This window comes from Eubalaena glacialis, chromosome 4, assembly GCF_028564815.1.
Source record: "Eubalaena glacialis isolate mEubGla1 chromosome 4, mEubGla1.1.hap2.+ XY, whole genome shotgun sequence".
Taxonomy (NCBI): Eukaryota; Metazoa; Chordata; class Mammalia; order Artiodactyla; family Balaenidae; genus Eubalaena; species Eubalaena glacialis.
In genome coordinates, this window is record NC_083719.1 from 161,084,749 (window position 1) to 161,226,207 (window position 141,459).

The window sequence follows — 141,459 nt, forward strand, 5'->3', positions numbered from 1 at the left end:
CCTGGATGTTTCTGAGCTTCCCAGTCGAGCATGCCGGTCCTCGGTGTTCGTGCAGGGAATAGGGTGCCCACGGGAGTTACTAGGTGTCTTCATAAGCGTACTAACGTTCAAAGAAAGCAGAACTGCAACTCATGTCTCCAGGAAACTGCTCCACGCTTCGGCTTCAGCAGGGCTCTTCAAGGCTTTACCTTGAGGAAACGACTCACGTCAAGTTTCCTTTGAGCTCTAGAGCGTCTCAGGTGGAGCTCCCACCCAGGCTACGAAAGCACCCTGTTGATTTAGAGAAAACTCGTTCCCTTCCCAGAGCCCTGCCTACAGTGACTAGAGACCCGTCCAAAACACTGGTATTTAGGTAGCTTCAAGGCAGCATGAATGGAGCTTTCAAAATGGGAAAGCAAGCCTTGTGCCATCAGGTCTCCGTTTCCAGGGAACACGCAGCCTACCCCCTTGTGATGTCTACCAAGTAAATATTCCCTCAAACTACACAATGGTCCCTTCCCTGAAGAATGTTTTCTTGGCACGGAGTTCTGCATGTAGCGAACTGCCTCTCCCAAGGAACGCTTTGGTAACGCTATCGGGGCTTAGGCTCTTCTAAAACCCTGCAGTGTAAGAGGAAGAACTGTGCTTTGGTTACAGCAGGAACGCAAGGCAACTTTCTCCTGTAAGTATGGGGTCTTAAGGTATGACTTTGTAGAAGGAATGTGAAAGAGTATTGGTTTCTCAGTGCCGCTCAGCCTAGGGCACTGAGGCAGATATGCATGACATGTAGACGTGAGACAACAGATTGCCTGGAGCTGTTGGAGTGCTGAGGAAATCTAGCTCTTCCAAGGAGGCGTGCAGTGTGTTGCCTTACACTTAGCATATTGAGAGTGACTGGGAAAGGTATCCGGGCCTGGATGTTTCTGAGCTTCCCAGTCGAGCATGCCGGTCCTCGGTGTTCGTGCAGGGAATAGGGTGCCCACGAGAGTTACTAGGTGTCTTCATAAGCGTACTAACGTTCAAAGAAAGCAGAACTGCAACTCATGTCTCCAGGAAGCTGCTCCACCCTTCGGATTCAGCAGGGCTCTTCAAGGCTTTACCTTGAGGAAACGACTCACGTCAAGTTTCCTTTGAGCTCTAGAGCGTCTCAGGTGGAGCTCCCACCCAGGCTACGAAAGCACCCTGTTGATTTAGAGAAAACTCGTTCCCTTCCCAGAGCCCTGCCTACAGTGACTAGAGACCCGTCCAAAACACTGGTATTTAGGTAGCTTCAAGGCAGCATGAATGGAGCTTTCAAAATGGGAAAGCAAGCCTTGTGCCATCAGGTCTCCGTTTCCAGTGAGCACGCAGCCTACCCCCTTGTGATTTCTACCAAGTAAATATTCCCTCAAACTACACAATGGTCCCTTCCCTGAAGAATGTTTTCTTGGCACGGAGTTCTGCATGTAGCGAACTGCCTCTCCCAAGGAACGCTTTGGTAACGCTATCGGGGCTTAGGCTCTTCTAAAACCCTGCAGTGTAAGAGGAAGAACTGTGCTTTGGTTACAGGAGGAACGCAAGCCGAGTTTCTCCTGTAAGTATGGGGTCTTAAGGTATGACTTTGTAGAAGGAATGCGAAGCAGTTTTGATTTCTCAGTGCCGCTCAGCCTAGGGCATTGAGGCAATTTGCATGACATGTAGGACGTGAGAGAACAGATTACCTGGAGCTGTTGGAGTGCTGAGGAAATGTAGCTCTCCCAAGGAAGAGTGCAGTGTGTTGCCCTACACTTAGAATACCCAGAGTGACTGGGAAAGGTATCCGGGCCTGGATGTTTCTTAGCAACCCAGTGGAGCCTGCCGGTACTCGGTGTTCTTGCACGGAATAGGGTGCCCAGGCGAGATCCTAGGTGTCTTGAAAAGCGTAGTAACGTTAAAAGAAAGGAGAACTGCAACTCCTGTCTCAAGGAAACTTCTCCACGTGCCGCTTCAGCAGGGCTCTTCAAGGCTTTACCTTGAGGAAAGGACTCACGTCAAGTTTCCTTGTAGCTCTAGAGCATCTCAGGAGGAGCTCCCACCCAGGCTACGAAAGCACCCTGTTGATTTCGAGAAAACTCGTTCCCTTCCCAGAGCCCTGCCTACAGTGACTAGAAACTCGTCCAAAACACTGGTATTTAGGTAGGTTCAAGGCGGCATGAATGGAGCTTTCAAAATGGGAAAGCAAGCCTTGTGCCATCAGGTCCCCATTTCCAGTGAACACGCAGCCTACCTCCTTGTGATTTCTACCAAGTTAATATACACTCTAGTGACACACTGGTCCCTTCCCTGAATAACGTGTTCTTGGCACGGAGTTCTGCATGTAGCGAACTGCCTCTCCCAAGGAATGCTCTAGGTACGCTATAGGGGCTTAGCCTCTTCTAAAACCCTGCAGTGTAAGAGGAAGAACTGTGCTTTGGTTACAGCAGGAACGCAAGCCAACTTTCTCCTGTAAGTATGGGGTCTTAAGGTATGACTTTGTAGAAGGAATGTGAAAGAGTATTGGTTTCTCAGTGCCGCTCAGCCTAGGGCACTGAGGCAGATATGCATGACATGTAGACGTGAGACAACAGATTGCCTGGAGCTGTTGGAGTGCTGAGGAAATCTAGCTCTTCCAAGGAGGCGTGCAGTGTGTTGCCTTACACTTAGCATATTGAGAGTGACTGGGAAAGGTATCCGGGCCTGGATGTTTCTGAGCTTCCCAGTCGAGCATGCCAGTCCTCGGTGTTCGTGCAGGGAATAGGGTGCCCACGAGAGTTACTAGGTGTCTTCATAAGCGTACTAACGTTCAAAGAAAGCAGAACTGCAACTCATGTCTCCAGGAAGCTGCTCCACCCTTCGGATTCAGCAGGGCTCTTCAAGGCTTTACCTTGAGGAAACGACTCACGTCAAGTTTCCTTTGAGCTCTAGAGCGTCTCAGGTGGAGCTCCCACCCAGGCTACGAAAGCACCCTGTTGATTTAGAGAAAACTCGTTCCCTTCCCAGAGCCCTGCCTACAGTGACTAGAGACCCGTCCAAAACACTGGTATTTAGGTAGCTTCAAGGCAGCATGAATGGAGCTTTCAAAATGGGAAAGCAAGCCTTGTGCCATCAGGTCTCCGTTTCCAGTGAGCACGCAGCCTACCCCCTTGTGATTTCTACCAAGTAAATATTCCCTCAAACTACACAATGGTCCCTTCCCTGAAGAATGTTTTCTTGGCACGGAGTTCTGCATGTAGCGAACTGCCTCTCCCAAGGAACGCTTTGGTAACGCTATCGGGGCTTAGGCTCTTCTAAAACCCTGCAGTGTAAGAGGAAGAACTGTGCTTTGGTTACAGGAGGAACGCAAGCCGAGTTTCTCCTGTAAGTATGGGGTCTTAAGGTATGACTTTGTAGAAGGAATGCGAAGCAGTTTTGATTTCTCAGTGCCGCTCAGCCTAGGGCATTGAGGGAATTTGCATGACATGTAGGACATGAGAGAACAGATTACTTGGAGCTGTTGGAGTGCTGAGGAAATGTAGCTCTCCCAAGGAAGAGTGCAGTGTGTTGCCCTACACTTAGCATACACAGAGTGACTGGGAAAGGTATCCGGGCCTGGATGTTTCTTAGCAACACAGTGGAGCCTGCCGGTACTCGGTGTTCTTGCACGGAATAGGGTGCCCAGGCGAGATCCTAGGTGTCTTGAAAAGCGTAGTAACGTTAAAATAAAGGAGAACTGCAACTCATGTCTCAAGGAAACTTCTCCACGTGCCGCTTCAGCAGGGCTCTTCAAGGCTTTACCTTGAGGAAAGGACTCACGTCAAGTTTCCTTGTAGCTCTAGAGCGTCTCAAGAGGAGCTCCCACCCAGGCTATGAAATCACCCTGTTGATTTAGAGAAAACTCGTTCCCTTCCCAGAGCCCTGCCTACAGTGATTAGAAACTCGTCCAAAACACTGGTATTTAGGTAGGTTCAAGGCGGCATGAATGGAGCTTTCAAAATGGGAAAGCAAGCCTTGTGCCATCAGGTCCCCGTTTCCAGTGAACACGCAGCCTACCTCCCTGTGATTTCTACCAAGTTAATATACATTCTAGCGACACACTGGTCCCTTCCCTGAATAACGTGTTCTTGGCACGGAGTTCTGCATGTAGCGAACTGCCTCTCCCAAGGAATGCTCTAGGTACGCTATAGGGGCTTAGCCTCTTCTAAAACCCTGCAGTGTAAGAGGAAGAACTGTGCTTTGGTTACAGCAGGAACGCAAGCCAACTTTCTCCTGTAAGTATGGGGTCTTAAGGTATGACTTTGTAGAAGGAATGTGAAAGAGTATTGGTTTCTCAGTGCGGCTCAGCCTAGGGCATTGAGGCAGATATGCATGACATGTAGACGTGAGACAACAGATTGCCTGGAGCTGTTGGAGTGCTGAGGAAATCTAGCTCTCCCAAGGAGGCGTGCAGTGTGTTGCCCTACCCTTAGCATATTGAGAGTGACTGGGAAAGGTTTCCGGGCCTGGATGTTTCTGAGCTTCCCAGTCGAGCATGCCGGTCCTCGGTGTTCTTGCAGGGAATAGGGTGCCCACGAGAGTTACTAGGTGTCTTCATAAGCGTACTAACGTTCAAAGAAAGCAGAACTGCAACTCATGTCTCTAGGAAACTGCTCCACGCTTCGGCTTCAGCAGGGCCCTTCAAGGCTTTACCTTGAGGAAACGACTCACGTCAAGTTTCCTTTGAGCTCTAGAGCGTCTCAGTTGGAGCTCCCACCCAGGCTACGAAAGCACCCTGTTGATTTAGAGAAAACTCGTTCCCTTCCCACAGCCCTGCCTACAGTGACTAGAGACCCGTCCAAAACACTGGTATTTACGTAGCTTCAAGCCAGCATGAATGGAGCTTTCAAAATGGGAAAGCAAGCCTTGTGCCATCAGGTCTCCGTTTCCAGGGAACACGCAGCCTACCCCCTTGTGATGTCTACCAAGTAAATATTCCCTCAAACTACACAATGGTCCCTTCCCTGAAGAATGTTTTCTTGGCACGGAGTTCTGCATGTAGCGAACTGCCTCTCCCAAGGAACGCTTTGGTAACGCTATCGGGGCTTAGGCTCTTCTAAAACCCTGCAGTGTAAGAGGAAGAACTGTGCTTTGGTTACAGGAGGAACGCAAGCCAACTTTCTCCTGTAAGTATGGGGTCGTAAGGTATGACTTTGTAGAAGGAATGTGAAAGTGTATTGGTTTCTCAGTGCTGCTCAGCCTAGGGCACTGAGGCAGATATGCATGACATGTAGATGTGAGACAACAGATTGCCTTGAGCTGTTGGAGTGCTGAGGAAATGTAGCTCTCCCAAGGAAGAGTGCAGTGTGTTGCCCTACACTTAGCATACACAGAGTGACTGGGAAAGGTATCCGGGCCTGGATGTTTCTTAGCAACCCAGTGGAGCCTGCCGGTACTCGGTGTTCTTGCACGGAATAGGGTGCCCAGGCGAGATCCTAGGTGTCTTGAAAAGCGTAGTAACGTTAAAAAAAGGAGAACTGCAACTCATGTCTCAAGGAAACTTCTCCACGTGCCGCTTCAGCAGGGCTCTTCAAGGCTTTACCTTGAGGAAAGGACTCACGTCAAGCTTCCTTGTAGCTCTAGAGCGTCTCAGGAGGAGCTCCCACCCAGGCTACGAAAGCACCCTGTTGATTTAGAGAAAACTCGTTCCCTTCCCAGAGCCCTGCCTACAGTGACTACAAACTCGTCCAAAACACTGGTATTTAGGTAGGTTCAAGGCGGCATGAATGGAGCTTTCAAAATGGGAAAGCAAGCCTTGTGCCATCAGGTCCCCGTTTCCAGTGAACACGCAGCCTACCTCCTTGTGATTTCTACCAAGTTAATATACACTCTAGAGACACACTGGTCCCTTCCCTGAATAACGTGTTCTTGTCACGGAGTTCAGCATGTAGCGAACTGCCTCTCCCAAGGAATGCCCTAGGTACGCTATAGGGGCTTAGCCTCTTCTAAAACCCTGCAGTGTAAGAGGAAGAACTGTGCTTTGGTTACAGCAAGAACGCAAGCCAACATTCTCCTGTAAGTATGGGGTCGTAAGGTATGACTTTGTAGAAGGAATGTGAAAGAGTATTGGTTTCTCAGTGCCGCTCAGCCTAGGGCACTGAGGCAGATATGCATGACATGTAGATGTGAGACAACAGATTGCCTGGAGCTGTTGGAGTGCTGAGGAAATCTAGGTCTCCCCAGGAGGCGTGCAGTGTATTGCCCTACACTTAGCATATTGAGAGTGACTGGGAAAGGTTTTCGGGCCTGGATGTTTCTGAGCTTCCCAGGCGAGCATGCCGGTCCTCGGTGTTCTTGCAGGGAATAGGGTGCCCACGAGAGTTACTAGGTGTCTTCATAAGCGTACTAACTATCAAAGAAAGCAGAACTGCAACTCATGTCTCCAGGAAACTGCTCCACGCTTCGGCTTCAGCAGGGCCCTTCAAGGCTTTACCTTGAGGAAAGGACTCACGTCAAGTTTCCTTTGAGCTCTAGAGCGTCTCAGTTGGAGCTCCCACCCAGGCTACGAAAGCACCCTGTTGATTTAGAGAAAACTCGTTCCCTTCCCACAGCCCTGCCTACAGTGACTAGAGACCCGTCCAAAACACTGGTATTTAGGTAGCTTCAAGGCAGCATGAATGGAGCTTTCAAAATGGGAAAGCAAGCCTTGTGCCATCAGGTCTCCGTTTCCAGGGAACACGCAGCCTACCCCCTTGTGATGTCTACCAAGTAAATATTCCCTCAAACTACACAATGGTCCCTTCCCTGAAGAATGTTTTCTTGGCACGGAGTTCTGCATGTAGCGAACTGCCTCTCCCAAGGAACGCTTTGGTAACGCTATCGGGGCTTAGGCTCTTCTAAAACCCTGCAGTGTAAGAGGAAGAACTGTGCTTTGGTTACAGGAGGAACGCAAGCCGAGTTTCTCCTGTAAGTATGGGGTCTTAAGGTATGACTTTGTAGAAGGAATGCGAAGCAGTTTTGATTTCTCAGTGCCGCTCAGCCTAGGGCATTGAGGCAATTTGCATGACATGTAGGACGTGAGAGAACAGATTACCTGGAGCTGTTGGAGTGCTGAGGAAATGTAGCTCTCCCAAGGAAGAGTGCAGTCTGTTGCCCTACACTTAGCATACACAGAGTGACTGGGAAAGGTATCCGGGCCTGGATGTTTCTTAGCAACCCAGTGGAGCCTGCCGGTACTCGGTGTTCTTGCACGGAATAGGGTGCCCAGGCGAGATCCTAGGTGTCTTGAAAAGCGTAGTAACGTTAAAAAAAGGAGAACTGCAACTCATGTCTCAAGGAAACTTCTCCACGTGCCGCTTCAGCAGGGCTCTTCAAGGCTTTACCTTGAGGAAAGGACTCACGTCAAGTTTCCTTGTAGCTCTAGAGCGTCTCAGGAGGACTTCCCACCCAGGCTACGAAAGCACCCTGTTGATTTAGAGAAAACTCGTTCCCTTCCCAGAGCCCTGCCTACAGTGACTACAAACTCGTCCAAAACACTGGTATTTAGGTAGGTTCAAGGCGGCATGAATGGAGCTTTCAAAATGGGAAAGCAAGCCTTGTGCCATCAGGTCCCCGTTTCCAGTGAACACGCAGCCTACCTCCTTGTGATTTCTACCAAGTTAATATACACTCTAGAGACACACTGGTCCCTTCCCTGAATAACGTGTTCTTGGCACGGAGTTCTGCATGTAGCGAACTGCCTCTCCCAAGGAATGCTCTAGGTACGCTATAGGGGCTTAGCCTCTTCTAAAACCCTGCAGTGTAAGAGGAAGAACTGTGCTTTGGTTACAGCCGGAACGCAAGCCAACTTTCTCCTGTAAGTATGGGGTCGTAAGGTTTGACTTTGTAGAAGGAATGTGAAAGAGTATTGGTTTCTCAGTGCCGCTCAGCCTAGGGCACTGAGGCAGATATGCATGACATGTAGATGTGAGACAACAGATTGCCTGGAGCTGTTGGAGTGCTGAGGAAATCTAGGTCTCCAAGGAGGCGTGCAGTGTGTTGCCCTACACTTAGCATATTGAGAGTGACTGGGAAAGGTTTCCGGGCCTGGATGTTTCTGAGCTTCCCAGTCGAGCATGCCGGTCCTCGGTGTTCTTGCAGGGAATAGGGTGCCCACGAGAGTTACTAGGTGTCTTCATAAGCGTACTAACGTTCAAAGAAAGCAGAACTGCAACTCATGTCTCCAGGAAACTGCTCCACGCTTCGGCTTCAGCAGGGCCCTTCAAGGCTTTACCTTGAGGAAACGACTCACGTCAAGTTTCCTTTGAGCTCTAGAGCGTCTCAGTTGGAGCTCCCACCCAGGCTACGAAAGCACCCTGTTGATTTAGAGAAAACTCGTTCCCTTCCCACAGCCCTGCCTACAGTGACTAGAGACCCGTCCAAAACACTGGTATTTAGGTAGCTTCAAGTAGCATGAATGGAGCTTTAAAAATGGGAAAGCAAGCCTTGTGCCATCAGGTCTCCATTTCCAGTGAGCACGCAGCCTACCCCCTTGTGATTTCTACCAAGTAAATATTCCCTCAAACTACACAATGGTCCCTTCCCTGAAGAATGTTTTCTTGGCACGGAGTTCTGCATGTAGCGAACTGCCTCTCCCAAGGAACGCTTTGGTAACGCTATCGGGGCTTAGACTCTTCTAAAACCCTGCAGTGTAAGAGGAAGAACTGTGCTTTGGTTACAGGAGGAACGCAAGCCGAGTTTCTCCTGTAAGTATGTGGTCTTAAGGTATGACTTTGTAGAAGGAATGTGAAGCAGTTTTGATTTCTCAGTGCCGCTCAGCCTAGGGCATTGAGGGAATTTGCATGACATGTAGGACATGAGAGAACAGATTACTTGGAGCTGTTGGAGTGCTGAGGAAATGTAGCTCTCCCAAGGAAGAGTGCAGTGTGTTGCCCTACACTTAGCATACACAGAGTGACTGGGAAAGGTATCCGGGCCTGGATGTTTCTTAGCAACCCAGTGGAGCCTGCCGGTACTCGGTGTTCTTGCACGGAATAGGGTGCCCAGGCGAGATCCTAGGTGTCTTGAAAAGCGTAGTAACGTTAAAAGAAAGGAGAACTGCAACTCCTGTCTCAAGGAAACTTCTCCACGTGCCACTTCAGCAGGGCTCTTCAAGGCCTTACCTTGAGGAAAGGACTCACGTCAAGTTTCCTTGTAGCTCTAGAGCGTCTCAGGAGGAGCTCCCACCCAGGCTATGAAAGCACCCTGTTGATTTCGAGAAAACTCGTTCCCTACCCAGAGCCCTGCCTACAGTGACTAGAAACTCGTCCAAAACACTGGTATTTAGGTAGGTTCAAGGCGGCATGAATGGAGCTTTCAAAATGGGAAAGCAAGCCTTGTGCCATCAGGTCCCCGTTTCCAGTGAACACGCAGCCTACCTCCCTGTGAGTTCTACCAAGTTAATATACATTCTAGCGACACACTGGTCCCTTCCCTGAATAACGTGTTCTTGGCACGGAGTTCTGCATGTAGCGAACTGCCTCTCCCAAGGAATGCTCTAGGTACGCTATAGGGGCTTAGCCTCTTCTAAAACCCTGCAGTGTAAGAGGAAGAACTGTGCTTTGGTTACAGCAGGAACGCAAGGCAACTTTCTCCTGTAAGTATGGGGTCTTAAGGTATGACTTTGTAGAAGGAATGTGAAAGAGTATTGGTTTCTCAGTGCGGCTCAGCCTAGGGCATTGAGGCAGATATGCATGACATGTAGACGTGAGACAACAGATTGCCTGGAGCTGTTGGAGTGCTGAGGAAATCTAGCTCTCCCAAGGAGGCGTGCAGGGTGTTGCCCTACCCTTAGCATATTGAGAGTGACTGGGAAAGGTTTCCGGGCCTGGATGTTTCTGAGCTTCCCAGTCGAGCATGCCGGTCCTCGGTGTTCTTGCAGGGAATAGGGTGCCCACGAGAGTTACTAGGTGTCTTCATAAGCGTACTAACGTTCAAAGAAAGCAGAACTGCAACTCATGTCTACAGGAAACTGCTCCACGCTTCGGCTTCAGCAGGGCCCTTCAAGGCTTTACCTTGAGGAAACGACTCACGTCAAGTTTCCTTTGAGCTCTAGAGCGTCTCAGTTGGAGCTCCCACCCAGGCTACGAAAGCACCCTGTTGATTTAGAGAAAACTCGTTCCATTCCCACAGCCCTGCCTACAGTGACTAGAGACCCGTCCAAAACACTGGTATTTACGTAGCTTCAAGGCAGCATGAATGGAGCTTTCAAAATGGGAAAGCAAGCCTTGTGCCATCAGGTCTCCGTTTCCAGGGAACACGCAGCCTACCCCCTTGTGATGTCTACCAAGTAAATATTCCCTCAAACTACACAATGGTCCCTTCCCTGAAGAATGTTTTCTTGGCACGGAGTTCTGCATGTAGCGAACTGCCTCTCCCAAGGAACGCTTTGGTAACGCTATCGGGGCTTAGGCTCTTCTAAATCCCTGCAGTGTAAGAGGAAGAACTGTGCTTTGGTTACAGGAGGAACGCAAGCCGAGTTTCTCCTGTAAGTATGGGGTCTTAAGGTATGACTTTGTAGAAGGAATGCGAAGCAGTTTTGATTTCTCAGTGCCGCTCAGCCTAGGGCATTGAGGCAATTTGCATGACATGTAGGACGTGAGAGAACAGATTACCTGGAGCTGTTGGAGTGCTGAGGAAATGTAGCTCTCCCAAGGAAGAGTGCAGTGTGTTGCCCTACACTTAGCATACACAGAGTGACTGGGAAAGGTATCCGGGCCTGGATGTTTCTTAGCAACCCAGTGGAGCCTGCCGGTACTCGGTGTTCTTGCACGGAATAGGGTGCCCAGGCGAGATCCTAGGTGTCTTGAAAAGCATAGTAACGTTAAAAGAAAGGAGAACTGCAACTCATGTCTCAAGGAAACTTCTCCACGTTCCGCTTCAGCAGGGCTCTTCAAGGCTTTACCTTGAGGAAAGGACTCACGTCAAGTTTCCTTGAGGCTCTAGAGCGTCTCAGGAGGAGCTCCCACCCAGGCTATGAAAGCACCCTGTTGATTTAGAGAAAACTCGTTCCCTTCCCAGAGCCCTGCCTACAGTGACTAGAAACTCGTCCAAAACTCTGGTATTTAGGTAGGTTCAAGGCGGCATGAATGGAGCTTTCAAAATGGGAAAGCAAGACTTGTGCCATCAGGTCTCCGTTTCCAGTGAGCACGCAGCCTACCCCCTTGTGATGTCTACCAAGTAAATATTCCCTCAAACTACACAATGGTCCCTTCCCTGAAGAATGTTTTCTTGGCACGGAGTTCTGCATGTAGCGAACTGCCTCTCCCAAGGAACGCTTTGGTAACGCTTTCGGTGCTTAGGCTCTTCTAAAACCCTGCAGTGTAAGAGGAAGAACTGTGCTTTGGTTACAGGAGGAATGCAAGCCAACTTTCTCCTGTAAGTATGGGGTCTTAAGGTATGACTTTGTAGAAGGAATGTGAAACAGTATTGGTTACTCAGTGCCGCTCAGCCTAGGGCATTGAGGCAGATATGCATGACATGTAGACGTGAGACAACAGATTGCCTGGAGCTGTTGGAGTGCTGAGGAAATCTAGCTCTCCCAAGGAGGCGTGCAGTGTGTTGCCCTACCCTTAGCATATTGAGAGTGACTGGGAAAGGTTTCCGGGCCTGGATGTTTCTGAGCTTCCCAGTCGAGCATGCCGGTCCTCGGTGTTCTTGCAGGGAATAGGGTGTCCACGAGAGTTACTAGGTGTCTTCATAAGCGTACTAACGTTCAAAGAAAGCAGAACTGCAACTCGTGTCTCCAGGAAACTGCTCCACGTGCCGCTTCAGCAGGGCTCTTCAAGGCTTTACCTTGAGGAAAGGACTCACGTCAAGTTTCCTTGTAGCTCTAGAGCGTCTCAGGAGGAGCTCCCACCCAGGCTATGAAAGCACCCTGTTGATTTCGAGAAAACTCGTTCCCTTCCCAGAGCCCTGCCTACAGTGACTAGAAACTCGTCCAAAACACTGGTATTTAGGTAGGTTCAAGGCGGCATGAATGGAGCTTTCAAAATGGGAAAGCAAGCCTTGTGCCATCAGGTCCCCGTTTCCAGTGAACACGCAGCCTACCTCCCTGTGAGTTCTACCAAGTTAATATACATTCTAGCGACACACTGGTCCCTTCCCTGAATAACGTGTTCTTGGCACGGAGTTCTGCATGTAGCGAACTGCCTCTCCCAAGGAATGCTCTAGGTACGCTATAGGGGCTTAGCCTCTTCTAAAACCCTGCAGTGTAAGAGGAAGAACTGTGCTTTGGTTACAGCAGGAACGCAAGCCAACTTTCTCCTGTAAGTATGGGGTCGTAATGTATGACTTTGTAGAAGGAATGTGAAACAGTATTGGTTACTCAGTGCCGCTCAGCCTAGGGCATTGAGGCAGATATGCATGACATGTAGACGTGAGACAACAGATTGCCTGGAGCTGTTGGAGTGCTGAGGAAATCTAGGTCTCCCAAGGAGGCGTGCAGTGTATTGCCCTACACTTAGCATATTGAGAGTGACTGGGAAAGGTTTCCGGGCCTGGATGTTTCTTAGCAACCCAGTGGAGCCTGCCGGTACTCGGTGTTCTTGCACGGAATAGGGTGCCCAGGCGAGATCCTAGGTGTCTTGAAAAGCGTAGTAACGTTAAAAGAAAGGAGAACTGCAACTCATGTCTCAAGGAAACTTCTCCACGTTCCGCTTCAGCAGGGCTCTTCAAGGCTTTACCTTGAGGAAAGGACTCACGTGAAGTTTCCTTGAGGCTCTAGAGCGTCTCAGGAGGAGCTCCCACCCAGGCTATGAAAGCACCCTGTTGATTTAGAGAAAACTCGTTCCCTTCCCAGAGCCCTGCCTACAGTGACTAGAAACTCGTCCAAAACACTGGTATTTAGGTAGGTTCAAGGCGGCATGAATGGAGCTTTCAAAATGGGAAAGCAAGCCTTGTGCCATCAGGTCCCCGTTTCCAGTGAACACGCAGCCTACCTCCTTGTGATTTCTACCAAGTTAATATACACTCTAGAGACACACTGGTCCCTTCCCTGAATAACGTGTTCTTGTCACGGAGTTCAGCATGTAGCGAACTGCCTCTCCCAAGGAATGCTCTAGGTACGCTATAGGGGCTTAGCCTCTTCTAAAACCCTGCAGTGTAAGAGGAAGAACTGTGCTTTGGTTACAGCAGGAACGCAAGCCAACATTCTCCTGTAAGTATGGGGTCGTAAGGTATGACTTTGTAGAAGGAATGTGAAAGAGTATTGGTTTCTCAGTGCCGCTCAGCCTAGGGCACTGAGGCAGATATGCATGACATGTAGACGTGAGACAACAGATTGCCTGGAGCTGTTGGAGTGCTGAGGAAATCTAGCTCTCCCAAGGAGGCGTGCAGTGTGTTGCCCTACCCTTAGCATATTGAGAGTGACTGGGAAAGGTTTCCGGGCCTGGATGTTTCTGAGCTTCCCAGTCGAGCATGCCGGTCCTCGGTGTTCTTGCAGGGAATAGGGTGCCCACGAGAGTTACTAGGTGTCTTCATAAGCGTACTAACGTTCAAAGAAAGCAGAACTGCAACTCATGTCTCCAGGAAACTTCTCCACGCTTCGGCTTCAGCAGGGCCCTTCAAGGCTTTACCTTGAGGAAACGACTCACGTCAAGTTTCCTTTGAGCTCTAGAGCGTCTCAGTTGGAGCTCCCACCCAGGCTACGAAAGCACCCTGTTGATTTAGAGAAAACTCGTTCCCTTCCCACAGCCCTGCCTACAGTGACTAGAGACCCGTCCAAAACACTGGTATTTAGGTAGCTTCAAGGCAGCATGAATGGAGCTTTCAAAATGGGAAAGCAAGCCTTGTGCCATCAGGTCTCCGTTTCCAGGGAACACGCAGCCTACCCCCTTGTGATGTCTACCAAGTAAATATTCCCTCAAACTACACAATGGTCCCTTCCCTGAAGAATGTTTTCTTGGCACGGAGTTCTGCATGTAGCGAACTGCCTCTCCCAAGGAACGCTTTGGTAACGCTATCGGGGCTTAGGCTCTTCTAAAACCCTGCAGTGTAAGAGGAAGAACTGTGCTTTGGTTACAGGAGGAACGCAAGCCGAGTTTCTCCTGTAAGTATGGGGTCTTAAGGTATGACTTTGTAGAAGGAATGCGAAGCAGTTTTGATTTCTCAGTGCCGCTCAGCCTAGGGCATTGAGGCAATTTGCATGACATGTAGGACGTGAGAGAACAGATTACCTGGAGCTGTTGGAGTGCTGAGGAAATGTAGCTCTCCCAAGGAAGAGTGCAGTGTGTTGCCCTACACTTAGCATACACAGAGTGACTGGGAAAGGTATCCGGGCCTGGATGTTTCTTAGCAACCCAGTGGAGCCTGCCGGTACTCGGTGTTCTTGCACGGAATAGGGTGCCCAGGCGAGATCCTAGGTGTCTTGAAAAGCGTAGTAACGTTAAAAAAAGGAGAACTGCAACTCCTGTCTCAAGGAAACTTCTCCACGTGCCACTTCAGCAGGGCCCTTCAAGGCTTTACCTTGAGGAAAGGACTCACGTCAAGTTTCCTTGTAGCTCTAGAGCGTCTCAGGAGGAGCTCCCACCCAGGCTATGAAAGCACCCTGTTGATTTCGAGAAAACTCGTTCCCTACCCAGAGCCCTGCCTACAGTGACTAGAAACTCGTCCAAAACACTGGTATTTAGGTAGGTTCAAGGCGGCATGAATGGAGCTTTCAAAATGGGAAAGCAAGCCTTGTGCCATCAGGTCCCCGTTTCCAGTGAACACGCAGCCTACCTCCCTGTGAGTTCTACCAAGTTAATATACATTCTAGCGACACACTGGTCCCTTCCCTGAATAACGTGTTCTTGGCACGGATTTCTGCATGTAGCGAACTGCCTCTCCCAAGGAATGCTCTAGGTACGCTATAGGGGCTTAGCCTCTTCTAAAACCCTGCAGTGTAAGAGGAAGAACTGTGCTTTGGTTACAGCAGGAACGCAAGGCAACTTTCTCCTGTAAGTATGGGGTCTTAAGGTATGACTTTGTAGAAGGAATGTGAAAGAGTATTGGTTTCTCAGTGTGGCTCAGCCTAGGGCATTGAGGCAGATATGCATGACATGTAGACTTGAGACAACAGATTGCCTGGAGCTGTTGGAGTGCTGAGGAAATCTAGCTCTCCCAAGGAGGCGTGCAGGGTGTTGCCCTACCCTTAGCATATTGAGAGTGACTGGGAAAGGTTTCCGGGCCTGGATGTTTCTCAGCTTCCCAGTCGAGCATGCCGGTCCTCGGTGTTCTTGCAGGGAATAGGGTGCCCACGAGAGTTACTAGGTGTCTTCATAAGCGTACTAACGTTCAAAGAAAGCAGAACTGCAACTCATGTCTACAGGAAACTGCTCCACGCTTCGGCTTCAGCAGGGCCCTTCAAGGCTTTACCTTGAGGAAACGACTCACGTCAAGTTTCCTTTGAGCTCTAGAGCGTCTCAGTTGGAGCTCCCACCCAGGCTACGAAAGCACCCTGTTGATTTAGAGAAAACTCGTTCCCTTCCCACAGCCCTGCCTACAGTGACTAGAGACCCGTCCAAAACACTGGTATTTACGTAGCTTCAAGCCAGCATGAATGGAGCTTTCAAAATGGGAAAGCAAGCCTTGTGCCATCAGGTCTCCGTTTCCAGGGAACACGCAGCCTACCCCCTTGTGATGTCTACCAAGTAAATATTCCCTCAAACTACACAATGGTCCCTTCCCTGAAGAATGTTTTCTTGGCACGGAGTTCTGCATGTAGCGAACTGCCTCTCCCAAGGAACGCTTTGGTAACGCTATCGGGGCTTAGGCTCTTCTAAAACCCTGCAGTGTAAGAGGAAGAACTGTGCTTTGGTTACAGGAGGAACGCAAGCCGAGTTTCTCCTGTAAGTATGGGGTCTTAAGGTATGACTTTGTAGAAGGAATGCGAAGCAGTTTTGATTTCTCAGTGCCGCTCAGCCTAGGGCATTGAGGCAATTTGCATGACATGTAGGACGTGAGAGAACAGATTACCTGGAGCTGTTGGAGTGCTGAGGAAATGTAGCTCTCCCAAGGAAGAGTGCAGTGTGTTGCCCTACACTTAGCATACACAGAGTGACTGGGAAAGGTATCCGGGCCTGGATGTTTCTTAGCAACCCAGTGGAGCCTGCCGGTACTCGGTGTTCTTGCACGGAATAGGGTGCCCAGGCGAGATCCTAGGTGTCTTGAAAAGCGTACTAACGTTAAAAGAAAGGAGAACTGCAACTCATGTCTCAAGGAAACTTCTCCACGTTCCGCTTCAGCAGGGCTCTTCAAGGCTTTACCTTGAGGAAAGGACTCACGTCAAGTTTCCTTGAGGCTCTAGAGCGTCTCAGGAGGAGCTCCCACCCAGGCTATGAAAGCACCCTGTTGATTTAGAGAAAACTCGTTCCCTTCCCAGAGCCCTGCCTACAGTGACTAGAAACTCGTCCAAAACTCTGGTATTTAGGTAGGTTCAAGGCGGCATGAATGGAGCTTTCAAAATGGGAAAGCAAGACTTGTGCCATCAGGTCTCCGTTTCCAGTGAGCACGCAGCCTACCCCCTTGTGATGTCTACCAAGTAAATATTCCCTCAAACTACACAATGGTCCCTTCCCTGAAGAATGTTTTCTTGGCACGGAGTTCTGCATGTAGCGAACTGCCTCTCCCAAGGAACGCTTTGGTAACGCTTTTGGTGCTTAAGCTCTTCTAAAACCCTGCAGTGTAAGAGGAAGAACTGTGCTTTGGTTACAGGAGGAATGGAAGCCAACTTTCTCCTGTAAGTATGGGGTCTTAAGGTTTGACTTTGTAGAAGGAATGTGAAACAGTATTGGTTACTCAGTGCCGCTCAGCCTAGGGCATTGAGGCAGATATGCATGACATGTAGACGTGAGACAACAGATTGCCTGGAGCTGTTGGAGTGCTGAGGAAATCTAGCTCTCCCAAGGAGGCGTGCAGTGTGTTGCCCTACCCTTAGCATATTGAGAGTGACTGGGAAAGGTTTCCGGGCCTGGATGTTTCTGAGCTTCCCAGTCGAGCATGCCGGTCCTCGGTGTTCTTGCAGGGAATAGGGTGCCCACGAGAGTTACTAGGTGTCTTCATAAGCGTACTAACGTTCAAAGAAAGCAGAACTGCAACTCGTGTCTCCAGGAAACTGCTCCACGTGCCGCTTCAGCAGGGCTCTTCAAGGCTTTACCTTGAGGAAAGGACTCACGTCAAGTTTCCTTGTAGCTCTAGAGCGTCTCAGGAGGAGCTCCCACCCAGGCTATGAAAGCACCCTGTTGATTTCGAGAAAACTCGTTCCCTTCCCAGAGCCCTGCCTACAGTGACTAGAAACTCGTCCAAAACACTGGTATTTAGGTAGGTTCAAGGCGGCATGAATGGAGCTTTCAAAATGGGAAAGCAAGCCTTGTGCCATCAGGTCCCCGTTTCCAGTGAACACGCAGCCTACCTCCCTGTGAGTTCTACCAAGTTAATATACATTCTAGCGACACACTGGTCCCTTCCCTGAATAACGTGTTCTTGGCACGGAGTTCTGCATGTAGCGAACTGCCTCTCCCAAGGAATGCTCTAGGTGCGCTATAGGGGCTTAGCCTCTTCTAAAACCCTGCAGTGTAAGAGGAAGAACTGTGCTTTGGTTACAGCAGGAACGCAAGCCAACTTTCTCCTGTAAGTATGGGGTCTTAAGGTATGACTTTGTAGAAGGAATGTGAAAGAGTATTGGTTTCTCAGTGCGGCTCAGCCTAGGGCATTGAGGCAGATATGCATGACATGTAGACGTGAGACAACAGATTGCCTGGAGCTGTTGGAGTGCTGAGGAAATCTAGCTCTCCCAAGGAGGCGTGCAGTGTGTTGCCCTACCCTTAGCATATTGAGAGTGACTGGGAAAGGTTTCCGGGCCTTGATGTTTCTGAGCTTCCCAGTCGAGCATGCCGGTCCTCGGTGTTCTTGCAGGGAATAGGGTGCCCACGAGAGTTACTAGGTGTCTTCATAAGCGTACTAACGTTCAAAGAAAGCAGAACTGCAACTCATGTCTCCAGGAAACTGCTCCACGCTTCGGCTTCAACAGGGCCCTTCAAGGCTTTACCTTGAGGAAACGACTCACATCAAGTTTCCTTTGAGCTCTAGAGCGTCTCAGTTGGATCTCCCACACAGGCTACGAAAGCACCCTGTTGATTTAGAGAAAACTCGTTCCCTTCCCAGAGCCCTGCCTACAGTGACTAGAGACCCGTCCAAAACACTGGTATTTAGGTAGCTTCAAGGCAGCATGAATGGAGCTTTCAAAATGGGAAAGCAAGCCTTGTGCCATCAGGTCTCCGTTTCCAGGGAACACGCAGCCTACCCCCTTGTGATGTCTACCAAGTAAATATTCCCTCAAACTACACAATGGTCCCTTCCCTGAAGAATGTGTTCTTGGCACGGAGTTCTGCATGTAGCGAACTGCCTCTCCCAAGGAACGCTTTGGTAACGCTATCGGGGCTTAGGCTCTTCTAAAACCCTGCAGTGTAAGAGGAAGAACTGTGCTTTGGTTACAGGAGGAACGCAAGCCGAGTTTCTCCTGTAAGTATGGGGTCTTAAGGTATGACTTTGTAGAAGGAATGCGAAGCAGTTTTGATTTCTCAGTGCCGCTCAGCCTAGGGCATTGAGGCAATTTGCATGACATGTAGGACGTGAGAGAACAGATTACCTGGAGCTCTTGGAGTGCTGAGGAAATGTAGCTCTCCCAAGGAAGAGTGCAGTGTGTTGCCCTACACTTAGCATACACAGAGTGACTGGGAAAGGTATCCGGGCCTGGATGTTTCTTAGCAACCCAGTGGAGCCTGCCGGTACTCGGTGTTCTTGCATGGAATAGGGTGCCCAGGCGAGATCCTAGGTGTCTTGAAAAGCGTACTAATGTTAAAAGAAAGGAGAACTGCAACTCATGTCTCAAGGAAACTTCTCCACGTGCCGCTTCAGCAGGGCTCTTCAAGGCTTTACCTTGAGGAAAGGACTCACGTCAAGTTTCCTTGAGGCTCTAGAGCGTCTCAGGAGGAGCTCCCACCCAGGCTATGAAAACACCCTGTTGATTTAGAGAAAACTCGTTCCCTTCCCAGAGCCCTGCCTACAGTGACTAGAAACTCGTCCAAAACTCTGGTATTTAGGTAGGTTCAAGGCGGCATGAATGGAGCTTTCAAAATGGGAAAGCAAGACTTGTGCCATCAGGTCTCCGTTTCCAGTGAGCACGCAGCCTACCCCCTTGTGATGTCTACCAAGTAAATATTCCCTCAAACTACACAATGGTCCCTTCCCTGAAGAATGTTTTCTTGGCACGGAGTTCTGCATGTAGCGAACTGCCTCTCCCAAGGAACGCTTTGGTAACGCTTTCGGTGCTTAGGCTCTTCTAAAACCCTGCAGTGTAAGAGGAAGAACTGTGCTTTGGTTACAGGAGGAATGCAAGCCAACTTTCTCCTGTAAGTATGGGGTCTTAAGGTATGACTTTGTAGAAGGAATGTGAAACAGTATTGGTTACTCAGTGCCGCTCAGCCTAGGGCATTGAGGCAGATATGCATGACATGTAGACGTGAGACAACAGATTGCCTGGAGCTGTTGGAGTGCTGAGGAAATCTAGCTCTCCCAAGGAGGCGTGCAGTGTGTTGCCCTACCCTTAGCATATTGAGAGTGACTGGGAAAGGTTTCCGGGCCTGGATGTTTCTGAGCTTCCCAGTCGAGCATGCCGGTCCTCGGTGTTCTTGCAGGGAATAGGGTGCCCACGAGAGTTACTAGGTGTCTTCATAAGCGTACTAACGTTCAAAGAAAGCAGAACTGCAACTCGTGTCTCCAGGAAACTGCTCCACGTGCCGCTTCAGCAGGGCTCTTCAAGGCTTTACCTTGAGGAAAGGACTCACGTCAAGTTTCCTTGTAGCTCTAGAGCGTCTCAAGAGGAGCTCCCACCCAGGCTATGAAAGCACCCTGTTGATTTAGAGAAAACTCGTTCCCTTCCCAGAGCCCTGCCTACAGTGACTAGAAACTCGTCCAAAACACTGGTATTTAGGTAGGTTCAAGGCGGCATGAATGGAGCTTTCAAAATGGGAAAGCAAGCCTTGTGCCATCAGGTCCCCGTTTCCAGTGAACACGCAGCCTACCCCCTTGTGATGTCTACCAAGTAAATATTCCCTCAAACTACACAATGGTCCCTTCCCTGAAGAGTGTTTTCTTGGCACGGAGTTCTGCATGTAGCGAACTGCCTCTCCCAAGGAACGCTTTGGTAACGCTATCGGGGCTTAGGCTCTTCTAAAACCCTGCAGTGTAAGAGGAAGAACTGTGCTTTGGTTACAGGAGGAACGCAAGCCGAGTTTCTCCTGTAAGTATGGGGTCTTAAGGTATGACTTTGTAGAAGGAATGCGAAGCAGTTTTGATTTCTCAGTGCCGCTCAGCCTAGGGCATTGAGGCAATTTGCATGACATGTAGGACGTGAGAGAACAGATTACCTGGAGCTGTTGGAGTGCTGAGGAAATGTAGCTCTCCCAAGGAAGAGTGCAGTGTGTTGCCCTACACTTAGCATACACAGAGTGACTGGGAAAGGTATCCGGGCCTGGATGTTTCTTAGCAACCCAGTGGAGCCTGCCGGTACTCAGTGTTCTTGCACGGAATAGGGTGCCCAGGCGAGATCCTAGGTGTCTTGAAAAGCGTAGTAACGTTAAAAGAAAGGAGAACTGCAACTCATGTCTCAAGGAAACTTCTCCACGCTTCGGCTTCAGCAGGGCCCTTCAAGGCTTTACCTTGAGGAAACGACTCACGTCAAGTTTCCTTTGAGCTCTAGAGCGTCTCAGTTGGAGCTCCCACCCAGGCTACGAAAGCACCCTGTTGATTTAGAGAAAACTCGTTCCCTTCCCACAGCCCTGCCTACAGTGACTAGAGACCCGTCCAAAACACTGGTATTTAGGTAGCTTCAAGGCAGCATGAATGGAGCTTTCAAAATGGGAAAGCAAGCCTTGTGCCATCAGGTCTCCGTTTCCAGGGAACACGCAGCCTACCCCCTTGTGATGTCTACCAAGTAAATATTCCCTCAAACTACACAATGGTCCCTTCCCTGAAGAATGTTTTCTTGGCACGGAGTTCTGCATGTAGCGAACTGCCTCTCCCAAGGAACGCTTTGGTAACGCTATCGGGGCTTAGGCTCTTCTAAAACCCTGCAGTGTAAGAGGAAGAACTGTGCTTTGTTTACAGGAGGAACGCAAGCCGAGTTTCTCCTCTAAGTATGGGGTCTTAAGGTATGACTTTGTAGAAGGAATGCGAAGCAGTTTTGATTTCTCAGTGCCGCTCAGCCTAGGGCATTGAGGCAATTTGCATGACATGTAGGATGTGAGAGAACAGATTACCTGGAGCTGTTGGAGTGCTGAGGAAATGTAGCTCTCCCAAGGAAGAGTGCAGTGTGTTGCCCTACACTTAGCATACACAGAGTGACTGGGAAAGGTATCCGGGCCTGGATGTTTCTTAGCAACCCAGTGGAGCCTGCCGGTACTCGGTGTTCTTGCACGGAATAGGGTGCCCAGGCGAGATCCTAGGTGTCTTGAAATGCGTAGTAACGTTAAAACAAAGGAGAACTGCAACTCCTGTCTCAAGGAAACTTCTCCACGTGCCGCTTCAGCAGGGCTCTTCAAGGCTTTACCTTGAGGAAAGGACTCACGTCAAGTTTCCTTGTAGCTCTAGAGCGTCTCAGGAGGAGCTCCCACCCAGGCTATGAAAGCACCCTGTTGATTTAGAGAAAACTCGTTCCCTTCCCAGAGCCCTGCCTACAGTGACTAGAAACTCGTCCAAAACACTGGTATTTAGGTAGGTTCAAGGCGGCATGAATGGAGCTTTCAAAATGGGAAAGCAAGCCTTGTGCCATCAGGTCCCCGTTTCCAGTGAACACGTAGCCTACCTCCTTGTGATTTCTACCAAGTTAATATACACTCTAGAGACACACTGGTCCCTTCCCTGAATAACGTGTTCTTGGCACGGAGTTCTGCATGTAGCAAACTGCCTCTCCCAAGGAATGCTCTAGGTACGCTATAGGGGCTTAGCCTCTTCTAAAACCCTGCAGTGTAAGAGGAAGAACTGTGCTTTGGTTACAGCAGGAACGCAAGGCAACTTTCTCCTGTAAGTATGGGGTCTTAAGGTATGACTTTGTAGAAGGAATGTGAAACAGTATTGGTTACTCAGTGCCACTCAGCCTAGGGCATTGAGGCAGATATGCATGACATGTAGACGTGAGACAACAGATTGCCTGGAGCTGTTGGAGTGCTGAGGAAATCTAGCTCTCCCAAGGAGGCGTGCAGTGTGTTGCCTTACACTTAGCATATTGAGAGTGACTGGGAAAGGTTTCCGGGCCTGGATGTTTCTGAGCTTCCCAGTCGAGCATGCCGGTCCTCGGTGTTCTTGCAGGGAATAGGGTGCCCACGAGAGTTACTAGGTGTCTTCATAAGCGTACTAACGTTCAAAGAAAGCAGAACTACAACTCATATCTCCAGGAAGCTGCTCCACGCTTCGGCTTCAGCAGGGCCCTTCAAGGCTTTACCTTGAGGAAACGACTCACGTCAAGTTTCCTTTGAGCTCTAGAGCGTCTCAGTTGGAGCTCCCACCCAGGCTACGAAAGCACCCTGTTGATTTAGAGAAAACTCGTTCCCTTCCCACAGCCCTGCCTACAGTGACTAGAGACCCGTCCAAAACACTGGTATTTACGTAGCTTCAAGCCAGCATGAATGGAGCTTTCAAAATGGGAAAGCAAGCCTTGTGCCATCAGGTCTCCGTTTCCAGGGAACACGCAGCCTACCCCCTTGTGATGTCTACCAAGTAAATATTCCCTCAAACTACACAATGGTCCCTTCCCTGAAGAATGTTTTCTTGGCACGGAGTTCTGCATGTAGCGAACTGCCTCTCCCAAGGAACGCTTTGGTAACGCTATCGGGGCTTAGGCTCTTCTAAAACCCTGCAGTGTAAGAGGAAGAACTGTGCTTTGGTTACAGGAGGAACGCAAGCCGAGTTTCTCCTCTAAGTATGGGGTCTTAAGGTATGACTTTGTAGAAGGAATGCGAAGCAGTTTTGATTTCTCAGTGCCGCTCAGCCTAGGGCATTGAGGCAATTTGCATGACATGTAGGACGTGAGAGAACAGATTACCTGGAGCTGTTGGAGTGCTGAGGAAATGTAGCTCTCCCAAGGAAGAGTGCAGTGTGTTGCCCTACACTTAGCATACACAGAGTGACTGGGAAAGGTATCCGGGCCTGGATGTTTCTTAGCAACCCAGTGGAGCCTGCCGGTACTCGGTGTTCTTGCACGGAATAGGGTGCCCAGGCGAGATCCTAGGTGTCTTGAAAAGCGTAGTAACGTTAAAAGAAAGGAGAACTGCAACTCATGTCTCAAGGAAACTTCTCCACGTTCCGCTTCAGCAGGGCTCTTCAAGGCTTTACCTTGAGGAAAGGACTCACGTCAAGTTTCCTTGAGGCTCTAGAGCGTCTCAGGAGGAGCTCCCACACAGACTATGAAAGCACCCTGTTGATTTAGAGAAAACTCGTTCCCTTCCCAGAGCCCTGCCTACAGTGACTAGAAACTCGTCCAAAACTCTGGTATTTAGGTAGGTTCAAGGCGGCATGAATGGAGCTTTCAAAATGGGAAAGCAAGACTTGTGCCATCAGGTCTCCGTTTCCAGTGAGCACGCAGCCTACCCCCTTGTGATGTCTACCAAGTAAATATTCCCTCAAACTACACAATGGTCCCTTCCCTGAAGAATGTTTTCTTGGCACGGAGTTCTGCATGTAGCGAACTGCCTCTCCCAAGGAACGCTTTGGTAACGCTTTCGGTGCTTAGGCTCTTCTAAAACCCTGCAGTGTAAGAGGAAGAACTGTGCTTTGGTTACAGGAGGAATGCAAGCCAACTTTCTCCTGTAAGTATGGGGTCTTATGGTATGACTTTGTAGAAGGAATGTGAAACAGTATTGGTTACTCAGTGCCGCTCAGCCTAGGGCATTGAGGCAGATATGCATGACATGTAGACGTGAGACAACAGATTGCCTGGAGCTGTTGGAGTGCTGAGGAAATCTAGCTCTCCCAAGGAGGCGTGCAGTGTGTTGCCCTACCCTTAGCATATTGAGAGTGACTGGGAAAGGTTTCCGGGCCTGGATGTTTCTGAGCTTCCCAGTCGAGCATGCCGGTCCTCGGTGTTCTTGCAGGGAATAGGGTGTCCACGAGAGTTACTAGGTGTCTTCATAAGCGTACTAACGTTCAAAGAAAGCAGAACTGCAACTCGTGTCTCCAGGAAACTGCTCCACGTGCCGCTTCAGCAGGGCTCTTCAAGGCTTTACCTTGAGGAAACGACTCACGTCAAGTTTCCTTTGAGCTCTAGAGCGTCTCAGTTGGAGCTCCCACCCAGGCTACGAAAGCACCCTGTTGATTTAGAGAAAACTCGTTCCCTTCCCACAGCCCTGCCTACAGTGACTAGAGACCCGTCCAAAACACTGGTATTTAGGTAGCTTCAAGGCAGCATGAATGGAGCTTTCAAAATGGGAAAGCAAGCCTTGTGCCATCAGGTCTCCGTTTCCAGGGAACACGCAGCCTACCCCCTTGTGATGTCTACCAAGTAAATATTCCCTCAAACTACACAATGGTCCCTTCCCTGAAGAATGTTTTCTTGGCACGGAGTTCTGCATGTAGCGAACTGCCTCTCCCAAGGAACGCTTTGGTAACGCTATCGGGGCTTAGGCTCTTCTAAAACCCTGCAGTGTAAGAGGAAGAACTGTGCTTTGGTTACAGGAGGAACGCAAGCCGAGTTTCTCCTGTAAGTATGGGGTCTTAAGGTATGACTTTGTAGAAGGAATGCGAAGCAGTTTTGATTTCTCAGTGCCGCTCAGCCTAGGGCATTGAGGCAATTTGCATGACATGTAGGACGTGAGAGAACAGATTACCTGGAGCTGTTGGAGTGCTGAGGAAATGTAGCTCTCCCAAGGAAGAGTGCAGTGTGTTGCCCTACACTTAGCATACACAGAGTGACTGGGAAAGGTATCCGGGCCTGGATGTTTCTTAGCAACCCAGTGGAGCCTGCCGGTACTCGGTGTTCTTGCACGGAATAGGGTGCCCAGGCGAGATCCTAGGTGTCTTGAAAAGCGTACTAACGTTAAAAGAAAGGAGAACTGCAACTCATGTCTCAAGGAAACTTCTCCACGTTCCGCTTCAGCAGGGCTCTTCAAGGCTTTACCTTGAGGAAAGGACTCACGTCAAGTTTCCTTGTAGCTCTAGAGCGTCTCAGGAGGAGCTCCCACCCAGGCTATGAAAGCACCCTGTTGATTTCGAGAAAACTCGTTCCCTTCCCAGAGCCCTGCCTACAGTGACTAGAGACCCGTCCAAAACACTGGTATTTAGGTAGGTTCAAGGCGGCATGAATGGAGCTTTCAAAATGGGAAAGCAAGCCTTGTGCCATCAGGTCCCCGTTTCCAGTGAACACGCAGCCTACCTCCCTGTGATTTCTACCAAGTTAATATACATTCTAGCGACACACTGGTCCCTTCCCTGAATAACGTGTTCTTGGCACGGAGTTCTGCATGTAGCGAACTGCCTCTCCCAAGGAATGCTCTAGGTACGCTATAGGGGCTTAGCCTCTTCTAAAACCCTGCAGTGTAAGAGGAAGAACTGTGCTTTGGTTACAGCAGGAACGCAAGACAACTTTCTCCTGTAAGTATGGGGTCTTAAGGTATGACTTTGTAGAAGGAATGTGAAAGAGTATTGGTTTCTCAGTGCGGCTCAGCCTAGGGCATTGAGGCAGATATGCATGACATGTAGACGTGAGACAACAGATTGCCTGGAGCTGTTGGAGTGCTGAGGAAATCTAGCTCTCCCAAGGAGGCGTGCAGTGTGTTGCCCTACCCTTAGCATATTGAGAGTGACTGGGAAAGGTTTCCGGGCCTGGATGTTTCTGAGCTTCCCAGTCGAGCATGCCGGTCCTCGGTGTTCTTGCAGGGAATAGGGTGCCCACGAGAGTTACTAGGTGTCTTCATAAGCGTACTAACGTTCAAAGAAAGCAGAACTGCAACTCATGTCTCCAGGAAACTGCTCCACGCTTCGGCTTCAGCAGGGCCCTTCAAGGCTTTACCTTGAGCAAACGACTCACGTCAAGTTTCCTTTGAGCTCTAGAGCATCTCAGTTGGAGCTCCCACCCAGGCTACGAAAGCACCCTGTTGATTTAGAGAAAACTCGTTCCCTTCCCACAGCCCTGCCTACAGTGACTAGAGACCCGTCCAAAACACTGGTATTTAGGTAGCTTCAAGGCAGCATGAATGGAGCTTTCAAAATGGGAAAGCAAGCCTTGTGCCATCAGGTCTCCGTTTCCAGGGAACACGCAGCCTACCCCCTTGTGATGTCTACCAAGTAAATATTCCCTCAAACTACACAATGGTCCCTTCCCTGAAGAATGTTTTCTTGGCACGGAGTTCTGCATGTAGCGAACTGCCTCTCCCAAGGAACGCTTTGGTAACGCTATCGGGGCTTAGGCTCTTCTAAAACCCTGCAGTGTAAGAGGAAGAACTGTGCTTTGGTTACAGGAGGAACGCAAGCCGAGTTTCTCCTGTAAGTATGGGGTCTTAAGGTATGACTTTGTAGAAGGAATGCGAAGCAGTTTTGATTTCTCAGTGCCGCTCAGCCTAGGGCATTGAGGCAATTTGCATGACATGTAGGACGTGAGAGAACAGATTACCTGGAGCTGTTGGAGTGCTGAGGAAATGTAGCTCTCCCAAGGAAGAGTGCAGTGTGTTGCCCTACACTTAGCATACACAGAGTGACTGGGAAAGGTATCCGGGCCTGGATGTTTCTTAGCAACCCAGTGGAGCCTGCCGGTACTCGGTGTTCTTGCACGGAATAGGGTGCCCAGGCGAGATCCTAGGTGTCTTGAAAAGCGTAGTAACGTTAAAAGAAAGGAGAACTGCAACTCATGTCTCAAGGAAACTTCTCTACGCTTCGGCTTCAGCAGGGCCCTTCAAGGCTTTACCTTGAGGAAACGACTCACGTCAAGTTTCCTTTGAGCTCTAGAGCGTCTCAGTTCGAGCTCCCACCCAGGCTACGAAAGCACCCTGTTGATTTAGAGAAAACTCGTTCCCTTCCCACAGCCCTGCCTACAGTGACTAGAGACCCGTCCAAAACACTGGTATTTAGGTAGCTTCAAGGCAGCATGAATGGAGCTTTCAAAATGGGAAAGCAAGCCTTGTGCCATCAGGGCTCCGTTTCCAGGGAACACGCAGCCTACCCCCTTGTGATGTCTACCAAGTAAATATTCCCTCAAACTACACAATTGTCCCTTCCCTGAAGAATGTTTTCTTGGCACGGAGTTCTGCATGTAGTGAACTGCCTCTCCCAAGGAACGCTTTGGTAACGCTATCGGGGCTTAGGCTCTTCTAAAACCCTGCAGTGTAAGAGGGAGAACTGTGCTTTGGTTACAGAAGGAACGCAAGCCGAGTTTCTCCTGTAAGTATGGGGTCTTAAGGTATGACTTTGTAGAAGGAATGCGAAGCAGTTTTGATTTCTCAGTGCCGCTCAGCCTAGGGCATTGAGGCAATTTGCATGACATGTAGGACGTGAGAGAACAGATTACCTGGAGCTGTTGGAGTGCTGAGGAAATGTAGCTCTCCCAAGGAAGAGTGCAGTGTGTTGCCCTACACTTAGCATACACAGAGTGACTGGGAAAGGTATCCGGGCCTGGATGTTTCTTAGCAACCCAGTGGAGCCTGCCGGTACTCGGTGTTCTTGCACGGAATAGGGTGCCCAGGCGAGATCCTAGGTGTCTTGAAAAGCGTAGTAACGTTAAAAGAAAGGAGAACTGCAACTCCTGTCTCAAGGAAACTTCTCCACGTGCCGCTTCAGCAGGGCTCTTCAAGGCTTTACCTTGAGGAAAGGACTCACGTCAAGTTTCCTTGTAGCTCTAGAGCGTCTCAGGAGGAGCTCCCACCCAGGCTACGAAAGCACCCTGTTGATTTCGAGAAAACTCGTTCCCTTCCCAGAGCCCTGCCTACAGTGACTAGAAACTCGTCCAAAACACTGGTATTTAGGTAGGTTCAAGGCGGCATGAATGGAGCTTTCAAAATGGGAAAGCAAGCCTTGTGCCATCAGGTCCCCGTTTCCAGTGAACACGCAGCCTACCTCCCTGTGATTTCTACCAAGTTAATATACATTCTAGCGACACACTGGTCCCTTCCCTGAATAACGTGTTCTTGGCACGGAGTTCTGCATGTAGCGAACTGCCTCTCCCAAGGAATGCTCTAGGTACGCTATAGGGGCTTAGCCTCTTCTAAAACTCTGCAGTGTAAGAGGAAGAACTGTGCTTTGGTTACAGCAGGAACGCAAGACAACTTTCTCCTGTAAGTATGGGGTCTTAAGGTATGACTTTGTAGAAGGAATGTGAAAGAGTATTGGTTTCTCAGTGCGGCTCAGCCTAGGGCATTGAGGCAGATATGCATGACATGTAGACGTGAGACAACAGATTGCCTGGAGCTGTTGGAGTGCTGAGGAAATCTAGCTCTCCCAAGGAGGCGTGCAGTGTGTTGCCCTACCCTTAGCATATTGAGAGTGACTGGGAAAGGTTTCCGGGCCTGGATGTTTCTGAGCTTCCCAGTCGAGCATGCCGGTCCTCGGTGTTCTTGCAGGGAATAGGGTGCCCACGAGAGTTACTAGGTGTCTTCATAAGCGTACTAACGTTCAAAGAAAGCAGAACTGCAACTCATGTCTCCAGGAAACTGCTCCACGCTTCGGCTTCAGCAGGGCCCTTCAAGGCTTTACCTTGAGCAAACGACTCACGTCAAGTTTCCTTTGAGCTCTAGAGCGTCTCAGTTGGAGCTCCCACCCAGGCTACGAAAGCACCCTGTTGATTTAGAGAAAACTCGTTCCCTTCCCACAGCCCTGCCTACAGTGACTAGAGACCCGTCCAAAACACTGGTATTTAGGTAGCTTCAAGGCAGCATGAATGGAGCTTTCAAAATGGGAAAGCAAGCCTTGTGCCATCAGGTCTCCGTTTCCAGGGAACACGCAGCCTACCCCCTTGTGATGTCTACCAAGTAAATATTCCCTCAAACTACACAATGGTCCCTTCCCTGAAGAATGTTTTCTTGGCACGGAGTTCTGCATGTAGCGAACTGCCTCTCCCAAGGAACGCTTTGGTAACGCTATCGGGGCTTAGGCTCTTCTAAAACCCTGCAGTGTAAGAGGAAGAACTGTGCTTTGGTTACAGGAGGAACGCAAGCCGAGTTTCTCCTGTAAGTATGGGGTCTTAAGGTATGACTTTGTAGAAGGAATGCGAAGCAGTTTTGATTTCTCAGTGCCGCTCAGCCTAGGGCATTGAGGCAATTTGCATGACATGTAGGACGTGAGAGAACAGATTACCTGGAGCTGTTGGAGTGCTGAGGAAATGTAGCTCTCCCAAGGAAGAGTGCAGTGTGTTGCCCTACACTTAGCATACACAGAGTGACTGGGAAAGGTATCCGGGCCTGGATGTTTCTTAGCAACCCAGTGGAGCCTGCCGGTACTCGGTGTTCTTGCACGGAATAGGGTGCCCAGGCGAGATCCTAGGTGTCTTGAAAAGCGTAGTAACGTTAAAAGAAAGGAGAACTGCAACTCATGTCTCAAGGAAACTTCTCTACGCTTCGGCTTCAGCAGGGCCCTTCAAGGCTTTACCTTGAGGAAACGACACACGTCAAGTTTCCTTTGAGCTCTAGAGCGTCTCAGTTGGAGCTCCCACCCAGGCTACGAAAGCACCCTGTTGATTTAGAGAAAACTCGTTCCCTTCCCACAGCCCTGCCTACAGTGACTAGAGACCCGTCCAAAACACTGGTATTTAGGTAGCTTCAAGGCAGCATGAATGGAGCTTTCAAAATGGGAAAGCAAGCCTTGTGCCATCAGGTCTCCGTTTCCAGGGAACACGCAGCCTACCCCCTTGTGATGTCTACCAAGTAAATATTCCCTCAAACTACACAATGGTCCCTTCCCTGAAGAATGTTTTCTTGGCACGGAGTTCTGCATGTAGCGAACTGCCTCTCCCAAGGAACGCTTTGGTAACGCTATCGGGGCTTAGGCTCTTCTAAAACCCTGCAGTGTAAGAGGAAGAACTGTGCTTTGGTTACAGAAGGAACGCAAGCCGAGTTTCTCCTGTAAGTATGGGGTCTTAAGGTATGACTTTGTAGAAGGAATGCGAAGCAGTTTTGATTTCTCAGTGCCGCTCAGCCTAGGGCATTGAGGCAATTTGCATGACATGTAGGACGTGAGAGAACAGATTACCTGGAGCTGTTGGAGTGCTGAGGAAATGTAGCTCTCCCAAGGAAGAGTGCAGTGTGTTGCCCTACACTTAGCATACACAGAGTGACTGGGAAAGGTATCCGGGCCTGGATGTTTCTTAGCAACCCAGTGGAGCCTGCCGGTACTCGGTGTTCTTGCACGGAATAGGGTGCCCAGGCGAGATCCTAGGTGTCTTGAAAAGCGTACTAACGTTAAAAGAAAGGAGAACTGCAACTCCTGTCTCAAGGAAACTTCTCCACGTGCCGCTTCAGCAGGGCTCTTCAAGGCTTTACCTTGAGGAAAGGACTCACGTCAAGTTTCCTTGTAGCTCTAGAGCGTCTCAGGAGGAGCTCCCACCCAGGCTACGAAAGCACCCTGTTGATTTCGAGAAAACTCGTTCCCTTCCCAGAGCCCTGCCTACAGTGACTAGAAACTCGTCCAAAACACTGGTATTTAGGTAGGTTCAAGGCGGCATGAATGGAGCTTTCAAAATGGGAAAGCAAGCCTTGTGCCATCAGGTCCCCGTTTCCAGTGAACACGCAGCCTACCTCCCTGTGATTTCTACCAAGTTAATATACATTCTAGCGACACACTGGTCCCTTCCCTGAATAACGTGTTCTTGGCACGGAGTTCTGCATGTAGCGAACTGCCTCTCCCAAGGAATGCTCTAGGTACGCTATAGGGGCTTAGCCTCTTCTAAAACTCTGCAGTGTAAGAGGAAGAACTGTGCTTTGGTTACAGCAGGAACGCAAGACAACTTTCTCCTGTAAGTATGGGGTCTTAAGGTATGACTTTGTAGAAGGAATGTGAAAGAGTATTGGTTTCTCAGTGCGGCTCAGCCTAGGGCATTGAGGCAGATATGCATGACATGTAGACGTGAGACAACAGATTGCCTGGAGCTGTTGGAGTGCTGAGGAAATCTAGCTCTCCCAAGGAGGCGTGCAGTGTGTTGCCCTACCCTTAGCATATTGAGAGTGACTGGGAAAGGTTTCCGGGCCTGGATGTTTCTGAGCTTCCCAGTCGAGCATGCCGGTCCTCGGTGTTCTTGCAGGGAATAGGGTGCCCACGAGAGTTACTAGGTGTCTTCATAAGCGTACTAACGTTCAAAGAAAGCAGAACTGCAACTCATGTCTCCAGGAAACTGCTCCACGCTTCGGCTTCAGCAGGGCCCTTCAAGGCTTTACCTTGAGCAAACGACTCACGTCAAGTTTCCTTTGAGCTCTAGAGCGTCTCAGTTGGAGCTCCCACCCAGGCTACGAAAGCACCCTGTTGATTTAGAGAAAACTCGTTCCCTTCCCACAGCCCTGCCTACAGTGACTAGAGACCCGTCCAAAACACTGGTATTTAGGTAGCTTCAAGGCAGCATGAATGGAGCTTTCAAAATGGGAAAGCAAGCCTTGTGCCATCAGGTCTCCGTTTCCAGGGAACACGCAGCCTACCCCCTTGTGATGTCTACCAAGTAAATATTCCCTCAAACTACACAATGGTCCCTTCCCTGAAGAATGTTTTCTTGGCACGGAGTTCTGCATGTAGCGAACTGCCTCTCCCAAGGAACGCTTTGGTAACGCTATCGGGGCTTAGGCTCTTCTAAAACCCTGCAGTGTAAGAGGAAGAACTGTGCTTTGGTTACAGGAGGAACGCAAGCCGAGTTTCTCCTGTAAGTATGGGGTCTTAAGGTATGACTTTGTAGAAGGAATGCGAAGCAGTTTTGATTTCTCAGTGCCGCTCAGCCTAGGGCATTGAGGCAATTTGCATGACATGTAGGACGTGAGAGAACAGATTACCTGGAGCTGTTGGAGTGCTGAGGAAATGTAGCTCTCCCAAGGAAGAGTGCAGTGTGTTGCCCTACACTTAGCATACACAGAGTGACTGGGAAAGGTATCCGGGCCTGGATGTTTCTTAGCAACCCAGTGGAGCCTGCCGGTACTCGGTGTTCTTGCACGGAATAGGGTGCCCAGGCGAGATCCTAGGTGTCTTGAAAAGCGTAGTAACGTTAAAAGAAAGGAGAACTGCAACTCATGTCTCAAGGAAACTTCTCTACGCTTCGGCTTCAGCAGGGCCCTTCAAGGCTTTACCTTGAGGAAACGACACACGTCAAGTTTCCTTTGAGCTCTAGAGCGTCTCAGTTGGAGCTCCCACCCAGGCTACGAAAGCACCCTGTTGATTTAGAGAAAACTCGTTCCCTTCCCACAGCCCTGCCTACAGTGACTAGAGACCCGTCCAAAACACTGGTATTTAGGTAGCTTCAAGGCAGCATGAATGGAGCTTTCAAAATGGGAAAGCAAGCCTTGTGCCATCAGGTCTCCGTTTCCAGGGAACACGCAGCCTACCCCCTTGTGATGTCTACCAAGTAAATATTCCCTCAAACTACACAATGGTCCCTTCCCTGAAGAATGTTTTCTTGGCATGGAGTTCTGCATGTAGCGAACTGCCTCTCCCAAGGAACGCTTTGGTAACGCTATCGGGGCTTAGGCTCTTCTAAAACCCTGCAGTGTAAGAGGAAGAACTGTGCTTTGGTTACAGAAGGAACGCAAGCCGAGTTTCTCCTGTAAGTATGGGGTCTTAAGGTATGACTTTGTAGAAGGAATGCGAAGCAGTTTTGATTTCTCAGTGCCGCTCAGCCTAGGGCATTGAGGCAATTTGCATGACATGTAGGACGTGAGAGAACAGATTACCTGGAGCTGTTGGAGTGCTGAGGAAATGTAGCTCTCCCAAGGAAGAGTGCAGTGTGTTGCCCTACACTTAGCATACACAGAGTGACTGGGAAAGGTATCCGGGCCTGGATGTTTCTTAGCAACCCAGTGGAGCCTGCCGGTACTCGGTGTTCTTGCACGGAATAGGGTGCCCAGGCGAGATCCTAGGTGTCTTGAAAAGCGTAGTAACGTTAAAAGAAAGGAGAACTGCAACTCCTGTCTCAAGGAAACTTCTCCACGTGCCGCTTCAGCAGGGCTCTTCAAGGCTTTACCTTGAGGAAAGGACTCACGTCAAGTTTCCTTGTAGCTCTAGAGCGTCTCAGGAGGAGCTCCCACCCAGGCTACGAAAGCACCCTGTTGATTTCGAGAAAACTCGTTCCCTTCCCAGAGCCCTGCCTACAGTGACTAGAAACTCGTCCAAAACACTGGTATTTAGGTAGGTTCAAGGCGGCATGAATGGAGCTTTCAAAATGGGAAAGCAAGCCTTGTGCCATCAGGTCCCCGTTTCCAGTGAACACGCAGCCTACCTCCCTGTGATTTCTACCAAGTTAATATACATTCTAGCGACACACTGGTCCCTTCCCTGAATAACGTGTTCTTGGCACGGAGTTCTGCATGTAGCGAACTGCCTCTCCCAAGGAATGCTCTAGGTACGCTATAGGGGCTTAGCCTCTTCTAAAACTCTGCAGTGTAAGAGGAAGAACTGTGCTTTGGTTACAGCAGGAACGCAAGACAACTTTCTCCTGTAAGTATGGGGTCTTAAGGTATGACTTTGTAGAAGGAATGTGAAAGAGTATTGGTTTCTCAGTGCGGCTCAGCCTAGGGCATTGAGGCAGATATGCATGACATGTAGACGTGAGACAACAGATTGCCTGGAGCTGTTGGAGTGCTGAGGAAATCTAGCTCTCCCAAGGAGGCGTGCAGTGTGTTGCCCTACCCTTAGCATATTGAGAGTGACTGGGAAAGGTTTCCGGGCCTGGATGTTTCTGAGCTTCCCAGTCGAGCATGCCGGTCCTCGGTGTTCTTGCAGGGAATAGGGTGCCCACGAGAGTTACTAGGTGTCTTCATAAGCGTACTAACGTTCAAAGAAAGCAGAACTGCAACTCATGTCTCCAGGAAACTGCTCCACGCTTCGGCTTCAGCAGGGCCCTTCAAGGCTTTACCTTGAGCAAACGACTCACGTCAAGTTTCCTTTGAGCTCTAGAGCGTCTCAGTTGGAGCTCCCACCCAGGCTACGAAAGCACCCTGTTGATTTAGAGAAAACTCGTTCCCTTCCCACAGCCCTGCCTACAGTGACTAGAGACCCGTCCAAAACACTGGTATTTAGGTAGCTTCAAGGCAGCATGAATGGAGCTTTCAAAATGGGAAAGCAAGCCTTGTGCCATCAGGTCTCCGTTTCCAGGGAACACGCAGCCTACCCCCTTGTGATGTCTACCAAGTAAATATTCCCTCAAACTACACAATGGTCCCTTCCCTGAAGAATGTTTTCTTGGCACGGAGTTCTGCATGTAGCGAACTGCCTCTCCCAAGGAACGCTTTGGTAACGCTATCGGGGCTTAGGCTCTTCTAAAACCCTGCAGTGTAAGAGGAAGAACTGTGCTTTGGTTACAGGAGGAACGCAAGCCGAGTTTCTCCTGTAAGTATGGGGTCTTAAGGTATGACTTTGTAGAAGGAATGCGAAGCAGTTTTGATTTCTCAGTGCCGCTCAGCCTAGGGCATTGAGGCAATTTGCATGACATGTAGGACGTGAGAGAACAGATTACCTGGAGCTGTTGGAGTGCTGAGGAAATGTAGCTCTCCCAAGGAAGAGTGCAGTGTGTTGCCCTACACTTAGCATACACAGAGTGACTGGGAAAGGTATCCGGGCCTGGATGTTTCTTAGCAACCCAGTGGAGCCTGCCGGTACTCGGTGTTCTTGCACGGAATAGGGTGCCCAGGCGAGATCCTAGGTGTCTTGAAAAGCGTAGTAACGTTAAAAGAAAGGAGAACTGCAACTCATGTCTCAAGGAAACTTCTCTACGCTTCGGCTTCAGCAGGGCCCTTCAAGGCTTTACCTTGAGGAAACGACACACGTCAAGTTTCCTTTGAGCTCTAGAGCGTCTCAGTTGGAGCTCCCACCCAGGCTACGAAAGCACCCTGTTGATTTAGAGAAAACTCGTTCCCTTCCCACAGCCCTGCCTACAGTGACTAGAGACCCGTCCAAAACACTGGTATTTAGGTAGCTTCAAGGCAGCATGAATGGAGCTTTCAAAATGGGAAAGCAAGCCTTGTGCCATCAGGTCTCCGTTTCCAGGGAACACGCAGCCTACCCCCTTGTGATGTCTACCAAGTAAATATTCCCTCAAACTACACAATGGTCCCTTCCCTGAAGAATGTTTTCTTGGCACGGAGTTCTGCATGTAGCGAACTGCCTCTCCCAAGGAACGCTTTGGTAACGCTATCGGGGCTTAGGCTCTTCTAAAACCCTGCAGTGTAAGAGGAAGAACTGTGCTTTGGTTACAGAAGGAACGCAAGCCGAGTTTCTCCTGTAAGTATGGGGTCTTAAGGTATGACTTTGTAGAAGGAATGCGAAGCAGTTTTGATTTCTCAGTGCCGCTCAGCCTAGGGCATTGAGGCAATTTGCATGACATGTAGGACGTGAGAGAACAGATTACCTGGAGCTGTTGGAGTGCTGAGGAAATGTAGCTCTCCCAAGGAAGAGTGCAGTGTGTTGCCCTACACTTAGCATACACAGAGTGACTGGGAAAGGTATCCGGGCCTGGATGTTTCTTAGCAACCCAGTGGAGCCTGCCGGTACTCGGTGTTCTTGCACGGAATAGGGTGCCCAGGCGAGATCCTAGGTGTCTTGAAAAGCGTAGTAACGTTAAAAGAAAGGAGAACTGCAACTCCTGTCTCAAGGAAACTTCTCCACGTGCCGCTTCAGCAGGGCTCTTCAAGGCTTTACCTTGAGGAAAGGACTCACGTCAAGTTTCCTTGTAGCTCTAGAGCGTCTCAGGAGGAGCTCCCACCCAGGCTACGAAAGCACCCTGTTGATTTCGAGAAAACTCGTTCCCTTCCCAGAGCCCTGCCTACAGTGACTAGAAACTCGTCCAAAACACTGGTATTTAGGTAGGTTCAAGGCGGCATGAATGGAGCTTTCAAAATGGGAAAGCAAGCCTTGTGCCATCAGGTCCCCGTTTCCAGTGAACACGCAGCCTACCTCCCTGTGATTTCTACCAAGTTAATATACATTCTAGCGACACACTGGTCCCTTCCCTGAATAACGTGTTCTTGGCACGGAGTTCTGCATGTAGCGAACTGCCTCTCCCAAGGAATGCTCTAGGTACGCTATAGGGGCTTAGCCTCTTCTAAAACTCTGCAGTGTAAGAGGAAGAACTGTGCTTTGGTTACAGCAGGAACGCAAGACAACTTTCTCCTGTAAGTATGGGGTCTTAAGGTATGACTTTGTAGAAGGAATGTGAAAGAGTATTGGTTTCTCAGTGCGGCTCAGCCTAGGGCATTGAGGCAGATATGCATGACATGTAGACGTGAGACAACAGATTGCCTGGAGCTGTTGGAGTGCTGAGGAAATCTAGCTCTCCCAAGGAGGCGTGCAGTGTGTTGCCCTACCCTTAGCATATTGAGAGTGACTGGGAAAGGTTTCCGGGCCTGGATGTTTCTGAGCTTCCCAGTCGAGCATGCCGGTCCTCGGTGTTCTTGCAGGGAATAGGGTGCCCACGAGAGTTACTAGGTGTCTTCATAAGCGTACTAACGTTCAAAGAAAGCAGAACTGCAACTCATGTCTCCAGGAAACTGCTCCACGCTTCGGCTTCAGCAGGGCCCTTCAATGCTTTACCTTGAGCAAACGACTCACGTCAAGTTTCCTTTGAGCTCTAGAGCGTCTCAGTTGGAGCTCCCACCCAGGCTACGAAAGCACCCTGTTGATTTAGAGAAAACTCGTTCCCTTCCCACAGCCCTGCCTACAGTGACTAGAGACCCGTCCAAAACACTGGTATTTAGGTAGCTTCAAGGCAGCATGAATGGAGCTTTCAAAATGGGAAAGCAAGCCTTGTGCCATCAGGTCTCCGTTTCCAGGGAACACGCAGCCTACCCCCTTGTGATGTCTACCAAGTAAATATTCCCTCAAACTACACAATGGTCCCTTCCCTGAAGAATGTTTTCTTGGCACGGAGTTCTGCATGTAGCGAACTGCCTCTCCCAAGGAACGCTTTGGTAACGCTATCGGGGCTTAGGCTCTTCTAAAACCCTGCAGTGTAAGAGGAAGAACTGTGCTTTGGTTACAGGAGGAACGCAAGCCGAGTTTCTCCTGTAAGTATGGGGTCTTAAGGTATGACTTTGTAGAAGGAATGCGAAGCAGTTTTGATTTCTCAGTGCCGCTCAGCCTAGGGCATTGAGGCAATTTGCATGACATGTAGGACGTGAGAGAACAGATTACCTGGAGCTGTTGGAGTGCTGAGGAAATGTAGCTCTCCCAAGGAAGAGTGCAGTGTGTTGCCCTACACTTAGCATACACAGAGTGACTGGGAAAGGTATCCGGGCCTGGATGTTTCTTAGCAACCCAGTGGAGCCTGCCGGTACTCGGTGTTCTTGCACGGAATAGGGTGCCCAGGCGAGATCCTAGGTGTCTTGAAAAGCGTAGTAACGTTAAAAGAAAGGAGAACTGCAACTCATGTCTCAAGGAAACTTCTCTACGCTTCGGCTTCAGCAGGGCCCTTCAAGGCTTTACCTTGAGGAAACGACTCACGTCAAGTTTCCTTTGAGCTCTAGAGCGTCTCAGTTCGAGCTCCCACCCAGGCTACGAAAGCACCCTGTTGATTTAGAGAAAACTCGTTCCCTTCCCACAGCCCTGCCTACAGTGACTAGAGACCCGTCCAAAACACTGGTATTTAGGTAGCTTCAAGGCAGCATGAATGGAGCTTTCAAAATGGGAAAGCAAGCCTTGTGCCATCAGGGCTCCGTTTCCAGGGAACACGCAGCCTACCCCCTTGTGATGTCTACCAAGTAAATATTCCCTCAAACTACACAATTGTCCCTTCTCTGAAGAATGTTTTCTTGGCACGGAGTTCTGCATGTAGTGAACTGCCTCTCCCAAGGAACGCTTTGGTAACGCTATCGGGGCTTAGGCTCTTCTAAAACCCTGCAGTGTAAGAGGAAGAACTGTGCTTTGGTTACAGAAGGAACGCAAGCCGAGTTTCTCCTGTAAGTATGGGGTCTTAAGGTATGACTTTGTAGAAGGAATGCGAAGCAGTTTTGATTTCTCAGTGCCGCTCAGCCTAGGGCATTGAGGCAATTTGCATGACATGTAGGACGTGAGAGAACAGATTACCTGGAGCTGTTGGAGTGCTGAGGAAATGTAGCTCTCCCAAGGAAGAGTGCAGTGTGTTGCCCTACACTTAGCATACACAGAGTGACTGGGAAAGGTATCCGGGCCTGGATGTTTCTTAGCAACCCAGTGGAGCCTGCCGGTACTCGGTGTTCTTGCACGGAATAGGGTGCCCAGGCGAGATCCTAGGTGTCTTGAAAAGCGTAGTAACGTTAAAAGAAAGGAGAACTGCAACTCCTGTCTCAAGGAAACTTCTCCACGTGCCGCTTCAGCAGGGCTCTTCAAGGCTTTACCTTGAGGAAAGGACTCACGTCAAGTTTCCTTGTAGCTCTAGAGCGTCTCAGGAGGAGCTCCCACCCAGGCTACGAAAGCACCCTGTTGATTTCGAGAAAACTCGTTCCCTTCCCAGAGCCCTGCCTACAGTGACTAGAAACTCGTCCAAAACACTGGTATTTAGGTAGGTTCAAGGCGGCATGAATGGAGCTTTCAAAATGGGAAAGCAAGCCTTGTGCCATCAGGTCCCCGTTTCCAGTGAACACGCAGCCTACCTCCCTGTGATTTCTACCAAGTTAATATACATTCTAGCGACACACTGGTCCCTTCCCTGAATAACGTGTTCTTGGCACGGAGTTCTGCATGTAGCGAACTGCCTCTCCCAAGGAATGCTCTAGGTACGCTATAGGGGCTTAGCCTCTTTTAAAACTCTGCAGTGTAAGAGGAAGAACTGTGCTTTGGTTACAGCAGGAACGCAAGCCAACTTTCTCCTGTAAGTATGGGGTCTTAAGGTATGACTTTGTAGAAGGAATGTGAAAGAGTATTGGTTTCTCAGTGCGGCTCAGCCTAGGGCATTGAGGCAGATATGCATGACATGTAGACGTGAGACAACAGATTGCCTGGAGCTGTTGGAGTGCTGAGGAAATCTAGCTCTCCCAAGGAGGCGTGCAGTGTGTTGCCCTACCCTTAGCATATTGAGAGTGACTGGGAAAGGTTTCCGGGCCTGGATGTTTCTGAGCTTCCCAGTCGAGCATGCCGGTCCTCGGTGTTCTTGCAGGGAATAGGGTGCCCACGAGAGTTACTAGGTGTCTTCATAAGCGTACTAACGTTCAAAGAAAGCAGAACTGCAACTCATGTCTCCAGGAAACTGCTCCACGCTTCGGCTTCAGCAGGGCCCTTCAAGGCTTTACCTTGAGCAAACGACTCACGTCAAGTTTCCTTTGAGCTCTAGAGCGTCTCAGTTGGAGCTCCCACCCAGGCTACGAAAGCACCCTGTTGATTTAGAGAAAACTCGTTCCCTTCCCACAGCCCTGCCTACAGTGACTAGAGACCCGTCCAAAACACTGGTATTTAGGTAGCTTCAAGGCAGCATGAATGGAGCTTTCAAAATGGGAAAGCAAGCCTTGTGCCATCAGGTCTCCGTTTCCAGGGAACACGCAGCCTACCCCCTTGTGATGTCTACCAAGTAAATATTCCCTCAAACTACACAATGGTCCCTTCCCTGAAGAATGTTTTCTTGGCACGGAGTTCTGCATGTAGCGAACTGCCTCTCCCAAGGAACGCTTTGGTAACGCTATCGGGGCTTAGGCTCTTCTAAAACCCTGCAGTGTAAGAGGAAGAACTGTGCTTTGGTTACAGGAGGAACGCAAGCCGAGTTTCTCCTGTAAGTATGGGGTCTTAAGGTATGACTTTGTAGAAGGAATGCGAAGCAGTTTTGATTTCTCAGTGCCGCTCAGCCTAGGGCATTGAGGCAATTTGCATGACATGTAGGACGTGAGAGAACAGATTACCTGGAGCTGTTGGAGTGCTGAGGAAATGTAGCTCTCCCAAGGAAGAGTGCAGTGTGTTGCCCTACACTTAGCATACACAGAGTGACTGGGAAAGGTATCCGGGCCTGGATGTTTCTTAGCAACCCAGTGGAGCCTGCCGGTACTCGGTGTTCTTGCACGGAATAGGGTGCCCAGGCGAGATCCTAGGTGTCTTGAAAAGCGTAGTAACGTTAAAAGAAAGGAGAACTGCAACTCATGTCTCAAGGAAACTTCTCTACGCTTCGGCTTCAGCAGGGCCCTTCAAGGCTTTACCTTGAGGAAACGACACACGTCAAGTTTCCTTTGAGCTCTAGAGCGTCTCAGTTGGAGCTCCCACCCAGGCTACGAAAGCACCCTGTTGATTTAGAGAAAACTCGTTCCCTTCCCACAGCCCTGCCTACAGTGACTAGAGACCCGTCCAAAACACTGGTATTTAGGTAGCTTCAAGGCAGCATGAATGGAGCTTTCAAAATAGGAAAGCAAGCCTTGTGCCATCAGGTCTCCGTTTCCAGGGAACACGCAGCCTACCCCCTTGTGATGTCTACCAAGTAAATATTCCCTCAAACTACACAATGGTCCCTTCCCTGAAGAATGTTTTCTTGGCACGGAGTTCTGCATGTAGCGAACTGCCTCTCCCAAGGAACGCTTTGGTAACGCTATCGGGGCTTAGGCTCTTCTAAAACCCTGCAGTGTAAGAGGAAGAACTGTGCTTTGGTTACAGAAGGAACGCAAGCCGAGTTTCTCCTGTAAGTATGGGGTCTTAAGGTATGACTTTGTAGAAGGAATGCGAAGCAGTTTTGATTTCTCAGTGCCGCTCAGCCTAGGGCATTGAGGCAATTTGCATGACATGTAGGACGTGAGAGAACAGATTACCTGGAGCTGTTGGAGTGCTGAGGAAATGTAGCTCTCCCAAGGAAGAGTGCAGTGTGTTGCCCTACACTTAGCATACACAGAGTGACTGGGAAAGGTATCCGGGCCTGGATGTTTCTTAGCAACCCAGTGGAGCCTGCCGGTACTCGGTGTTCTTGCACGGAATAGGGTGCCCAGGCGAGATCCTAGGTGTCTTGAAAAGCGTAGTAACGTTAAAAGAAAGGAGAACTGCAACTCCTGTCTCAAGGAAACTTCTCCACGTGCCGCTTCAGCAGGGCTCTTCAAGGCTTTACCTTGAGGAAAGGACTCACGTCAAGTTTCCTTGTAGCTCTAGAGCGTCTCAGGAGGAGCTCCCACCCAGGCTACGAAAGCACCCTGTTGATTTCGAGAAAACTCGTTCCCTTCCCAGAGCCCTGCCTACAGTGACTAGAAACTCGTCCAAAACACTGGTATTTAGGTAGGTTCAAGGCGGCATGAATGGAGCTTTCAAAATGGGAAAGCAAGCCTTGTGCCATCAGGTCCCCGTTTCCAGTGAACACGCAGCCTACCTCCCTGTGATTTCTACCAAGTTAATATACATTCTAGCGACACACTGGTCCCTTCCCTGAATAACGTGTTCTTGGCACGGAGTTCTGCATGTAGCGAACTGCCTCTCCCAAGGAATGCTCTAGGTACGCTATAGGGGCTTAGCCTCTTTTAAAACTCTGCAGTGTAAGAGGAAGAACTGTGCTTTGGTTACAGCAGGAACGCAAGACAACTTTCTCCTGTAAGTATGGGGTCTTAAGGTATGACTTTGTAGAAGGAATGTGAAAGAGTATTGGTTTCTCAGTGCGGCTCAGCCTAGGGCATTGAGGCAGATATGCATGACATGTAGACGTGAGACAACAGATTGCCTGGAGCTGTTGGAGTGCTGAGGAAATCTAGCTCTCCCAAGGAGGCGTGCAGTGTGTTGCCCTACCCTTAGCATATTGAGAGTGACTGGGAAAGGTTTCCGGGCCTGGATGTTTCTGAGCTTCCCAGTCGAGCATGCCGGTCCTCGGTGTTCTTGCAGGGAATAGGGTGCCCACGAGAGTTACTAGGTGTCTTCATAAGCGTACTAACGTTCAAAGAAAGCAGAACTGCAACTCATGTCTCCAGGAAACTGCTCCACGCTTCGGCTTCAGCAGGGCCCTTCAAGGCTTTACCTTGAGCAAACGACTCACGTCAAGTTTCCTTTGAGCTCTAGAGCGTCTCAGTTGGAGCTCCCACCCAGGCTACGAAAGCACCCTGTTGATTTAGAGAAAACTCGTTCCCTTCCCACAGCCCTGCCTACAGTGACTAGAGACCCGTCCAAAACACTGGTATTTAGGTAGCTTCAAGGCAGCATGAATGGAGCTTTCAAAATGGGAAAGCAAGCCTTGTGCCATCAGGTCTCCGTTTCCAGGGAACACGCAGCCTACCCCCTTGTGATGTCTACCAAGTAAATATTCCCTCAAACTACACAATGGTCCCTTCCCTGAAGAATGTTTTCTTGGCACGGAGTTCTGCATGTAGCGAACTGCCTCTCCCAAGGAACGCTTTGGTAACGCTATCGGGGCTTAGGCTCTTCTAAAACCCTGCAGTGTAAGAGGAAGAACTGTGCTTTGGTTACAGGAGGAACGCAAGCCGAGTTTCTCCTGTAAGTATGGGGTCTTAAGGTATGACTTTGTAGAAGGAATGCGAAGCAGTTTTGATTTCTCAGTGCCGCTCAGCCTAGGGCATTGAGGCAATTTGCATGACATGTAGGACGTGAGAGAACAGATTACCTGGAGCTGTTGGAGTGCTGAGGAAATGTAGCTCTCCCAAGGAAGAGTGCAGTGTGTTGCCCTACACTTAGCATACACAGAGTGACTGGGAAAGGTATCCGGGCCTGGATGTTTCTTAGCAACCCAGTGGAGCCTGCCGGTACTCGGTGTTCTTGCACGGAATAGGGTGCCCAGGCGAGATCCTAGGTGTCTTGAAAAGCGTAGTAACGTTAAAAGAAAGGAGAACTGCAACTCATGTCTCAAGGAAACTTCTCTACGCTTCGGCTTCAGCAGGGCCCTTCAAGGCTTTACCTTGAGGAAACGACACACGTCAAGTTTCCTTTGAGCTCTAGAGCGTCTCAGTTGGAGCTCCCACCCAGGCTACGAAAGCACCCTGTTGATTTAGAGAAAACTCGTTCCCTTCCCACAGCCCTGCCTACAGTGACTAGAGACCCGTCCAAAACACTGGTATTTAGGTAGCTTCAAGGCAGCATGAATGGAGCTTTCAAAATGGGAAAGCAAGCCTTGTGCCATCAGGTCTCCGTTTCCAGGGAACACGCAGCCTACCCCCTTGTGATGTCTACCAAGTAAATATTCCCTCAAACTACACAATGGTCCCTTCCCTGAAGAATGTTTTCTTGGCACGGAGTTCTGCATGTAGCGAACTGCCTCTCCCAAGGAACGCTTTGGTAACGCTATCGGGGCTTAGGCTCTTCTAAAACCCTGCAGTGTAAGAGGAAGAACTGTGCTTTGGTTACAGAAGGAACGCAAGCCGAGTTTCTCCTGTAAGTATGGGGTCTTAAGGTATGACTTTGTAGAAGGAATGCGAAGCAGTTTTGATTTCTCAGTGCCGCTCAGCCTAGGGCATTGAGGCAATTTGCATGACATGTAGGACGTGAGAGAACAGATTACCTGGAGCTGTTGGAGTGCTGAGGAAATGTAGCTCTCCCAAGGAAGAGTGCAGTGTGTTGCCCTACACTTAGCATACACAGAGTGACTGGGAAAGGTATCCGGGCCTGGATGTTTCTTAGCAACCCAGTGGAGCCTGCCGGTACTCGGTGTTCTTGCACGGAATAGGGTGCCCAGGCGAGATCCTAGGTGTCTTGAAAAGCGTAGTAACGTTAAAAGAAAGGAGAACTGCAACTCCTGTCTCAAGGAAACTTCTCCACGTGCCGCTTCAGCAGGGCTCTTCAAGGCTTTACCTTGAGGAAAGGACTCACGTCAAGTTTCCTTGTAGCTCTAGAGCGTCTCAGGAGGAGCTCCCACCCAGGCTACGAAAGCACCCTGTTGATTTCGAGAAAACTCGTTCCCTTCCCAGAGCCCTGCCTACAGTGACTAGAAACTCGTCCAAAACACTGGTATTTAGGTAGGTTCAAGGCGGCATGAATGGAGCTTTCAAAATGGGAAAGCAAGCCTTGTGCCATCAGGTCCCCGTTTCCAGTGAACACGCAGCCTACCTCCCTGTGATTTCTACCAAGTTAATATACATTCTAGCGACACACTGGTCCCTTCCCTGAATAACGTGTTCTTGGCACGGAGTTCTGCATGTAGCGAACTGCCTCTCCCAAGGAATGCTCTAGGTACGCTATAGGGGCTTAGCCTCTTCTAAAACTCTGCAGTGTAAGAGGAAGAACTGTGCTTTGGTTACAGCAGGAACGCAAGACAACTTTCTCCTGTAAGTATGGGGTCTTAAGGTATGACTTTGTAGAAGGAATGTGAAAGAGTATTGGTTTCTCAGTGCGGCTCAGCCTAGGGCATTGAGGCAGATATGCATGACATGTAGACGTGAGACAACAGATTGCCTGGAGCTGTTGGAGTGCTGAGGAAATCTAGCTCTCCCAAGGAGGCGTGCAGTGTGTTGCCCTACCCTTAGCATATTGAGAGTGACTGGGAAAGGTTTCCGGGCCTGGATGTTTCTGAGCTTCCCAGTCGAGCATGCCGGTCCTCGGTGTTCTTGCAGGGAATAGGGTGCCCACGAGAGTTACTAGGTGTCTTCATAAGCGTACTAACGTTCAAAGAAAGCAGAACTGCAACTCATGTCTCCAGGAAACTGCTCCACGCTTCGGCTTCAGCAGGGCCCTTCAAGGCTTTACCTTGAGCAAACGACTCACGTCAAGTTTCCTTTGAGCTCTAGAGCGTCTCAGTTGGAGCTCCCACCCAGGCTACGAAAGCACCCTGTTGATTTAGAGAAAACTCGTTCCCTTCCCACAGCCCTGCCTACAGTGACTAGAGACCCGTCCAAAACACTGGTATTTAGGTAGCTTCAAGGCAGCATGAATGGAGCTTTCAAAATGGGAAAGCAAGCCTTGTGCCATCAGGTCTCCGTTTCCAGGGAACACGCAGCCTACCCCCTTGTGATGTCTACCAAGTAAATATTCCCTCAAACTACACAATGGTCCCTTCCCTGAAGAATGTTTTCTTGGCACGGAGTTCTGCATGTAGCGAACTGCCTCTCCCAAGGAACGCTTTGGTAACGCTATCGGGGCTTAGGCTCTTCTAAAACCCTGCAGTGTAAGAGGAAGAACTGTGCTTTGGTTACAGGAGGAACGCAAGCCGAGTTTCTCCTGTAAGTATGGGGTCTTAAGGTATGACTTTGTAGAAGGAATGCGAAGCAGTTTTGATTTCTCAGTGCCGCTCAGCCTAGGGCATTGAGGCAATTTGCATGACATGTAGGACGTGAGAGAACAGATTACCTGGAGCTGTTGGAGTGCTGAGGAAATGTAGCTCTCCCAAGGAAGAGTGCAGTGTGTTGCCCTACACTTAGCATACACAGAGTGACTGGGAAAGGTATCCGGGCCTGGATGTTTCTTAGCAACCCAGTGGAGCCTGCCGGTACTCGGTGTTCTTGCACGGAATAGGGTGCCCAGGCGAGATCCTAGGTGTCTTGAAAAGCGTAGTAACGTTAAAAGAAAGGAGAACTGCAACTCATGTCTCAAGGAAACTTCTCTACGCTTCGGCTTCAGCAGGGCCCTTCAAGGCTTTACCTTGAGGAAACGACACACGTCAAGTTTCCTTTGAGCTCTAGAGCGTCTCAGTTGGAGCTCCCACCCAGGCTACGAAAGCACCCTGTTGATTTAGAGAAAACTCGTTCCCTTCCCACAGCCCTGCCTACAGTGACTAGAGACCCGTCCAAAACACTGGTATTTAGGTAGCTTCAAGGCAGCATGAATGGAGCTTTCAAAATGGGAAAGCAAGCCTTGTGCCATCAGGGCTCCGTTTCCAGGGAACACGCAGCCTACCCCCTTGTGATGTCTACCAAGTAAATATTCCCTCAAACTACACAATGGTCCCTTCCCTGAAGAATGTTTTCTTGGCACGGAGTTCTGCATGTAGTGAACTGCCTCTCCCAAGGAACGCTTTGGTAACGCTATCGGGGCTTAGGCTCTTCTAAAACCCTGCAGTGTAAGAGGAAGAACTGTGCTTTGGTTACAGGAGGAACGCAAGCCGAGTTTCTCCTGTAAGTATGGGGTCTTAAGGTATGACTTTGTAGAAGGAATGCGAAGCAGTTTTGATTTCTCAGTGCCGCTCAGCCTAGGGCATTGAGGCAATTTGCATGACATGTAGGACGTGAGAGAACAGATTACCTGGAGCTGTTGGAGTGCTGAGGAAATGTAGCTCTCCCAAGGAAGAGTGCAGTGTGTTGCCCTACACTTAGCATACACAGAGTGACTGGGAAAGGTATCCGGGCCTGGATGTTTCTTAGCAACCCAGTGGAGCCTGCCGGTACTCGGTGTTCTTGCACGGAATAGGGTGCCCAGGCGAGATCCTAGGTGTCTTGAAAAGCGTAGTAACGTTAAAAGAAAGGAGAACTGCAACTCCTGTCTCAAGGAAACTTCTCCACGTGCCGCTTCAGCAGGGCTCTTCAAGGCTTTACCTTGAGGAAAGGACTCACGTCAAGTTTCCTTGTAGCTCTAGAGCGTCTCAGGAGGAGCTCCCACCCAGGCTACGAAAGCACCCTGTTGATTTCGAGAAAACTCGTTCCCTTCCCAGAGCCCTGCCTACAGTGACTAGAAACTCGTCCAAAACACTGGTATTTAGGTAGGTTCAAGGCGGCATGAATGGAGCTTTCAAAATGGGAAAGCAAGCCTTGTGCCATCAGGTCCCCGTTTCCAGTGAACACGCAGCCTACCTCCTTGTGATTTCTACCAAGTTAATATACACTCTAGTGACACACTGGTCCCTTCCCTGAATAACGTGTTTTTGGCACGGAGTTCTGCATGTAGCGAACTGCCTCTCCCAAGGAATGCTCTAGGTACGCTATAGGGGCTTAGCCTCTTCTAAAACCCTGCAGTGTAAGAGGAAGAACTGTGCTTTGGTTACAGCAGGAATGCAAGCCAACTTTCTCCTGTAAGTATGGGGTCTTAAGGTATGACTTTGTAGAAGGAATGTGAAAGAGTATTGGTTTCTCAGTGCCGCTCAGCCTAGGGCACTGAGGCAGATATGCATGACATGTAGACGTGAGACAACAGATTGCCTGGAGCTGTTGGAGTGCTGAGGAAATCTAGCTCTCCCAAGGAGGCGTGCAGTGTGTTGCCCTACCCTTAGCATATTGAGAGTGACTGGGAAAGGTTTCCGGGCCTGGATGTTTCTGAGCTTCCCAGTCGAGCATGCCGGTCCTCGGTGTTCTTGCAGGGAATAGGGTGCCCACGAGAGTTACTAGGTGTCTTCATAAGCGTACTAACGTTCAAAGAAAGCAGAACTGCAACTCATGTCTCCAGGAAACTGCCCCACGCTTCGGCTTCAGCAGGGCCCTTCAAGGCTTTACGTTGAGGAAACGACTCACGTCAAGTTTCCTTTGAGCTCTAGAGCGTCTCAGTTGGAGCTCCCACCCAGGCTACGAAAGCACCCTGTTGATTTAGAGAAAACTCGTTCCCTTCCCACAGCCCTGCCTACATGACTAGAGACCCGTCCAAACACTGGTATTTAGGTAGCTTCAAGGCAGCATGAATGGAGCTTTCAAAATGGGAAAGCAAGCCTTGTGCCATCAGGTCTCCGTTTCCAGGGAACACGCAGCCTACCCCGTTGTGATGTCTACCAAGTAAATATTCCCTCAAACTACACAATGGTCCCTTCCCTGAAGAATGTTTTCTTGGCACGGAGTTCTGCATGTAGCGAACTGCCTCTCCCAAGGAACGCTTTGGTAACGCTATCGGGGCTTAGGCTCTTCTAAAACCCTGCAGTGTAAGAGGAAGAACTGTGCTTTGGTTACAGGAGGAACGCAAGCCGAGTTTCTCCTGTAAGTATGGGGTCTTAAGGTATGACTTTGTAGAAGGAATGCGAAGCAGTTTTGATTTCTCAGTGCCGCTCAGCCTAGGGCATTGAGGCAATTTGCATGACATGTAGGACGTGAGAGAACAGATTACCTGGAGCTGTTGGAGTGCTGAGGAAATGTAGCTCTCCCAAGGAAGAGTGCAGTGTGTTGCCCTACACTTAGCATACACAGAGTGACTGGGAAAGGTATCCGGGCCTGGATGTTTCTTAGCAACCCAGTGGAGCCTGCCGGTACTCGGTGTTCTTGCATGGAATAGGGTGCCCAGGCGAGATCCTAGGTGTCTTGAAAAGCGTAGTAACGTTAAAAGAAAGGAGAACTGCAACTCATGTCTCAAGGAAACTTCTCTACGCTTCGGCTTCAGCAGGGCCCTTCAAGGCTTTACCTTGAGGAAACGACTCACGTCAAGTTTCCTTTGAGCTCTAGAGCGTCTCAGTTGGAGCTCCCACCCAGGCTACGAAAGCACCCTGTTGATTTAGAGAAAACTCGTTCCCTTCCCACAGCCCTGCCTACAGTGACTAGAGACCCGTCCAAAACACTGGTATTTAGGTAGCTTCAAGGCAGCATGAATGGAGCTTTCAAAATGGGAAAGCAAGCCTTGTGCCATCAGGGCTCCGTTTCCAGGGAACACGCAGCCTACCCCCTTGTGATGTCTACCAAGTAAATATTCCCTCAAACTACACAATGGTCCCTTCCCTGAAGAATGTTTTCTTGGCACGGAGTTCTGCATGTAGTGAACTGCCTCTCCCAAGGAACGCTTTGGTAACGCTATCGGGGCTTAGGCTCTTCTAAAACCCTGCAGTGTAAGAGGAAGAACTGTGCTTTGGTTACAGGAGGAACGCAAGCCGAGTTTCTCCTGTAAGTATGGGGTCTTAAGGTATGACTTTGTAGAAGGAATGCGAAGCAGTTTTGATTTCTCAGTGCCGCTCAGCCTAGGGCATTGAGGCAATTTGCATGACATGTAGGACGTGAGAGAACAGATTACCTGGAGCTGTTGGAGTGCTGAGGAAATGTAGCTCTCCCAAGGAAGAGTGCAGTGTGTTGCCCTACACTTAGCATACACAGAGTGACTGGGAAAGGTATCCGGGCCTGGATGTTTCTTAGCAACCCAGTGGAGCCTGCCGGTACTCGGTGTTCTTGCACGGAATAGGGTGCCCAGGCGAGATCCTAGGTGTCTTGAAAAGCGTAGTAACGTTAAAAGAAAGGAGAACTGCAACTCCTGTCTCAAGGAAACTTCTCCACGTGCCGCTTCAGCAGGGCTCTTCAAGGCTTTACCTTGAGGAAAGGACTCACGTCAAGTTTTCTTGTAGCTCTAGAGCGTCTCAGGAGGAGCTCCCACCCAGGCTACGAAAGCACCCTGTTGATTTAGAGAAAACTCGTTCCCTTCCCAGAGCCCTGCCTACAGTGACTAGAAACTCGTCCAAAACACTGGTATTTAGGTAGGTTCAAGGCGGCATGAATGGAGCTTTCAAAATGGGAAAGCAAGCCTTGTGCCATCAGGTCCCCGTTTCCAGTGAACACGCAGCCTACCTCCTTGTGATTTCTACCAAGTTAATATACACTCTAGTGACACACTGGTCCCTTCCCTGAATAACGTGTTTTTGGCACGGAGTTCTGCATGTAGCGAACTGCCTCTCCCAAGGAATGCTCTAGGTACGCTATAGGGGCTTAGCCTCTTCTAAAACCCTGCAGTGTAAGAGGAAGAACTGTGCTTTGGTTACAGCAGGAACGCAAGGCAACTTTCTCCTGTAAGTATGGGGTCTTAAGGTATGACTTTGTAGAAGGAATGTGAAAGAGTATTGGTTTCTCAGTGCCGCTCAGCCTAGGGCACTGAGGCAGATATGCATGACATGTAGACGTGAGACAACAGATTGCCTGGAGCTGTTGGAGTGCTGAGGAAATCTAGCTCTCCCAAGGAGGCGTGCAGTGTGTTGCCCTACCCTTAGCATATTGAGAGTGACTGGGAAAGGTTTCCGGGCCTGGATGTTTCTGAGCTTCCCAGTTGAGCATGCCGGTCCTCGGTGTTCTTGCAGGGAATAGGGTGCCCACGAGAGTTACTAGGTGTCTTCATAAGCGTACTAACGTTCAAAGAAAGCAGAACTGCAACTCATGTCTCCAGGAAACTGCCCCACGCTTCGGCTTCAGCAGGGCCCTTCAAGGCTTTACGTTGAGGAAACGACTCACGTCAAGTTTCCTTTGAGCTCTAGAGCGTCTCAGTTGGAGCTCCCACCCAGGCTACGAAAGCACCCTGTTGATTTAGAGAAAACTCGTTCCCTTCCCACAGCCCTGCCTACAGTGACTAGAGACCCGTCCAAAACAGTGGTATTTAGGAAGCTTCAAGGCAGCATGAATGGAGCTTTCAAAATGGGAAAGCAAGCCTCGTGCCATCAGGTCTCCGTTTCCAGGGAACACGCAGCCTACACCCTTGTGATGTCTACCAAGTAAATATTCCTTCAAACTACACAATGGTCCCTTCCCTGAAGAATGTTTTCTTGGCACGGAGTTCTGCATGTAGCGAACTGCCTCTCCCAAGGAACGCTTTGGTAACGCTATCGGGGCTTAGGCTCTTCTAAAACCCTGCAGTGTAAGAGGAAGAACTGTGCTTTGGTTACAGGAGGAACGCAAGCCGAGTTTCTCCTGTAAGTATGGGGTCTTAAAGTATGACTTTGTAGAAGGAATGCGAAGCAGTTTTGATTTCTCAGTGCCGCTCAGCCTAGGGCATTGAGGCAATTTGCATGACATGTAGGACGTGAGAGAACAGATTACCTGGAGCTGTTGGAGTGCTGAGGAAATGTAGCTCTCCCAAGGAAGAGTGCAGTGTGTTGCCCTACACTTAGCATACACAGAGTGACTGGGAAAGGTATCCGGGCCTGGATGTTTCTTAGCAACCCAGTGGAGCCTGCCGGTACTCAGTGTTCTTGCACGGAATAGGGTGCCCAGGCGAGATCCTAGGTGTCTTGAAAACCGTACTAATGTTAAAAGAAAGGAGAACTGCAACTCCTGTCTCAAGGAAACTTCTCCACGTTCCGCTTCAGCAGGGCTCTTCAAGGCTTTACCTTGAGGAAAGGACTCACGTCAAGTTTCCTTGAGGCTCTAGAGCGTCTCAGGAGGAGCTCCCACCCAGGCTACGAAAGCACCCTGTTGATTTAGAGAAAACTCGTTCCCTTCCCAGAGCCCTGCCTACAGTGACTAGAAACTCGTCCAAAACTCTGGTATTTAGGTAGGTTCAATGCGGCATGAATGGAGCTTTCAAAATGGGACAGCAAGACTTGTGCCATCAGGTCTCCGTTTCCAGTGAGCACGCAGCCTACCCCCTTGTGATGTCTACCAAGTAAATATTCCCTCAAACTACACAATGGTCCCTTCCCTGAAGAATGTTTTCTTGGCACGGAGTTCTGCATGTAGCGAACTGCCTCTCCCAAGGAACGCTTTGGTAACGCTTTCAGTGCTTAGGCTCTTCTAAAACCCTGCAGTGTAAGAGGAAGAACTGTGCTTTGGTTACAGGAGGAATGCAAGCCAACTTTCTCCTGTAAGTATGGGGTCTTAAGGTATGACTTTGTAGAAGGAATGCGAAGCAGTTTTGATTTCTCAGTGCCGCTCAGCCTAGGGCATTGAGGGAATTTGCATGACATGTAGGACATGAGAGAACAGATTACTTGGAGCTGTTGGAGTGCTGAGGAAATGTAGCTCTCCCAAGGAAGAGTGCAGTGTGTTGCCCTACACTTAGCATACACAGAGTGACTGGGAAAAGTATCCGGGCCTGGATGTTTCTTAGCAACCCAGTGGAGCCTGCCGGTACTCGGTGTTCTTGCACGGAATAGGGTGCCCAGGCGAGATCCTAGGTGTCTTGAAAAGCATAGTAACGTTAAAAGAAAGGAGAACTGCAACTCATGTCTCAAGGAAACTTCTCCACGTGCCGCTTCAGCAGGGCTCTTCAAGGCTTTACCTTGAGGAAAGGACTCACGTCAAGTTTCCTTGTAGCTCTAGAGCGTCTCAGGAGGAGCTCCCACCCAGGCTATGAAAGCACCCTGTTGATTTAGAGAAAACTCGTTCCCTTCCCAGAGCCCTGCCTACAGTGACTAGAAACTCGTCCAAAACACTTGTATTTAGGTAGGTTCAAGGCGGCATGAATGGAGCTTTCAAAATGGGAAAGCAAGCCTTGTGCCATCAGGTCCCCGTTTCCAGTGAACACGCAGCCTACCTCCCTGTGATTTCTACCAAGTTAATATACATTCTAGCGACACACTGGTCCCTTCCCTGAATAACGTGTTCTTGGCACGGAGTTCTGCATGTAGCGAACTGCCTCTCCCAAGGAATGCTCTAGGTACCCTATCGGGGCTTAGGCTCTTCTAAATCCCTGCAGTGTAAGAGGAAGAACTGTGCTTTGGTTACAGGAGGAACGCAAGCCGAGTTTCTCCTGTAAGTATGGGGTCTTAAGGTATGACTTTGTAGAAGGAATGCGAAGCAGTTTTGATTTCTCAGTGCCGCTCAGCCTAGGGCATTGAGGCAATTTGCCTGACATGTAGGACTTGAGAGAACAGATTACCTGGAGCTGTTGGAGTGCTGAGGAAATGTAGCTCTCCCAAGGAAGAGTGCAGTGTGTTGCCCTACACTTAGCATACACAGAGTGACTGGGAAAGGTATACGGGCCTGGATGTTTCTTAGCAACCCAGTGGAGCCTGCCGGTACTCGGTGTTCTTGCATGGAATAGGGTGCCCAGGCGAGATCCTAGGTGTCTTGAAAAGCGTAGTAACGTTAAAAGAAAGGAGAACTGCAACTCATGTCTCAAGGAAACTTCTCTACGCTTCGGCTTCAGCAGGGCCCTTCAAGGCTTTACCTTGAGGAAACGACTCACGTCAAGTTTCCTTTGAGCTCTAGAGCATCTCAGTTGGAGCTCCCACCCAGGCTACGAAAGCACCCTGTTGATTTAGAGAAAACTCGTTCCCTTCCCACAGCCCTGCCTACAGTGACTAGAGACCCGTCCAAAACACTGGTATTTAGGTAGCTTCAAGGCAGCATGAATGGAGCTTTCAAAATGGGAAAGCAAGCCTTGTGCCATCAGGTCTCCGTTTCCAGGGAACACGCAGCCTACCCCCTTGTGATGTCTACCAAGTAAATATTCCCTCAAACTACACAATGGTCCCTTCCCTGAAGAATGTTTTCTTGGCACGGAGTTCTGCATGTAGCGAACTGCCTCTCCCAAGGAACGCTTTGGTAACGCTATCGGGGCTTAGGCTTTTCTAAAACCCTGCAGTGTAAGAGGAAGAACTGTGCTTTGGTTACAGGAGGAACGCAAGCCGAGTTTCTCCTCTAAGTATGGGGTCTTAAGGTATGACTTTGTAGAAGGAATGCGAAGCAGTTTTGATTTCTCAGTGCCGCTCAGCCTAGGGCATTGAGGCAATTTGCATGGCATGTAGGACGTGAGAGAACAGATTACCTGGAGCTGTTGGAGTGCTGAGGAAATGTAGCTCTCCCAAGGAAGAGTGCAGTGTGTTGCCCTACACTTAGCATACACAGAGTGACTGGGAAAGGTATCCGGGCCTGGATGTTTCTTAGCAACCCAGTGGAGCCTGCCGGTACTCAGTGTTCTTGCACGGAATAGGGTGCCCAGGCGAGATCCTAGGTGTCTTGAAAAGCGTAGTAATGTTAAAAGAAAGGAGAACTGCAACTCATGTCTCAAGGAAACTTCTCCACGTTCCGCTTCAGCAGGGCTCTTCAAGGCTTTACCTTGAGGAAAGGACTCACGTCAAGTTTCCTTGAGGCTCTAGAGCGTCTCAGGAGGAGCTCCCACCCAGGCTATGAAAGCACCCTGTTGATTTAGAGAAAACTCGTTCCCTTCCCAGAGCCCTGCCTACAGTGACTAGAAACTCGTCCAAAACTCTGGTATTTAGGTAGGTTCAAGGCGGCATGAATGGAGCTTTCAAAATGGGAAAGCAAGCCTTGTGCCATCAGGTCCCCGTTCCCAGTGAACACGCAGCCTACCTCCCTGTGATTTCTACCAAGTTAATATACATTCTAGCGACACACTGGTCCCTTCCCTGAATAACGTGTTCTTGGCACGGAGTTCTGCATGTAGCGAACTGCCTCTCCCAAGGAATGCTCTAGGTACGCTATAGGGGCTTAGCCTCTTCTAAAACCCTGCAGTGTAAGAGGAAGAACTGTGCTTTGGTTACAACAGGAACGCAAGGCAACTTTCTCCTGTAAGTATGGGGTCTTAAGGTATGACTTTGTAGAAGGAATGTGAAAGAGTATTGGTTTCTCAGTGCCGCTCAGCCTAGGGCACTGAGGCAGATATGCATGACATGTAGACGTGAGACAACAGATTGCCTGGAGCTGTTGGAGTGCTGAGGAAATCTAGCTCTCCCAAGGAGGCGTGCAGTGTGTTGCCCTACCCTTAGCATATTGAGAGTGACTGGGAAAGGTTTCCGGGCCTGGATGTTTCTGAGCTTCCCAGTCGAGCATGCCGGTCCTCGGTGTTCTTGCAGGGAATAGGGTGCCCACGAGAGTTACTAGGTGTCTTCATAAGCGTACTAACGTTCAAAGAAAGCAGAACTGCAACTCATGTCTCCAGGAAACTTCTCCACGCTTCGGCTTCAGCAGGGCCCTTCAAGGCTTTACCTTGAGGAAACGACTCACGTCAAGTTTCCTTTGAGCTCTAGAGCGTCTCAGTTGGAGCTCCCACCCAGGCTACGAAAGCACCCTGTTGATTTAGAGAAAACTCGTTCCCTTCCCACAGCCCTGCCTACAGTGACTAGAGACCCGTCCAAAACACTGGTATTTAGGTAGCTTCAAGGCAGCATGAATGGAGCTTTCAAAATGGGAAAGCAAGCCTTGTGCCATCAGGTCTCCGTTTCCAGGGAACACGCAGCCTACCCCCTTGTGATGTCTACCAAGTAAATATTCCCTCAAACTACACAATGGTCCCTTCCCTGAAGAATGTTTTCTTGGCACGGAGTTCTGCATGTAGCGAACTGCCTCTCCCAAGGAACGCTTTGGTAACGCTATCGGGGCTTAGGCTCTTCTAAAACCCTGCAGTGTAAGAGGAAGAACTGTGCTTTGGTTACAGGAGGAACGCAAGCCGAGTTTCTCCTGTAAGTATGGGGTCTTAAGGTATGACTTTGTAGAAGGAATGCGAAGCAGTTTTGATTTCTCAGTGCCGCTCAGCCTAGGGCATTGAGGCAATTTGCATGACATGTAGGACGTGAGAGAACAGATTACCTGGAGCTGTTGGAGTGCTGAGGAAATGCAGCTCTCACAAGGAAGAGTGCAGTGTGTTGCCCTACACTTAGCATACACAGAGTGACTGGGAAAGGTATCCGGGCCTGGATGTTTCTTAGCAACCCAGTGGAGCCTGCCGGAACTCGGTGTTCTTGCACGGAATAGGGTGCCCAAGCGAGATTCTAGGTGTCTTGAAAAGCGTAGTAACGTTAAAAGAAAGGAGAACTGCAACTCATGTCTCAAGGAAACTTCTCCACGTTCCGCTTCAGCAGGTCTCTTCAAGGCTTTACCTTGAGGAAAGGACTCACGTCAAGTTTCCTTGTAGCTCTAGAGCGTCTCAGGAGGAGCTCCCACCCAGGCTATGAAAGCACCCTGTTGATTTAGAGAAAACTCGTTCCCTTCCCAGAGCCCTGCCTACAGTGACTAGAAACTCGTCCAAAACACTGGTATTTAGGTAGGTTCAAGGCGGCATGAATGGAGCTTTCAAAATGGGAAAGCAAGCCTTGTGCCATCAGGTCCCCATTTCCAGTGAACACGCAGCCTACCTCCCTGTGATTTCTACCAAGTTAATATACATTCTAGCGACACACTGGTCCCTTCCCTGAATAACGTGTTCTTGGCACGGAGTTCTGCATGTAGCGAACTGCCTCTCCCAAGGAATGCTCTAGGTACGCTATAGGGGTTTAGCCTCTTCTAAAACCCTGCAGTGTAAGAGGAAGAACTGTGCTTTGGTTACAGCAGGAACGCAAGGCAACTTTCTCCTGTAAGTTTGGGGTCTTAAGGTATGACTTTGTAGAAGGAATGTGAAAGAGTATTGGTTTCTCAGTGGGGCTCATCCTAGGGCATTGAGGCAGATATGCATGACATGTAGACGTGAGACAACAGATTGCCTGGAGCTGTTGAAGTGCTGAGGAAATCTAGCTCTCCCAAGGAGGCGTGCAGTGTGTTGCCCTACCCTTAGCATATTGAGAGTGACTGGGAAAGGTTTCCGGGCCTGGATGTTTCTGAGCTTCCCAGTTGAGCATGCCGGTCCTCGGTGTTCTTGCAGGGAATAGGGTGCCCACGAGAGTTACTAGGTGTCTTCATAAGCGTACTAACGTTCAAAGAAAGCAGAACTGCAACTCATGTCTCCAGGAAACTGCCCCACGCTTCGGCTTCAGCAGGGCCCTTCAAGGCTTTACCTTGAGGAAACGACTCACGTCAAGTTTCCTTTCAGCTCTAGAGCGTCTCAGTTGGAGCTCCCACCCAGGCTACGAAAGCACCCTGTTGATTTAGAGAAAACTCGTTCCCTTCCCACAGCCCTGCCTACAGTGACTAGAGACCCGTCCAAAACACTGGTATTTAGGTAGCTTCAAGGCAGCATGAATGGAGCTTTCAAAATGGGAAAGCAAGCCTTGTGCCATCAGGTCTCCGTTTCCAGGGAACACGCAGCCTACCCCGTTGTGATGTCTACCAAGTAAATATTCCCTCAAACTACACAATGGTCCCTTCCCTGAAGAATGTTTTCTTGGCACGGAGTTCTGCATGTAGCGAACTGCCTCTCCCAAGGAACGCTTTGGTAACGCTATCGGGGCTTAGGCTCTTCTAAAACCCTGCAGTGTAAGAGGAAGAACTGTGCTTTGGTTACAGGAGGAACGCAAGCCGAGTTTCTCCTGTAAGTATGGGGTCTTAAGGTATGACTTTGTAGAAGGAATGCGAAGCAGTTTTGATTTCTCAGTGCCGCTCAGCCTAGGGCATTGAGGCAATTTGCATGACATGTAGGACGTGAGAGAACAGATTACCTGGAGCTGTTGGAGTGCTGAGGAAATGTAGCTCTCCCAAGGAAGAGTGCAGTGTGTTGCCCTACACTTAGCATACACAGAGTGACTGGGAAAGGTATCCGGGCCTGGATGTTTCTTAGCAACCCAGTGGAGCCTGCCGGTACTCGGTGTTCTTGCACGGAATAGGGTGCCCAGGCGAGATCCTAGGTGTCTTGAAAAGCGTAGTAACGTTAAAAGAAAGGAGAACTGCAACTCATGTCTCAAGGAAACTTCTCCACGTGCCGCTTCAGCAGGGCTCTTCAAGGCTTTACCTTGAGGAAAGGACTCACGTCAAGTTTCCTTGTAGCTCTAGAGCGTCTCAGGAGGAGCTCCCACCCAGGCTATGAAAGCACCCTGTTGATTTCGAGAAAACTCGTTCCCTTCCCAGAGCCCTGCCTACAGTGACTAGAAACTCGTCCAAAACACTGGTATTTAGGTAGGTTCAAGGCGGCATGAATGGAGCTTTCAAAATGGGAAAGCAAGCCTTGTGCCATCAGGTCCCCATTTCCAGTGAACACGCAGCCTACCTCCCTGTGATTTCTACCAAGTTAATATACATTCTAGCGACACACTGGTCCCTTCCCTGAATAACGTGTTCTTGGCACGGAGTTCTGCATGCAGCGAACTGCCTGTCCCAAGGAATGCTCTAGGTACGCTATAGGGGTTTAGCCTCTTCTAAAACCCTGCAGTGTAAGAGGAAGAACTGTGCTTTGGTTACAGCAGGAACGCAAGGCAACTTTCTCCTGTAAGTTTGGGGTCTTAAGGTATGACTTTGTAGAAGGAATGTGAAAGAGTATTGGTTTCTCAGTGGGGCTCAGCCTAGGGCATTGAGGCAGATATGCATGACATGTAGACGTGAGACAACAGATTGCCTGGAGCTGTTGGAGTGCTGAGGAAATCTAGCTCTCCCAAGGAGGCGTGCAGTGTGTTGCCCTACCCTTAGCATATTGAGAGTGACTGGGAAAGGTTTCCGGGCCTGGATGTTTCTGAGCTTCCCAGTTGAGCATGCCGGTCCTCGGTGTTCTTGCAGGGAATAGGGTGCCCACGAGAGTTACTAGGTGTCTTCATAAGCGTACTAACGTTCAAAGAAAGCAGAACTGCAACTCATGTCTCCAGGAAACTGCCCCACGCTTCGGCTTCAGCAGGGCCCTTCAAGGCTTTACCTTGAGGAAACGACTCACGTCAAGTTTCCTTTGAGCTCTAGAGCGTCTCAGTTGGAGCTCCCACCCAGGCTACGAAAGCACCCTGTTGATTTAGAGAAAACTCGTTCCCTTCCCACAGCCCTGCCTACAGTGACTAGAGACCCGTCCAAAACACTGGTATTTAGGTAGCTTCAAGGCAGCATGAATGGAGCTTTCAAAATGGGAAAGCAAGCCTTGTGCCATCAGGTCTCCGTTTCCAGGGAACACGCAGCCTACCCCCTTGTGATGTCTACCAAGTAAATATTCCCTCAAACTACACAATGGTCCCTTCCCTGAAGAATGTTTTCTTGGCATGGAGTTCTGCATGTAGTGAACTGCGTCTCCCAAGGAACGCTTTGGTAACGCTATCGGGGCTTAGGCTCTTCTAAAACCCTGCAGTGTAAGAGGAAGAACTGTGCTTTGGTTACAGGAGGAACGCAAGCCGAGTTTCTCCTCTAAGTATGGGGTCTTAAGGTATGACTTTGTAGAAGGAATGCGAAGCAGTTTTGATTTCTCAGTGCCGCTCAGCCTAGGGCATTGAGGCAATTTGCATGGCATGTAGGACGTGAGAAAACAGATTACCTGGAGCTGTTGGAGTGCTGAGGAAATGTAGCTCTCCCAAGGAAGAGTGCAGTGTGTTGCCCTACACTTAGCATACACAGAGTGACTGGGAAAGGTATCCGGGCCTGGATGTTTCTTAGCAACCCAGTGGAGCCTGCCGGTACTCAGTGTTCTTGCACGGAATAGGGTGCCCAGGCGAGATCCTAGGTGTCTTGAAAAGCGTACTAATGTTAAAAGAAAGGAGAACTGCAACTCATGTCTCAAGGAAACTTCTCCACGTTCCGCTTCAGCAGGGCTCTTCAAGGCTTTACCTTGAGGAAAGGACTCACGTCAAGTTTCCTTGAGGCTCTAGAGCGTCTCAGGAGGAGCTCCCACCCAGGCTATGAAAGCACCCTGTTGATTTAGAGAAAACTCGTTCCCTTCCCAGAGCCCTGCCTACAGTGACTAGAAACTCGTCCAAAACTCTGGTATTTAGGTAGGTTCAAGGCGGCATGAATGGAGCTTTCAAAATGGGAAAGCAAGCCTTGTGCCATCAGGTCCCCGTTCCCAGTGAACACGCAGCCTACCTCCCTGTGATTTCTACCAAGTTAATATACATTCTAGCGACACACTGGTCCCTTCCCTGAATAACGTGTTCTTGGCACGGAGTTCTGCATGTAGCGAACTGCCTCTCCCAAGGAATGCTCTAGGTACGCTATAGGGGCTTAGCCTCTTCTAAAACCCTGCAGTGTAAGAGGAAGAACTGTGCTTTGGTTACAGCAGGAACGCAAGGCAACTTTCTCCTGTAAGTATGGGGTCTTAAGGTATGACTTTGTAGAAGGAATGTGAAAGAGTATTGGTTTCTCAGTGCCGCTCAGCCTAGGGCACTGAGGCAGATATGCATGACATGTAGACGTGAGACAACAGATTGCCTGGAGCTGTTGGAGTGCTGAGGAAATCTAGCTCTCCCAAGGAGGCGTGCAGTGTGTTGCCCTACCCTTAGCATATTGAGAGTGACTGGGAAAGGTTTCCGGGCCTGGATGTTTCTGAGCTTCCCAGTCGAGCATGCCGGTCCTCGGTGTTCTTGCAGGGAATAGGGTGCCCACGAGAGTTACTAGGTGTCTTCATAAGCGTACTAACGTTCAAAGAAAGCAGAACTGCAACTCATGTCTCCAGGAAACTGCCCCACGCTTCTGCTTCAGCAGGGCCCTTCAAGGCTTTACCTTGAGGAAACGACTTACGTCAAGTTTCCTTTGAGCTCTAGAGCGTCTCAGTTGGAGCTCCCACCCAGGCTACGAAAGCACCCTGTTGATTTCGAGAAAACTCGTTCCCTTCCCACAGCCCTGCCTACAGTGACTAGAGACCCGTCCAAAACACTGGTATTTAGGTAGCTTCAAGGCAGCATGAATGGAGCTTTCAAAATGGGAAAGCAAGCCTTGTGCCATCAGGTCTCCGTTTCCAGGGAACACGCAGCCTACCCCCTTGTGATGTCTACCAAGTAAATATTCCCTCAAACTACACAATGGTCCCTTCCCTGAAGAATGTTTTCTTGGCACGGAGTTCTGCATGTAGCGAACTGCTTCTCCCAAGGAACGCTTTGGTAACGCTATCGGGGCTTAGGCTCTTCTAAAACCCTGCAGTGTAAGAGGAAGAACTGTGCTTTGGTTACAGGAGGAACGCAAACCGAGTTTCTCCTGTAAGTATGGGGTCTTAAGGTATGACTTTGTAGAAGGAATGCGAAGCAGTTTTGATTTCTCAGTGCCGCTCAGCCTAGGGCATTGAGGCAATTTGCATGACATGTAGGACGTGAGAGAACAGATTACCTGGAGCTGTTGGAGTGCTGAGGAAATGTAGCTCTCCCAAGGAAGAGTGCAGTGTGTTGCCCTACACTTAGCATACACAGAGTGACTGGGAAAGGTATCCGGGCCTGGATGTTTCTTAGCAACCCAGTAGAGCCTGCCGGTACTCGGTGTTCTTGCACGGAATAGGGTGCCCAGGCGAGATCCCAGGTGTCTTGAAAAGCGTAGTAACGTTAAAAGAAAGGAGAACTGCAACTCATGTCTCAAGGAAACTTCTCCACGTGCCGCTTCAGCAGGGCTCTTCAAGGCTTTACCTTGAGGAAAGGACTCACGTCAAGTTTCCTTGTAGCTCTAGAGCGTCTCAGGAGGAGCTCCCACCCAGGCTATGAAAGCACCCTGTTGATTTAGAGAAAACTCGTTCCCTTCCCAGAGCCCTGCCTACAGTGACTAGAAACTCGTCCAAAACACTGGTATTTAGGTAGGTTCAAGGCGGCATGAATGGAGCTTTCAAAATGGGAAAGCAAGACTTGTGCCATCAGGTCCCCATTTCCAGTGAACACGCAGCCTACCTCCCTGTGATTTCTACCAAGTTAATATACATTCTAGCGACACACTGGTCCCTTCCCTGAATAACGTGTTCTTGGCACGGAGTTCTGCATGTAGCGAACTGCCTCTCCCAAGGAATGCTCTAGGTACGCTATAGGGGTTTAGCCTCTTCTAAAACCCTGCAGTGTAAGAGGAAGAACTGTGCTTTGGTTACAGCAGGAACGCAAGGCAACTTTCTCCTGTAAGTTTGGGGTCTTAAGGTATGACTTTGTAGAAGGAATGTGAAAGAGTATTGGTTTCTCAGTGGGGCTCAGCCTAGGGCATTGAGGCAGATATGCATGACATGTAGACGTGAGACAACAGATTGCCTGGAGCTGTTGGAGTGCTGAGGAAATCTAGCTCTCCCAAGGAGGCGTGCAGTGTGTTGCCCTACCCTTAGCATATTGAGAGTGACTGGGAAAGGTTTCCGGGCCTGGATGTTTCTGAGCTTCCCAGTCGAGCATGCCGGTCCTCGGTGTTCTTGCAGGGAATAGGGTGCCCACGAGAGTTACTAGGTGTCTTCATAAGCGTACTAACGTTCAAAGAAAGCAGAACTGCAACTCATGTCTCCAGGAAACTGCCCCACGCTTCGGCTTCAGCAGGGCCCTTCAAGGCTTTACCTTGAGGAAACGACTCACGTCAAGTTTCCTTTGAGCTCTAGAGCGTCTCAGTTGGAGCTCCCACCCAGGCTACGAAAGCACCCTGTTGATTTAGAGAAAACTCGTTCCCTTCCCACAGCCCTGCCTACAGTGACTAGAGACCCGTCCAAAACACTGGTATTTAGGTAGCTTCAAGGCAGCATGAATGGAGCTTTCAAAATGGGAAAGCAAGCCTTGTGCCATCAGGTCTCCGTTTCCAGGGAACACGCAGCCTACCCCCTTGTGATGTCTACCAAGTAAATATTCCCTCAAACTACACAATGGTCCCTTCCCTGAAGAATGTTTTCTTGGCACGGAGTTCTGCATGTAGCGAACTGCCTCTCCCAAGGAACGCTTTGGTAACGCTATCGGGGCTTAGGCTCTTCTAAAACCCTGCAGTGTAAGAGGAAGAACTGTGCTTTGGTTACAGGAGGAACGCAAGCCGAGTTTCTCCTGTAAGTATGGGGTCTTAAGGTATGACTTTGTAGAAGGAATGCGAAGCAGTTTTGATTTCTCAGTGCCGCTCAGCCTAGGGCATTGAGGCAATTTGCATGACATGTAGGACGTGAGAGAACAGATTACCTGGAGCTGTTGGAGTGCTGAGGAAATGTAGCTCTCCCAAGGAAGAGTGCAGTGTGTTGCCCTACACTTAGCATACACAGAGTGACTGGGAAAGGTATCCGGGCCTGGATGTTTCTTAGCAACCCAGTGGAGCCTGCCGGTACTCGGTGTTCTTGCACGGAATAGGGTGCCCAGGCGAGATCCTAGGTGTCTTGAAAAGCGTAGTAACGTTAAAAGAAAGGAGAACTGCAACTCATGTCTCAAGGAAACTTCTCCACGTGCCGCTTCAGCAGGGCTCTTCAAGGCTTTACCTTGAGGAAAGGACTCACGTCAAGTTTCCTTGTAGCTCTAGAGCGTCTCAGGAGGAGCTCCCACCCAGGCTATGAAAGCACCCTGTTGATTTAGAGAAAACTCGTTCCCTTCCCAGAGCCCTGCCTACAGTGACTAGAAACTCGTCCAAAACACTGGTATTTAGGTAGGTTCAAGGCGGCATGAATGGAGCTTTCAAAATGGGAAAGCAAGCCTTGTGCCATCAGGTCCCCATTTCCAGTGAACACGCAGCCTACCTCCCTGTGATTTCTACCAAGTTAATATACATTCTAGCGACACACTGGTCCCTTCCCTGAATAACGTGTTCTTGGCACGGAGTTCTGCATGTAGCGAACTGCCTCTCCCAAGGAATGCTCTAGGTACGCTATAGGGGTTTAGCCTCTTCTAAAACCCTGCAGTGTAAGAGGAAGAACTGTGCTTTGGTTACAGCAGGAACGCAAGGCAACTTTCTCCTGTAAGTTTGGGGTCTTAAGGTATGACTTTGTAGAAGGAATGTGAAAGAGTATTGGTTTCTCAGTGGGGCTCAGCCTAGGGCATTGAGGCAGATATGCATGACATGTAGACGTGAGACAACAGATTGCCTGGAGCTGTTGGAGTGCTGAGGAAATCTAGCTCTCCCAAGGAGGCGTGCAGTGTGTTGCCCTACCCTTAGCATATTGAGAGTGACTGGGAAAGGTTTCCGGGCCTGGATGTTTCTGAGCTTCCCAGTTGAGCATGCCGGTCCTCGGTGTTCTTGCAGGGAATAGGGTGCCCACGAGAGTTACTAGGTGTCTTCATAAGCGTACTAACGTTCAAAGAAAGCAGAACTGCAACTCATGTCTCCAGGAAACTGCCCCACGCTTCGGCTTCAGCAGGGCCCTTCAAGGCTTTACCTTGAGGAAACGACTCACGTCAAGTTTCCTTTGAGCTCTAGAGCGTCTCAGTTGGAGCTCCCACCCAGGCTACGAAAGCACCCTGTTGATTTAGAGAAAACTCGTTCCCTTCCCACAGCCCTGCCTACAGTGACTAGAGACCCGTCCAAAACACTGGTATTTAGGTAGCTTCAAGGCAGCATGAATGGAGCTTTCAAAATGGGAAAGCAAGCCTTGTGCCATCAGGTCTCCGTTTCCAGGGAACACGCAGCCTACCCCCTTGTGATGTCTACCAAGTAAATATTCCCTCAAACTACACAATGGTCCCTTCCCTGAAGAATGTTTTCTTGGCACGGAGTTCTGCATGTAGCGAACTGCGTCTCCCAAGGAACGCTTTGGTAACGCTATCGGGGCTTAGGCTCTTCTAAAACCCTGCAGTGTAAGAGGAAGAACTGTGCTTTGGTTACAGGAGGAACGCAAGCCGAGTTTCTCCTCTAAGTATGGGGTCTTAAGGTATGACTTTGTAGAAGGAATGCGAAGCAGTTTTGATTTCTCAGTGCCGCTCAGCCTAGGGCATTGAGGCAATTTGCATGGCATGTAGGACGTGAGAGAACAGATTACCTGGAGCTGTTGGAGTGCTGAGGAAATGTAGCTCTCCCAAGGAAGAGTGCAGTGTGTTGCCCTACACTTAGCATACACAGAGTGACTGGGAAAGGTATCCGGGCCTGGATGTTTCTTAGCAACCCAGTGGAGCCTGCCGGTACTCAGTGTTCTTGCACGGAATAGGGTGCCCAGGCGAGATCCTAGGTGTCTTGAAAAGCGTACTAATGTTAAAAGAAAGGAGAACTGCAACTCATGTCTCAAGGAAACTTCTCCACGTTCCGCTTCAGCAGGGCTCTTCAAGGCTTTACCTTGAGGAAAGGACTCACGTCAAGTTTCCTTGAGGCTCTAGAGCGTCTCAGGAGGAGCTCCCACCCAGGCTATGAAAGCACCCTGTTGATTTAGAGAAAACTCGTTCCCTTCCCAGAGCCCTGCCTACAGTGACTAGAAACTCGTCCAAAACTCTGGTATTTAGGTAGGTTCAAGGCGGCATGAATGGAGCTTTCAAAATGGGAAAGCAAGCCTTGTGCCATCAGGTCCCCGTTCCCAGTGAACACGCAGCCTACCTCCCTGTGATTTCTACCAAGTTAATATACATTCTAGCGACACACTGGTCCCTTCCCTGAATAACGTGTTCTTGGCACGGAGTTCTGCATGTAGCGAACTGCCTCTCCCAAGGAATGCTCTAGGTACGCTATAGGGGCTTAGCCTCTTCTAAAACCCTGCAGTGTAAGAGGAAGAACTGTGCTTTGGTTACAGCAGGAACGCAAGGCAACTTTCTCCTGTAAGTATGGGGTCTTAAGGTATGACTTTGTAGAAGGAATGTGAAAGAGTATTGGTTTCTCAGTGCGGCTCAGCCTAGGGCATTGAGGCAGATATGCATGACATGTAGACGTGAGACAACAGATTGCCTGGAGCTGTTGGAGTGCTGAGGAAATCTAGCTCTCCCAAGGAGGCGTGCAGTGTGTTGCCCTACCCTTAGCATATTGAGAGTGACTGGGAAAGGTTTCCGGGCCTGGATGTTTCTGAGCTTCCCAGTCGAGCATGCCGGTCCTCGGTGTTCTTGCAGGGAATAGGGTGCCCACGAGAGTTACTAGGTGTCTTCATAAGCGTACTAACGTTCAAAGAAAGCAGAACTGCAACTCATGTCTCCAGGAAACTGCCCCACGCTTCGGCTTCAGCAGGGCCCTTCAAGGCTTTACCTTGAGGAAACGACTCACGTCAAGTTTCCTTTGAGCTCTAGAGCGTCTCAGTTGGAGCTCCCACCCAGGCTACGAAAGCACCCTGTTGATTTAGAGAAAACTCGTTCCCTTCCCACAGCCCTGCCTACAGTGACTAGAGACCCGTCCAAAACACTGGTATTTAGGTAGCTTCAAGGCAGCATGAATGGAGCTTTCAAAATGGGAAAGCAAGCCTTGTGCCATCAGGTCTCCGTTTCCAGGGAACACGCAGCCTACCCCGTTGTGATGTCTACCAAGTAAATATTCCCTCAAACTACACAATGGTCCCTTCCCTGAAGAATGTTTTCTTGGCACGGAGTTCTGCATGTAGCGAACTGCCTCTCCCAAGGAACGCTTTGGTAACGCTATCGGGGCTTAGGCTCTTCTAAAACCCTGCAGTGTAAGAGGAAGAACTGTGCTTTGGTTACAGGAGGAACGCAAGCCGAGTTTCTCCTGTAAGTATGGGGTCTTAAGGTATGACTTTGTAGAAGGAATGCGAAGCAGTTTTGATTTCTCAGTGCCGCTCAGCCTAGGGCATTGAGGCAATTTGCATGACATGTAGGACGTGAGAGAACAGATTACCTGGAGCTGTTGGAGTGCTGAGGAAATGTAGCTCTCCCAAGGAAGAGTGCAGTGTGTTGCCCTACACTTAGCATACACAGAGTGACTGGGAAAGGTATCCGGGCCTGGATGTTTCTTAGCAACCCAGTGGAGCCTGCCGGTACTCGGTGTTCTTGCACGGAATAGGGTGCCCAGGCGAGATCCTAGGTGTCTTGAAAAGCGTAGTAACGTTAAAAGAAAGGAGAACTGCAACTCATGTCTCAAGGAAACTTCTCCACGTGCCGCTTCAGCAGGGCTCTTCAAGGCTTTACCTTGAGGAAAGGACTCACGTCAAGTTTCCTTGTAGCTCTAGAGCGTCTCAGGAGGAGCTCCCACCCAGGCTATGAAAGCACCCTGTTGATTTCGAGAAAACTCGTTCCCTTCCCAGAGCCCTGCCTACAGTGACTAGAAACTCGTCCAAAACACTGGTATTTAGGTAGGTTCAAGGCGGCATGAATGGAGCTTTCAAAATGGGAAAGCAAGCCTTGTGCCATCAGGTCCCCATTTCCAGTGAACACGCAGCCTACCTCCCTGTGATTTCTACCAAGTTAATATACATTCTAGCGACACACTGGTCCCTTCCCTGAATAACGTGTTCTTGGCACGGAGTTCTGCATGCAGCGAACTGCCTCTCCCAAGGAATGCTCTAGGTACGCTATAGGGGTTTAGCCTCTTCTAAAACCCTGCAGTGTAAGAGGAAGAACTGTGCTTTGGTTACAGCAGGAACGCAAGGCAACTTTCTCCTGTAAGTTTGGGGTCTTAAGGTATGACTTTGTAGAAGGAATGTGAAAGAGTATTGGTTTCTCAGTGGGGCTCAGCCTAGGGCATTGAGGCAGATATGCATGACATGTAGACGTGAGACAACAGATTGCCTGGAGCTGTTGGAGTGCTGAGGAAATCTAGCTCTCCCAAGGAGGCGTGCAGTGTGTTGCCCTACCCTTAGCATATTGAGAGTGACTGGGAAAGGTTTCCGGGCCTGGATGTTTCTGAGCTTCCCAGTTGAGCATGCCGGTCCTCGGTGTTCTTGCAGGGAATAGGGTGCCCACGAGAGTTACTAGGTGTCTTCATAAGCGTACTAACGTTCAAAGAAAGCAGAACTGCAACTCATGTCTCCAGGAAACTGCCCCACGCTTCGGCTTCAGCAGGGCCCTTCAAGGCTTTACCTTGAGGAAACGACTCACGTCAAGTTTCCTTTGAGCTCTAGAGCGTCTCAGTTGGAGCTCCCACCCAGGCTACGAAAGCACCCTGTTGATTTCGAGAAAACTCGTTCCCTTCCCACAGCCCTGCCTACAGTGACTAGAGACCCGTCCAAAACACTGGTATTTAGGTAGCTTCAAGGCAGCATGAATGGAGCTTTCAAAATGGGAAAGCAAGCCTTGTGCCATCAGGTCTCCGTTTCCAGGGAACACGCAGCCTACCCCCTTGTGATGTCTACCAAGTAAATATTCCCTCAAACTACACAATGGTCCCTTCCCTGAAGAATGTTTTCTTGGCATGGAGTTCTGCATGTAGCGAACTGCGTCTCCCAAGGAACGCTTTGGTAACGCTATCGGGGCTTAGGCTCTTCTAAAACCCTGCAGTGTAAGAGGAAGAACTGTGCTTTGGTTACAGGAGGAACGCAAGCCGAGTTTCTCCTCTAAGTATGGGGTCTTAAGGTATGACTTTGTAGAAGGAATGCGAAGCAGTTTTGATTTCTCAGTGCCGCTCAGCCTAGGGCATTGAGGCAATTTGCATGGCATGTAGGACGTGAGAAAACAGATTACCTGGAGCTGTTGGAGTGCTGAGGAAATGTAGCTCTCCCAAGGAAGAGTGCAGTGTGTTGCCCTACACTTAGCATACACAGAGTGACTGGGAAAGGTATCCGGGCCTGGATGTTTCTTAGCAACCCAGTGGAGCCTGCCGGTACTCAGTGTTCTTGCACGGAATAGGGTGCCCAGGCGAGATCCTAGGTGTCTTGAAAAGCGTACTAATGTTAAAAGAAAGGAGAACTGCAACTCATGTCTCAAGGAAACTTCTCCACGTTCCGCTTCAGCAGGGCTCTTCAAGGCTTTACCTTGAGGAAAGGACTCACGTCAAGTTTCCTTGAGGCTCTAGAGCGTCTCAGGAGGAGCTCCCACCCAGGCTATGAAAGCACCCTGTTGATTTAGAGAAAACTCGTTCCCTTCCCAGAGCCCTGCCTACAGTGACTAGAAACTCGTCCAAAACTCTGGTATTTAGGTAGGTTCAAGGCGGCATGAATGGAGCTTTCAAAATGGGAAAGCAAGCCTTGTGCCATCAGGTCCCCGTTCCCAGTGAACACGCAGCCTACCTCCCTGTGATTTCTACCAAGTTAATATACATTCTAGCGACACACTGGTCCCTTCCCTGAATAACGTGTTCTTGGCACGGAGTTCTGCATGTAGCGAACTGCCTCTCCCAAGGAATGCTCTAGGTACGCTATAGGGGCTTAGCCTCTTCTAAAACCCTGCAGTGTAAGAGGAAGAACTGTGCTTTGGTTACAGCAGGAACGCAAGGCAACTTTCTCCTGTAAGTATGGGGTCTTAAGGTATGACTTTGTAGAAGGAATGTGAAAGAGTATTGGTTTCTCAGTGCCGCTCAGCCTAGGGCACTGAGGCAGATATGCATGACATGTAGACGTGAGACAACAGATTGCCTGGAGCTGTTGGAGTGCTGAGGAAATCTAGCTCTCCCAAGGAGGCGTGCAGTGTGTTGCCCTACCCTTAGCATATTGAGAGTGACTGGGAAAGGTTTCCGGGCCTGGATGTTTCTGAGCTTCCCAGTCGAGCATGCCGGTCCTCGGTGTTCTTGCAGGGAATAGGGTGCCCACGAGAGTTACTAGGTGTCTTCATAAGCGTACTAACGTTCAAAGAAAGCAGAACTGCAACTCATGTCTCCAGGAAACTGCCCCACGCTTCTGCTTCAGCAGGGCCCTTCAAGGCTTTACCTTGAGGAAACGACTCACGTCAAGTTTCCTTTGAGCTCTAGAGCGTCTCAGTTGGAGCTCCCACCCAGGCTACGAAAGCACCCTGTTGATTTAGAGAAAACTCGTTCCCTTCCCACAGCCCTGCCTACAGTGACTAGAGACCCGTCCAAAACACTGGTATTTAGGTAGCTTCAAGGCAGCATGAATGGAGCTTTCAAAATGGGAAAGCAAGCCTTGTGCCATCAGGTCTCCGTTTCCAGGGAACACGCAGCCTACCCCCTTGTGATGTCTACCAAGTAAATATTCCCTCAAACTACACAATGGTCCCTTCCCTGAAGAATGTTTTCTTGGCACGGAGTTCTGCATGTAGCGAACTGCCTCTCCCAAGGAACGCTTTGGTAACGCTATCGGGGCTTAGGCTCTTCTAAAACCCTGCAGTGTAAGAGGAAGAACTGTGCTTTGGTTACAGGAGGAACGCAAACCGAGTTTCTCCTGTAAGTATGGGGTCTTAAGGTATGACTTTGTAGAAGGAATGCGAAGCAGTTTTGATTTCTCAGTGCCGCTCAGCCTAGGGCATTGAGGCAATTTGCATGACATGTAGGACGTGAGAGAACAGATTACCTGGAGCTGTTGGAGTGCTGAGGAAATGTAGCTCTCCCAAGGAAGAGTGCAGTGTGTTGCCCTACACTTAGCATACACAGAGTGACTGGGAAAGGTATCCGGGCCTGGATGTTTCTTAGCAACCCAGTAGAGCCTGCCGGTACTCGGTGTTCTTGCACGGAATAGGGTGCCCAGGCGAGATCCCAGGTGTCTTGAAAAGCGTAGTAACGTTAAAAGAAAGGAGAACTGCAACTCATGTCTCAAGGAAACTTCTCCACGTGCCGCTTCAGCAGGGCTCTTCAAGGCTTTACCTTGAGGAAAGGACTCACGTCAAGTTTCCTTGTAGCTCTAGAGCGTCTCAGGAGGAGCTCCCACCCAGGCTATGAAAGCACCCTGTTGATTTAGAGAAAACTCGTTCCCTTCCCAGAGCCCTGCCTACAGTGACTAGAAACTCGTCCAAAACACTGGTATTTAGGTAGGTTCAAGGCGGCATGAATGGAGCTTTCAAAATGGGAAAGCAAGACTTGTGCCATCAGGTCCCCATTTCCAGTGAACACGCAGCCTACCTCCCTGTGATTTCTACCAAGTTAATATACATTCTAGCGACACACTGGTCCCTTCCCTGAATAACGTGTTCTTGGCACGGAGTTCTGCATGTAGCGAACTGCCTCTCCCAAGGAATGCTCTAGGTACGCTATAGGGGTTTAGCCTCTTCTAAAACCCTGCAGTGTAAGAGGAAGAACTGTGCTTTGGTTACAGCAGGAACGCAAGGCAACTTTCTCCTGTAAGTTTGGGGTCTTAAGGTATGACTTTGTAGAAGGAATGTGAAAGAGTATTGGTTTCTCAGTGGGGCTCAGCCTAGGGCATTGAGGCAGATATGCATGACATGTAGACGTGAGACAACAGATTGCCTGGAGCTGTTGGAGTGCTGAGGAAATCTAGCTCTCCCAAGGAGGCGTGCAGTGTGTTGCCCTACCCTTAGCATATTGAGAGTGACTGGGAAAGGTTTCCGGGCCTGGATGTTTCTGAGCTTCCCAGTTGAGCATGCCGGTCCTCGGTGTTCTTGCAGGGAATAGGGTGCCCACGAGAGTTACTAGGTGTCTTCATAAGCGTACTAACGTTCAAAGAAAGCAGAACTGCAACTCATGTCTCCAGGAAACTGCCCCACGCTTCGGCTTCAGCAGGGCCCTTCAAGGCTTTACCTTGAGGAAACGACTCACGTCAAGTTTCCTTTGAGCTCTAGAGCGTCTCAGTTGGAGCTCCCACCCAGGCTACGAAAGCACCCTGTTGATTTAGAGAAAACTCGTTCCCTTCCCACAGCCCTGCCTACAGTGACTAGAGACCCGTCCAAAACACTGGTATTTAGGTAGCTTCAAGGCAGCATGAATGGAGCTTTCAAAATGGGAAAGCAAGCCTTGTGCCATCAGGTCTCCGTTTCCAGGGAACACGCAGCCTACCCCCTTGTGATGTCTACCAAGTAAATATTCCCTCAAACTACACAATGGTCCCTTCCCTGAAGAATGTTTTCTTGGCACGGAGTTCTGCATGTAGCGAACTGCCTCTCCCAAGGAACGCTTTGGTAACGCTATCGGGGCTTAGGCTCTTCTAAAACCCTGCAGTGTAAGAGGAAGAACTGTGCTTTGGTTACAGGAGGAACGCAAGCCGAGTTTCTCCTGTAAGTATGGGGTCTTAAGGTATGACTTTGTAGAAGGAATGCGAAGCAGTTTTGATTTCTCAGTGCCGCTCAGCCTAGGGCATTGAGGCAATTTGCATGACATGTAGGACGTGAGAGAACAGATTACCTGGAGCTGTTGGAGTGCTGAGGAAATGTAGCTCTCCCAAGGAAGAGTGCAGTGTGTTGCCCTACACTTAGCATACACAGAGTGACTGGGAAAGGTATCCGGGCCTGGATGTTTCTTAGCAACCCAGTGGAGCCTGCCGGTACTCGGTGTTCTTGCACGGAATAGGGTGCCCAGGCGAGATCCTAGGTGTCTTGAAAAGCGTAGTAACGTTAAAAGAAAGGAGAACTGCAACTCATGTCTCAAGGAAACTTCTCCACGTGCCGCTTCAGCAGGGCTCTTCAAGGCTTTACCTTGAGGAAAGGACTCACGTCAAGTTTCCTTGTAGCTCTAGAGCGTCTCAGGAGGAGCTCCCACCCAGGCTATGAAAGCACCCTGTTGATTTAGAGAAAACTCGTTCCCTTCCCAGAGCCCTGCCTACAGTGACTAGAAACTCGTCCAAAACACTGGTATTTAGGTAGGTTCAAGGCGGCATGAATGGAGCTTTCAAAATGGGAAAGCAAGCCTTGTGCCATCAGGTCCCCATTTCCAGTGAACACGCAGCCTACCTCCCTGTGATTTCTACCAAGTTAATATACATTCTAGCGACACACTGGTCCCTTCCCTGAATAACGTGTTCTTGGCACGGAGTTCTGCATGTAGCGAACTGCCTCTCCCAAGGAATGCTCTAGGTACGCTATAGGGGTTTAGCCTCTTCTAAAACCCTGCAGTGTAAGAGGAAGAACTGTGCTTTGGTTACAGCAGGAACGCAAGGCAACTTTCTCCTGTAAGTTTGGGGTCTTAAGGTATGACTTTGTAGAAGGAATGTGAAAGAGTATTGGTTTCTCAGTGGGGCTCAGCCTAGGGCATTGAGGCAGATATGCATGACATGTAGACGTGAGACAACAGATTGCCTGGAGCTGTTGGAGTGCTGAGGAAATCTAGCTCTCCCAAGGAGGCGTGCAGTGTGTTGCCCTACCCTTAGCATATTGAGAGTGACTGGGAAAGGTTTCCGGGCCTGGATGTTTCTGAGCTTCCCAGTTGAGCATGCCGGTCCTCGGTGTTCTTGCAGGGAATAGGGTGCCCACGAGAGTTACTAGGTGTCTTCATAAGCGTACTAACGTTCAAAGAAAGCAGAACTGCAACTCATGTCTCCAGGAAACTGCCCCACGCTTCGGCTTCAGCAGGGCCCTTCAAGGCTTTACCTTGAGGAAACGACTCACGTCAAGTTTCCTTTGAGCTCTAGAGCGTCTCAGTTGGAGCTCCCACCCAGGCTACGAAAGCACCCTGTTGATTTAGAGAAAACTCGTTCCCTTCCCACAGCCCTGCCTACAGTGACTAGAGACCCGTCCAAAACACTGGTATTTAGGTAGCTTCAAGGCAGCATGAATGGAGCTTTCAAAATGGGAAAGCAAGCCTTGTGCCATCAGGTCTCCGTTTCCAGGGAACACGCAGCCTACCCCCTTGTGATGTCTACCAAGTAAATATTCCCTCAAACTACACAATGGTCCCTTCCCTGAAGAATGTTTTCTTGGCACGGAGTTCTGCATGTAGCGAACTGCCTCTCCCAAGGAACGCTTTGGTAACGCTATCGGGGCTTAGGCTCTTCTAAAACCCTGCAGTGTAAGAGGAAGAACTGTGCTTTGGTTACAGGAGGAACGCAAGCCGAGTTTCTCCTCTAAGTATGGGGTCTTAAGGTATGACTTTGTAGAAGGAATGCGAAGCAGTTTTGATTTCTCAGTGCCGCTCAGCCTAGGGCATTGAGGCAATTTGCATGGCATGTAGGACGTGAGAGAACAGATTACCTGGAGCTGTTGGAGTGCTGAGGAAATGTAGCTCTCCCAAGGAAGAGTGCAGTGTGTTGCCCTACACTTAGCATACACAGAGTGACTGGGAAAGGTATCCGGGCCTGGATGTTTCTTAGCAACCCAGTGGAGCCTGCCGGTACTCAGTGTTCTTGCACGGAATAGGGTGCCCAGGCGAGATCCTAGGTGTCTTGAAAAGCGTACTAATGTTAAAAGAAAGGAGAACTGCAACTCATGTCTCAAGGAAACTTCTCCACGTTCCGCTTCAGCAGGGCTCTTCAAGGCTTTACCTTGAGGAAAGGACTCACGTCAAGTTTCCTTGAGGCTCTAGAGCGTCTCAGGAGGAGCTCCCACCCAGGCTATGAAAGCACCCTGTTGATTTAGAGAAAACTCGTTCCCTTCCCAGAGCCCTGCCTACAGTGACTAGAAACTCGTCCAAAACTCTGGTATTTAGGTAGGTTCAAGGCGGCATGAATGGAGCTTTCAAAATGGGAAAGCAAGCCTTGTGCCATCAGGTCCCCGTTCCCAGTGAACACGCAGCCTACCTCCCTGTGATTTCTACCAAGTTAATATACATTCTAGCGACACACTGGTCCCTTCCCTGAATAACGTGTTCTTGGCACGGAGTTCTGCATGTAGCGAACTGCCTCTCCCAAGGAATGCTCTAGGTACGCTATAGGGGCTTAGCCTCTTCTAAAACCCTGCAGTGTAAGAGGAAGAACTGTGCTTTGGTTACAGCAGGAACGCAAGGCAACTTTCTCCTGTAAGTATGGGGTCTTAAGGTATGACTTTGTAGAAGGAATGTGAAAGAGTATTGGTTTCTCAGTGCGGCTCAGCCTAGGGCATTGAGGCAGATATGCATGACATGTAGACGTGAGACAACAGATTGCCTGGAGCTGTTGGAGTGCTGAGGAAATCTAGCTCTCCCAAGGAGGCGTGCAGTGTGTTGCCCTACCCTTAGCATATTGAGAGTGACTGGGAAAGGTTTCCGGGCCTGGATGTTTCTGAGCTTCCCAGTCGAGCATGCCGGTCCTCGGTGTTCTTGCAGGGAACAGGGTGCCCACGAGAGTTACTAGGTGTCTTCATAAGCATACTAACGTTCAAAGAAAGCAGAACTACAACTCATGTCTCCAGGAAGCTGCTCCACGCTTCCGCTTCAGCAGGGCTCTTCAAGGCTTTACCTTGAGGAAACGACTCACGTCAAGTTTCCTTTGAGCTCTAGAGCGTCTCAGTTGGAGCTCCCACCCAGGCTACGAAAGCACCCTGTTGATTTAGAGAAAACTCGTTCCCTTCCCACAGCCCTGCCTACAGTGACTAGAGACCCGTCCAAAACACTGGTATTTAGGTAGCTTCAAGGCAGCATGAATGGAGCTTTCAAAATGGGAAAGCAAGCCTTGTGCCATCAGGTCTCCGTTTCCAGGGAACACGCAGCCTACCCCCTTGTGATGTCTACCAAGTAAATATTCCCTCAAACTACACAATGGTCCCTTCCCTGAAGAATGTTTTCTTGGCACGGAGTTCTGCATGTAGCGAACTGCCTCTCCCAAGGAACGCTTTGGTAACGCTATCGGGGCTTAGGCTCTTCTAAAACCCTGCAGTGTAAGAGGAAGAACTGTGCTTTGGTTACAGGAGGAACGCAAGCCGAGTTTCTCCTGTAAGTATGGGGTCTTAAGGTATGACTTTGTAGAAGGAATGCGAAGCAGTTTTGATTTCTCAGTGCCGCTCAGCCTAGGGCATTGAGGCAATTTGCATGGCATGTAGGACGTGAGAGAACAGATTACCTGGAGCTGTTGGAGTGCTGAGGAAATGTAGCTCTCCCAAGGAAGAGTGCAGTGTGTTGCCCTACACTTAGCATACACAGAGTGACTGGGAAAGGTATCCGGGCCTGGATGTTTCTTAGCAACCCAGTGGAGCCTGCCGGTACTCGGTGTTCTTGCACGGAATAGGGTGCCCAGGCGAGATCCTAGGTGTCTTGAAAAGCGTACTAACGTTAAAAGAAAGGAGAACTGCAACTCATGTCTCAAGGAAACTTCTCCACGTTCCGCTTCAGCAGGGCTCTTCAAGGCTTTACCTTGAGGAAAGGACTCACGTCAAGTTTCCTTGAGGCTCTAGAGCGTCTCAGGAGGAGCTCCCACCCAGGCTATGAAAGCACCCTGTTGATTTAGAGAAAACTCGTTCCCTTCCCAGAGCCCTGCCTACAGTGACTAGAAACTCGTCCAAAACTCTGGTATTTAGGTAGGTTCAAGGCGGCATGAATGGAGCTTTCAAAATGGGAAAGCAAGCCTTGTGCCATCAGGTCCCCGTTCCCAGTGAACACGCAGCCTACCTCCCTGTGATTTCTACCAAGTTAATATACATTCTAGCGACACACTGGTCCCTTCCCTGAATAACGTGTTCTTGGCACGGAGTTCTGCATGTAGCGAACTGCCTCTCCCAAGGAATGCTCTAGGTACGCTATAGGGGCTTAGCCTCTTCTAAAACCCTGCAGTGTAAGAGGAAGAACTGTGCTTTGGTTACAGCAGGAACGCAAGGCAACTTTCTCCTGTAAGTATGGGGTCTTAAGGTATGACTTTGTAGAAGGAATGTGAAAGAGTATTGGTTTCTCAGTGCGGCTCAGCCTAGGGCATTGAGGCAGATATGCATGACATGTAGACGTGAGACAACAGATTGCCTGGAGCTGTTGGAGTGCTGAGGAAATCTAGCTCTCCCAAGGAGGCGTGCAGTGTGTTGCCCTACCCTTAGCATATTGAGAGTGACTGGGAAAGGTTTCCGGGCCTGGATGTTTCTCAGCTTCCCAGTCGAACATGCCGGTCCTCGGTGTTCTTGCAGGGAATAGGGTGCCCACGAGAGTTACTAGGTTTCTTCATAAGCGTACTAATGTTCAAAGAAAGCAGAACTGCAACTCATGTCTCCAGGAAACTGCTCCACGCTTCGGCTTCAGCAGGGCCCTTCAAGGCTTTACCTTGAGGAAACGACTCACGTCAAGTTTCCTTTGAGCTCTAGAGCGTCTCAGTTGGAGCTCCCACCCAGGCTACGAAAGCACCCTGTTGATTTAGAGAAAACTCGTTCCCTTCCCACAGCCCTGCCTACAGTGACTAGAGACCCGTCCAAAACACTGGTATTTAGGTAGCTTCAAGGCAGCATGAATGGAGCTTTCAAAATGGGAAAGTAAGCCTTGTGCCATCAGGTCTCCGTTTCCAGGGAACACGCAGCCTACCCCCTTGTGATGTCTACCAAGTAAATATTCCCTCAAACTACACAATGGTCCCTTCCCTGAAGAATGTTTTCTTGGCACGGAGTTCTGCATGTAGCGAACTGCCTCTCCCAAGGAACGCTTTGGTAACGCTATCGGGGCTTAGGCTCTTCTAAAACCCTGCAGTGTAAGAGGAAGAACTGTGCTTTGGTTACAGGAGGAACGCAAGCCGAGTTTCTCCTGTAAGTATGGGGTCTTAAGGTATGACTTTGTAGAAGGAATGCGAAGCAGTTTTGATTTCTCAGTGCCGCTCAGCCTAGGGCATTGAGGCAATTTGCATGGCATGTAGGACGTGAGAGAACAGATTACCTGGAGCTGTTGGAGTGCTGAGGAAATGTAGCTCTCCCAAGGAAGAGTGCAGTGTGTTGCCCTACACTTAGCATACACAGAGTGACTGGGAAAGGTATCCGGGCCTGGATGTTTCTTAGCAACCCAGTGGAGCCTGCCGGTACTCGGTGTTCTTGCACGGAATAGGGTGCCCAGGCGAGATCCTAGGTGTCTTGAAAAGCGTAGTAACGTTAAAAGAAAGGAGAACTGCAACTCATGTCTCAAGGAAACTTCTCTACGCTTCGGCTTCAGCAGGGCCCTTCAAGGCTTTACCTTGAGGAAACGACTCACGTCAAGTTTCCTTTGAGCTCTAGAGCGTCTCAGTTGGAGCTCCCACCCAGGCTACGAAAGCACCCTGTTGATTTAGAGAAAACTCGTTCCCTTCCCACAGCCCTGCCTACAGTGACTAGAGACCCGTCCAAAACACTGGTATTTAGGTAGCTTCAAGGCAGCATGAATGGAGCTTTCAAAATGGGAAAGCAAGCCTTGTGCCATCAGGTCTCCGTTTCCAGGGAACACGCAGCCTACCCCCTTGTGATGTCTACCAAGTAAATATTCCCTCAAACTACACAATGGTCCCTTCCCTGAAGAATGTTTTCTTGGCACGGAGTTCTGCATGTAGCGAACTGCCTCTCCCAAGGAACGCTTTGGTAACGCTATCGGGGCTTAGGCTCTTCTAAAACCCTGCAGTGTAAGAGGAAGAACTGTGCTTTGGTTACAGGAGGAACGCAAGCCGAGTTTCTCCTCTAAGTATGGGGTCTTAAGGTATGACTTTGTAGAAGGAATGCGAAGCAGTTTTGATTTCTCAGTGCCGCTCAGCCTAGGGCATTGAGGCAATTTGCATGGCATGTAGGACGTGAGAGAACAGATTACCTGGAGCTGTTGGAGTGCTGAGGAAATGTAGCTCTCCCAAGGAAGAGTGCAGTGTGTTGCCCTACACTTAGCATACACAGAGTGACTGGGAAAGGTATCCGGGCCTGGATGTTTCTTTGCAACCCAGTGGAGCCTGCCGGTACTCGGTGTTCTTGCACGGAATAGGGTGCCCAGGCGAGATCCTAGGTGTCTTGAAAAGCGTAGTAACCTTAAAAGAAAGGAGAACTGCAACTCATGTCTCAAGGAAACTTCTCCACGTGCCGCTTCAGCAGGGCTCTTCAAGGCTTTACCTTGAGGAAAGGACTCACGTCAAGTTTCCTTGAGGCTCTAGAGCGTCTCAGGAGGAGCTCCCACCCAGGCTATGAAAGCACCCTGTTGATTTAGAGAAAACTCGTTCCCTTCCCAGAGCCCTGCCTACAGTGACTAGAAACTCGTCCAAAACTCTGGTATTTAGGTAGGTTCAAGGCGGCATGAATGGAGCTTTCAAAATGGGAAAGCAAGCCTTGTGCCATCAGGTCCCCTTTCCCAGTGAACACGCAGCCTACCTCCCTGTGATTTCTACCAAGTTAATATACATTCTAGCGACACACTGGTCCCTTCCCTGAATAACGTGTTCTTGGCACGGAGTTCTGCATGTAGCGAACTGCCTCTTCCAAGGAATGCTCTAGGTACGCTATAGGGGCTTAGCCTCTTCTAAAACCCTGCAGTGTAAGAGGAAGAACTGTGCTTTGGTTACAGCAGGAACGCAAGGCAACTTTCTCCTGTAAGTATGGGGTCTTAAGGTATGACTTTGTAGAAGGAATGTGAAAGAGTATTGGTTTCTCAGTGCGGCTCAGCCTAGGGCATTGAGGCAGATATGCATGACATGTAGACGTGAGACAACAGATTGCCTGGAGCTGTTGGAGTGCTGAGGAAATCTAGCTCTCCCAAGGAGGCGTGCCGTGTGTTGCCCTACCCTTAGCATATTGAGAGTGACTGGGAAAGGTTTCCGGGCCTGGATGTTTCTGAGCTTCCCAGTCGAGCATGCCGGTCCTCGGTGTTCTTGCAGGGAATAGGGTGCCCACGAGAGTTACTAGGTGTCTTCATAAGCGTACTAACGTTCAAAGAAAGCAGAACTGCAACTCATGTCTCCAGGAAACTGCTCCACGCTTCGGCTTCAGCAGGGCCCTTCAAGGCTTTACCTTGAGGAAACGACTCACGTCAAGTTTCCTTTGAGCTCTAGAGCGTCTCAGTTGGAGCTCCCACCCAGGCTACGAAAGCACCCTGTTGATTTAGAGAAAACTCGTTCCCTTCCCACAGCCCTGCCTACAGTGACTAGAGACCCGTCCAAAACACTGGTATTTAGGTAGCTTCAAGGCAGCATGAATGGAGCTTTCAAAATGGGAAAGCAAGCCTTGTGCCATCAGGTCTCCGTTTCCAGGGAACACGCAGCCTACCCCCTTGTGATGTCTACCAAGTAAATATTCCCTCAAACTACACAATGGTCCCTTCCCTGAAGAATGTTTTCTTGGCACGGAGTTCTGCATGTAGCGAACTGCCTCTCCCAAGGAACGCTTTGGTAACGCTATCGGGGCTTAGGCTCTTCTAAAACCCTGCAATGTAAGAGGAAGAACTGTGCTTTGGTTACAGGAGGAACGCAAGCCGAGTTTCTCCTGTAAGTACGGGGTCTTAAGGTATGACTTTGTAGAAGGAATGCGAAGCAGTTTTGATTTCTCAGTGCCGCTCAGCCTAGGGCATTGAGGCAATTTGCATGACATGTAGGACGTGAGAGAACAGATTACCTGGAGCTGTTGGAGTGCTGAGGAAATGTAGCTCTCCCAAGGAAGAGTGCAGTGTGTTGCCCTACACTTAGCATACACAGAGTGACTGGGAAAGGTATCCGGGCCTGGATGTTTCTTAGCAACCCAGTGGAGCCTGCCGGTACTCGGTGTTCTTGCACGGAATAGGGTGCCCAGGCGAGATCCTAGGTGTCTTGAAAAGCGTAGTAACGTTAAAAGAAAGGACAACTGCAACTCATGTCTCAAGGAAACTTATCCACGTGCCGCTTCAGCAGGGCTCTTCAAGGCTTTACCTTGAGGAAAGGACTCACGTCAAGTTTCCTTGTAGCTCTAGAGCGTCTCAGGTGGAGCTCCCACCCAGGCTATGAAAGCACCCTGTTGATTTAGAGAAAACTCGTTCCCTTCCCAGAGCCCTGCCTACAGTGACTAGAAACTCGTCCAAAACACTGGTATTTAGGTAGGTTCAAGGCGGCATGAATGGAGCTTTCAAAATGGGAAAGCAAGCCTTGTGCCATCAGGTCCCCGTTTCCAGTGAACACGCAGCCTACCTCCCTGTGAGTTCTACCAAGTTAATATACATTCTAGCGACACACTGGTCCCTTCCCTGAATAACGTGTTCTTGGCACGGAGTTCTGCATGTAGCGAACTGCCTCTCCCAAGGAATGCTCTAGGTACGCTATAGGGGTTTAGCCTCTTCTAAAACCCTGCAGTGTAAGAGGAAGAACTGTGCTTTGGTTACAGGAGGAACGCAAGCCGAGTTTCTCCTGTAAGTATGGGGTCTTAAGGTATGACTTTGTAGAAGGAATGTGAAAGAGTATTGGTTTCTCAGTGCGGCTCAGCCTAGGGCATTGAGGCAGATATGCATGACATGTAGACGTGAGACAACAGATTGCCTGGAGCTGTTGGAGTGCTGAGGAAATCTAGCTCTCCCAAGGAGGCGTGCAGTGTGTTGCCCTACCCTTAGCATATTGAGAGTGACTGGGAAAGGTTTCCGGGCCTGGATGTTTCTGAGCTTCCCAGTCGAGCATGCCGGTCCTCGGTGTTCTTGCAGGGAATAGGGTGCCCACGAGAGTTACTAGGTGTCTTCATAAGCGTACTAACGTTCAAAGAAAGCAGAACTGCAACTCATGTCTCCAGGAAACTGCTCCACGCTTCGGCTTCAGCAGGGCCCTTCAAGGCTTTACCTTGAGGAAACGACTCACGTCAAGTTTCCTTTGAGCTCTAGAGCGTCTCAGTTGGAGCTCCCACCCAGGCTACGAAAGCACCCTGTTGATTTAGAGAAAACTCGTTCCCTTCCCACAGCCCTGCCTACAGTGACTAGAGACCCGTCCAAAACACTGGTATTTAGGTAGCTTCAAGGCAGCATGAATGGAGCTTTCAAAATGGGAAAGCAAGCCTTGTGCCATCAGGTCTCCGTTTCCAGGGAACACGCAGCCTACCCCCTTGTGATGTCTACCAAGTAAATATTCCCTCAAACTACACAATGGTCCCTTCCCTGAAGAATGTTTTCTTGGCACGGAGTTCTGCATGTAGCGAACTGCCTCTCCCAAGGAACGCTTTGGTAACGCTATCGGGGCTTAGGCTCTTCTAAAACCCTGCAGTGTAAGAGGAAGAACTGTGCTTTGGTTACAGGAGGAACGCAAGCCGAGTTTCTCCTCTAAGTATGGGGTCTTAAGGTATGACTTTGTAGAAGGAATGCGAAGCAGTTTTGATTTCTCAGTGCCGCTCAGCCTAGGGCATTGAGGCAATTTGCATGACATGTAGGACGTGAGAGAACAGATTACCTGGAGCTGTTGGAGTGCTGAGGAAATGTAGCTCTCCCAAGGAAGAGTGCAGTGTGTTGCCCTACACTTAGCATACACAGAGTGACTGGGAAAGGTATCCGGGCCTGGATGTTTCTTAGCAACCCAGTGGAGCCTGCCGGTACTCGGTGTTCTTGCACGGAATAGGGTGCCCAGGCGAGATCCTAGGTGTCTTGAAAAGCGTAGTAACGTTAAAAGAAAGGACAACTGCAACTCATGTCTCAAGGAAACTTATCCACGTGCCGCTTCAGCAGGGCTCTTCAAGGCTTTACCTTGAGGAAAGGACTCACGTCAAGTTTCCTTGTAGCTCTAGAGCGTCTCAGGAGGAGCTCCCACCCAGGCTATGAAAGCACCCTGTTGATTTAGAGAAAACTCGTTCCCTTCCCAGAGCCCTGCCTACAGTGACTAGAAACTCGTCCAAAACACTGGTATTTAGGTAGGTTCAAGGCGGCATGAATGGAGCTTTCAAAATGGGAAAGCAAGCCTTGTGCCATCAGGTCCCCGTTTCCAGTGAACACGCAGCCTACCTCCCTGTGAGTTCTACCAAGTTAATATACATTCTAGCGACACACTGGTCCCTTCCCTGAATAACGTGTTCTTGGCACGGAGTTCTGCATGTAGCGAACTGCCTCTCCCAAGGAATGCTCTAGGTACGCTATAGGGGTTTAGCCTCTTCTAAAACCCTGCAGTGTAAGAGGAAGAACTGTGCTTTGGTTACAGCAGGAACGCAAGGCAACTTTCTCCTGTAAGTATGGGGTCTTAAGGTATGACTTTGTAGAAGGAATGTGAAAGAGTATTGGTTTCTCAGTGCGGCTCAGCCTAGGGCATTGAGGCAGATATGCATGACATGTAGACGTGAGACAACAGATTGCCTGGAGCTGTTGGAGTGCTGAGGAAATCTAGCTCTCCCAAGGAGGCGTGCAGTGTGTTGCCCTACCCTTAGCATATTGAGAGTGACTGGGAAAGGTTTCCGGGCCTGGATGTTTCTGAGCTTCCCAGTCGAGCATGCCGGTCCTCGGTGTTCTTGCAGGGAATAGGGTGCCCACGAGAGTTACTAGGTGTCTTCATAAGCGTACTAACGTTCAAAGAAAGCAGAACTGCAACTCATGTCTCCAGGAAACTGCTCCACGCTTCGGCTTCAGCAGGGCCCTTCAAGGCTTTACCTTGAGGAAACGACTCACGTCAAGTTTCCTTTGAGCTCTAGAGCGTCTCAGTTGGAGCTCCCACCCAGGCTACGAAAGCACCCTGTTGATTTAGAGAAAACTCGTTCCCTTCCCACAGCCCTGCCTACAGTGACTAGAGACCCGTCCAAAACACTGGTATTTAGGTAGCTTCAAGGCAGCATGAATGGAGCTTTCAAAATGGGAAAGCAAGCCTTGTGCCATCAGGTCTCCGTTTCCAGGGAACACGCAGCCTACCCCCTTGTGATGTCTGCCAAGTAAATATTCCCTCAAACTACACAATGGTCCCTTCCCTGAAGAATGTTTTCTTGGCACGGAGTTCTGCATGTAGCGAACTGCCTCTCCCAAGGAACGCTTTGGTAACGCTATCGGGGCTTAGGCTCTTCTAAAACCCTGCAGTGTAAGAGGAAGAACTGTGCTTTGGTTACAGGAGGAACGCAAGCCGAGTTTCTCCTGTAAGTATGGGGTCTTAAGGTATGACTTTGTAGAAGGAATGCGAAGCAGTTTTGATTTCTCAGTGCCGCTCAGCCTAGGGCATTGAGGCAATTTGCATGACATGTAGGACGTGAGAGAACAGATTACCTGGAGCTGTTGGAGTGCTGAGGAAATGTAGCTCTCCCAAGGAAGAGTGCAGTGTGTTGCCCTACACTTAGCATACACAGAGTGACTGGGAAAGGTATCCGGGCCTGGATGTTTCTTAGCAACCCAGTGGAGCCTGCCGGTACTCGGTGTTCTTGCACGGAATAGGGTGCCCAGGCGAGATCCTAGGTGTCTTGAAAAGCGTAGTAACGTTAAAAGAAAGGAGAACTGCAACTCATGTCTCAAGGAAACTTCTCCACGTGCCGCTTCAGCAGGGCTCTTCAAGGCTTTACCTTGAGGAAAGGACTCACGTCAAGTTTCCTTGTAGCTCTAGAGCGTCTCAGGAGGAGCTCCCACCCAGGCTATGAAAGCACCCTGTTGATTTAGAGAAAACTCGTTCCCTTCCCAGAGCCCTGCCTACAGTGACTAGAAACTCGTCCAAAACACTGGTATTTAGGTAGGTTCAAGGCGGCATGAATGGAGCTTTCAAAATGGGAAAGCAAGCCTTGTGCCATCAGGTCTCCGTTTCCAGTGAACACGCAGCCTACCTCCCTGTGATTTCTACCAAGTTAATATACACTCTAGTGACACACTGGTCCCTTCCCTGAATAACGTGTTCTTGGCACGGAGTTCTGCATGTAGCGAACTGCCTCTCCCAAGGAATGCTCTAGGTACGCTATAGGGGCTTAGCCTCTTCTAAAACCCTGCAGTGTAAGAGGAAGAACTGTGCTTTGGTTACAGCAGGAACGCAAGGCAACTTTCTCCTGTAAGTATGGGGTCTTAAGGTATGACTTTGTAGAAGGAATGTGAAAGAGTATTGGTTTCTCAGTGCGGCTCAGCCTAGGGCATTGAGGCAGATATGCATGACATGTAGACGTGAGACAACAGATTGCCTGGAGCTGTTGGAGTGCTGAGGAAATCTAGCTCTTCCAAGGAGGCGTGCAGTGTGTTGCCTTACACTTAGCATATTGAGAGTGACTGGGAAAGGTTTCCGGGCCTGGATGTTTCTGAGCTTCCCAGTCGAGCATGCCGGTCCTCGGTGTTCTTGCAGGGAATAGGGTGCCCACGAGAGTTACTAGGTGTCTTCATAAGCATACTAACGTTCAAAGAAAGCAGAACTACAACTCATGTCTCCAGGAAGCTGCTCCACGCTTCCGCTTCAGCAGGGCTCTTCAAGGCTTTACCTTGAGGAAACGACTCACGTCAAGTTTCCTTTGAGCTCTAGAGCGTCTCAGTTGGAGCTCCCACCCAGGCTACGAAAGCACCCTGTTGATTTAGAGAAAACTCGTTCCCTTCCCACAGCCCTGCCTACAGTGACTAGAGACCCGTCCAAAACACTGGTATTTAGGTAGCTTCAAGGCAGCATGAATGGAGCTTTCAAAATGGGAAAGCAAGCCTTGTGCCATCAGGTCTCCGTTTCCAGGGAACACGCAGCCTACCCCCTTGTGATGTCTACCAAGTAAATATTCCCTCAAACTACACAATGGTCCCTTCCCTGAAGAATGTTTTCTTGGCACGGAGTTCTGCATGTAGCGAACTGCCTCTCCCAAGGAACGCTTTGGTAACGCTATCGGGGCTTAGGCTCTTCTAAAACCCTGCAGTGTAAGAGGAAGAACTGTGCTTTGGTTACAGGAGGAACGCAAGCCGAGTTTCTCCTGTAAGTATGGGATCTTAAGGTATGACTTTGTAGAAGGAATGCGAAGCAGTTTTGATTTCTCAGTGCCGCTCAGCCTAGGGCATTGAGGCAATTTGCATGACATGTAGGACGTGAGAGAACAGATTACCTGGAGCTGTTGGAGTGCTGAGGAAATGTAGCTCTCCCAAGGAAGAGTGCAGTGTGTTGCCCTACACTTAGCATACACAGAGTGACTGGGAAAGGTATCCGGGCCTGGATGTTTCTTAGCAACCCAGTGGAGCCTGCCGGTACTCGGTGTTCTTGCACGGAATAGGGTGCCCAGGCGAGATCCTAGGTGTCTTGAAAAGCGTAGTAACGTTAAAAGAAAGGAGAACTGCAACTCCTGTCTCAAGGAAACTTCTCCACGTTCCGCTTCAGCAGGGCTCTTCAAGGCTTTACCTTGAGGAAAGGACTCACGTCAAGTTTCCTTGAGGCTCTAGAGCGTCTCAGGAGGAGCTCCCACCCAGGCTATGAAAGCACCCTGTTGATTTAGAGAAAACTCGTTCCCTTCCCAGAGCCCTGCCTACAGTGACTAGAAACTCGTCCAAAACTCTGGTATTTAGGTAGGTTCAAGGCGGCATGAATGGAGCTTTCAAAATGGGAAAGCAAGCCTTGTGCCATCAGGTCCCCGTTCCCAGTGAACACGCAGCCTACCTCCCTGTGATTTCTACCAAGTTAATATACATTCTAGCGACACACTGGTCCCTTCCCTGAATAACGTGTTCTTGGCACGGAGTTCTGCATGTAGCGAACTGCCTCTCCCACGGAATGCTCTAGGTACGCTATAGGGGCTTAGCCTCTTCTAAAACCCTGCAGTGTAAGAGGAAGAACTGTGCTTTGGTTACAGCAGGAACGCAAGGCAACTTTCTCCTGTAAGTATGGGGTCTTAAGGTATGACTTTGTAGAAGGAATGTGAAAGAGTATTGGTTTCTCAGTGCGGCTCAGCCTAGGGCATTGAGGCAGATATGCATGACATGTAGACGTGAGACAACAGATTGCCTGGAGCTGTTGGAGTGCTGAGGAAATCTAGCTCTCCCAAGGAGGCGTGCAGTGTGTTGCCCTACCCTTAGCATATTGAGAGTGACTGGGAAAGGTTTCCGGGCCTGGATGTTTCTGAGCTTCCCAGTCGAGCATGCCGGTCCTCGGTGTTCTTGCAGGGAATAGGGTGCCCACGAGAGTTACTAGGTGTCTTCATAAGCGTACTAACGTTCAAAGAAAGCAGAACTGCAACTCATGTCTCCAGGAAACTGCTCCACGCTTCGGCTTCAGCAGGGCCCTTCAAGGCTTTACCTTGAGGAAACGACTCACGTCAAGTTTCCTTTGAGCTCTAGAGCGTCTCAGTTGGAGCTCCCACCCAGGCTACGAAAGCACCCTGTTGATTTAGAGAAAACTCGTTCCCTTCCCACAGCCCTGCCTACAGTGACTAGAGACCCGTCCAAAACACTGGTATTTAGGTAGCTTCAAGGCAGCATGAATGGAGCTTTCAAAATGGGAAAGCAAGCCTTGTGCCATCAGGTCTCCGTTTCCAGGGAACACGCAGCCTACCCCCTTGTGATGTCTACCAAGTAAATATTCCCTCAAACTACACAATGGTCCCTTCCCTGAAGAATGTTTTCTTGGCACGGAGTTCTGCATGTAGCTAACTGCCTCTCCCAAGGAACGCTTTGGTAACGCTATCGGGGCTTAGGCTCTTCTAAAACCCTGCAGTGTAAGAGGAAGAACTGTGCTTTGGTTACAGGAGGAACGCAAGCCGAGTTTCTCCTGTAAGTATGGGGTCTTAAGGTATGACTTTGTAGAAGGAATGCGAAGCAGTTTTGATTTCTCAGTGCCGCTCAGCCTAGGGCATTGAGGCAATTTGCATGACATGTAGGACGTGAGAGAACAGATTACCTGGAGCTGTTGGAGTGCTGAGGAAATGTAGCTCTCCCAAGGAAGAGTGCAGTGTGTTGCCCTACACTTAGCATACACAGAGTGACTGGGAAAGGTATCCGGGCCTGGATGTTTCTTAGCAACCCAGTGGAGCCTGCCGGTACTCGGTGTTCTTGCACGGAATAGGGTGCCCAGGCGAGATCCTAGGTGTCTTGAAAAGCATAGTAACGTTAAAAGAAAGGACAACTGCAACTCATGTCTCAAGGAAACTTATCCACGTGCCGCTTCAGCAGGGCTCTTCAAGGCTTTACCTTGAGGAAAGGACTCACGTCAAGTTTCCTTGTAGCTCTAGAGCGTCTCAGGTGGAGCTCCCACCCAGGCTATGAAAGCACCCTGTTGATTTAGAGAAAACTCGTTCCCTTCCCAGAGCCCTGCCTACAGTGACTAGAAACTCGTCCAAAACACTGGTATTTAGGTAGGTTCAAGGCGGCATGAATGGAGCTTTCAAAATGGGAAAGCAAGCCTTGTGCCATCAGGTCCCCGTTTCCAGTGAACACGCAGCCTACCTCCCTGTGAGTTCTACCAAGTTAATATACATTCTAGCGACACACTGGTCCCTTCCCTGAATAACGTGTTCTTGGCACGGAGTTCTGCATGTAGCGAACTGCCTCTCCCAAGGAATGCTCTAGGTACGCTATAGGGGTTTAGCCTCTTCTAAAACCCTGCAGTGTAAGAGGAAGAACTGTGCTTTGGTTACAGCAGGAACGCAAGGCAACTTTCTCCTGTAAGTATGGGGTCTTAAGGTATGACTTTGTAGAAGGAATGTGAAAGAGTATTGGTTTCTCAGTGCGGCTCAGCCTAGGGCATTGAGGCAGATATGCATGACATGTAGACGTGAGACAACAGATTGCCTGGAGCTGTTGGAGTGCTGAGGAAATCTAGCTCTCCCAAGGAGGCGTGCAGTGTGTTGCCCTACCCTTAGCATATTGAGAGTGACTGGGAAAGGTTTCCGGGCCTGGATGTTTCTGAGCTTCCCAGTCGAGCATGCCGGTCCTCGGTGTTCTTGCAGGGAATAGGGTGCCCACGAGAGTTACTAGGTGTCTTCATAAGCGTACTAACGTTCAAAGAAAGCAGAACTGCAACTCATGTCTCCAGGAAACTGCTCCACGCTTCGGCTTCAGCAGGGCCCTTCAAGGCTTTACCTTGAGGAAACGACTCACGTCAAGTTTCCTTTGAGCTCTAGAGCGTCTCAGTTGGAGCTCCCACCCAGGCTACGAAAGCACCCTGTTGATTTAGAGAAAACTCGTTCCCTTCCCACAGCCCTGCCTACAGTGACTAGAGACCCGTCCAAAACACTGGTATTTAGGTAGCTTCAAGGCAGCATGAATGGAGCTTTCAAAATGGGAAAGCAAGCCTTGTGCCATCAGGTCTCCGTTTCCAGGGAACACGCAGCCTACCCCCTTGTGATGTCTACCAAGTAAATATTCCCTCAAACTACACAATGGTCCCTTCCCTGAAGAATGTTTTCTTGGCACGGAGTTCTGCATGTAGCGAACTGCCTCTCCCAAGGAACGCTTTGGTAACGCTATCGGGGCTTAGGCTCTTCTAAAACCCTGCAGTGTAAGAGGAAGAACTGTGCTTTGGTTACAGGAGGAACGCAAGCCGAGTTTCTCCTCTAAGTATGGGGTCTTAAGGTATGACTTTGTAGAAGGAATGCGAAGCAGTTTTGATTTCTCAGTGCCGCTCAGCCTAGGGCATTGAGGCAATTTGCATGACATGTAGGACGTGAGAGAACAGATTACCTGGAGCTGTTGGAGTGCTGAGGAAATGTAGCTCTCCCAAGGAAGAGTGCAGTGTGTTGCCCTACACTTAGCATACACAGAGTGACTGGGAAAGGTATCCGGGCCTGGATGTTTCTTAGCAACCCAGTGGAGCCTGCTGGTACTCGGTGTTCTTGCACGGAATAGGGTGCCCAGGCGAGATCCTAGGTGTCTTGAAAAGCGTAGTAACGTTAAAAGAAAGGACAACTGCAACTCATGTCTCAAGGAAACTTATCCACGTGCCGCTTCAGCAGGGCTCTTCAAGGCTTTACCTTGAGGAAAGGACTCACGTCAAGTTTCCTTGTAGCTCTAGAGCGTCTCAGGAGGAGCTCCCACCCAGGCTATGAAAGCACCCTGTTGATTTAGAGAAAACTCGTTCCCTTCCCAGAGCCCTGCCTACAGTGACTAGAAACTCGTCCAAAACACTGGTATTTAGGTAGGTTCAAGGCGGCATGAATGGAGCTTTCAAAATGGGAAAGCAAGCCTTGTGCCATCAGGTCTCCGTTTCCAGTGAACACGCAGCCTACCTCCCTGTGATTTCTACCAAGTTAATATACACTCTAGTGACACACTGGTCCCTTCCCTGAATAACGTGTTCTTGGCACGGAGTTCTGCATGTAGCGAACTGCCTCTCCCAAGGAATGCTCTAGGTACGCTATAGGGGCTTAGCCTCTTCTAAAACCCTGCAGTGTAAGAGGAAGAACTGTGCTTTGGTTACAGCAGGAACGCAAGGCAACTTTCTCCTGTAAGTATGGGGTCTTAACGTATGACTTTGTAGAAGGAATGTGAAACAGTATTGGTTACTCAGTGCCACTCAGCCTAGGGCATTGAGGCAGATATGCATGACATGTAGACGTGAGACAACAGATTGCCTGGAGCTGTTGGAGTGCTGAGGAAATCTAGCTCTTCCAAGGAGGCGTGCAGTGTGTTGCCTTACACTTAGCATATTGAGAGTGACTGGGAAAGGTTTCCGGGCCTGGATGTTTCTGAGCTTCCCAGTCGAGCATGCCGGTCCTCGGTGTTCTTGCAGGGAATAGGGTGCCCACGAGAGTTACTAGGTGTCTTCATAAGCATACTAACGTTCAAAGAAAGCAGAACTACAACTCATGTCTCCAGGAAGCTGCTCCACGCTTCCGCTTCAGCAGGGCTCTTCAAGGCTTTACCTTGAGGAAACGACTCACGTCAAGTTTCCTTTGAGCTCTAGAGCGTCTCAGGTGGAGCTCCCACACAGGCTACGAAAGCACCCTGTTGATTTAGAGAAAACTCTTTCCCTTCCCACAGCCCTGCCTACAGTGACTAGAGACCCGTCCAAAACACTGGTATTTAGGTAGCTTCAAGGCAGCATGAATGGAGCTTTCAAAATGGGAAAGCAAGCCTTGTGCCATCAGGTCTCCGTTTCCAGGGAACACGCAGCCTACCCCCTTGTGATGTCTACCAAGTAAATATTCCCTCAAACTACACAATGGTCCCTTCCCTGAAGAATGTTTTCTTGGCACGGAGTTCTGCATGTAGCGAACTGCCTCTCCCAAGGAACGCTTTGGTAACGCTATCGGGGCTTAGGCTCTTCTAAAACCCTGCAGTGTAAGAGGAAGAACTGTGCTTTGGTTACAGGAGGAACGCAAGCCGAGTTTCTCCTGTAAGTATGGGGTCTTAAGGTATGACTTTGTAGAAGGAATGCGAAGCAGTTTTGATTTCTCAGTGCCGCTCAGCCTAGGGCATTGAGGCAATTTGCATGACATGTAGGACGTGAGAGAACAGATTACCTGGAGCTGTTGGAGTGCTGAGGAAATGTAGCTCTCCCAAGGAAGAGTGCAGTGTGTTGCCCTACACTTAGCATACACAGAGTGACTGGGAAAGGTATCCGGGCCTGGATGTTTCTTAGCAACCCAGTGGAGCCTGCCGGTACTCGGTGTTCTTGCACGGAATAGGGTGCCCAGGCGAGATCCTAGGTGTCTTGAAAAGCGTAGTAACGTTAAAAGAAAGGAGAACTGCAACTCCTTTCTCAAGGAAACTTCTCCACGTTCCACTTCAGCAGGGCTCTTCAAGGCTTTACCTTGAGGAAAGGACTCACGTCAAGTTTCCTTGAGGCTCTAGAGCGTCTCAGGAGGAGCTCCCACCCAGGCTATGAAAGCACCCTGTTGATTTAGAGAAAACTCGTTCCCTTCCCAGAGCCCTGCCTACAGTGACTAGAAACTCGTCCAAAACTCTGGTATTTAGGTAGGTTCAAGGCGGCATGAATGGAGCTTTCAAAATGGGAAAGCAAGCCTTGTGCCATCAGGTCCCCGTTCCCAGTGAACACGCAGCCTACCTCCCTGTGATTTCTACCAAGTTAATATACATTCTAGCGACACACTGGTCCCTTCCCTGAATAACGTGTTCTTGGCACGGAGTTCTGCATGTAGTGAACTGCCTCTCCCAGGGAATGCTCTAGGTACGCTATAGGGGCTTAGCCTCTTCTAAAACCCTGCAGTGTAAGAGGAAGAACTGTGCTTTGGTTACAGCAGGAACGCAAGGCAACTTTCTCCTGTAAGTATGGGGTCTTAAGGTATGACTTTGTAGAAGGAATGTGAAAGAGTATTGGTTTCTCAGTGCGGCTCAGCCTAGGGCATTGAGGCAGATATGCATGACATGTAGACGTGAGACAACAGATTGCCTGGAGCTGTTGGAGTGCTGAGGAAATCTAGCTCTCCCAAGGAGGTGTGCAGTGTGTTGCCCTACCCTTAGCATATTGAGAGTGACTGGGAAAGGTTTCCGGGCCTGGATGTTTCTGAGCTTCCCAGTCGAGCATGCCGGTCCTCGGTGTTCTTGCAGGGAATAGGGTGCCCACGAGAGTTACTAGGTGTCTTCATAAGCGTACTATCGTTCAAAGAAAGCAGAACTGCAACTCATGTCTCCAGGAAACTGCTCCACGCTTCGGCTTCAGCAGGGCCCTTCAAGGCTTTACCTTGAGGAAACGACTCACGTCAAGTTTCCTTTGAGCTCTAGAGCGTCTCAGTTGGAGCTCCCACCCAGGCTACGAAAGCACCCTGTTGATTTAGAGAAAACTCGTTCCCTTCCCACAGCCCTGCCTACAGTGACTAGAGACCCGTCCAAAACACTGGTATTTAGGTAGCTTCAAGGCAGCATGAATGGAGCTTTCAAAATGGGAAAGCAAGCCTTGTGCCATCAGGTCTCCGTTTCCAGGGAACACGCAGCCTACCCCCTTGTGATGTCTACCAAGTAAATATTCCCTCAAACTACACAATGGTCCCTTCCCTGAAGAATGTTTTCTTGGCACGGAGTTCTGCATGTAGCGAACTGCCTCTCCCAAGGAACGCTTTGGTAACGCTATCGGGGCTTAGGCTCTTCTAAAACCCTGCAGTGTAAGAGGAAGAACTGTGCTTTGGTTACAGGAGGAACGCAAGCCGAGTTTCTCCTGTAAGTATGGGGTCTTAAGGTATGCCTTTGTAGAAGGAATGCGAAGCAGTTTTGATTTCTCAGTGCCGCTCAGCCTAGGGCATTGAGGCAATTTGCATGACATGTAGGAAGTGAGAGAACAGATTACCTGGAGCTGTTGGAGTGCTGAGGAAATGTAGCTCTCCCAAGGAAGAGTGCAGTGTGTTGCCCTACACTTAGCATACACAGAGTGACTGGGAAAGGTATCCGGGCCTGGATGTTTCTTAGCAACCCAGTGGAGCCTGCCGGTACTCGGTGTTCTTGCACGGAATAGGGTGCCCAGGCGAGATCCTAGGTGTCTTGAAAAGCGTAGTAACGTTAAAAGAAAGGAGAACTGCAACTCATGTCTCAAGGAAACTTCTCTACGCTTCAGCTTCAGCAGGGCCCTTCAAGGCTTTACCTTGAGGAAACGACTCACGTCAAGTTTCCTTTGAGCTCTAGAGCGTCTCAGTTGGAGCTCCCACCCAGGCTACGAAAGCACCCTGTTGATTTAGAGAAAACTCGTTCCCTTCCCACAGCCCTGCCTACAGTGACTAGAGACCCGTCCAAAACACTGGTATTTAGGTAGCTTCAAGGCAGCATGAATGGAGCTTTCAAAATGGGAAAGCAAGCCTTGTGCCATCAGGTCTCCATTTCCAGGGAACACGCAGCCTACCCCCTTGTGATGTCTACCAAGTAAATATTCCCTCAAACTACACAATGGTCCCTTCCCTGAAGAATGTTTTCTTGGCACGGAGTTCTGCATGTAGCGAACTGCCTCTCCCAAGGAACGCTTTGGTAACGCTATCGGGGCTTAGGCTCTTCTAAAACCCTGCAGTGTAAGAGGAAGAACTGTGCTTTGGTTACAGGAGGAACGCAAGCCGAGTTTCTCCTGTAAGTATGGGGTCTTAAGGTATGACTTTGTAGAAGGAATGCGAAGCAGTTTTGATTTCTCAGTGCCGCTCAGCCTAGGGCATTGAGGCAATTTGCATGGCATGTAGGACGTGAGAGAACAGATTACCTGGAGCTGTTGGAGTGCTGAGGAAATGTAGCTCTCCCAAGGAAGAGTGCAGTGTGTTGCCCTACACTTAGCATACACAGAGTGACTGGGAAAGGTATCCGGGCCTGGATGTTTCTTAGCAACCCAGTGGAGCCTGCCGGTACTCAGTGTTCTTGCACGGAATAGGGTGCCCAGGCGAGATCCTAGGTGTCTTGAAAAGCGTACTAACGTTAAAAGAAAGGAGAACTGCAACTCATGTCTCAAGGAAACTTCTCCACGTTCCGCTTCAGCAGGGCTCTTCAAGGCTTTACCTTGAGGAAAGGACTCACGTCAAGTTTCCTTGAGGCTCTAGAGCGTCTCAGGAGGAGCTCCCACCCAGGCTATGAAAGCACCCTGTTGATTTAGAGAAAACTCGTTCCCTTCCCAGAGCCCTGCCTACAGTGACTAGAAACTCGTCCAAAACTCTGGTATTTAGGTAGGTTCAAGGCGGCATGAATGGAGCTTTCAAAATGGGAAAGCAAGCCTTGTGCCATCAGGTCCCCGTTCCCAGTGAACACGCAGCCTACCTCCCTGTGATTTCTACCAAGTTAATATACATTCTAGCGACACACTGGTCCCTTCCCTGAATAACGTGTTCTTGGCACGGAGTTCTGCATGTAGCGAACTGCCTCTCCCAAGGAATGCTCTAGGTACGCTATAGGGGCTTAGCCTCTTCTAAAACCCTGCAGTGTAAGAGGAAGAACTGTGCTTTGGTTACAGCAGGAACGCAAGGCAACTTTCTCCTGTAAGTATGGGGTCTTAAGGTATGACTTTGTAGAAGGAATGTGAAAGAGTATTGGTTTCTCAGTGCGGCTCAGCCTAGGGCATTGAGGCAGATATGCATGACATGTAGACGTGAGACAACAGATTGCCTGGAGCTGTTGGAGTGCTGAGGAAATCTAGCTCTCCCAAGGAGGCGTGCAGTGTGTTGCCCTACCCTTAGCATATTGAGAGTGACTGGGAAAGGTTTCCGGGCCTGGATGTTTCTGAGCTTCCCAGTCGAGCATGCCGGTCCTCGGTGTTCTTGCAGGGAATAGGGTGCCCACGAGAGTTACTAGGTGTCTTCATAAGCGTACTAACGTTCAAAGAAAGCAGAACTGCAACTCATGTCTCCAGGAAACTGCTCCACGCTTCGGCTTCAGCAGGGCCCTTCAAGGCTTTACCTTGAGGAAACGACTCACGTCAAGTTTCCTTTGAGCTCTAGAGCGTCTCAGTTGGAGCTCCCACCCAGGCTACGAAAGCACCCTGTTGATTTAGAGAAAACTCGTTCCCTTCCCACAGCCCTGCCTACAGTGACTAGAGACCCGTCCAAAACACTGGTATTTAGGTAGCTTCAAGGCAGCATGAATGGAGCTTTCAAAATGGGAAAGCAAGCCTTGTGCCATCAGGTCTCCGTTTCCAGGGAACACGCAGCCTACCCCCTTGTGATGTCTACCAAGTAAATATTCCCTCAAACTACACAATGGTCCCTTCCCTGAAGAATGTTTTCTTGGCACGGAGTTCTGCATGTAGCGAACTGCCTCTCCCAAGGAACGCTTTGGTAACGCTATCGGGGCTTAGGCTCTTCTAAAACCCTGCAGTGTAAGAGGAAGAACTGTGCTTTGGTTACAGGAGGAACGCAAGCCGAGTTTCTCCTGTAAGTATGGGGTCTTAAGGTATGACTTTGTAGAAGGAATGCGAAGCAGTTTTGATTTCTCAGTGCCGCTCAGCCTAGGGCATTGAGGCAATTTGCATGACATGTAGGACGTGAGAGAACAGATTACCTGGAGCTGTTGGAGTGCTGAGGAAATGTAGCTCTCCCAAGGAAGAGTGCAGTGTGTTGCCCTACACTTAGCATACACAGAGTGACTGGGAAAGGTATCCGGGCCTGGATGTTTCTTAGCAACCCAGTGGAGCCTGCCGGTACTCAGTGTTCTTGCACGGAATAGGGTGCCCAGGCGAGATCCTAGGTGTCTTGAAAAGCGTACTAACGTTAAAAGAAAGGAGAACTGCAACTCATGTCTCAAGGAAACTTATCCACGTGCCGCTTCAGCAGGGCTCTTCAAGGCTTTACCTTGAGGAAAGGACTCACGTCAAGTTTCCTTGAGGCTCTAGAGCGTCTCAGGAGGAGCTCCCACCCAGGCTATGAAAGCACCCTGTTGATTTAGAGAAAACTCGTTCCCTTCCCAGAGCCCTGCCTACAGTGACTAGAAACTCGTCCAAAACTCTGGTATTTAGGTAGGTTCAAGGCGGCATGAATGGAGCTTTCAAAATGGGAAAGCAAGCCTTGTGCCATCAGGTCCCCGTTCCCAGTGAACACGCAGCCTACCTCCCTGTGATTTCTACCAAGTTAATATACATTCTAGCGACACACTGGTCCCTTCCCTGAATAACGTGTTCTTGGCACGGAGTTCTGCATGTAGCGAACTGCCTCTCCCACGGAATGCTCTAGGTACGCTATAGGGGCTTAGCCTCTTCTAAAACCCTGCAGTGTAAGAGGAAGAACTGTGCTTTGGTTACAGCATGAACGCAAGGCAACTTTCTCCTGTAAGTATGGGGTCTTAAGGTATGACTTTGTAGAAGGAATGTGAAAGAGTATTGGTTTCTCAGTGCGGCTCAGCCTAGGGCATTGAGGCAGATATGCATGACATGTAGACGTGAGACAACAGATTGCCTGGAGCTGTTGGAGTGCTGAGGAAATCTAGCTCTCCCAAGGAGGCGTGCAGTGTGTTGCCCTACCCTTAGCATATTGAGAGTGACTGGGAAAGGTTTCCGGGCCTGGATGTTTCTGAGCTTCCCAGTCGAGCATGCCGGTCCTCGGTGTTCTTGCAGGGAATAGGGTGCCCACGAGAGTTACTAGGTGTCTTCATAAGCGTACTAACGTTCAAAGAAAGCAGAACTGCAACTCATGTCTCCAGGAAACTGCTCCACGCTTCGGCTTCAGCAGGGCCCTTCAAGGCTTTACCTTGAGGAAACGACTCACGTCAAGTTTCCTTTGAGCTCTAGAGCGTCTCAGTTGGAGCTCCCACCCAGGCTACGAAAGCACCCTGTTGATTTAGAGAAAACTCGTTCCCTTCCCACAGCCCTGCCTACAGTGACTAGAGACCCGTCCAAAACACTGGTATTTAGGTAGCTTCAAGGCAGCATGAATGGAGCTTTCAAAATGGGAAAGCAAGCCTTGTGCCATCAGGTCTCCGTTTCCAGGGAACACGCAGCCTACCCCCTTGTGATGTCTACCAAGTAAATATTCCCTCAAACTACACAATGGTCCCTTCCCTGAAGAATGTTTTCTTGGCACGGAGTTCTGCATGTAGCGAACTGCCTCTCCCAAGGAACGCTTTGGTAACGCTATCGGGGCTTAGGCTCTTCTAAAACCCTGCAGTGTAAGAGGAAGAACTGTGCTTTGGTTACAGGAGGAACGCAAGCCGAGTTTCTCCTCTAAGTATGGGGTCTTAAGGTATGACTTTGTAGAAGGAATGCGAAGCAGTTTTGATTTCTCAGTGCCGCTCAGCCTAGGGCATTGAGGCAATTTGCATGACATGTAGGACGTGAGAGAACAGATTACCTGGAGCTGTTGGAGTGCTGAGGAAATGTAGCTCTCCCAAGGAAGAGTGCAGTGTGTTGCCCTACACTTAGCATACACAGAGTGACTGGGAAAGGTATCCGGGCCTGGATGTTTCTTAGCAACCCAGTGGAGCCTGCCGGTACTCGGTGTTCTTGCACGGAATAGGGTGCCCAGGCGAGATCCTAGGTGTCTTGAAAAGCGTAGTAACGTTAAAAGAAAGGAGAACTGCAACTCATGTCTCAAGGAAACTTCTCCACGTGCCGCTTCAGCAGGGCTCTTCAAGGCTTTACCTTGAGGAAAGGACTCACGTCAAGTTTCCTTGTAGCTCTAGAGCGTCTCAGGAGGAGCTCCCACCCAGGCTATGAAAGCACCCTGTTGATTTCGAGAAAACTCGTTCCCTTCCCAGAGCCCTGCCTACAGTGACTAGAAACTCGTCCAAAACACTGGTATTTAGGTAGGTTCAAGGCGGCATGAATGGAGCTTTCAAAATGGGAAAGCAAGCCTTGTGCCATCAGGTCCCCGTTTCCAGTGAACAGGCAGCCTACCTCCCTGTGAGTTCTACCAAGTTAATATACATTCTAGCGACACACTGGTCCCTTCCCTGAATAACGTGTTCTTGGCACGGAGTTCTGCATGTAGCGAACTGCCTCTCCCAAGGAATGCTCTAGGTACGCTATAGGGGTTTAGCCTCTTCTAAAACCCTGCAGTGTAAGAGGAAGAACTGTGCTTTGGTTACAGCAGGAACGCAAGGCAACTTTCTCCTGTAAGTATGGGGTCTTAAGGTATGACTTTGTAGAAGGAATGTGAAAGAGTATTGGTTTCTCAGTGCGGCTCAGCCTAGGGCATTGAGGCAGATATGCATGACATGTAGACGTGAGACAACAGATTGCCTGGAGCTGTTGGAGTGCTGAGGAAATCTAGCTCTCCCAAGGAGGCGTGCAGTGTGTTGCCCTACCCTTAGCATATTGAGAGTGACTGGGAAAGGTTTCCGGGCCTGGATGTTTCTGAGCTTCCCAGTCGAGCATGCCGGTCCTCGGTGTTCTTGCAGGGAATAGGGTGCCCACGAGAGTTACTAGGTGTCTTCATAAGCGTACTAACGTTCAAAGAAAGCAGAACTGCAACTCATGTCTCCAGGAAACTGCTCCACGCTTCGGCTTCAGCAGGGCCCTTCAAGGCTTTACCTTGAGGAAACGACTCACGTCAAGTTTCCTTTGAGCTCTAGAGCGTCTCAGTTGGAGCTCCCACCCAGGCTACGAAAGCACCCTGTTGATTTAGAGAAAACTCGTTCCCTTCCCACAGCCCTGCCTACAGTGACTAGAGACCCGTCCAAAACACTGGTATTTAGGTAGCTTCAAGGCAGCATGAATGGAGCTTTCAAAATGGGAAAGCAAGCCTTGTGCCATCAGGTCTCCGTTTCCAGGGAACACGCAGCCTACCCCCTTGTGATGTCTACCAAGTAAATATTCCCTCAAACTACACAATGGTCCCTTCCCTGAAGAATGTTTTCTTGGCACGGAGTTCTGCATGTAGCGAACTGCCTCTCCCAAGGAACGCTTTGGTAACGCTATCAGGGCTTAGGCTCTTCTAAAACCCTGCAGTGTAAGAGGAAGAACAGTGCTTTGGTTACAGGAGGAACGCAAGCCGAGTTTCTCCTCTAAGTATGGGGTCTTAAGGTATGACTTTGTAGAAGGAATGCGAAGCAGTTTTGATTTCTCAGTGCCGCTCAGCCTAGGGCATTGAGGCAATTTGCATGACATGTAGGACGTGAGAGAACAGATTACCTGGAGCTGTTGGAGTGCTGAGGAAATGTAGCTCTCCCAAGGAAGAGTGCAGTGTGTTGCCCTACACTTAGCATACACAGAGTGACTGGGAAAGGTATCCGGGCCTGGATGTTTCTTAGCAACCCAGTGGAGCCTGCCGGTACTCGGTGTTCTTGCACGGAATAGGGTGCCCAGGCGAGATCCTAGGTGTCTTGAAAAGCGTAGTAACGTTAAAAGAAAGGACAACTGCAACTCATGTCTCAAGGAAACTTATCCACGTGCCGCTTCAGCAGGGCTCTTCAAGGCTTTACCTTGAGGAAAGGACTCACGTCAAGTTTCCTTGTAGCTCTAGAGCGTCTCAGGAGGAGCTCCCACCAGGCTATGAAAGCACCCTGTTGATTTAGAGAAAACTCGTTCCCTTCCCAGAGCCCTGCCTACAGTGACTAGAAACTCGTCCAAAACACTGGTATTTAGGTAGGTTCAAGGCGGCATGAATGGAGCTTTCAAAATTGGAAAGCAAGCCTTGTGCCATCAGGTCCCCGTTTCCAGTGAACACGCAGCCTACCTCCCTGTGATTTCTACCAAGTTAATATACACTCTAGTGACACACTGGTCCCTTCCCTGAATAACGTGTTCTTGGCACGGAGTTCTGCATGTAGCGAACTGCCTCTCCCAAGGAATGCTCTAGGTACGCTATAGGGGCTTAGCCTCTTCTAAAACCCTGCAGTGTAAGAGGAAGAACTGTGCTTTGGTTACAGCAGGAACGCAAGGCAACTTTCTCCTGTAAGTATGGGGTCTTAACGTATGACTTTGTAGAAGGAATGTGAAACAGTATTGGTTACTCAGTGCCACTCAGCCTAGGGCATTGAGGCAGATATGCATGACATGTAGACGTGAGACAACAGATTGCCTGGAGCTGTTGGAGTGCTGAGGAAATCTAGCTCTTCCAAGGAGGCGTGCAGTGTGTTGCCTTACACTTAGCATATTGAGAGTGACTGGGAAAGGTTTCCGGGCCTGGATGTTTCTGAGCTTCCCAGTCGAGCATGCCGGTCCTCGGTGTTCTTGCAGGGAATAGGGTGCCCACGAGAGTTACTAGGTGTCTTCATAAGCATACTAACGTTCAAAGAAAGCAGAACTACAACTCATGTCTCCAGGAAGCTGCTCCATGCTTCCGCTTCAGCAGGGCTCCTCAAGGCTTTACCTTGAGGAAACGACTCACGTCAAGTTTCCTTTGAGCTCTAGAGCGTCTCAGTTGGAGCTCCCACCCAGGCTACGAAAGCACCCTGTTGATTTAGAGAAAACTCGTTCCCTTCCCACAGCCCTGCCTACAGTGACTAGAGACCCGTCCAAAACACTGGTATTTAGGTAGCTTCAAGGCAGCATGAATGGAGCTTTCAAAATGGGAAAGCAAGCCTTGTGCCATCAGGTCTCCGTTTCCAGGGAACACGCAGCCTACCCCCTTGTGATGTCTACCAAGTAAATATTCCCTCAAACTACACAATGGTCCCTTCCCTGAAGAATGTTTTCTTGGCACGGAGTTCTGCATGTAGCGAACTGCCTCTCCCAAGGAACGCTTTGGTAACGCTATCGGGGCTTAGGCTCTTCTAAAACCCTGCAGTGTAAGAGGAAGAACTGTGCTTTGGTTACAGGAGGAACGCAAGCCGAGTTTCTCCTCTAAGTATGGGGTCTTAAGGTATGACTTTGTAGAAGGAATGCGAAGCAGTTTTGATTTCTCAGTGCCGCTCAGCCTAGGGCATTGAGGCAATTTGCATGGCATGTAGGACGTGAGAGAACAGATTACCTGGAGCTGTTGGAGTGCTGAGGAAATGTAGCTCTCCCAAGGAAGAGTGCAGTGTGTTGCCCTACACTTAGCATACACAGAGTGACTGGGAAAGGTATCCGGGCCTGGATGTTTCTTAGCAACCCAGTGGAGCCTGCCGGTACTCAGTGTTCTTGCACGGAATAGGGTGCCCAGGCGAGATCCTAGGTGTCTTGAAAAGCGTACTAACGTTAAAAGAAAGGAGAACTGCAACTCATGTCTCAAGGAAACTTCTCTACGTTCCGCTTCAGCAGGGCTCTTCAAGGCTTTACCTTGAGGAAAGGACTCACGTCAAGTTTCCTTGAGGCTCTAGAGCGTCTCAGGAGGAGCTCCCACCCAGGCTATGAAAGCACCCTGTTGATTTAGAGAAAACTCGTTCCCTTCCCAGAGCCCTGCCTACAGTGACTAGAAACTCGTCCAAAACTCTGGTATTTAGGTAGGTTCAAGGCGGCATGAATGGAGCTTTCAAAATGGGAAAGCAAGCCTTGTGCCATCAGGTCCCCGTTCCCAGAGAACACGCAGCCTACCTCCCTGTGATTTCTACCAAGTTAATATACATTCTAGCGACACACTGGTCCCTTCCCTGAATAACGTGTTCTTGGCACGGAGTTCTGCATGTAGCGAACTGCCTCTCCCAAGGAATGCTCTAGGTACGCTATAGGGGCTTAGCCTCTTCTAAAACCCTGCAGTGTAAGAGGAAGAACTTTGCTTTGGTTACAGGAGGAACGCAAGCCGAGTTTCTCCTGTAAGTATGGGGTCTTAAGGTATGACTTTGTAGAAGGAATGCGAAGCAGTTTTGATTTCTCAGTGCCGCTCAGCCTAGGGCATTGAGGCAATTTGCATGACATGTAGGACGTGAGAGAACAGATTACCTGGAGCTGTTGGAGTGCTGAGGAAATGTAGCTCTCCCAAGGAAGAGTGCAGTGTGTTGCCCTACACTTAGCATACACAGAGTGACTGGGAAAGGTATCCGGGCCTGGATGTTTCTTAGCAACCCAGTGGAGCCTGCCGGTACTCAGTGTTCTTGCACGGAATAGGGTGCCCAGGCGAGATCCTAGGTGTCTTGAAAAGCGTAGTAACGTTAAAAGAAAGGAGAACTGCAACTCATGTCTCAAGGAAACTTCTCTACGCTTCGGCTTCAGCAGGGCCCTTCAAGGCTTTACCTTGAGGAAACGACTCACGTCAAGTTTCCTTTGAGCTCTAGAGCGTCTCAGTTGGAGCTCCCACCCAGGCTACGAAAGCACCCTGTTGATTTAGAGAAAACTCGTTCCCTTCCCACAGCCCTGCCTACAGTGACTAGAGACCCGTCCAAAACACTGGTATTTAGGTAGCTTCAAGGCAGCATGAATGGAGCTTTCAAAATGGGAAAGCAAGCCTTGTGCCATCAGGTCTCCGTTTCCAGGGAACACGCAGCCTACCCCCTTGTGATGTCTACCAAGTAAATATTCCCTCAAACTACACAATGGTCCCTTCCCTGAAGAATGTTTTCTTGGCACGGAGTTCTGCATGTAGCGAACTGCCTCTCCCAAGGAACGCTTTGGTAACGCTATCGGGGCTTAGGCTCTTCTAAAACACTGCAGTGTAAGAGGAAGAACTGTGCTTTGGTTACAGGAGGAACGCAAGCCGAGTTTCTCCTCTAAGTATGGGGTCTTAAGGTATGACTTTGTAGAAGGAATGCGAAGCAGTTTTGATTTCTCAGTGCCGCTCAGCCTAGGGCATTGAGGCAATTTGCATGGCATGTAGGACGTGAGAGAACAGATTACCTGGAGCTGTTGGAGTGCTGAGGAAATGTAGCTCTCCCAAGGAAGAGTGCAGTGTGTTGCCCTACACTTAGCATACACAGAGTGACTGGGAAAGGTATCCGGGCCTGGATGTTTCTTAGCAACCCAGTGGAGCCTGCCGGTACTCAGTGTTCTTGCACGGAATAGGGTGCCGAGGCGAGATCCTAGGTGTCTTGAAAAGCGTACTAACGTTAAAAGAAAGGAGAACCGCAACTCATGTCTCAAGGAAACTTCTCCACGTTCCGCTTCAGCAGGGCTCTTCAAGGCTTTACCTTGAGGAAAGGACTCACGTCAAGTTTCCTTGAGGCTCTAGAGCGTCTCAGGAGGAGCTCCCACCCAGGCTATGAAAGCACCCTGTTGATTTAGAGAAAACTCGTTCCCTTCCCAGAGCCCTGCCTACAGTGTCTAGAAACTCGTCCAAAACTCTGGTATTTAGGTAGGTTCAAGGCGGCATGAATGGAGCTTTCAAAATGGGAAAGCAAGCCTTGTGCCATCAGGTCCCCGTTCCCAGTGAACACGCAGCCTACCTCCCTGTGATTTCTACCAAGTTAATATACATTCTAGCGACACACTGGTCCCTTCCCTGAATAACGTGTTCTTGGCACGGAGTTCTGCATGTAGCGAACTGCCTCTCCCAAGGAATGCTCTAGGTACGCTATAGGGGCTTAGCCTCTTCTAAAACCCTGCAGTGTAAGAGGAAGAACTGTGCTTTGGTTACAGCAGGAACGCAAGGCAACTTTCTCCTGTAAGTATGGGGTCTTAAGGTATGACTTTGTAGAAGGAATGTGAAAGAGTATTGGTTTCTCAGTGCGGCTCAGCCTAGGGCATTGAGGCAGATATGCATGACATGTAGACGTGAGACAACAGATTGCCTGGAGCTGTTGGAGTGCTGAGGAAATCTAGCTCTCCCAAGGAGGCGTGCAGTGTGTTGCCCTACCCTTAGCATATTGAGAGTGACTGGGAAAGGTTTCCGGGCCTGGATGTTTCTGAGCTTCCCAGTCGAGCATGCCGGTCCTCGGTGTTCTTGCAGGGAATAGGGTGCCCACGAGAGTTACTAGGTGTCTTCATAAGCGTACTAACGTTCAAAGAAAGCAGAACTGCAACTCATGTCTCCAGGAAACTGCTCCACGCTTCGGCTTCAGCAGGGCCCTTCAAGGCTTTACCTTGAGGAAACGACTCACGTCAAGTTTCCTTTGAGCTCTAGAGCGTCTCAGTTGGAGCTCCCACCCAGGCTACGAAAGCACCCTGTTGATTTAGAGAAAACTCGTTCCCTTCCCACAGCCCTGCCTACAGTGACTAGAGACCCGTCCAAAACACTGGTATTTAGGTAGCTTCAAGGCAGCATGAATGGAGCTTTCAAAATGGGAAAGCAAGCCTTGTGCCATCAGGTCTCCGTTTCCAGGGAACACGCAGCCTACCCCCTTGTGATGTCTACCAAGTAAATATTCCCTCAAACTACACAATGGTCCCTTCCCTGAAGAATGTTTTCTTGGCACGGAGTTCTGCATGTAGCGAACTGCCTCTCCCAAGGAACGCTTTGGTAACGCTATCGGGGCTTAGGCTCTTCTAAAACCCTGCAGTGTAAGAGGAAGAACTGTGCTTTGGTTACAGGAGGAACGCAAGCCGAGTTTCTCCTCTAAGTATGGGGTCTTAAGGTATGACTTTGTAGAAGGAATGCGAAGCAGTTTTGATTTCTCAGTGCCGCTCAGCCTAGGGCATTGAGGCAATTTGCATGGCATGTAGGACGTGAGAGAACAGATTACCTGGAGCTGTTGGAGTGCTGAGGAAATGTAGCTCTCCCAAGGAAGAGTGCAGTGTGTTGCCCTACACTTAGCATACACAGAGTGACTGGGAAAGGTATCCGGGCCTGGATGTTTCTTAGCAACCCAGTGGAGCCTGCCGGTACTCAGTGTTCTTGCACGGAATAGGGTGCCCAGGCGAGATCCTAGGTGTCTTGAAAAGCGTACTAACGTTAAAAGAAAGGAGAACTGCAACTCCTGTCTCAAGGAAACTTCTCCACGTTCCGCTTCAGCAGGGCTCTTCAAGGCTTTACCTTGAGGAAAGGACTCAGGTCAAGTTTCCTTGAGGCTCTAGAGCGTCTCAGGAGGAGCTCCCACCCAGGCTATGAAAGCACCCTGTTGATTTAGAGAAAACTCGTTCCCTTCCCAGAGCCCTGCCTACAGTGACTAGAAACTCGTCCAAAACTCTGGTATTTAGGTAGGTTCAAGGCGGCATGAATGGAGCTTTCAAAATGGGAAAGCAAGCCTTGTGCCATCAGGTCCCCGTTCCCAGTGAACACGCAGCCTACCTCCCTGTGATTTCTACCAAGTTAATATACATTCTAGCGACACACTGGTCCCTTCCCTGAATAACGTGTTCATGGCACGGAGTTCTGCATGTAGCGAACTGCCTCTCCCAAGGAATGCTCTAGGTACGCTATAGGGGATTAGCCTCTTCTAAAACCCTGCAGTGTAAGAGGAAGAACTGTGCTTTGGTTACAGCAGGAACGCAAGGCAACATTCTCCTGTAAGTATGGGGTCTTAAGGTATGACTTTGTAGAAGGAATGTGAAAGAGTATTGGTTTCTCAGTGCGGCTCAGCCTAGGGCATTGAGGCAGATATGCATGACATGTAGACGTGAGACAACAGATTGCCTGGAGCTGTTGGAGTGCTGAGGAAATCTAGCTCTCCCAAGGAGGCGTGCAGTGTGTTGCCCTACCCTTAGCATATTGAGAGTGACTGGGAAAGGTTTCCGGGCCTGGATGTTTCTGAGCTTCCCAGTCGAGCATGCCGGTCCTCGGTGTTCTTGCAGGGAATAGGGTGCCCACGAGAGTTACTAGGTGTCTTCATAAGCGTACTAACGTTCAAAGAAAGCAGAACTGCAACTCATGTCTCCAGGAAACTGCTCCACGCTTCGGCTTCAGCAGGGCCCTTCAAGGCTTTACCTTGAGGAAACGACTCACGTCAAGTTTCCTTTGAGCTCTAGAGCGTCTCAGTTGGAGCTCCCACCCAGGCTACGAAAGCACCCTGTTGATTTAGAGAAAACTCGTTCCCTTCCCACAGCCCTGCCTACAGTGACTAGAGACCCGTCCAAAACACTGGTATTTAGGTAGCTTCAAGGCAGCATGAATGGAGCTTTCAAAATGGGAAAGCAAGCCTTGTGCCATCAGGTCTCCGTTTCCAGGGAACACGCAGCCTACCCCCTTGTGATGTCTACCAAGTAAATATTCCCTCAAACTACACAATGGTCCCTTCCCTGAAGAATGTTTTCTTGGCACGGAGTTCTGCATGTAGCGAACTGCCTCTCCAAGGAACGCTTTGGTAACGCTATCGGGGCTTAGGCTCTTCTAAAACCCTGCAGTGTAAGAGGAAGAACTGTGCTTTGGTTACAGGAGGAACGCAAGCCGAGTTTCTCCTCTAAGTATGGGGTCTTAAGGTATGACTTTGTAGAAGGAATGCGAAGCAGTTTTGATTTCTCAGTGCCGCTCAGCCTAGGGCATTGAGGCAATTTGCATGACATGTAGGACGTGAGAGAACAGATTACCTGGAGCTGTTGGAGTGCTGAGGAAATGTAGCTCTCCCAAGGAAGAGTGCAGTGTGTTGCCCTACACTTAGCATACACAGAGTGACTGGGAAAGGTATCCGGGCCTGGATGTTTCTTAGCAACCCAGTGGAGCCTGCCGGTACTCGGTGTTCTTGCACGGAATAGGGTGCCCAGGCGAGATCCTAGGTGTCTTGAAAAGCGTAGTAACGTTAAAAGAAAGGAGAACTGCAACTCATGTCTCAAGGAAACTTCTCTACGCTTCGGCTTCAGCAGGGCCCTTCAAGGCTTTACCTTGAGGAAACGACTCACGTCAAGTTTCCTTTGAGCTCTAGAGCGTCTCAGTTGGAGCTCCCACCCAGGCTACGAAAGCACCCTGTTGATTTAGAGAAAACTCGTTCCCTTCCCACAGCCCTGCCTACAGTGACTAGAGACCCGTCCAAAACACTGGTATTTAGGTAGCTTCAAGGCAGCATGAATGGAGCTTTCAAAATGGGAAAGCAAGCCTTGTGCCATCAGGTCTCCGTTTCCAGGGAACACGCAGCCAACCCCCTTGTGATGTCTACCAAGTAAATATTCCCTCAAACTACACAATGGTCCCTTCCCTGAAGAATGTTTTCTTGGCACGGAGTTCTGCATGTAGCGAACTGCCTCTCCCAAGGAACGCTTTGGTAACGCTATCGGGGCTTAGGCTCTTCTAAAACCCTGCAGTGTAAGAGGAAGAACTGTGCTTTGGTTACAGGAGGAACGCAAGCCGAGTTTCTCCTGTAAGTATGGGGTCTTAAGGTATGACTTTGTAGAAGGAATGCGAAGCAGTTTTGATTTCTCAGTGCCGCTCAGCCTAGGGCATTGAGGCAATTTGCATGACATGTAGGACGTGAGAGAACAGATTACCTGGAGCTGTTGGAGTGCTGAGGAAATGTAGCTCTCCCAAGGAAGAGTGCAGTGTGTTGCCCTACACTTAGCATACACAGAGTGACTGGGAAAGGTATCCGGGCCTGGATGTTTCTTAGCAACCCAGTGGAGCCTGCCGGTACTCGGTGTTCTTGCACGGAATAGGGTGCCCAGGCGAGATCCTAGGTGTCTTGAAAAGCGTAGTAACGTTAAAAGAAAGGACAACTGCAACTCATGTCTCAAGGAAACTTATCCACGTGCCGCTTCAGCAGGGCTCTTCAAGGCTTTACCTTGAGGAAAGGACTCACGTCAAGTTTCCTTGAGGCTCTAGAGCGTCTCAGGAGGAGCTCCCACCCAGGCTATGAAAGCACCCTGTTGATTTAGAGAAAACTCGTTCCCTTCCCAGAGCCCTGCCTACAGTGACTAGAAACTCGTCCAAAACTCTGGTATTTAGGTAGGTTCAAGGCGGCATGAATGGAGCTTTCAAAATGGGAAAGCAAGCCTTGTGCCATCAGGTCCCCGTTCCCAGTGAACACGCAGCCTACCTCCCTGTGATTTCTACCAAGTTAATATACATTCTAGCGACACACTGGTCCCTTCCCTGAATAACGTGTTCTTGGCACGGAGTTCTGCATGTAGCGAACTGCCTCTCCCAAGGAATGCTCTAGGTACGCTATAGGGGCTTAGCCTCTTCTAAAACCCTGCAGTGTAAGAGGAAGAACTGTGCTTTGGTTACAGCAGGAACGCAAGGCAACTTTCTCCTGTAAGTATGGGGTCTTAAGGTATGACTTTGTAGAAGGAATGTGAAAGAGTATTGGTTTCTCAGTGCGGCTCAGCCTAGGGCATTGAGGCAGATATGCATGACATGTAGATGTGAGACAACAGATTGCCTGGAGCTGTTGGAGAGCTGAGGAAATCTAGCTCTCCCAAGGAGGCGTGCAGTGTGTTGCCCTACCCTTAGCATATTGAGAGTGACTGGGAAAGGTTTCCGGGCCTGGATGTTTCTGAGCTTCCCAGTCGAGCATGCCGGTCCTCGGTGTTCTTGCAGGGAATAGGGTGCCCACGAGAGTTACTAGGTGTCTTCATAAGCGTACTAACGTTCAAAGAAAGCAGAACTGCAACTCATGTCTCCAGGAAACTGCTCCACGCTTCGGCTTCAGCAGGGCCCTTCAAGGCTTTACCTTGAGGAAACGACTCACGTCAAGTTTCCTTTGAGCTCTAGAGCGTCTCAGTTGGAGCTCCCACCCAGGCTACGAAAGCACCCTGTTGATTTAGAGAAAACTCGTTCCCTTCCCACAGCCCTGCCTACAGTGACTAGAGACCCGTCCAAAACACTGGTATTTAGGTAGCTTCAAGGCAGCATGAATGGAGCTTTCAAAATGGGAAAGCAAGCCTTGTGCCATCAGGTCTCCGTTTCCAGGGAACACGCAGCCTACCCCCTTGTGATGTCTACCAAGTAAATATTCCCTCAAACTACACAATGGTCCCTTCCCTGAAGAATGTTTTCTTGGCACGGAGTTCTGCATGTAGCGAACTGCCTCTCCCAAGGAACGCTTTGGTAACGCTATCGGGGCTTAGGCTCTTCTAAAACCCTGCAGTGTAAGAGGAAGAACTGTGCTTTGGTTACAGGAGGAACGCAAGCCGAGTTTCTCCTGTAAGTATGGGGTCTTAAGGTATGACTTTGTAGAAGGAATGCGAAGCAGTTTTGATTTCTCAGTGCCGCTCAGCCTAGGGCATTGAGGCAATTTGCATGGCATGTAGGACGTGAGAGAACAGATTACCTGGAGCTGTTGGAGTGCTGAGGAAATGTAGCTCTCCCAAGGAAGAGTGCAGTGTGTTGCCCTACACTTAGCATACACAGAGTGACTGGGAAAGGTATCCGGGCCTGGATGTTTCTTAGCAACCCAGTGGAGCCTGCCGGTACTCAGTGTTCTTGCACGGAATAGGGTGCCCAGGCGAGATCCTAGGTGTCTTGAAAAGCGTACTAACGTTAAAAGAAAGGAGAACTGCAACTCCTGTCTCAAGGAAACTTCTCCACGTTCCGCTTCAGCAGGGCTCTTCAAGGCTTTACCTTGAGGAAAGGACTCACGTCAAGTTTCCTTGAGGCTCTAGAGCGTCTCAGGAGGAGCTCCCACCCAGGCTATGAAAGCACCCTGTTGATTTCGAGAAAACTCGTTCCCTTCCCAGAGCCCTGCCTACAGTGACTAGAAACTCGTCCAAAACACTGGTATTTAGGTAGGTTCAAGGCGGCATGAATGGAGCTTTCAAAATGGGAAAGCAAGCCTTGTGCCATCAGGTCCCCGTTTCCAGTGAACACGCTGCCTACCTCCCTGTGATTTCTACCAAGTTAATATATACTCTAGTGACACACTGGTCCCTTCCCTGCATAACGTGTTCTTGGCACGGAGTTCTGCATGTAGCGAACTGCCTCTCCCAAGGAATGCTCTAGATACGCTATAGGGGCTTATCCTCTTCTAAAACCCTGCAGTGTAAGAGGAAGAACTGTGCTTTGGTTACGGAAGGAACGCAAGGCAACTTTCTCCTGTAAGTATGGGGTCTTAAGGTATGACTTTGTAGAAGGAATGTGAAACAGTATTGGTTACTCAGTGCCACTCAGCCTAGGGCATTGAGGCAGATATGCATGACATGTAGACATGAGACAACAGATTGCCTGGAGCTGTTGGAGTGCTGAGGAAATCTAGCTCTCCCAAGGAGGCGTGCAGTGTGTTGCCTTACACTTAGCATATTGAGAGTGACTGGGAAAGGTTTCCGGGCCTGGATGTTTCTGAGCTTCCCAGTCGAGCATGCCGGTCCTCGGTGTTCTTGCAGGGAATAGGGTGCCCACGAGAGTTACTAGGTGTCTTCATAAGCATACTAACGTTCAAAGAAAGCAGAACTACAACTCATGTCTCCAGGAAGCTGCTCCACGCTTCGGCTTCAGCAGGGCTCTTCAAGGCGTTACCTTGAGGAAACGACTCACGTCAAGTTTCCTTTGAGCTCTAGAGCGTCTCAGTTGGAGCTCCCACCCAGGCTACGAAAGCACCCTGTTGATTTAGAGAAAACTCGTTCCCTTCCCACAGCCCTGCCTACAGTGACTAGAGACCCGTCCAAAACACTGGTATTTAGGTAGCTTCAAGGCAGCATGAATGGAGCTTTCAAAATGGGAAAGCAAGCCTTGTGCCATCAGGTCTCCGTTTCCAGGGAACACGCAGCCTACCCCCTTGTGATGTCTACCAAGTAAATATTCCCTCAAACTACACAATGGTCCCTTCCCTGAAGAATGTTTTCTTGGCACGGAGTTCTGCATGTAGCGAACTGCCTCTCCCAAGGAACGCTTTGGTAACGCTATCAGGGCTTAGGCTCTTCTAAAACCCTGCAGTGTAAGAGGAAGAACTGTGCTTTGGTTACAGGAGGAACGCAAGCCGAGTTTCTCCTGTAAGTATGGGGTCTTAAGGTATGACTTTGTAGAAGGAACGTGAAGCAGTTTTGATTTCTCAGTGCCGCTCAGCCTAGGGCATTGAGGCAATTTGCATGACATGTAGGACGTGAGAGAAAAGATTACCTGGAGCTGTTGGAGTGCTGAGGAAATGTAGCTCTCCCAAGGAAGAGTGCAGTGTGTTGCCCTACACTTAGCATACACAGAGTGACTGGGAAAGGTATCCGGGCCTGGATGTTTCTTAGCAACCCAGTGGAGCCTGCCGGTACTCGGTGTTCTTGCACGGAATAGGGTGCCCAGGCGAGATCCTAGGTGTCTTGAAAAGCGTAGTAACGTTAAAAGAAAGGAGAACTGCAACTCCTGTCTCAAGGAAACTTCTCCACGTGCCGCTTCAGCAGGGCTCTTCAAGGCTTTACCTTGAGGAAAGGACTCACGTCAAGTTTCCTTGTAGCTCTAGAGCGTCTCAGGAGGAGCTCCCACCCAGGCTATGAAAGCACCCTGTTGATTTCGAGAAAACTCGTTCCCTTCCCAGAGCCCTGCCTACAGTGACTAGAAACTCGTCCAAAACACTGGTATTTAGGTAGGTTCAATGCGGCATGAATGGATCTTTCAAAATGGGAAAGCAAGACTTGTGCCATCAGGTCTCCGTTTCCAGTGAGCACGCAGCCTACCCCCTTGTGATGTCTACCAAGTAAATATTCCCTCAAACTACACAATGGTCCCTTCCCTGAAGAATGTTTTCTTGGCACGGAGTTCTGCATGTAGCGAACTGCCTCTCCCAAGGAACGCTTTGGTAACGCTATCGGGGCTTAGGCTCTTCTAAAACTCTGCAGTGTAAGAGGAAGAAGTGTGCTTTGGTTACAGGAGGAACGCAAGCCGAGTTTCTCCTGTAAGTATGGGGTCTTAAGGTATGACTTTGTAGAAGGAATGCGAAGCAGTTTTGATTTCTCAGTGCCGCTCAGCCTAGGGCATTGAGGGAATTAGCATGACATGTAGGACATGAGAGAACAGATTACTTGGAGCTGTTGGAGTGCTGAGGAAATGTAGCTCTCCCAAGGAAGAGTGCAGTGTGTTGCCCTACACTTAGCATACACAGAGTGACTGGGAAAGGTATCCGGGCCTGGATGTTTCTTAGCAACCCAGTGGAGCCTGCCGGTACTCGGTGTTCTTGCACGGAATAGGGTGCCCAGGCGAGATCCTAGGTGTCTTGCAAAGCGTAGTAACGTTAAAAGAAAGGACAACTGCAACTCATGTCTCAAGGAAACTTCTCCACGTGCCGCTTCAGCAGGGCTCTTCAAGGCTTTACCTTGAGGAAAGGACTCACGTCAAGTTTCCTTGAGGCTCTAGAGAGTCTCAGTTGGAGCTCCCACCCAGGCTATGAAAGCACCCTGTTGATTTAGAGAAAACTCGTTCCCTTCCCAGAGCCCTGCCTACAGTGACTAGAAACTCGTCCAAAACTCTGGTATTTAGGTAGGTTCAAGGCGGCATGAATGGAGCTTTCAAAATGGGAAAGCAAGCCTTGTGCCATCAGGTCCCCGTTCCCAGTGAACACGCAGCCTACCTCCCTGTGATTTCTACCAAGTTAATATACATTCTAGCGACACACTGGTCCCTTCCCTGAATAACGTGTTCTTGGCACGGAGTTCTGCATGTAGCGAACTGCCTCTCCCAAGGAATGCTCTAGGTGCGCTATAGGGGCTTAGCCTCTTCTAAAACCCTGCAGTGTAAGAGGAAGAACTGTGCTTTGGTTACAGCAGGAACGCAAGGCAACTTTCTCCTGTAAGTATGGGGTCTTAAGGTATGACTTTGTAGAAGGAATGTGAAAGAGTATTGGTTTCTCAGTGCGGCTCAGCCTAGGGCATTGAGGCAGATATGCATGACATGTAGACGTGAGACAACAGATTGCCTGGAGCTGTTGGAGTGCTGAGGAAATCTAGCTCTCCCAAGGAGGCGTGCAGTGTGTTGCCCTACCCTTAGCATATTGAGAGTGACTGGGAAAGGTTTCCGGGCCTGGATGTTTCTGAGCTTCCCAGTCGAGCATGCCGGTCCTCGGTGTTCTTGCAGGGAATAGGGTGCCCACGAGAGTTACTAGGTGTCTTCATAAGCGTACTAACGTTCAAAGAAAGCAGAACTGCAACTCATGTCTCCAGGAAACTGCTCCACGCTTCGGCTTCAGCAGGGCCCTTCAAGGCTTTACCTTGAGGAAACGACTCACGTCAAGTTTCCTTTGAGCTCTAGAGCGTCTCAGTTGGAGCTCCCACCCAGGCTACGAAAGCACCCTGTTGATTTAGAGAAAACTCGTTCCCTTCCCACAGCCCTGCCTACAGTGACTAGAGACCCGTCCAAAACACTGGTATTTAGGTAGCTTCAAGGCAGCATGAATGGAGCTTTCAAAATGGGAAAGCAAGCCTTGTGCCATCAGGTCTCCGTTTCCAGGGAACACGCAGCCTACCCCCTTGTGATTTCTACCAAGTAAATATTCCCTCAAACTACACAATGGTCCCTTCCCTGAAGAATGTTTTCTTGGCACGGAGTTCTGCATGTAGCGAACTGCCTCTCCCAAGGAACGCTTTGGTAACGCTATCGGGGCTTAGGCTCTTCTAAAACCCTGCAGTGTAAGAGGAAGAACTGTGCTTTGGTTACAGGAGGAACGCAAGCCGAGTTTCTCCTGTAAGTATGGGGTCTTAAGGTATGACTTTGTAGAAGGAATGCGAAGCAGTTTTGATTTCTCAGTGCCGCTCAGCCTAGGGCATTGAGGGAATTTGCATGACATGTAGGACATGAGAGAACAGATTACTTGGAACTGTTGGAGTGCTGAGGCAATGTAGCTCTCCCAAGGAAGAGTGCAGTGTGTTGCCCTACACTTAGCATACACAGAGTGACTGGGAAAGGTATCCGGGCCTGGATGTTTCTTAGCAACCCAGTGGAGCCTGCCGGTACTCGGTGTTCTTGCACGGAATAGGGTGCCCAGGCGAGATCCTAGGTGTCTTGAAAAGCGTAGTAACGTTAAAAGAAAGGACAACTGCAACTCATGTCTCAAGGAAACTTATCCACGTGCCACTTCAGCAGGGCTCTTCAAGGCTTTACCTTGAGGAAAGGACTCACGTCAAGTTTCCTTGTAGCTCTAGAGCGTCTCAGGAGGAGCTCCCACCCAGGCTATGAAAGCACCGTGTTGATTTCGAGAAAACTCGTTCCCTTCCCAGAGCCCTGCCTACAGTGACTAGAAACTCGTCCAAAACACTGGTATTTAGGTAGGTTCAAGGCGGCATGAATGGAGCTTTCAAAATGGGAAAGCAAGCCTTGTGCCATCAGGTCCCCGTTTCCAGTGAACACGCTGCCTACCTCCCTGTGATTTCTACCAAGTTAATATATCCTCTAGTGACACACTGGTCCCTTCCCTGAATAACGTGTCCTTGGCACGGAGTTCTGCATGTAGCGAACTGCCTCTCCCAAGGAATGCTCTAGGTACGCTATAGGGGCTTAGCCTCTTCTAAAACCCTGCAGTGTAAGAGGAAGAACTGTGCTTTGGTTACAGCAGGAACGCAAGGCAACTTTCTCCTGTAAGTATGGGGTCTTAAGGTATGACTTTGTAGAAGGAATGTGAAACAGTATTGGTTACTCAGTGCCACTCAGCCTAGGGCATTGAGGCAGATATGCATGACATGTAGACATGAGACAACAGATTGCCTGGAGCTGTTGGAGTGCTGAGGAAATCTAGCTCTCCCAAGGAGGCGTGCAGTGTGTTGCCTTACACTTAGCATATTGAGAGTGACTGGGAAAGGTTTCCGGGCCTGGATGTTTCTGAGCTTCCCAGTCGAGCATGCCGGTCCTCGGTGTTCTTGCAGGGAATAGGGTGCCCACGAGAGTTACTAGGTGTCTTCATAAGCATACTAACGTTCAAAGAAAGCAGAACTACAACTCATGTCTCCAGGAAGCTGCTCCACGCTTCGGCTTCAGCAGGGCTCTTCAAGGCTTTACCTTGAGGAAACGACTCACGTCAAGTTTCCTTTGAGCTCTAGAGCGTCTCAGGTGGAGCTCCCACCCAGGCTACGAAAGCACCCTGTTGATTTAGAGAAAACTCGTTCCCTTCCCACAGCCCTGCCTACAGTGACTAGAGACCCGTCCAAAACACTGGTATTTAGGTAGCTTCAAGGCAGCATGAATGGAGCTTTCAAAATGGGAAAGCAAGCCTTGTGCCATCAGGTCTCCGTTTCCAGGGAACACGCAGCCTACCCCCTTGTGATGTCTACCAAGTAAATATTCCCTCAAACTACACAATGGTCCCTTCCCTGAAGAATGTTTTCTTGGCACGGAGTTCTGCATGTAGCGAACTGCCTCTCCCAAGGAACGCTTTGGTAACGCTATCGGGGCTTAGGCTCTTCTAAAACCCTGCAGTGTAAGAGGAAGAACTGTGCTTTGGTTACAGGAGGAACGCAAGCCGAGTTTCTCCTGTAAGTATGGGGTCTTAAGGTATGACTTTGTAGAAGGAATGTGAAGCAGTTTTGATTTCTCAGTGCCGCTCAGCCTAGGGCATTGAGGCAATTTGCATGACATGTAGGACGTGAGAGAACAGATTACCTGGAGCTGTTGGAGTGCTGAGGAAATGTAGCTCTCCCAAGGAAGAGTGCAGTGTGTTGCCCTACACTTAGCATACACAGAGTGACTGGGAAAGGTATCCGGGCCTGGATGTTTCTTAGCAACCCAGTGGAGCCTGCCGGTACTCGGTGTTTTTGCACGGAATAGGGTGCCCAGGCGAGATCCTAGGTGTTTTGAAAAGCGTAGTAACGTTAAAAGAAAGGAGAACTGCAACTCATGTCTCAAGGAAACTTCTCCACGTGCCGCTTCAGCAGGGCTCTTCAAGGCTTTACCTTGAGGAAAGGACTCACGTCAAGTTTCCTGGTAGCTCTAGAGCGTCTCAGGAGGAGCTCCCACCCAGGCTATGAAAGCACCCTGTTGATTTCGAGAAAACTCGTTCCCTTCCCAGAGCCCTGCCTACAGTGACTAGAAACTCGTCCAAAACACTGGTATTTAGGTAGGTTCAAGGCGGCATGAATGGAGCTTTCAAAATGGGAAAGCAAGCATTGTGCCATCAGGTCCCCATTTCCAGTGAACACGCAGCCTACCTCCCTGTGATTTCTACCAAGTTAATATACATTCTAGCGACACACTGGTCCCTTCCCTGAATAACGTGTTCTTGGCACGGAGTTCTGCATGTAGCGAACTGCCTCTCCCAAGGAATGCTCTAGGTACGCTATAGGGGTTTAGCCTCTTCTAAAACCCTGCAGTGTAAGAGGAAGAACTGTGCTTTGGTTACAGCAGGAATGCAAGGCAACTTTCTCCTGTAAGTTTAGGGTCTTAAGGTATGACTTTGTAGAAGGAATGTGAAAGAGTATTGGTTTCTCAGTGCGGCTCAGACTAGGGCATTGAGGCAGATATGCATGACATGTAGACGTGAGACAACAGATTGCCTGGAGCTGTTGGAGTGCTGAGGAAATCTAGCTCTCCCAAGGAGGCGTGCAGTGTGTTGCCCTACCCTTAGCATATTGAGAGTGACTGGGAAAGGTTTCCGGGCCTGGATGTTTCTGAGCTTCCCAGTTGAGCATGCCGGTCCTCGGTGTTCTTGCAGGGAATAGGGTGCCCACGAGAGTTACTAGGTGTCTTCATAAGCGTACTAACGTTCAAAGAAAGCAGAACTGCAACTCATGTCTCCAGGAAACTGCTCCACGCTTCGGCTTCAGCAGGGCCCTTCAAGGCTTTACCTTGAGGAAACGACTCACGTCAATTTCCTTTGAGCTCTAGAGCGTCTCAGTTGGAGCTCCCACCCAGGCTACGAAAGCACCCTGTTGATTTAGAGAAAACTCGTTCCCTTCCCACAGCCCTGCCTACAGTGACTAGAGACCCGTCCAAAACACTGGTATTTAGGTAGCTTCAAGGCAGCATGAATGGAGCTTTCAAAATGGGAAGGCAAGCCTTGTGCCATCAGGTCTCCGTTTCCAGGGAACACGCAGCCTACCCCCTTGTGATGTCTACCAAGTAAATATTCCCTCAAACTACACAATGGTCCCTTCCCTGAAGAATGTTTTCTTGGCACGGAGTTCTGCATGTAGCGAACTGCCTCTCCCAAGGAACGCTTTGGTAACGCTATCGGGGCTTAGGCTCTTCTAAAACCCTGCAGTGTAAGAGGAAGAACTGTGCTTTGGTTACAGGAGGAACGCAAGCCGAGTTTCTCCTGTAAGTATGGGGTCTTAAGGTATGACTTTGTAGAAGGAATGCGAAGCAGTTTTGATTTCTCAGTGCCGCTCAGCCTAGGGCATTGAGGCAATTTGCATGACATGTAGGACGTGAGAGAACAGATTACCTGGAGCTGTTGGAGTGCTGAGGAAATGTAGCTCTCCCAAGGAAGAGTGCAGTGTGTTGCCCTACACTTAGCATACACAGAGTGACTGGGAAAGGTATCCGGGCCTGGATGTTTCTTAGCAACCCAGTGGAGCCTGCCGGTACTCGGTGTTCTTGCACGGAATAGGGTGCCCAGGCGAGATCCTAGGTGTCTTGAAAAGCGTACTAATGTTAAAAGAAAGGAGAACTGCAACTCATGTCTCAAGGAAACTTCTCCACGTTCCGCTTCAGCAGGGCTCTTCAAGGCTTTACCTTGAGGAAAGGACTCACGTCAAGTTTCCTTGAGGCTCTAGAGCGTCTCAGGAGGAGCTCCCACCCAGGCTATGAAAGCACCCTGTTGATTTAGAGAAAACTCGTTCCCTTCCCAGAGCCCTGCCTACAGTGACTAGAAACTCGTCCAAAACACTGGTATTTAGGTAGGTTCAAGGCGGCATGAATGGAGCTTTCAAAGTGGGAAAGCAAGACTTGTGCCATCAGGTCTCCGTTTCCAGTGAGCACGCAGCCTACCCCCTTGTGATGTCTACCAAGTAAATATTCCCTCAAACTACACAATGGTCCCTTCCCTGAAGAATGTTTTCTTGGCACGGAGTTCTGCATGTAGCGAACTGCCTCTCCCAAGGAACGCTTTGGTAACGCTTTCGGTGCTTAGGCTCTTCTAAAACCCTGCAGTGTAAGAGGAAGAACTGTGCTTTGGTTACAGGAGGAATGCAAGCCAACTTTCTCCTGTAAGTATGGGGTCTTAAGGTATGACTTTGTAGAAGGACTGTGAAACAGTATTGGTTACTCAGTGCCGCTCAGCCTAGGGCATTGAGGCAGATATGCATGACATGTAGACGTGAGACAACAGATTGCCTGGAGCTGTTGGAGTGCTGAGGAAATCTAGCTCTCCCAAGGAGGCGTGCAGTGTGTTGCCCTACACTTAGCATACACAGAGTGACTGGGAAAGGTTTCCGGGCCTGGATGTTTCTGAGCTTCCCAGTCGAGCATGCCAGTCCTCGGTGTTCTTGCAGGGAATAGGGTGCCCACGGGAGTTACTAGGTGTCTTCATAAGCATACTAACGTTCAAAGAAAGCAGAACTGCAACTCATGTCTCCGGGAAACTGCTCCACGCTTCGGCTTCAGCAGGGCCCTTCAAGGCTTTACCTTGAGGAAACGACTCACGTCAAGTTTCCTTTGAGCTCTAGAGCGTCTCAGTTGGAGCTCCCACCCAGGCTACGAAAGCACCCTGTTGATTTAGAGAAAACTCGTTCCCTTCCCACAGCCCTGCCTACAGTGACTAGAGACCCGTCCAAAACACTGGTATTTAGGTAGCTTCAAGGCAGCATGAATGGAGCTTTCAAAATGGGAAGGCAAGCCTTGTGCCATCAGGTCTCCGTTTCCAGGGAACACGCAGCCTACCCCCTTGTGATGTCTACCAAGTAAATATTCCCTCAAACTACACAATGGTCCCTTCCCTGAAGAATGTTTTCTTGGCACGGAGTTCTGCATGTAGCGAACTGCCTCTCCCAAGGAACGCTTTGGTAACGCTATCGGGGCTTAGGCTCTTCTAAAACCCTGCAGTGTAAGAGGAAGAACTGTGCTTTGGTTACAGGAGGAACGCAAGCCGAGTTTCTCCTGTAAGTATGGGGTCTTAAGGTATGACTTTGTAGAAGGAATGCGAAGCAGTTTTGATTTCTCAGTGCCGCTCAGCCTAGGGCATTGAGGCAATTTGCATGACATGTAGGACGTGAGAGAACAGATTACCTGGAGCTGTTGGAGTGCTGAGGAAATGTAGCTCTCCCAAGGAAGAGTGCAGTGTGTTGCCCTACACTTAGCATACACAGAGTGACTGGGAAAGGTATCCGGGCCTGGATGTTTCTTAGCAACCCAGTGGAGCCTGCCGGTACTCGGTGTTCTTGCACGGAATAGGGTGCCCAGGCGAGATCCTAGGTGTCTTGAAAAGCGTACTAATGTTAAAAGAAAGGAGAACTGCAACTCATGTCTCAAGGAAACTTCTCCACGTTCCGCTTCAGCAGGGCTCTTCAAGGCTTTACCTTGAGGAAAGGACTCACGTCAAGTTTCCTTGAGGCTCTAGAGCGTCTCAGGAGGAGCTCCCACCCAGGCTATGAAAGCACCCTGTTGATTTAGAGAAAACTCGTTCCCTTCCCAGAGCCCTGCCTACAGTGACTAGAAACTCGTCCAAAACACTGGTATTTAGGTAGGTTCAAGGCGGCATGAATGGAGCTTTCAAAATGGGAAAGCAAGACTTGTGCCATCAGGTCTCCGTTTCCAGTGAGCACGCAGCCTACCCCCTTGTGATGTCTACCAAGTAAATATTCCCTCAAACTACACAATGGTCCCTTCCCTGAAGAATGTTTTCTTGGCACGGAGTTCTGCATGTAGCGAACTGCCTCTCCCAAGGAACGCTTTGGTAACGCTTTCGGTGCTTAGGCTCTTCTAAAACCCTGCACTGTAAGAGGAAGAACTGTGCTTTGGTTACAGGAGGAATGCAAGCCAACTTTCTCCTGTAAGTATGGGGTCTTAAGGTATGACTTTGTAGAAGGACTGTGAAACAGTATTGGTTACTCAGTGCCGCTCAGCCTAGGGCACTGAGAGAGATATGCATGACATGTAGACGTGAGACAACAGATTGCCTGGAGCTGTTGGAGTGCTGAGGAAATCTAGCTCTCCCAAGGAGGCGTGCAGTGTGTTGCCCTACACTTAGCATACACAGAGTGACTGGGAAAGGTTTCCGGGCCTTGATGTTTCTGAGCTTCCCAGTCGAGCATGCCGGTCCTCGGTGTTCTTGCAGGGAATAGGGTGCCCACGGGAGTTACTAGGTGTCTTCATAAGCGTACTAACGTTCAAAGAAAGCAGAACTGCAACTCGTGTCTCCAGGAAACTGCTCCACGCTTTGGCTTCAGCAGGGCTCTTCAAGGCTTTACCTTGAGGAAACGACTCACGTCAAGTTTCCTTTGAGCTCTAGAGCTTCTAGGTGGAGCACCCACCAGGCTACGAAAGCACCCTGTTGTTTTAGAGAAAACTCGTTCCCTTCCCACAGCCCTGCCTACAGTGACTAGAGACCCGTCCAAAACACTGGTATTTAGGTAGCTTCAAGGCAGCATGAATGGAGCTTTCAAAATGGGAAAGCAAGCCTTGTGCCATCAGGTCCCCGTTTCCAGTGAACACGCAGCCTACCTCCCTGTGATTTCTACCAAGTTAATATACATTCTAGCGACACACTGGTCCCTTCCCTGAATAACGTGTTCTTGGCACGGAGTTCTGCATGTAGCGAACTGCCTCTCCCAAGGAATGCTCTAGGTACGCTATAGGGGCTTAGCCTCTTCTAAAACCCTGCAGTGTAAGAGGAAGAACTGTGCTTTGGTTACAGGAGGAACGCAAGCCGAGTTTCTCCTGTAAGTATGGGGTCTTAAGGTATGACTTTGTAGAAGGAATGCGAAGCAGTTTTGATTTCTCAGTGCCGCTCAGCCTAGGGCATTGAGGCAATTTGCATGACATGTAGGACGTGAGAGAAAAGATTACCTGGAGCTGTTGGAGTGCTGAGGAAATGTAGCTCTCCCAAGGAAGAGTGCAGTGTGTTGCCCTACACTTAGCATACACAGAGTGACTGGGAAAGGTATCCGGGCCTGGATGTTTCTTAGCAACCCAGTGGAGCCTGCCGGTACTCGGTGTTCTTGCACGGAATAGGGTGCCCAGGCGAGATCCTAGGTGTCTTGAAAAGCGTACTAATGTTAAAAGAAAGGAGAACTGCAACTCATGCCTCAAGGAAACTTCTCCACGTTCCGCTTCAGCAGGGCTCTTCAAGGCTTTACCTTGAGGAAAGGACTCACGTCAAGTTTCCTTGAGGCTCTAGAGCGTCTCAGGAGGAGCTCCCACCCAGGCTATGAAAGCACCCTGTTGATTTAGAGAAAACTCGTTCCCTTCCCAGAGCCCTGCCTACAGTGACTAGAAACTCGTCCAAAACACTGGTATTTAGGTAGGTTCAAGGCGGCATGAATGGAGCTTTCAAAATGGGAAAGCAAGACTTGTGCCATCAGGTCTCCGTTTCCAGTGAGCACGCAGCCTACCCCCTTGTGATGTCTACCAAGTAAATATTCCCTCAAACTACACAATGGTCCCTTCCCTGAAGAATGTTTTCTTGGCACGGAGTTCTGCATGTAGCGAACTGCCTCTCCCAAGGAACGCTTTGGTAACGCTTTCGGTGCTTAGGCTCTTCTAAAACCCTGCAGTGTAAGAGGAAGAACTGTGCTTTGGTTACAGGAGGAATGCAAGCCAACTTTCTCCTGTAAGTATGGGGTCTTAAGGTATGACTTTGTAGAAGGACTGTGAAACAGTATTGGTTACTCAGTGCCGCTCAGCCTAGGGCATTGAGGCAGATATGCATGACATGTAGACGTGAGACAACAGATTGCCTGGAGCTGTTGGAGTGCTGAGGAAATCTAGCTCTCCCAAGGAGGCGTGCAGTGTGTTGCCCTACACTTAGCATACACAGAGTGACTGGGAAAGGTTTCCGGGCCTTGATGTTTCTGAGCTTCCCAGTCGAGCATGCCGGTCCTCGGTGTTCTTGCAGGGAATAGGGTGCCCACGGGAGTTACTAGGTGTCTTCATAAGCGTACTAACGTTCAAAGAAAGCAAAACTGCAACTCGTGTCTCCAGGAAACTGCTCCACGCTTTGGCTTCAGCAGGGCTCTTCAAGGCTTTACCTTGAGGAAACGACTCACGTCAAGTTTCCTTTGAGCTCTAGAGCTTCTAGGGGGAGCACCCACCAGGCTACGAAAGCACCCTGTTGTTTTAGAGAAAACTCGTTCCCTTCCCACAGCCCTGCCTACAGTGACTAGAGACCCGTCCAAAACACTGGTATTTAGGTAGCTTCAAGGCAGCATGAATGGAGCTTTCAAAATGGGAAAGCAAGCCTTGTGCCATCAGGTCCCCGTTTCCAGTGAACACGCAGCCTACCTCCCTGTGAGTTCTACCAAGTTAATATACATTCTAGCGACACACTGGTCCCTTCCCTGAATAACGTGTTCTTGGCACGGAGTTCTGCATGTAGCGAACTGCCTCTCCCAAGGAATGCTCTAGGTACGCTATAGGGGCTTAGCCTCTTCTAAAACCCTGCAGTGTAAGAGGAAGAACTGTGCTTTGGTTACAGCAGGAACACAAGGCAACTTTCTCCTGTAAGTATGGGGTCTTAAGGTATGACTTTGTAGAAGGAATGTGAAAGAGTATTGGTTTCTCAGTGCGGCTCAGCCTAGGGCATTGAGGCAGATATGCATGACATGTAGACGTGAGACAACAGATTGCCTGGAGCTGTTGGAGTGCTGAGGAAATCTAGCTCTCCCAAGGAGGCGTGCAGTGTGTTGCCCTACCCTTAGCATATTGAGAGTGACTGGGAAAGGTTTCCGGGCCTAGATGTTTCTGAGCTTCCCAGTCGAGCATGCCGGTCCTCGGTGTTCTTGCAGGGAATAGGGTGCCCACGAGAGTTACTAGGTGTCTTCATAAGCGTACTAACAATCAAAGAAAGCAGAACTGCAACTCATGTCTCCAGGAAACTGCTCCACGCTTCGGCTTCAGCAGGGCCCTTCAAGGCTTTACCTTGAGGAAACGACTCACGTCAAGTTTCCTTTGAGCTCTAGAGCGTCTCAGTTGGAGCTCCCACCCAGGCTACGAAAGCACCCTGTTGATTTAGAGAAAACTCGTTCCCTTCCCACAGCCCTGCCTACAGTGACTAGAGACCCGTCCAAAACACTGGTATTTAGGTAGCTTCAAGGCAGCATGAATGGAGCTTTCAAAATGGGAAGGCAAGCCTTGTGCCATCAGGTCTCCGTTTCCAGGGAACACGCAGCCTACCCCCTTGTGATGTCTACCAAGTAAATATTCCCTCAAACTACACAATGGTCCCTTCCCTGAAGAATGTTTTCTTGGCACGGAGTTCTGCATGTAGCGAACTGCCTCTCCCAAGGAACGCTTTGGTAACGCTATCGGGGCTTAGGCTCTTCTAAAACCCTGCAGTGTAAGAGGAAGAACTGTGCTTTGGTTACAGGAGGAACGCAAGCCGAGTTTCTCCTGTAAGTATGGGGTCTTAAGGTATGACTTTGTAGAAGGAATGCGAAGCAGTTTTGATTTCTCAGTGCCGCTCAGCCTAGGGCATTGAGGCAATTTGCATGACATGTAGGACGTGAGAGAACAGATTACCTGGAGCTGTTGGAGTGCTGAGGAAATGTAGCTCTCCCAAGGAAGAGTGCAGTGTGTTGCCCTACACTTAGCATACACAGAGTGACTGGGAAAGGTATCCGGGCCTGGATGTTTCTTAGCAACCCAGTGGAGCCTGCCGGTACTCGGTGTTCTTGCACGGAATAGGGTGCCCAGGCGAGATCCTAGGTGTCTTGAAAAGCGTACTAATGTTAAAAGAAAGGAGAACTGCAACTCATGTCTCAAGGAAACTTCTCCACGTTCCGCTTCAGCAGGGCTCTTCAAGGCTTTACCTTGAGGAAACGACTCACGTCAAGTTTCCTTGAGGCTCTAGAGCGTCTCAGGAGGAGCTCCCACCCAGGCTATGAAAGCACCCTGTTGATTTAGAGAAAACTCGTTCCCTTCCCAGAGCCCTGCCTACAGTGACTAGAAACTCGTCCAAAACACTGGTATTTAGGTAGGTTCAAGGCGGCATGAATGGAGCTTTCAAAATGGGAAAGCAAGACTTGTGCCATCAGGTCTCCGTTTCCAGTGAGCACGCAGCCTACCCCCTTGTGATGTCTACCAAGTAAATATTCCCTCAAACTACACAATGGTCCCTTCCCTGAAGAATGTTTTCTTGGCACGGAGTTCTGCATGTAGCGAACTGCCTCTCCCAAGGAACGCTTTGGTAACGCTTTCGGTGCTTAGGCTCTTCTAAAACCCTGCACTGTAAGAGGAAGAACTGTGCTTTGGTTACAGGAGGAATGCAAGCCAACTTTCTCCTGTAAGTATGGGGTCTTAAGGTATGACTTTGTAGAAGGACTGTGAAACAGTATTGGTTACTCAGTGCCGCTCAGCCTAGGGCACTGAGAGAGATATGCATGACATGTAGACGTGAGACAACAGATTGCCTGGAGCTGTTGGAGTGCTGAGGAAATCTAGCTCTCCCAAGGAGGCGTGCAGTGTGTTGCCCTACACTTAGCATACACAGAGTGACTGGGAAAGGTTTCCGGGCCTTGATGTTTCTGAGCTTCCCAGTCGAGCATGCCGGTCCTCGGTGTTCTTGCAGGGAATAGGGTGCCCACGGGAGTTACTAGGTGTCTTCATAAGCGTACTAACGTTCAAAGAAAGCAGAACTGCAACTCGTGTCTCCAGGAAACTGCTCCACGCTTTGGCTTCAGCAGGGCTCTTCAAGGCTTTACCTTGAGGAAACAACTCACGTCAAGTTTCCTTTGAGCTCTAGAGCTTCTAGGTGGAGCACCCACCAGGCTACGAAAGCACCCTGTTGTTTTAGAGAAAACTCGTTCCCTTCCCACAGCCCTGCCTACAGTGACTAGAGACCCGTCCAAAACACTGGTATTTAGGTAGCTTCAAGGCAGCATGAATGGAGCTTTCAAAATGGGAAAGCAAGCCTTGTGCCATCAGGTCCCCGTTTCCAGTGAACACGCAGCCTACCTCCCTGTGAGTTCTACCAAGTTAATATACATTCTAGCGACACACTGGTCCCTTCCCTGAATAACGTGTTCTTGGCACGGAGTTCTGCATGTAGCGAACTGCCTCTCCCAAGGAATGCTCTAGGTACGCTATAGGGGCTTAGCCTCTTCTAAAACCCTGCAGTGTAAGAGGAAGAACTGTGCTTTGCTTACAGCAGGAACACAAGGCAACTTTCTCCTGTAAGTATGGGGTCTTAAGGTATGACTTTGTAGAAGGAATGTGAAAGAGTATTGGTTTCTCAGTGCGGCTCAGCCTAGGGCATTGAGGCAGATATGCATGACATGTAGACGTGAGACAACAGATTGCCTGGAGCTGTTGGAGTGCTGAGGAAATCTAGCTCTCCCAAGGAGGCGTGCAGTGTGTTGCCCTACCCTTAGCATATTGAGAGTGACTGGGAAAGGTTTCCGGGCCTAGATGTTTCTGAGCTTCCCAGTCGAGCATGCCGGTCCTCGGTGTTCTTGCAGGGAATAGGGTGCCCACGAGAGTTACTAGGTGTCTTCATAAGCGTACTAACAATCAAAGAAAGCAGAACTGCAACTCATGTCTCCAGGAAACTGCTCCACGCTTCGGCTTCAGCAGGGCCCTTCAAGGCTTTACCTTGAGGAAACGACTCACGTCAAGTTTCCTTTGAGCTCTAGAGCGTCTCAGTTGGAGCTCCCACCCAGGCTACGAAAGCACCCTGTTGATTTAGAGAAAACTCGTTCCCTTCCCACAGCCCTGCCTACAGTGACTAGAGACCCGTCCAAAACACTGGTATTTAGGTAGCTTCAAGGCAGCATGAATGGAGCTTTCAAAATGGGAAGGCAAGCCTTGTGCCATCAGGTCTCCGTTTCCAGGGAACACGCAGCCTACCCCCTTGTGATGTCTACCAAGTAAATATTCCCTCAAACTACACAATGGTCCCTTCCCTGAAGAATGTTTTCTTGGCACGGAGTTCTGCATGTAGCGAACTGCCTCTCCCAAGGAACGCTTTGGTAACGCTATCGGGGCTTAGGCTCTTCTAAAACCCTGCAGTGTAAGAGGAAGAACTGTGCTTTGGTTACAGGAGGAACGCAAGCCGAGTTTCTCCTGTAAGTATGGGGTCTTAAGGTATGACTTTGTAGAAGGAATGCGAAGCAGTTTTGATTTCTCAGTGCCGCTCAGCCTAGGGCATTGAGGCAATTTGCATGACATGTAGGACGTGAGAGAACAGATTACCTGGAGCTGTTGGAGTGCTGAGGAAATGTAGCTCTCCCAAGGAAGAGTGCAGTGTGTTGCCCTACACTTAGCATACACAGAGTGACTGGGAAAGGTATCCGGGCCTGGATGTTTCTTAGCAACCCAGTGGAGCCTGCCGGTACTCGGTGTTCTTGCACGGAATAGGGTGCCCAGGCGAGATCCTAGGTGTCTTGAAAAGCGTACTAATGTTAAAAGAAAGGAGAACTGCAACTCATGTCTCAAGGAAACTTCTCCACGTTCCGCTTCAGCAGGGCTCTTCAAGGCTTTACCTTGAGGAAACGACTCACGTCAAGTTTCCTTGAGGCTCTAGAGCGTCTCAGGAGGAGCTCCCACCCAGGCTATGAAAGCACCCTGTTGATTTAGAGAAAACTCGTTCCCTTCCCAGAGCCCTGCCTACAGTGACTAGAAACTCGTCCAAAACACTGGTATTTAGGTAGGTTCAAGGCGGCATGAATGGAGCTTTCAAAATGGGAAAGCAAGACTTGTGCCATCAGGTCTCCGTTTCCAGTGAGCACGCAGCCTACCCCCTTGTGATGTCTACCAAGTAAATATTCCCTCAAACTACACAATGGTCCCTTCCCTGAAGAATGTTTTCTTGGCACGGAGTTCTGCATGTAGCGAACTGCCTCTCCCAAGGAACGCTTTGGTAACGCTTTCGGTGCTTAGGCTCTTCTAAAACCCTGCACTGTAAGAGGAAGAACTGTGCTTTGGTTACAGGAGGAATGCAAGCCAACTTTCTCCTGTAAGTATGGGGTCTTAAGGTATGACTTTGTAGAAGGACTGTGAAACAGTATTGGTTACTCAGTGCCGCTCAGCCTAGGGCACTGAGAGAGATATGCATGACATGTAGACGTGAGACAACAGATTGCCTGGAGCTGTTGGAGTGCTGAGGAAATCTAGCTCTCCCAAGGAGGCGTGCAGTGTGTTGCCCTACACTTAGCATACACAGAGTGACTGGGAAAGGTTTCCGGGCCTTGATGTTTCTGAGCTTCCCAGTCGAGCATGCCGGTCCTCGGTGTTCTTGCAGGGAATAGGGTGCCCACGGGAGTTACTAGGTGTCTTCATAAGCGTACTAACGTTCAAAGAAAGCAGAACTGCAACTCGTGTCTCCAGGAAACTGCTCCACGCTTTGGCTTCAGCAGGGCTCTTCAAGGCTTTACCTTGAGGAAACGACTCACGTCAAGTTTCCTTTGAGCTCTAGAGCTTCTAGGTGGAGCACCCACCAGGCTACGAAAGCACCCTGTTGTTTTAGAGAAAACTCGTTCCCTTCCCACAGCCCTGCCTACAGTGACTAGAGACCCGTCCAAAACACTGGTATTTAGGTAGCTTCAAGGCAGCATGAATGGAGCTTTCAAAATGGGAAAGCAAGCCTTGTGCCATCAGGTCCCCGTTTCCAGTGAACACGCAGCCTACCTCCCTGTGAGTTCTACCAAGTTAATATACATTCTAGCGACACACTGGTCCCTTCCCTGAATAACGTGTTCTTGGCACGGAGTTCTGCATGTAGCGAACTGCCTCTCCCAAGGAATGCTCTAGGTACGCTATAGGGGCTTAGCCTCTTCTAAAACCCTGCAGTGTAAGAGGAAGAACTGTGCTTTGGTTACAGCAGGAAAACAAGGCAACTTTCTCCTGTAAGTATGGGGTCTTAAGGTATGACTTTGTAGAAGGAATGTGAAAGAGTATTGGTTTCTCAGTGCGGCTCAGCCTAGGGCATTGAGGCAGATATGCATGACATGTAGACGTGAGACAACAGATTGCCTGGAGCTGTTGGAGTGCTGAGGAAATCTAGCTCTCCCAAGGAGGCGTGCAGTGTGTTGCCCTACCCTTAGCATATTGAGAGTGACTGGGAAAGGTTTCCGGGCCTAGATGTTTCTGAGCTTCCCAGTCGAGCATGCCGGTCCTCGGTGTTCTTGCAGGGAATAGGGTGCCCACGAGAGTTACTAGGTGTCTTCATAAGCGTACTAACAATCAAAGAAAGCAGAACTGCAACTCATGTCTCCAGGAAACTGCTCCACGCTTCGGCTTCAGCAGGGCCCTTCAAGGCTTTACCTTGAGGAAACGACTCACGTCAAGTTTCCTTTGAGCTCTAGAGCGTCTCAGTTGGAGCTCCCACCCAGGCTACGAAAGCACCCTGTTGATTTAGAGAAAACTCGTTCCCTTCCCACAGCCCTGCCTACAGTGACTAGAGACCCGTCCAAAACACTGGTATTTAGGTAGCTTCAAGGCAGCATGAATGGAGCTTTCAAAATGGGAAGGCAAGCCTTGTGCCATCAGGTCTCCGTTTCCAGGGAACACGCAGCCTACCCCCTTGTGATGTCTACCAAGTAAATATTCCCTCAAACTACACAATGGTCCCTTCCCTGAAGAATGTTTTCTTGGCACGGAGTTCTGCATGTAGCGAACTGCCTCTCCCAAGGAACGCTTTGGTAACGCTATCGGGGCTTAGGCTCTTCTAAAACCCTGCAGTGTAAGAGGAAGAACTGTGCTTTGGTTACAGGAGGAACGCAAGCCGAGTTTCTCCTGTAAGTATGGGGTCTTAAGGTATGACTTTGTAGAAGGAATGCGAAGCAGTTTTGATTTCTCAGTGCCGCTCAGCCTAGGGCATTGAGGCAATTTGCATGACATGTAGGACGTGAGAGAACAGATTACCTGGAGCTGTTGGAGTGCTGAGGAAATGTAGCTCTCCCAAGGAAGAGTGCAGTGTGTTGCCCTACACTTAGCATACACAGAGTGACTGGGAAAGGTATCCGGGCCTGGATGTTTCTTAGCAACCCAGTGGAGCCTGCCGGTACTCGGTGTTCTTGCACGGAATAGGGTGCCCAGGCGAGATCCTAGGTGTCTTGAAAAGCGTACTAATGTTAAAAGAAAGGAGAACTGCAACTCATGTCTCAAGGAAACTTCTCCACGTTCCGCTTCAGCAGGGCTCTTCAAGGCTTTACCTTGAGGAAACGACTCACGTCAAGTTTCCTTGAGGCTCTAGAGCGTCTCAGGAGGAGCTCCCACCCAGGCTATGAAAGCACCCTGTTGATTTAGAGAAAACTCGTTCCCTTCCCAGAGCCCTGCCTACAGTGACTAGAAACTCGTCCAAAACACTGGTATTTAGGTAGGTTCAAGGCGGCATGAATGGAGCTTTCAAAATGGGAAAGCAAGACTTGTGCCATCAGGTCTCCGTTTCCAGTGAGCACGCAGCCTACCCCCTTGTGATGTCTACCAAGTAAATATTCCCTCAAACTACACAATGGTCCCTTCCCTGAAGAATGTTTTCTTGGCACGGAGTTCTGCATGTAGCGAACTGCCTCTCCCAAGGAACGCTTTGGTAACGCTTTCGGTGCTTAGGCTCTTCTAAAACCCTGCAGTGTAAGAGGAAGAACTGTGCTTTGGTTACAGGAGGAATGCAAGCCAACTTTCTCCTGTAAGTATGGGGTCTTAAGGTATGACTTTGTAGAAGGACTGTGAAACAGTATTGGTTACTCAGTGCCGCTCAGCCTAGGGCACTGAGAGAGATATGCATGACATGTAGACGTGAGACAACAGATTGCCTGGAGCTGTTGGAGTGCTGAGGAAATCTAGCTCTCCCAAGGAGGCGTGCAGTGTGTTGCCCTACACTTAGCATACACAGAGTGACTGGGAAAGGTTTCCGGGCCTTGATGTTTCTGAGCTTCCCAGTCGAGCATGCCGGTCCTCGGTGTTCTTGCAGGGAATAGGGTGCCCACGGGAGTTACTAGGTGTCTTCATAAGCGTACTAACGTTCAAAGAAAGCAGAACTGCAACTCGTGTGTCCAGGAAACTGCTCCACGCTTTGGCTTCAGCAGGGCTCTTCAAGGCTTTACCTTGAGGAAATGACTCACGTCAAGTTTCCTTTGAGCTCTAGAGCTTCTAGGTGGAGCACCCACCAGGCTACGAAAGCACCCTGTTGTTTTAGAGAAAACTCGTTCCCTTCCCACAGCCCTGCCTACAGTGACTAGAGACCCGTCCAAAACACTGGTATTTAGGTAGCTTCAAGGCAGCATGAATGGAGCTTTCAAAATGGGAAAGCAAGCCTTGTGCCATCAGGTCCCCGTTTCCAGTGAACACGCAGCCTACCTCCCTGTGATTTCTACCAAGTTAATATACATTCTAGCGACACACTGGTCCCTTCCCTGAATAACGTGTTCTTGGCACGGAGTTCTGCATGTAGCGAACTGCCTCTCCCAAAGAATGCTCTAGGTACGCTATAGGGGCTTAGCCTCTTCTAAAACCCTGCAGTGTAAGAGAAGAACTGTGCTTTGGTTACAGCAGGAACACAAGGCAACTTTCTCCTGTAAGTATGGGGTCTTAAGGTATGACTTTGTAGAAGGAATGTGAAAGAGTATTGGTTTCTCAGTGCGGCTCAGCCTAGGGCATTGAGGCAGATATGCATGACATGTAGACGTGAGACAACAGATTGCCTGGAGCTGTTGGAGTGCTGAGGAAATCTAGCTCTCCCAAGGAGGCGTGCAGTGTGTTGCCCTACCCTTAGCATATTGAGAGTGACTGGGAAAGGTTTCCGGGCCTAGATGTTTCTGAGCTTCCCAGTCGAGCATGCCGGTCCTCGGTGTTCTTGCAGGGAATAGGGTGCCCACGAGAGTTACTAGGTGTCTTCATAAGCGTACTAACAATCAAAGAAAGCAGAACTGCAACTCATGTCTCCAGGAAACTGCTTCCTGCTTCGGCTTCAGCAGGGCCCTTCAAGGCTTTACCTTGAGGAAACGACTCACGTCAAGTTTCCTTTGAGCTCTAGAGCATCTCAGTTGGAGCTCCCACCCAGGCTACGAAAGCACCCTGTTGATTTAGAGAAAACTCGTTCCCTTCCCACAGCCCTGCCTACAGTGACTAGAGACCCGTCCAAAACACTGGTATTTAGGTAGCTTCAAGGCAGCATGAATGGAGCTTTCAAAATGGGAAGGCAAGCCTTGTGCCATCAGGTCTCCGTTTCCAGGGAACACGCAGCCTACCCCCTTGTGATGTCTACCAAGTAAATATTCCCTCAAACTACACAATGGTCCCTTCCCTGAAGAATGTTTTCTTGGCACGGAGTTCTGCATGTAGCGAACTGCCTCTCCCAAGGAACGCTTTGGTAACGCTATCGGGGCTTAGGCTCTTCTAAAACCCTGCAGTGTAAGAGGAAGAACTGTGCTTTGGTTACAGGAGGAACGCAAGCCGAGTTTCTCCTGTAAGTATGGGGTCTTAAGGTATGACTTTGTAGAAGGAATGCGAAGCAGTTTTGATTTCTCAGTGCCGCTCAGCCTAGGGCATTGAGGCAATTTGCATGACATGTAGGACGTGAGAGAACAGATTACCTGGAGCTGTTGGAGTGCTGAGGAAATGTAGCTCTCCCAAGGAAGAGTGCAGTGTGTTGCCCTACACTTAGCATACACAGAGTGACTGGGAAAGGTATCCGGGCCTGGATGTTTCTTAGCAACCCAGTGGAGCCTGCCGGTACTCGGTGTTCTTGCACGGAATAGGGTGCCCAGGCGAGATCCTAGGTGTCTGGAAAAGCGTAGTAACGTTAAAAGAAAGGAGAACTGCAACTCCTGTCTCAAGGAAACTTCTCCACGTGCCGCTTCAGCAGGGCTCTTCAAGGCTTTACCTTGAGGAAAGGACTCACGTCAAGTTTCCTTGTAGCTCTAGAGCGTCTCAGGAGGAGCTCCCACCCAGGCTATGAAAGCACCCTGTTGATTTAGAGAAAACTCGTTCCCTTCCCAGAGCCCTGCCTACAGTGACTAGAAACTCGTCCAAAACACTGGTATTTAGGTAGGTTCAAGGCGGCATGAATGGAGCTTTCAAAATGGGAAAGCAAGCCTTGTGCCATCAGGTCCCCATTTCCAGTGAACACGCAGCCTACCTCCCTGTGATTTCTACCAAGTTAATATACATTCTAGCGACACACTGGTCCCTTCCCTGAATAACGTGTTCTTGGCACGGAGTTCTGCATGTAGCGAACTGCCTCTCCCAAGGAACGCTTTGGTAACACTATCGGGGCTTAGGCTCTTCTAAAACCCTGCAGTGTAAGAGGAAGAACTGTGCTTTGGTTACAGCAGGAACGCAAGGCAACTTTCTCCTGTAAGTATGGGGACTTAAGGTATGACTTTGTAGAAGGAATGTGAAAGAGTATTGGTTTCTCAGTGCCGCTCAGCCTAGGGCACTGAGGCAGATATGCATGACATGTAGACGTGAGACAACAGATTGCCTGGAGCTGTTGGAGTGCTGAGGAAATCTAGCTCTTCCAAGGAGGCGTGCAGTGTGTTGCCTTACACTTAGCATATTGAGAGTGACTGGGAATGGTTTCCGGGCCTAGATGTTTCTGAGCTTCCCAGTCGAGCATGCCGGTCCTCGGTGTTCTTGCAGGGAATAGGGTGCCCACGAGAGTTACTAGGTGTCTTCATAAGCGTACTAACAATCAAAGAAAGCAGAACTGCAACTCATGTCTCCAGGAAACTGCTCCACGCTTCGGCTTCAGCAGGGCCCTTCAAGGCTTTACCTTGAGGAAACGACTCACGTCAAGTTTCCTTTGAGCTCTAGAGCGTCTCAGTTGGAGCTCCCACCCAGGCTACGAAAGCACCCTGTTGATTTAGAGAAAACTCGTTCCCTTCCCACAGCCCTGCCTACAGTGACTAGAGACCCGTCCAAAACACTGGTATTTAGGTAGCTTCAAGGCAGCATGAATGGAGCTTTCAAAATGGGAAAGCAAGCCTTGTGCCATCAGGTCTCCGTTTCCAGGGAACACGCAGCCTACCCCCTTGTGATGTCTACCAAGTAAATATTCCCTCAAACTACACAATGGTCCCTTCCCTGAAGAATGTTTTCTTGGCACGGAGTTCTGCATGTAGCGAACTGCCTCTCCCAAGGAACGCTTTGGTAACGCTATCGGGGCTTAGGCTCTTCTAAAACACTGCAGTGTAAGAGGAAGAACTGTGCTTTGGTTACAGGAGGAACGCAAGCCGAGTTTCTCCTCTAAGTATGGGGTCTGAAGGTATGACTTTGTAGAAGGAATGCGAAGCAGTCTTGATTTCTCAGTGCCGCTCAGCCTAGGGCATTGAGGCAATTTGCATGACATGTAGGACGTGAGAGAACAGATTACCTGGAGCTGTTGGAGTGCTGAGGAAATGTAGCTCTCCCAAGGAAGAGTGCAGTGTGTTGCCCTACACTTAGCATACACAGAGTGACTGGGAAAGGTATCCGGGCCTGGATGTTTCTTAGCAACCCAGTGGAGCCTGCCGGTACTCGGTGTTCTTGCACGGAATAGGGTGCCCAGGCGAGATCCTAGGTGTCTTGAAAAGCGTAGTAACGTTAAAAAAAAGGAGAACTGCAACTCCTGTCTCAAGGAAACTTCTCCACGTGCCGCTTCAGCAGGGCTCTTCAAGGCTTTACCTTGAGGAAAGGACTCACGTCAAGTTTCCTTGAGGCTCTAGAGCGTCTCAGGAGGAGCTCCCACCCAGGCTATGAAAGCACCCTGTTGATTTAGAGAAAACTCGTTCCCTTCCCAGAGCCCTGCCTACAGTGACTAGAAACTCGTCCAAAACTCTGGTATTTAGGTAGGTTCAAGGCGGCATGAATGGAGCTTTCAAAATGGGAAAGCAAGACTTGTGCCATCAGGTCTCCGTTTCCAGTGAGCACGCAGCCTACCCCCTTGTGATGTCTACCAAGTAAATATTCCCTCAAACTACACAATGGTCCCTTCCCTGAAGAATGTTTTCTTGGCACGGAGTTCTGCATGTAGCGAACTGCCTCTCCCAAGGAACGCTTTGGTAACGCTTTCGGTGCTTAGGCTCTTCTAAAACCCTGCAGTGTAAGAGGAAGAACTGTGCTTTGGTTACAGGAGGAATGCAAGCCAACTTTCTCCTGTAAGTATGGGGTCTTAAGGTATGACTTTGTATAAGGACTGTGAAACAGTATTGGTTACTCAGTGCCGCTCAGCCTAGGGCATTGAGGCAGATATGCATGACATGTAGACGTGAGACAACAGATTGCCTGGAGCTGTTGGAGTGCTGAGGAAATCTAGCTCTCCCAAGGAGGCGTGCAGTGTGTTGCCCTACACTTAGCATACACAGAGTGACTGGGAAAGGTTTCCGGGCCTTGATGTTTCTGAGCTTCCCAGTCGAGCATGCCGGTCCTCGGTGTTCTTGCAGGGAATAGGGTGCCCACGGGAGTTACTAGGTGTCTTCATAAGCGTACTAACGTTCAAAGAAAGCAGAACTGCAACTCGTGTCTCCAGGAAACTGCTCCACGCTTTGGCTTCAGCAGGGCTCTTCAAGGCTTTACCTTGAGGAAACGACTCACGTCAAGTTTCCTTTGAGCTCTAGAGCTTCTAGGTGGAGCTCCCACCAGGCTACGAAAGCACCCTGTTGATTTAGAGAAAACTCGTTCCCTTCCCACAGCCCTGCCTACAGTGACTAGAGACCCGTCCAAAATACTGGTATTTAGGTAGCTTCAAGGCAGCATGAATGGAGCTTTCAAAATGGGAAAGCAAGCCTTGTGCCATCAGGTCTCCGTTTCCAGGGAACACGCAGCCTACCCCCTTGTGATGTCTACCAAGTAAATATTCCCTCAAACTACACAATGGTCCCTTCCCTGAAGAATGTTTTCTTGGCACGGAGTTCTGCATGTAGCGAACTGCCTCTCCCAAGGAACGCTTTGGTAACGCTATCGGGGCTTAGGCTCTTCTAAAACCCTGCAGTGTAAGAGGAAGAACTGTGCTTTGGTTACAGGAGGAACGCAAGCCGAGTTTCTCCTCTAAGTATGGGAACTTAAGGTATGACTTTGTAGAAGGAATGCAAAGCAGTTTTGATTTCTCAGTGCCGCTCAGCCTAGGGCATTGAGGCAATTTGCATGACATGTAGGACGTGAGAGAACAGATTACCTGGAGCTGTTGGAGTGCTGAGGAAATGTAGCTCTCCCAAGGAAGAGTGCAGTGTGTTGCCCTACACTTAGCATACACAGAGTGACTGGGAAAGGTATCCGGGCCTGGATGTTTCTTAGCAACCCAGTGGAGCCTGCCGGTACTCGGTGTTCTTGCACGGAATAGGGTGCCCAGGCGAGATCCTAGGTGTCTTGAAAAGCGTAGTAACGTTAAAAGAAAGGAGAACTGCAACTCCTGTCTCAAGTAAACTTCTCCACATGCCGCTTCAGCAGGGCTCTTCAAGGCTTTACCTTGAGGAAAGGACTCACGTCAAGTTTCCTTGTAGCTCTAGAGTGTCTCAGGAGGAGCTCCCACCCAGGCTATGAAAGCACCCTGTTGATTTCGAGAAAACTCGTTCCCTTCCCAGAGCCCTGCCTACAGTGACTAGAAACTCGTCCAAAACACTGGTATTTAGGTAGGTTCAAGGCGGCATGAATGGAGCTTTCAAAATGGGAAAGCAAGCCTTGTGCCATCAGGTCCCCGTTTCCAGTGAACACGCAGCCTACCTCCTTGTGATTTCTACCAAGTTAATATACACTCTAGAGACACACTGGTCCCTTCACTGAATAACGTGTTCTTGGCACGGAGTTCTGCATGTAGCGAACTGCCTCTCCCAAGGAATGCTCTAGGTACGCTATAGGTTCTTAGCCTCTTCTAAAACCCTGCAGTGTAAGAGGAAGAACTGTGCTTTGGTTACAGCAGGAGCGCAAGCCAACTTTCTCCTGTAAGTATGGGGTCGTAGGTATGAATTTGTAGAAGGAATGTGAAAGAGTATTGGTTTCTCAGTGCCGCACAGCCTAGGGCACTGAGGCAGATATGCATGACATGTAGATGTGAGATAACAGATTGCCTTGAGCTGTTGGAGTGCTGAGGAAATCTAGCTCTCCCAAGGAGGCGTGCAGTGTGTTGCCCTACACTTAGCATATTGAGAGTGACTGGGAAAGGTTTCCGGGCCTGGATGTTTCTGAGCTTCCCAGTCGAGCATGCCGGTCCTCGGTGTTCTTGCAGGGAATAGGGTGCCCACGGGAGTTACTAGGTGTCTTCATAAGCGTACTAACGTTCAAAGAAAGCAGAACTGAAACTCATGTCTCCAGGAAACTGCTCCACGCTTCGGCTTCAGCAGGGCTCTTCAAGGCTTTACCTTGAGGAAACGACTCACGTCAAGTTTCCTTTGAGCTCTAGAGCGTCTCAGGTGGAGCTCCCACCCAGGCTACGAAAGCACCCTGTTGATTTAGAGAAAACTCGTTCCCTTCCCAGAGCCCTGCCTACAGTGACTAGAGACCCGTCCAAAACACTGGTATTTAGGTAGCTTCAAGGCAGCATGAATGGAGCTTTCAAAATGGGAAAGCAAGCCTTGTGCCATCAGGTCTCCGTTTCCAGTGAGCACGCAGCCTACCTCCTAGTGATTTCTACCAAGTTAATATACATTCTAGTGACACACTGGTCCCTTCCCTGAATAACGTGTTCTTGGCACGGAGTTCTGCATGTAGCGAACTGCCTCTCCCAAGGAATGCTCTAGGTACGCTATAGGGGCTTAGCCTCTTCTAAAACCCTGCAGTGTAAGAGGAAGAACTGTGCTTTGGTTACAGCAGGAACGCAAGGCAACTTTCTCCTGTAAGTATGGGGTCTTAAGGTATGACTTTGTAGAAGGAATGCGAAGCAGTTTTGATTTCTCAGTGCCGCTCAGCCTAGGGCATTGAGGCAATTTGCATGACATGTAGGACGTGAGAGAACAGATTACCTGGAGCTGTTGGTGTGCTGAGGAAATGTAGCTCTCCCAAGGAAGAGTGCAGTGTGTTGCCCTACACTTAGCATACACAGAGTGACTGGGAAAGGTATCCGGGCCTGGATGTTTCTTAGCAACCCAGTGGAGCCTGCCGGTACTCGGTGTTCTTGCATGGAATAGGGTGCCCAGGCGAGATCCTAGGTGTCTTGAAAAGCGTAGTAACGTTAAAAGAAAGGAGAACTGCAACTCCTGTCTCAAGGAAACTTCTCCACGTGCCGCTTCAGCAGGGCTCTTCAAGGCTTTACCTTGAGGAAAGGACTCACGTCAAGTTTCCTTGAGGCTCTAGAGCGTCTCAGGAGGAGCTCCCACCCAGGCTATGAAAGCACCCTGTTGATTTAGAGAAAACTCGTTCCCTTCCCAGAGCCCTGCCTACAGTGACTAGAAACTCGTCCAAAACTCTGGTATTTAGGTAGGTTCAAGGCGGCATGAATGGAGCTTTCAAAATGGGAAAGCAAGCCTTGTGCCATCAGGTCTCCGTTTCCAGTGAGCACGCAGCCTACCCCCTTGTGATGTCTACCAAGTAAATATTCCCTCAAACTACACAATGGTCCCTTCCCTGAAGAATGTTTTCTTGGCACGGAGTTCTGCATGTAGCGAACTGCCTCTCCCAAGGAACGCTTTGGTAACGCTTTCGGTGCTTAGGCTCTTCTAAAACCCTGCAGTGTAAGAGGAAGAACTGTGCTTTGGTTACAGGAGGAATGCAAGCCAACTTTCTCCTGTAAGTATGGGGTCTTAAGGTATGACTTTGTAGAAGGACTGTGAAACAGTATTGGTTACTCAGTGCCGCTCAGCCTAGGGCATTGAGGCAGATATGCATGACATGTAGACGTGAGACAACAGATTGCCTGGAGCTGTTGGAGTGCTGAGGAAATCTAGCTCTCCCAAGGAGGCGTGCAGTGTGTTGCCCTACACTTAGCATACACAGAGTGACTGGGAAAGGTTTCCGGGCCTTGATGTTTCTGAGCTTCCCAGTCGAGCATGCCGGTCCTCGGTGTTCTTGCAGGGAATAGGGTGCCCACGGGAGTTAGTAGGTGTCTTCATAAGCGTACTAACGTTCAAAGAAAGCAGAACTGCAACTCGTGTCTCCAGGAAACTGCTCCACGCTTTGGCTTCAGCAGGGCTCTTCAAGGCTTTACCTTGAGGAAACGACTCACGTCAAGTTTCCTTTAAGCTCTAGAGCTTCTAGGTGGAGCTCCCACCAGGCTACGAAAGCACCCTGTTGATTTCGAGAAAACTCGTTCCCTTCCCAGAGCCCTGCCTACAGTGACTAGAAACTCGTCCAAAACACTGGTATTTAGGTAGGTTCAAGGCGGCATGAATGGAGCTTTCAAAATGGGAAAGCAAGCCTTGTGCCATCAGGTCCCCGTTTCCAGTGAACACGCAGCCTACCTCCTTGTGATTTCTACCAAGTTAATATACACTCTAGAGACACACTGGTCCCTTCCCTGAATAACGTGTTCTTGGCACGGAGTTCTGCATGTAGCGAACTGCCTCTCCCAAGGAATGCTCTAGGTACGCTATAGGGGCTTAGCCTCTTCTAAAACCCTGCAGTGTAAGAGGAAGAACTGTGCTTTGGTTACAGCAGGAACGCAAGGCAACTTTCTCCTGTAAGTATGGGGTCTTATGGTATGACTTTGTAGAAGGAATGTGAAAGAGTATTGGTTACTCAGTGCCACTCAGCCTAGGGCATTGAGGCAGATATGCATGACATGTAGACGTGAGACAACAGATTGCCTGGAGCTGTTGGAGTGTTGAGGAAATCTAGCTCTCCCAAGGAGGCGTGCAGTGTGTTGCCCTACACTTAGCATATTGAGAGTGACGGGGAAAGGTTTCCGGGCCTGGATGTTTCTGAGCTTCCCAGTCGAGCATGCCGGTCCTCGGTCTTCGTGCAGGGAATAGGGTGCCCACGAGAGTTACTAGGTGTCTTCATAAGCGTACTAACGTTCAAAGAAAGCAGAACTGCAACTCATGTCTCCAGGAAACTGCTCCACGCTTCGGCTTCAGCAGGGCTCTTCAGGGCTTTACCTTGAGGAAACGACTCACGTCAAGTTTCCTTTGAGCTCTAGAGCTTCTAGGTGGAGCTCCCACCCAGGCTACGAAAGCACCCTGTTGATTTAGAGAAAACTCGTTCCCTTCCCAGAGCCCTGCCTACAGTGACTAGAGACCCGTCCAAAACACTGGTATTTAGGTAGCTTCAAGGCAGCATGAATGGAGCTTTCAAAATGGGAAAGCAAGCCTTGTGCCATCAGGTCTCCGTTTCCAGGGAACACGCAGCCTACCCCCTTGTGATGTCTACCAAGTAAATATTCCCTCAAACTACACAATGGTCCCTTCCCTGAAGAATGTTTTCTTGGCATGGAGTTCTGCATGTAGCGAACTGCCTCTCCCAAGGAACGCTTTGGTAACGCTATCGGGGCTTAGGCTCTTCTAAAACCCTGCAGTGTAAGAGGAAGAACTGTGCTTTGGTTACAGGAGGAACGCAAGCCGAGTTTCTCCTGTAAGTATGGGGTCTTAAGGTATGACTTTGTAGAAGGAATGCGAAGCAGTTTTGATTTCTCAGTGCCGCTCAGCCTAGGGCATTGAGGCAATTTGCATGACATGTAGGACGTGAGAGAACAGATTACCTGGAGCTGTTGGAGTGCTGAGGAAATGTAGCTCTCCCAAGGAAGAGTGCAGTGTGTTGCCCTACACTTAGCATACACAGAGTGACTGGGAAAGGTATCCGGGCCTGGATGTTTCTTAGCAACCCAGTGGAGCCTGCCGGTACTCGGTGTTCTTGCACGGAATAGGGTGCCCAGGCGAGATCCTAGGTGTCTTGAAAAGCGTACTAATGTTAAAAGAAAGGAGAACTGCAACTCATGTATCAAGGAAACTTCTCCACGTGCCGCTTCAGCAGGGCTCTTCAAGGCTTTACCTTGAGGAAAGGACTCACGTCAAGTTTCCTTGTAGCTCTAGAGCGTCTCAGGAGGAGCTCCCACCCAGGCTACGAAAGCACCCTGTTGATTTAAAGAAAACTCGTTCCCTTCCCAGAGCCCTGCCTACAGTGATTAGAAACTCGTCCAAAACACTGGTATTTAGGTAGGTTCAAGGCGGCATGAATGGAGCTTTCAAAATGGGAAAGCAAGCCTTGTGCCATCAGGTCCCCGTTTCCAGTGAACACGCAGACTACCTCCCTGTGATTTCTACCAAGTTAATATACATTCTAGCGACACACTGGTCCCTTCCCTGAATAACGTGTTCTTGGCACGGAGTTCTGCATGTAGCGAACTGCCTCTCCCAAGGAATGCTCTAGGTACGCTATAGGGGCTTAGCCTCTTCTAAAACCCTGCAGTGTAAGAGGAAGAACTGTGCTTTGGTTACAGCAGGAACGCAAGGCAACTTTCTCCTGTAAGTATGGGGTCTTAAGGTATGACTTTGTAGAAGGAATGTGAAAGAGTATTGGTTTCTCAGTGCGGCTCAGCCTAGGGCATTGAGGCAGATATGCATGACATGTAGACGTGAGACAACAGATTGCCTGGAGCTGTTGGAGTGCTGAGGAAATCTAGCTCTCCCAAGGAGGCGTGCAGTGTGTTGCCCTACCCTTAGCATATTGAGAGTGACTGGGAAATGTTTCCGGGCCTAGATGTTTCTGAGCTTCCCAGTCGAGCATGCCGGTCCTCGGTGTTCTTGCAGGGAATAGGGTGCCCACGAGAGTTACTAGGTGTCTTCATAAGCGTACTAACGTTCAAAGAAAGCAGAACTGCAACTCATGTCTCCAGGAAACTGCTCCACGCTTCGGCTTCAGCAGGGCCCTTCAAGGCTTTACCTTGAGGAAACGACTCACGTCAAGTTTCCTTTGAGCTCTAGAGCGTCTCAGTTGGAGCTCCCACCCAGGCTACGAAAGCACCCTGTTGATTTAGAGAAAACTCGTTCCCTTCCCACAGCCCTGCCTACAGTGACTAGAGACCCGTCCAAAACACTGGTATTTAGGTAGCTTCAAGGCAGCATGAATGGAGCTTTCAAAATGGGAAAGCAAGCCTTGTGCCATCAGGTCTCCGTTTCCAGGGAACACACAGCCTACCCCCTTGTGATGTCTACCAAGTAAATATTCCCTCAAACTACACAATGGTCCCTTCCCTGAAGAATGTTTTCTTGGCACGGAGTTCTGCATGTAGCGAACTGCCTCTCCCAAGGAACGCTTTGGTAACGCTATCGGGGCTTAGGCTCTTCTAAAACCCTGCAGTGTAAGAGGAAGAACTGTGCTTTGGTTACAGGAGGAACGCAAGCCGAGTTTCTCCTGTAAGTATGGGGTCTTAAGGTATGACTTTGTAGAAGGAATGCGAAGCAATTTTGATTTCTCAGTGCCGCTCAGCCTAGGGCATTGAGGCAATTTGCATGACATGTAGGACGTGAGAGAACAGATTACCTGGAGCTGTTGGAGTGCTGAGGAAATGTAGCTCTCCCAAGGAAGAGTGCAGTGTGTTGCCCTACACTTAGCATACACAGAGTGACTGGGAAAGGTATCCGGGCCTGGATGTTTCTTAGCAACCCAGTGGAGCCTGCCGGTACTCGGTGTTCTTGCACGGAATAGGGTGCCCAGGCGAGATCCTAGGTGTCTTGAAAAGCGTAGTAACGTTAAAAGAAAGGAGAACTGCAACTCCTGTCTCAAGGAAACTTCTCCACGTGCCGCTTCAGCAGGGCTCTTCAAGGCTTTACCTTGAGGAAAGGACTCACGTCAAGTTTCCTTGAGGCTCTAGAGCGTCTCAGGAGGAGCTCCCACCCAGGCTATGAAAGCACCCTGTTGATTTAGAGAAAACTCGTTCCCTTCCCACAGCCCTGCCTACAGTGACTAGAAACTCGTCCAAAACTCTGGTATTTAGGTAGGTTCAAGGCGGCATGAATGGAGCTTTCAAAATGGGAAAGCAAGCCTTGTGCCATCAGGTCTCCGTTTCCAGTGAGCACGCAGCCTACCCCCTTGTGATGTCTACCAAGTAAATATTCCCTCAAACTACACAATGGTCCCTTCCCTGAAGAATGTTTTCTTGGCACGGAGTTCTGCATGTAGGGAACTGCCTCTCCCAAGGAACGCTTTGGTAACGCTTTCGGTGCTTAGGCTCTTCTAAAACCCTGCAGTGTAAGAGGAAGAACTGTGCTTTGGTTACAGGAGGAATGCAAGCCAACTTTCTCATGTAAGTATGGGGTCTTAAGGTATGACTTTGTAGAAGGACTGTGAAACAGTATTGGTTACTCAGTGCCGCTCAGCCTAGGGCATTGAGGCAGATATGCATGACATGTAGACGTGAGACAACAGATTGCCTGGAGCTGTTGGAGTGCTGAGGAAATCTAGCTCTCCCAAGGAGGCGTGCAGTGTGTTGCCCTACACTTAGCATACACAGAGTGACTGGGAAAGGTTTCCGGGCCTTGATGTTTCTGAGCTTCCCAGTCGAGCATGCCGGTCCTCGGTGTTCTTGCAGGGAATAGGGTGCCCACGGGAGTTACTAGGTGTCTTCATAAGCGTACTAACGTTCAAAGAAAGCAGAACTGCAACTCGTGTCTCCAGGAAACTGCTCCACGCTTTGGCTTCAGCAGGGCTCTTCAAGGCTTTACCTTGAGGAAACGACTCACGTCAAGTTTCCTTTAAGCTCTAGAGCTTCTAGGTGGAGCTCCCACCAGGCTACGAAAGCACCCTGTTGATTTCGAGAAAACTCGTTCCCTTCCCAGAGCCCTGCCTACAGTGACTAGAAACTCGTCCAAAACACTGGTATTTAGGTAGGTTCAAGGCGGCATGAATGGAGCTTTCAAAATGGGAAAGCAAGCCTTGTGCCATCAGGTCCCCGTTTCCAGTGAACACGCAGCCTACCTCCTTGTGATTTCTACCAAGTTAATATACACTCTAGAGACACACTGGTCCCTTCCCTGAATAACGTGTTCTTGGCACGGAGTTCTGCATGTAGCGAACTGCCTCTCCCAAGGAATGCTCTAGGTACGCTATAGGGGCTTAGCCTCTTCTAAAACCCTGCAGTGTAAGAGGAAGAACTGTGCTTTGGTTACAGCAGGAACGCAAGGCAACTTTCTCCTGTAAGTATGGGGTCTTATGGTATGACTTTGTAGAAGGAATGTGAAAGAGTATTGGTTACTCAGTGCCACTCAGCCTAGGGCATTGAGGCAGATATGCATGACATGTAGACGTGAGACAACAGA